This window comes from Jaculus jaculus, chromosome 8 (genome assembly GCF_020740685.1).
Source record: "Jaculus jaculus isolate mJacJac1 chromosome 8, mJacJac1.mat.Y.cur, whole genome shotgun sequence".
In the NCBI taxonomy this organism is placed as follows: Eukaryota; Metazoa; Chordata; class Mammalia; order Rodentia; family Dipodidae; genus Jaculus; species Jaculus jaculus.
In genome coordinates this window covers 44,290,297-44,434,475 of record NC_059109.1, presented here as the reverse complement: position 1 = coordinate 44,434,475, position 144,179 = coordinate 44,290,297, and the positions used below count along the sequence as shown (strand labels likewise).

Below are 144,179 nucleotides of genomic sequence, written 5' to 3'. Positions count from 1 at the left end.
TTGTTTATTTTTATTTATTTATTTGAGAATGACAGACAGAGAGAGAAAGAAGCAGATAAGAGAGAGAATGGGTGCACCAGGGCCTCCAGCCATTGCAAACAAACTCCAGATGCATGTACCACCTTGTGAATCTGGCTTACATGGGTCCTGGGGAATGGAGCCTTGAACCAGGGTCCTTAGTCTTCACAGGAAAGTGCTTAACCACTAAGCCATTTCTCCAGGACCCTGGCTTTCATTTTTAATACATGATAAAATCACATGCATACTAAAGAACTGTCTTATTTTACTTCTTTTTAAAAAAATATTTCTATTTATTTATTTACTTATTTGAGAGAGAGGTAAAGAGGCAATTAGAGAGAGTATGGGCATATCAGGGCTTCCTGTCATTACAAATGAACTCCAGATACACGTGCTGCTTTGTACATGTGGCTTTCTGTGAGTACTGGGGAATTGAACCCTGACCATCAGACTTTGTATGCAAGCACCTTTAACTGTTGAGCCACATCTTCAGGTCCAAGAACTGTTTTAAAGTGAACTTCATTATGATGTGTTATCAGCAAATTCTTGATTTGAATACCTATAACATATACCTATACAAACACCTGGGGCTCATGTAAAAAATTGTCTGGCAAAATGGAGTTATGAGTGGAAAGAAGTGTTAAGAAGCCCTACTTTATGATACTGGCTATAAATTTGCCTGGGGTACACCTCAGCCCTCTTCTTCCTTATTCTCTGTGAACATGGATACCATTTTCATTTTTCTGTTCTGAACATTTTTTTTTTAATTTATTTGAGAGCGACAGACACAGAGAGAAAGACAGATAGAGGGAGAGAGAGAGAATGGGCGCGCCAGGGCTTCCAGCCTCTGCAAACGAACTCCAGACGCGTGCGCCCCCTTGTGCATCTGGCTAACGTGGGACCTGGGGAACCGAGCCTCGAACTGGGGTCCTTAGGCTTCACAGGCAAGCGCTTAACCGCTAAGCCATCTCTCCAGCCCATGAACATTTGTTTTTATAAGAATCATCTGGGTTGCTAGTTAAAAGCACAACTTCCCAATTCTTGTTTCTAAGATACTTTTACAGATGGTAGTGGAAATCTGTGTTTCTCCTAGCATACTTTGGGTATAGACTGAATATTTGTGCTCCCACTTTGAAAATTCACATATTACAATCCTAACTCCCAACATGATGGTAACAGGAGATGGAGCCTTTGGAGATAACTAGATCATGAGGGTGGAACCCTCATGAATGTGATTAGTGCCCTTGCGTAAGAGTTCTCAGAGATCCTCCTCATCCCTTCCACCATGTGGAGACACAGTGACAAGATGGTAGCCATCTATGAATGAAGTGGGTTCTCTCTAGACACCAATTTTACTAACATCTTGATTTCCCTTCTCAGCTTCCAGACTGTAAGAAATAACTTTGTTGGCTGGAGAGATTGCTTAGTGGTTAAGGCGCTTGCCTGCAAAGTCAAACGACCCAGGTTTGATTCCCCAGGACCCACATAAGCCAGATGCATAAGGTGGCACATGTGTTTGGAGTTCATTTGCAGTGGCTGAAGACCCTGGCATGTCCATTCTCTCTCTTTTTCTATCTGCTTTTTCCTCTCTTAAATAAATGAATAAAAATAAAAAATTAAATGATAAAAAAGAAATAACTTTTTATTATGTGTAAGCCCCTGCCCATGCTGTTCCCTTTCAGCAGCCCGAAGGAAGAATGACACACAGACACCTTCTTCCCACCCTCAAATAATTCTGACTTACAGAAATAGTTCTCTAGGGTTTCCAGAATGCTCAGGAGCCTGGTTGACTCAAATGCAAAAATATTCTTATAGAGAACAAAATAGAAATAAATACTCCCTCAAGATCCTTTGGAGATGTAATTTGCATAGTTATAGCACCTTCTCATTAAGTGCAAATGAGACCCAAATGAGTTTTCACTGTGACATAGAAAGAGTGACTTCTGGTGGTAAGCTTTGCTGAGAGAGAGAGAGAGAGGGAGAGAGAGAGAGAGAGAGAGAGAGAGAGAGAGAGAGAGAGAGAGAAGAAGAAGAAGAAGAAAGAGGAGGAGGAGGAGGAGGAGGAGGAAGAAGAGGAAGAAGAGGAAGAGGAAGAGGGGAGAGGAGAGGACAAGAGCCTACATGCCACAAGGAAATTCACACCAGCCACAAGACACTTGATATCTGGCTTCTGTTCCCTAGCTGTGAAACTTTGAAATGCCACTTAACATCTGTAGATCTGTTCTTTTGGGGATACCATGGCTTAAGTGAAATAGAAAGACCATAAGCATGACAAACTGTCTGATGATAAGCATGGAAGACAACAATTTACAGTTACTGATCGCGTTGGAAAGTAGAAGCAAGCCACTTGTGTATACAGTTGGAGTCTAGCCAAGAAAGCAGAGAACAGTTCAAGTGTTTTCAGCAGAGGGAATTTAAGGCGTGGAATGGGTCACACCAGTATTGTGAAAGCTACAAAAGCTAAACCGATGGTGATGCATTATCTCCAAGGGCAGCAATGGTAGAAACACATCCGGATCTGAAGGGGGGGGGTGTGGTAGGAAAAAGGGACATAGTCATGTTACCAGAGTCCCTGATTGGCTTACCAATCTGGAGCCACGGAGGAAATGTGATGGCGGCTGGAGACATGCGCAGGGCCGAGAGGCAGCAGCAGGAAGCTTCTCTCTTTCTCCATCCATTCTCCTGTGGGCTCTAACTGGCTGAACTCTGGGGAGCCTCTCACTTTTATAGAACCCTAACTCCTCATGCGCAATGCAGAAGTCAAATAGGATGGCTCAGTGTTTCTTTCCATATCCTTTTGTATCTATATGTATTTGTGATGCACGTGCATGTTTTCATATATGTGGGTACATGTGCTTATGGTTGCAGTGGGGGGGGGGGTCAGATGTCAACATCTGGTGTCTTCCTCCATAGCTACCTACCTTATTCAAAGCAGCAGGGTTTTTCGCTGAACCCAGTGCTTACCAATTTGGCTGGTCGATGAGCCCCAGTGATTCCCTGTCTTTGCCTACCCAGTGCTGGGATTACAGGCATGAGCTATCATTCCCTGGCATTTACATGAGTGCTGGAGATCCGAGTTTACGACCTCATGTTTACATAACAAACGCTTAAAAACCCACAGAGTCATCTGCCCAACCCTCTTTCCATTTCTTGCTTCTGTGAGTCTTGTCGTAAAGGCCATGTTGTCCAGTAAATGAACACAGTGTTCAAACAAGCCAACAGCACTATCGCCCCATATAGCAGCCTCTCTGCCCATAGTACTCATTAGAACTCTGTTGATCAGCACATCCAGCTCCTTAAATTTCTATTTTGTTTTGTATACTAAGTTGTGTTGCGAGAAATCATTTTTTTTAAATTGATTAGACATGAGATTCTAAAGCTTTGAGCAAGTCAGTACATGCATGGTTGGAATCAGAGCTACAGAACACAGAATATACTAATTATTTGATTACTATTAAATCAGGTAAACTTTAAGGCAAAGGTTAGCTAAATTCCCTCCAGATTCTTTTTTGTAAATATTTTATTAGTTTACTTATTTATTTGAGGGAAAGAGAGGTGAGAGAGAAAGAGAGAGAGAGAGAGAGAGAGAGAAAGAGGCAGATAGAGAGAATGGGCATGCTGGGGCCTCCAGACAGTGCAAACTAACTCCAGATGCATGTGCCACCTTGTGCATCTGGTCTTATGTGGGAGCTGGGGAATCAAACCTGGGTCCTTTGGCTTTACAAGCAAGTGCCTTAACTCCTGAACCATCTCTCCACCCCCAAGATACTTTTTGTAAAAATATTTATTTATTTGTAAGCAAAGAGAATGAGAAAAGAGACACAGAGCATGGGTTCACCAGGGCCTCCAGTCACTGCAAAGAGACTCCAGATGCATCTGGCTTACATGGGACCTGGAGAGTTGAACATGGGTCCTTAGGCTTTGCAGGCAAGTGCCTTAACTGCTGAACTTCTCTCTGCCTAGAGCTCCTTTTAAAATTAACTTTTCTCTAAATCAGTGAACTTGCATTATAAGCATATATTTTTTCACAAGCCTCAATAAAGCAATTTTCATTTGAATGAAAAACAGAATAAGTCATACAAACATTTAGGCATTTCACATTTGTCTGAAACAAAAATTGCTTCTCAGCCTTTGCAGACACAGGAGTACTTTTTCAGCTGAAAGCATACATGAGGAGTCTTTAGAAAGACCATGGTTTGACCCTGTAAGATGGTAGATCATATCTGAAGATCAGGATCATCACCCCTGCTGTTTCTTCTTGTCAGGAATCTGAGGGTTCACCTCCCTGCTTCTTCTGGGGTCGTCTCATTTGGGATCTGAGGGTTCACCCCCCTGCTTCTTCTAGGGCCTTCTCATTTGGGATCTAAGGGTTCACCTCCCTGCTTCTTCTGGGGTCTTCTCACTTGGGATCTGAGGGTTCACCTCCCTGCTTCTTCTGGGGTCTTCTCATTTGGGATCCTAGGGTTCACCTCCCTGCTTCTTTTGGGTCTTCTCATTTGGGATCCTAGGGTTCACCTCCCTACTTCTTCTGGGTCTTCTCATTTGGGATCTGAGGGTTCACTTCCCTGCTTCTTCTGGGGTCTACTCATTTGGGATCTGAGGGTCATCCCCCTCTGCTTCTGGCTTTCCCCATCTGGAATTTGAGAGGTCATCTCTCCTTCTGGATTGCTGCCGTCAATTTTTCTTCCCCAGGCTTCTCTTGGGACCTGAAAGAAGCATGTGTGACCAGAGTTTTTGACTCATATCTAGTCTTGAACTCCCCTAGGAGTTACTGGTAGCTATCACTGGAAGTGATGGAAAGAGATGCAAAGCCACTTGGTGATGGTGTGTAATCAGAGACTAACAGTATAAGGGAATGAGTTACACACTGCACATTCTCTCCAGGTTGCCTTCACTACTAATGCACTGGCCATATTTCTGCATCAGTCTTCTTACCCTCACCTATCTTCTCTCTCGGTTCCCAGAGTTAGTGTTTATAAGCTTATCCTCTTTTTACAAGGCAACTTGTTCTTTGTTGTAAACCAGCCTCGAAAGTGAGAGTGGTTACCACTCCTCACAGGAAATACCAGACAAGATTGGGCTGGTTCTCATTCTCTCTCTCTCTCTCTCTCTCTCTCTCTCTCTCTCTCTCTCTCTCTTCCTTTCTCTCTCTCTCACCCAGGGATTCTTGTATCCTAGGTACTCTAGCACTGAGTTATACCACCAACCCAGGGTTGATTTCTTTCTTTCTTTTTTAGTTTTTTTTTGAGGTAGGGTTTCACTCTAATCCAAGCTGACGTGGAATTCACTATGTAGTCTCAGGGTGGCCTCAAACTCACAGTGATCCTCCTACTTCTGCCTCCCCAGTGCTTCATGGAGCTGACATCTGAATCTTGAACAAAGGGTGCCTCAGGAAGAGGAGAGCCAAACTATAGGCAGAGAGAGAGAGAGAGAGAGAGAGAGAGAGAGAGGGAGGGAGAGAGAGGGAGGGAGAGAGCGCACAGATAATAAGTCCAAAAGGCATAGGCAGTGTGACCCCCAGCTGGGCTAAAGGAAAGGGTGACAGAGGGTCTTTCACATCATGACACAGGGTCATCTTCTCCCACTGAAAGCAGAGCAAGCAGGAAGTCAGCAGGAGGATTCCTGCAAAAGTAACAAGGCCAGACTCATACCCTTTAGAGAGTATAACTTGCCCCCAGGACATACTATCAATTATTTTGCTTATTAGTAATTTTAGAGTTGATGGAAGTCTGGAGCACCCAGGGTTAAAGAAATTGAAAGGAAACAAAAAGGAAGTGGTCTCTGTCTCTCATTCTAGACAGCGCTTGCTTAGCCAAGTCAGTTAGGATGAGTCTTGCTAGAGGGGATGGATGGAAGGCAGCCGTTCCAACCTTCAGGGGCTGCCTGGTAAACAGAGCTCCAATCTGATGGAGACTAGCCAAGGTCAGCGATAGGGCAGGAAGCTCCCGAGGGTGGGGTGTCTCTTCCAGGTTCGGGTGATCATCCTTCATCTCCGCAACACGTCCGTACACACACACACACACACACATACACACACACACTAAGGAACCACTGCTTGCAGGCATATATCTTGCTTGCTGGTCTCACAACTTCAGCACAGGGCAGACTTCTGGGCCTCACCCACCCCTCAGGACCTGTGATGCCAGGGCTGCGCCTCACATCCTTGTCTTGCAGGGAGAACTGAGCTTGACTCCAGTCCTGCTGCTCTAACCCAGCGGCCACCTGTGCTCCTGGGGAGCTCCGGGGAGGCTGGGAAACTTTCAAAGAGCAGTTAATCACTAACTAGCTGGAGATAAGAGACAGAGAATGAAACAATTGAGAAAATGCCCAACCCAGAGCTTAGCGCTTCCCTGCCCACACAAGCCAGGACCTGGCCTGCCCCAGAAGTTTGGGATTATACCGAGGTGGTTCACCGAAGATAGAAATGTTTGTCTCTTGAGGCTGATGGCAGAGACAATGACCTTTCCCTTCTAGGACCTTTTTTCTCAACCTCAGTCCCCAAGACAAACAGGACCTGTTGCTTATACTTCTCTGTAGGGCTTGGAGATCCTGGATAGATCCTGCAGTGGCCTGCCCTCAGGAACTTCACTGTGGAAAGAAGGTCAGAGGGACTGTCTCCTGGTCGTCTGAGCTAACATAGCAAGGAGTAGACAGACCAGCTGAGATCAAAGGGAGTGGTCAGCCCCACCTGGGAGGTCAGGAAGGGCTCTGTAGTTTGTAATCAGTCATTAATGGAGGGGTTGACAGTGTCAGGCAAGCCTAGAAGCTTCCTAGACATTATCTGCAATCCCACACTAGCCGTGTGTGTGAGAGGTACTAAAGCCCACTTTACAAGTGGAGAACTTGGTGACTTGTCCCATGTTACCAAGCTCTTAAGTCCCCGAGCTAAGATCCAAGCTCAGGTCCTGCTGACCTTAGAACCACATACCGTCCCTTCCAACAGACCCTTTCCCATGGCTGATGTCCAAAATGCTTTCAATGGAGTGTTTTTGCATTCAGTCCAAGCCTTAGATCATGGGGAAAACAAAGTCGCAGACTTCCACTCACTGCTGCTGACAGCCACCCATGCTTTGTTAGGAATGATGGCTACTGTGGGAAGTTGCTGGAGCATAGAAATAGTAAAGGTGCGCTGAGGGTAGAGAGAAAAGATACCCGAGGGAGGGAGAAGGGATCACCATGAGGCAGGCACCTGGTTCCCAGTGTCCCCCCGCCCCACACTTCTTTTTCTTAAGACTGCACTAATCTGCTGACCACAAAGGGCTTTTACTGTACATCTGAGAACTCACCGATCACGTCCTTACCTTCTTGCTGATGCTATCGGTGGGACTCCACCGAGTCACCTCATCAGTTTTTATTACCTCCTGTCTCTTCAGGATCTTGGAGATAAAAATTACATAACTGCCTTCCCCTAAGCTCCAAGGAGGCTTTTAGGGAAAATATACCTGAATAACTGCCAGCTGGACGTTCACGTGGCGGGAGGCAGTCTGCTTGCTGCCTTGGCCTGCCCATTGGTTACTGTGACGGAGACTGCTGACCCTGGGCTGTGCTGACCAGCTTCTTGGCCAGGGCACACAGACAGATCCCCTTTGGTCTCAGGATCTGTTTAAGGGTGGCTTTTGGGTCAAGATCTAATGCTTGACAAGACTGTGTTGACTTTTCTAGCCAGGGTGGAAAGGTCACCTTCCTATACAAGGAAGGTGTTCCTTCTACCTCCCACCCTCTGGTAAGATCCAAACATTTCCAGTACCTGGCATGTTCAAAGAAGACAAGACGATGCATATAATATCTGTGCACACATTGAAGCCTGCTGACAAGCTTAATATGCTACAGCCATTCTGGTCTGGGATCAGCATCGTGGCATCACCTGGAAGCCAGCTAAGAATGTAGGGTTCCCAGCTGGCCTCAAAGTCCCTGACTCTGCATCTTCCCCCCCAATCACAAGATCCCTAGGTGACTGGTATGTACTTCATGGTTTGAGGAGCACCATCCTCCTTGCGTGACCCACTTGAGTCCTGGGAATAGATTTAGTTTCCAAATGATTGTACTCATTCAACTGGCCAACCAATGTGAAACTTTCAAAATTGAGCCAGACACGTGATTTAGGTAAAGAGACAGACGTCCCTATGGGAACTTTTGACTCTGCTCTTCACAAGGGTAGAAGTGTGGGGATTGGGGCGAGGTGGTGGTAGCCAGGGCACTGGCATTCAAATCCTGGCGCCGCCACTCTCTGGCTGAGTCACTGTCTCTCTACACTTCTTGCTGGGTACCAGGTTCTTGTCTGGGAAACCAGGCAGGCAAGCCAACAGATTCCCACCGAGCGGTGTGTTCCATGCCCACAGCATGGGCACCCAGTGGATTCTCAGCAGGGATCTGCTGAGCAAGGGCAGGAAAAATGAGTGAGGGATCCGATCATCTGTTACTAGGAGAAAAGACCCCTGCACCCTCCCACTTTCCAAATAAAGAAAAGTACTGTGCTGGGGTGGGAGACAGGAGGAGATGCCCTTCTGTGCCAGAGGAAGGTAGGGCTTTCCCATGCCCCCTATTATGACTGAGGGGCTAGACTGTCCCTCTCAAAGTTCTCACTCATAAGCTGATTTCTTCTAGCTTACTTCTCTTGGTGAAGATCTGCTACATACCTGTGGGTCGCTCAGCCGTTTGGCCATGTCTCCAGAGTGGCTAGAGATCAGAGAGTGGAAGAGTGGTGAGGAATGATCTAGAATCCCAACCTCTGACCTTAGGAACTTTCAGGGGGAAAGGAGATAAATAAGATATAGACATCAAAGCTGGTTTTGTCTGTCTTTTCCTCGTCTGCCCACAGCCTTGAGCTTGCTTTAGTTACCAGGACACTAGCCCTACCTTAATCACAGCCAGCACATCTTCCACCGAATCCTTCCAACAGCCTGATGTATGTGGGGACCATTGTTACGCCCATCTTATAGCTGTGGTAACTGAGGCTGAAAGCAGCTAACCAGCTTGCCTAAGGCAAGCTTGAAGTGGGTCTAGTATTTGTATCCCATGGACTAAGCCACCACACTCCCTGTCTTGATAAGGTAACTGTGGTTGTAACTTGGCTGCATATAAGACAACTGAAGCAGCATCTTCAACCAGGAGCCTCAGCTTCCCTAGGCGACTAAACATTGTATGTCCCCAAGGAAGGCAAAAGGCGGTTTTCCACACCCCTCCTTTGGGTGACCAGGACTCTGGCCGGGGGCGGGGGGAGGGCTGCTTCAGTGGGTAGGCTGTACTTTGGTGAAACTCCCAAGTGATAAGTGATTCTAAGCCTGTATGGGACCCTCTTGGGGGAAGCTGGATTTCATGGCACTGCTCTCTTCCTTCTTTTAGAACCAGTGCCTGATGGCTTCTGAGAAGGAGGAAGCTTTGAGGGAGAGTTCTGAGGGTGACCTTTGCCCTCTGGGAAAATGTGGCCTGGTAACTGAGATAAGGGAGAGGAAGCAGTCGCTGTCCAAGTTCAGGGGCAAAGCTTACCTCCGAGGTTCTCTCCTGCAGACAGCAGAGTGGAGATCTGTGATAGCCAGAGGATGGATAGAGGGATGAAGGTGACAAAAAGAAAGAGAGAAAAAAGAATGAAAGAAAGAACAAAAGAAAGAAAGAAAGAAAGAAAGAAAGAAAGAAAGAAAGAAAGAAAGAAAACAGTTCTCACACAAGAGAAAGGAGAAAGGAGGGACAAAACCATCTTTTATGTCCAGATCTCATTTATCTCTTTTTCCCCAGAGAGCTCCGAAGGTCAGAGTTTGGGATTCTAGATCATTCCTCACCGCTCTCTTACTCTCTGATTTCTATCCACCCTGGAGACATGACCAAATGGCTGAGTGAGCCACAGGGATTAAGTAAAACATTTGCCAGTTAGCTTTTGAGCCATCTCAATCTGGTTTCTTGAGAGTGTCTATGTCTTCAGATGTGGAGTTGCTCTTGGCTCCTCCAAGCCTGGTGTTTCCCCCATGCCCAAGTCTACTAACATCCACAGTTTCAGCACGGTTACCATTTGCCCTATATTAGCCTCCTTGGTCTTTCTTTGAAATGCCTCATTTATTAAGGAAAAAATTCTCATGTTCTATACTACAGTAGGGTGACTATACCTAACAACAACTTATTATATATTTAAGAAAGAACTAGAAGAGGAGGGTTCAAAATCTCCCCACAAAGAAGTGATAATTGTTTAAGGTGCTGCTAGTGACTCTGGTTTGATCATCACATCACATAATGAACACAGGTCTCAAACCATCCCATTGTTCCCCACAAGTATGGGCGATTATTGTTTGGCAAGTTAAAAAGCGAAGTGTGTGTGTGTGTGTGTGTGTGTGTGTGTGTGTGTGTGTTTACAAATCAGTCGTCCCACTATTTCTAACAGAAAGTAAGCAGCGCTGAGCTCATACAAAGGTTAACTATCAATAACAGGCCAGAACCCATCCAGGTTTGTCCCTGCACCTTGCAGTTCCAGCTCTTTCTGTGGAATTAATTAACTTTACATTGAGATTTTTTTTTCTTCCCCTGAAGGATGAAGGAGAATTGGGAGAGGCTATTTTACTTATTTATTTTTAAATTTTATTTTTATTTACTTATTTGAGAGCAACAGACAGTGAGAGAAAGAGGCAGAGAGAGAGAGAGAGAGAGAGAGAGAAAGAATGGGCACACCAGGGCCTCCATCCACTGCAAACATACTCCAGATGCGTGCACCCCCTTGTGCATCTGGCTAACGTGGGTACTGGGGAATCTAGCCTCGAACCAGGGTCCTTAGGCTTCACAGGCAAGCACTTAACCACTAAGCCATCTCTCTAGCCTGGCTATTTTATTTTTAAACTTTATTTTATTTATTTATTTGAGAGATAGATAGAGAGAGAGAATGGGCACACCAGGGCCTCCAGCTACTGCAAAAGAACTCCAGACACATGCACCATCTTCTGCATCTGGTTTATGTGAGTCCTGGGGAATTGAACCAAGGTCCTTTGGTTTTGCAGACAAATGCCTTAAGATGGCACTAAGCCATCTCTCCAGCCCCGACTACTTTATTTTTTATGATCTGTTCATTCATTGCTATTTTCATAGACCCTGGACTAAGTGTCTGGAATATAACATATGATCCCATATTTAATGAAGATAGAGCCTGTGGTTCATGCAGCCTGGTTGCTCCATTCCGCATGCTCTCACCACACTAAAAAGCTGAAGTTCCTCGGGTATGAGAACTCTGGGAAGCTGACTGTAGCCTCTCCCAGGCTTGGCTTTTCCCAGTGCTTGGAAGCATATGTGACTGTGTTGTTGTGTGGATCAGATGAGGCTGTGGATGGGCAAGAACTTAGGCATCATAGAGCACTCTGTGCAGGGAATAGGTCAAAGTCATGGTGAATGGCAGTGGGGATGTCTGACATGACCCTGATGTTGCAGTCAGGTTCACATTGCTGGTAGAAACCACCTGACCTAGAGCAGCTTGTGGGAAAAACGTTTATTTTGGCTTACAGGCTCGAGGGGAAGCTCCACGATGGCAGGGGGAAAAGATGGCATGAGCAGAGGGTGGACATCACCCCCTGGCCAACATCAGGTGGACCACAGCAACAGGAGAGTGTGCCAAACACTGGCAAGGGGAAACTGGCTTTAATACCCATAAGCCCGCTCTCAACAATACACTGCCTCCAGGAGGCGTTAATTTCCAATTGCCATCAGCTGGGGGAACCTAGCATCCAGAACACCTAAGTTTATGGGGGACACTTGAGTCAAACCACCACACCAGGTAACATGGTGCAGGCTCTCAGATGCTGTGGGGTGTGCTTCTCCAAAGCCCGGCTCTAAACACTGTCATGACCTTGTGTGTGTGTGTGTGTGTGTGTGTGTGTGTGTGTGTGTGTTCATATGCATATGGGACCACAAATGTTTGGGTACATGTATAGAATAGAAGTTGATGTTGGATGGCATCCTGGATTGCACTTCACCTTATTTGCTGAGGCAGGGTCTCTCGATTAACTAGCAAGTGCCTTATCCTCTGAGTCACCTCCCCCACCTTGTCTTTGCCTTCTAATAGAGAGCCTGCCCTCCCCAGTTCCTCACTGAGCAGTCACACTGACACAGTTGAGACCAGTTTCTGTGTTCTACTGTGCATCAGGACGGGTGACCCGCGAAGTTGGCAGCACCTTTCTGTGTCTACTTCTCGTAGAACCATTATTATACCACTACGAACATTAATAATAATATTACTCTTACTAATAATACAAGGAGACACCCACTTCTCTGTGACTGAGCCAGCCTTGCCCGGAGGCAGGGGAATGGATTCAATGACCTTCTCAGCTTCATCATAGCTCTTTGGTTCTATTACCTCCTTGTAAACCTGAGGGTGTTCTATTTTTACCCTTCAGAAATTGTGGTTAGAACCTGCCAAAAATATCTCACTGCACATGTCCTAAGTGGTTATTGCCCTTCGTAATATTCCTGTCACTCAAGGCTCAGGATTTGCCAGGGAATGACAGCGAGGAACTGGCTATGTGAATACAGGTAAGAGGATGTATGTGGAATCCAATAGGCTGGTGAGGCTAAAGTCTAGTTCTGAGATCTGACGCCTGTCATCTACTGCGGGCTGACACCTATGTTATGTCATTTCCAGTGGCATTATGAAATACATATTTATGGATTCCTAGATTGTACCAGCTGCCTGCTAGTAGTCTAGCCCAAGACAGAAACAAGTAAGGCATTGCAACCAACTGCGGTAAGAGCTCAAGAGTCAAAGGCAGGGACGGCATTAAGCCTGTGTGTATGTGTATGTGTGTGTGTGTGTGCGTGTGTGTGTGCGTGCGTGTGTGTGTGTGTGTGTGCGTGCACATGTGTGTGTGTGTATTCATTGGTGACCATCTTGTTCACCTTCTTGGAAGCTCCAGAATTCAATCCTTGTTGAAGTTTTATGGTGGCTTCATCAGGAAAGGATCCTGGGGAAGGTTATGTTTGGGTTGAGATCTGAAAGATGAGAACCTGTGAACCAGAGGAAGAAGAAGAAAACTTGCTCTGGGAATGTGCAAGAGCATGTGCTGTAGTTGAGTGGAGAGAATAGCCTGCTCACTTGGGGGACTGTGATATTGTGAAATATGTATTTGGCTTTTTTCTAGTTTGTTGGCATCCACTGTTAAATCCCTTAGAATGTCAAAAGTGATCCATGACCCTTATGCTAATGAGCCTATTGATGGACCTTCATGGTCAATTTGAGAAATTGCCCATGTGCTCAGAGAGTTGGAACTCAGCCCCAGTATCTACACTGGGGATGGAAGAGGGGCTGGAGGTTGATTTGGTTACTAGTGGCCAATGATTTAATGGGTCATGCTGTATTAATGAAGCAACTATGAAAACTCAAGGACAGAACTCTGGGGCTTCCAAGAAGGTAAGTGAAAACTCATCTACATAATGGATAATGGTGGAATCCAACTCCATGAGGATAGAAATCTATGAAACCTATGTGTTTGGGAACCCTTCCAAACCTTCCTCTATGAAGCTCTTCATCTGGTTACTCATTTGTATCCTTTCAAGTGTCTACTATAATACACTGGAAAATATAAGTGTTTCTCTAAGTTCTGTGAGCTGTTCAAGAAAATTAATCAGGAAGGTATCTGGGGAACCCCATTGTATAATTAGCCTGTCAGAGCCACAGGTTAAAAAATATCCTGGATGGATTGGGCTGGAGAGATGGCTTAGTGGTTAAAGTGCTTACCTGCAAAGCCAAAGGACCCAGGTTCAACTCCCCAGTACCCACATAAGCCAGCTGCACAAGGTGGTGCATGCATCTGGAGTTTGTTTGTTTGCAGTGGCTGGAGGCCCAGGTATGCCCATTCTCTCTCTGTCTATCTCCTGTCTCTCTCTCCTTGGAAATAATTAAAAAATAATAATAAATCCCTGGGGCTAATTTTTTTTGTGGAGCTATGTTATATTAGCAACTTTTTCATTGCTATGAGAAAACACCTATATGGAAGAACTTAGGGAAGGAAATGATTTATTTTGACTTGCAGACCATAATGGCAGGGAAAACATCATAGGATCATGAAGCCCTCTATCTGTCTTTCTGTGTCTGTCACTCTCAAAAAAAAAAAAAAAAAAAAAAAAAAAGAGGTGGCTGGACTCATGTCCTGGCCTTTGGTGTTACTAGATGCAAAGTACCTGGTAACCAAATAGCATTTCCATGGAAAGAGCCCAGGGCCTGGCGCTGTGTGCAGGTGAGCCAGAGCAAGCATGCAGAGTGGAGAAAAGTGGGCAAAGGGAGCTCTGCGGCTTCTATACGCACAAGAGGCTGTTGGAAAGTTCTGGAGCCCATTGCTGATAATACAGGTGCCGCCTTTTATCTGAGGGGACCAAGATTTAGAGTTGATTTTCAATCCCACTGGCTCCATTACAAAAATCCCCAAAGTGGCTGGCAAGCCTGAAGATCCAAGTTTGATTCCTCCACACACTGACACAGAGCTGGCTGCAAAGTAGTGTGTGCCTCTATGATCCCAGTGCGCTTTTTGCACTAACAGACAGAAACAGAAGAATCTGGGAGTTGAGGGGCCAGCTGGTCTGTTACACACAGCAGCACAAATGACAAAAGAGACCCTGTTGCAAAAGAGGGTTGAAGAAGCAGATTGACACTTCGACGTGGCCCTCTGACCTCCGCATATACATGGTGGCATAGGTTATGTCCATGCACACATGCATGCATACACACACAGATCAAAAGACACTTAAAAGTGCCTGGCATGGTGGCTTATGCCTTTAATCCCAGAACTCAGGAGGAAGAGGTAGGAGGATTACTGTGAGTTTGAGGCCAGCCCAAGACTACATAGTGAATTCCAGGTCAGCCTGAGCTAGAACAAGACCCTACCTTGATAAAACAAAAAAGGGAAAAAAATTAAGTCCCCTAAGCAAGTTCTGCAGGCCAAGTCCAAACTATTTTGAGGAAATGGTGATCTATTGAAATTGTTTAGGATTGATGGGCAAGTGCTTGAGAAATAGGAGGCTGAATTCAGAATTATAGGATGAATAAAATAACTGACAAAAGAAGCCTTTGTATATGTAATAGCACCAAGTTAGTGCTATTAAAATCTTCACTTCAAAAATAAAATCAACACCAAGGAAACAGGGGGCTGGAGAGATGGCTCAGCAGGTAAAGGCCCTTGCTTGCAAAGCTTGATGGTCTGGTTTCGAGTCCCCAGTACCCATATAAAGCCAGATGCACAAAGCGGTGCATGCGTCTGGAGTTGGTTTGCAGTGGCAGGAGGCCCTGGCATACCCATTCTCTCTCTTTGCCTGTCACTTTCTTTTATATAAACAAATACATAAATAAATATTTAACAACAAAAACAAGGAAGCAGAAGCTCAGTGTGGTCAAGCTACTTCATCAAGGTCACAGTGGCTGGCCCGGAACACACAGAGGCCTTTCTGACTCTAAACCAAATGTTGCTAGAGCCCTGTGGCATCACGGCACGGTTCCATCTGGAGACAGAGGCCGCTGTCATAGATGGCTGGATCTGGGAGTGAAAGGTTTCCGGTCTTGATGAGGAATGAGGTATCTTCACCACGTCACAGAACAATGGGGAGAGCCAGGACTTCCATTGCTTAGATGGCGTTGTAGATTTGTGATTATGTGACAAGTTTACCACAGCCCCAGCCTTACACTCCTACCCCATCCTTTGGAAGAAGATTGGATGAGGAGGGGTGAATGTTGGGGACTTGGGCATGTGGAAGCTGGAACCCCTGCAGGGTAGCAGAAGGACTGGGTGACTTTTTTTTTTTTGCTTTTTGTTGTTGAAATCCTACTTGGGTCCCAAGTACCAGGTGGAGCCTCTGGACCTCCTCGAAGTCTTTGAGGTTCAGATTTATGATCTTATAAACTAAACCACCCTTGGCCCTAGAGTCGCTGCTCCAGCCTGTAATTATCTTGGCCACAAGTGGCTGCCCAGCTTTGCTCTGCAGTTAGATGCTCCTTCCTTGGTCCCTCTGTGCTCCTGAGTCATTCTCGAGATCACATGTGGCATCCAGACTGGTGAGTCACTTGCCATCCATTTGGAGGGCAGCACAGGTCAGGGAGGAGGAGGAGGAGGAGGAGCGGCCTTGGGGAGGGTGCTCCTGAGGACAGCCTCTCTGATTCCCAGGCCCTTCAGAAGAGCGGTAGTTGAAGTCTGTTCAGCAGTGGGTGCCGCGGGCGGGGTTCATTCACTGAGAGCTCACCATGGGCTACCTCATTGAGAACTTTGCTGTGCAGGCTAGGAGAGAAAAGCAAAGCTCTTGAGGCAGACAATCTGGGGTTCAGACTTTGCTCTGCCATTTAACTAGAAGTACAACCTCAGCCCAGTTTCCTACTTTTCTGGGCCTGGGGTTCTTTAGGTGTAAAATAGGGATACAAACAGCTACCACTGGCTGCAGAAGCAGATCAGTTGGTAAAGCACGAAGCCTGGCTTTGATCCTCAGAATCTGTGTGAAAATGCTGGCGGCAGTGGTCATATACACCTAGAACCCTAGCACATTGGAGCCAGAGACCGGGCAATTCCTGGGGCTCGTTGGCCAACCAGTCAAGCCTAATGCATGAGCTCCAGGCCAATGGGAGTGCCTGTGTCAAAGGAGGGGGGCCTGTTCCTGAAGACGAAGTTGTCTCTGGCCTCCACATGTGTGTGTGCACACACACATATATGCACACATGCACGCACAAGCATACACACATGTGTGCACACACACTCGAATAAACTAGTGACTGCCTTCGAGGTGAACTGATGCAAAGGCATGAGGGCTGGACAGACTGGGCACTCAAGTGATGCTGGAGATGATGCGGATGCGAAGGACAACTCATACCCATTTTTGAAGGTGGTCCAGCGGTGGCAAAAGTGGTTCAAAGTAGTACAGATCATAAATCGTAGAGTCGGGATGAAAGCTCTAATCTGTTTCCGGGACGGGAAGAATCTTTTCCTCTGCAATGCAGGAGTTAGTGTGGTCCATCAAAAGGCTGACGGCTGATGAGTAAACTGTTCAGACTACAGTGGGAATGTTCACGCTGGTGGGTTCTGTGTTCTGCTCAGTATGAAGCTGGGGAGTAATTTAAGAAGATTATGTAAATATTAACTCAGGGTTCTGGGAAAGCCAGCAGGACTTTCGGGTAAGTCCTCACCCAGCAAGCAAAGGCTTGCCTGCTAATTCCCCTGCCTTCCAAAACTGTGATCAGATTGCTGGGCACACAGGAAAATACCAATTGCCTTCTGTTTGGAGGGGAGAGAAGCTGTGGGTGCCTGCTGAGGCTGGGGCACACACAACGGTCCTTGGGCATGGAGAGCTGCTGGTTAGAGGAGAGGCTGGTCGATTGATCGGGCGAGCTCCTTTCTATCTGTGCTTCCCTGCGGTGTGACTTTGGGAAAGTTACCTAATCGCTCTCAGCTTCAGTTTCCTCATCCTTAAAATCAGGGATTATGACACTACTTTGTGGGGCCTTTGGGGAAGATTAAATGAGAAATGACATGTCAAGAACATCCTCCGTATCTGGCACATAGTGCTTAATAAAAAGAGCATGGCCAAGTTGGGTAGATTGAGGGTTTGGTTGCCAGCAAATCTCTTAGCTTCCTGCTACCTAGGCCCCACTGAGACTACTGTGGCCACAAGGTCCTTGGAATGTTCTCCTCCAGAAGGGAGATGGCTGCTTTGGCCGTATTCACCAGCACATAGGTTCTTTGATTCAATGCAGCGTCCCTTTTCCACACCATCCAGAGATGGTTACCAATGCAGCCATTCACGGCGCACTCCACACCCCTCTTTATTCCTGAAAGCAGCCCTGGGAATGAGAAGCAGTGTTATCTCTGTTTCAGATGAGAAAACACAGGCTCAGAGACAGTAGGTAAATGGCCTGAGGACACACAGCTGTTAGAGAAGATCCTATGAGGACACGTCTATGTGACATAGACCTGGGCTGATTAACTTTTCTGATTTTTTGGTAACATGGGTGATTTGGGGACATGGGCTCACTTAGTGTTTAAAAGAAAAAAGTCTAGGCTACTCTTACATGGCTTTCCTTCTGGGGCTTAGCAATGATTTTGGACAGGAATGAAAGAGAGAGAGAGAATTAGAGAGTAGGGAGTTACGGAGAGAGAATACGGGAACAGCTCTGAACCTTTTCTGTGAAGCCATCTTGGATCTGCTCCCCTCCCCCTTGCACCCCTTCCCCACTCTGTGTCCCTTGTCATTTCTGCAGTCACTACAGGGCCTCTGTGTGTTCAGTACCTTCTGTGGGGTTGATTCTCAGTGGGAATTAGAGTTAACCATGCCTGGAGGAGCTATAGCATGAAGCTGGAGAGAGCTTTCACGGTGCCGAGAGCAGTTTTGGGGTGGGCTGTGAGCCCCTGCCTAGTGTATACTAGCTGCCTGATCTCTGGAAGTTCACAAAGTCCCAATGAAGTTGTCATTCTTGTCATTCCAACTGTAAGAGAGGTCTCAGGACACGGTGAAGCTCTAACTAGGTGCACAGAGGACCCCGTTTTTAATGCTCAGCCAGAGGCTGTGGCTGATGCTACTGTTGACAGACACCACAAGCCCCGGCTCTGGGGTCTAATCTGGGAGCACGGCCACCCACTTCCATCCAACAAGCAGGTTTGGATGCCCTGCTGCGTGCATGAAATGATGTCGGGCCTCTCTTGGATAGGACCATGTAGAAGACTGGCAGACTGGCAAAAGCAGAGCAGTGCCCCAAAGTACCATGGGCAGAATAGGAAGCAGGCAGCCACGTCACTTCCTTAGAGAGCTTATGTTCCACGTTGGCAGGACTGTCTCTTTTGTTCCTATTATGACTGAACCTCCGAAGCCAAACACATCTCAGGAGGAGAAGGTCTGTGTTGCAGTCACGTTCATATTGCTGGTAGAAATCACCCGACCAAGAGCAGCTTTTGAGAAAACAAAACAAAAAAAAAAGGTTTATTTTGGCTTACATGCTCGAGGGGGAAGCGTAGGGAAAATGATGGCATGAGCAGAGGGTGGTCATCACCCCCTGGCCCACATAAGGTGGACAATAGGAATGGGAGAGTGTGCCAACCACTGACATGGGGAAACTGGCTATAATACCCACAAGCCCACTCCCAACAATACGTTCTCTCCAGAGGGCATTAGTTTCCAAATCTCCATCAGCTGGGAACCCAGCATTCAGCCGACCTACGTTTATGGGGTACACCTGAATCAAACCACCACAGTCTTGTAAGCATGCATTGAATATTGAATGGCTTCAGTCCAAAGGGTCCTGGGAGACTAAATGAAATGAAGGCCCTGGGGGAATGTTGGGTGGCATCTTTGTCCAGTCCAGGAGGTGGGGTAGCAGGGACCAGGGGGCACAGAGTGCTTGTTTCTGCTTCACATGGATGCACCTTCTGAGGCAGAGTTACAGACCCAGACACTTAAGACTGGAGACATAGGTTGAGACCAAACAGTGGAAGCAGGGGAGGAGGTCACTCCCTTGGGTACGCTGGGCATTCACCCCACCCCCAAATTTCAATCACTCCTATTTCCTTGCTGCCATTTTTTTTAATTAAAAAAAACTTTTTTAAATTAAAAAAAAAAAAGGCTCACACCTTCCATTCCAGTACTTAGGCGGCAGAGGTAGGAGGATCGCTGTGGGTTCGAGGCTACCCTGAGAGATTACATGGTAAATTCCAGGTCTGCCTGAGCCAGAGTGAGACCCTACCTCGAAAAAACAACAACAACAAATTATTTATGAGAGAGAAAGAGAGGGAGGGAGAGAATGGACATGCCAGGGCCTCTGGCCACTGCAAACAGACTCCAGATGCGTGTAACATCATGTGCATTTGGCTTATATAGGTACTGGGGAATCGAACCTGGGTCTTTAGGCTTTGCAGGCAAGTGCCTTAACTACTAAGCCATCTCTCCAGCCCCTTTTCTACCATTTTTGCTGTGTCACTCTCCTCATTTGAATTATTTACTTAAAAATACCCCTTCACTTATCTCACTCTTTATTAAATTTATTTTCATAACAAAATCACATAACTGTTAAAATAAAATAAAATGCTTGATTTGCCCTTAAAATTATCATACATGCCACTTGAGGTGGGTGTACTTCTCTCTGAGGAACATGCTCTGGGGAATGGAGAGCTGCCAAATATTTTTCATTAAGGGAACAATCTAGTTGCTTTTTTTTTTTTTTTTTTTTTTTTGTTTTTCGAGGTAGGGTCTCGCTGTAGCCCAGGCTGACCTGGAATTCACTATGGAGTCTCAGGCTGGCCTCGAACTCACAGCGATCCTCCTACCTCTGCCTCCCGAGTGCTGGGATTAAAGGCGTGCGCCACCACGCCCGGCTCAATCTAGTTGCTTTTTGAGAAGACTACAGATGTGAGAAAATCTAGAGTGGTGACATGTGTGTGTAAAAGCCAGTTGATGGTGACTAAAATGGTAAGAAATTTAATCCAGATAAATTCGAGGCTACTGGGGCCAACCATAAGGCCCTGTCATCTCTTGTCTCTCTCTCCCCGCCCTCTCTCTCTCTGCTTAGGCCACTGTCTTTCCCAGCAACTATGTCCTCCGTGCCATGCTTGCTGACAACAGCTCTGAAAACGCCGAGTGAGAAGAACAAATGGGTCTGCTCTGGGTAAAGCAGTAGACCATGCAGGGGCCCACAGGGCTCTGGATGCCTGGCAATTACCTCCCTACTGGTAGGATGCTGTGGTTTTCCAAGCTTATCTTGCCCGATTCTTCAAAGACTCTCACCCCCAGGCAAGGTTCAAGTTCACAGAGCCTTGCCTCTCCCCTAACAAGCAGCATATTTCTTTTAGCTGGGCCTTCAGTCTCCAAGTTAACGTGACCTGCCAAGCTGGAAAGGAAATGCATGAGCAAGAAGGGGTATTTGCCAGGGACACCTCGGCCCCCTCCACCACGACCGCACACAATCGTGAAGTCTGAGACTGGACTCCCTGAGGTTTTCTGCTCTGGTGGTTCTGGAAACTCCGCAAGAACCACGGGCTGTTGAATCTGAGGGCCACAAACCTGGAGGAGACTTTGAAGTTTTTTTTTTTCCTTCTTTCTGGTGTTGATGGAAAAAGTCCATCGCCATTGCACTTGGATGCTGAAGAATGTTCCTCAGCAAGCAAGACCTGCCCTTCTCTCTCGCTCGTCTTGCCAGGGTGGCTCCTGCCCCTGCCCTTTCCCTGCCATCCTTTGCAGCATACCTGGGCTCAAGGGCCTTTTAAAAACATTTTAATTTATTTATCTTTTTAATTTGAGAGAGAGGGAATGGGCACGCCAGGGCTTTCAGCCACTGCAAATGAACTCCAGACACATGTGCCACCATGTGCATTTGGCTTAAGTGGGTCCTGGGGAATCAAACCTGGGTCCTTTGGCTTTGTAGGCAAACACCTTAAGTGCTAGCTAAGCCATCTCTCCAGCCCCCAAGGGCCTTTGTGTTTTTTCACTGTGAGGAAGTGAGGGGATGGTGGTTAGTCGTTTTTTACAGCAGAGCTCGCCTCTGAACAGAAACTTCCATAGTTACTGACACAGCTGTTAGCTCCCGTTTGCATGAGAGTTCCCTATTTCGGTTTTACTGTGCACCCACCTACACAGTAGTTTTTTTTTTTTTTTTTTTTCTGTTGTTATTGTTCTCAGAATTTCAGAACTAATTAACCTCTAACCTGAAATTAGGATTCTCATCAAACTTTCCTGGGGTATTGTCATAATAAATGAAAACCACCAAGTCTCAAAATAGAGCTATTTGACACATAGTTTTGTATAAATGAGAGAGAGAGAGATTGATTGACTAATTTCAAACCCCTATGAATAGGGGTGGGGAGAAAGGGGAGAAAAATCAGAGCCAAGTCACCACACAAGAGAGGAGGTTTCGTCTGGGTTTCCCCTACATCTGAAGTTCTTCAGAAATCATTCCAAGGGCTTCTTCCCTAACATCCCACCAGTGGGCAGGTGTATGTGTTTTGAATGGCCTTATTTATACAAATGAGCTTTTTGCATAGTTCCTGTAGATGTGCCTGGTGACTCTAGTGCTTTTAGAATGTTTCTTCATGAATTCTCTCCAGAGATATGGGGAGTCCTAGGTTTTATCTGGCAGGCATTGGCTTAGATACTCCTCCACTGGCTAGCATCCCTTTCTCCATTCCCATCTAGATTTCCCCATTGCCCTCACATTCATATTTGATGCCTTTGTTATCACATAGCTGTTCCTTAATTTTTTTAAATATGCTTTGATTACTTATTTCAGAGAGAGAGAGAGAGAGAAAGAGACAGCGAATTAATGGATAGGTGTGCCAGGGCCTCCAGCCACAGAAACTAACTCCAGATGCATGTGCTACTTTGCGCATCTGGCTTATGTGGGTCCTGGAGAATTGAACCTGGATCCTTTGGCTTTGCAGGCAAATGCCTTAACCACTAAGCAATCTATCCCACCCTGATCTTTGAGGGTTTTTGTTTTTTTTTTTTTGCATCCAGCTGTCAGAAGGTTTCTCACGTGTTTAGCTTTCCCAGTGACACTAAACCTGATGAGGGGCAGGGTAACTTTTGTGTCAAAAGACCCTTAAGACTTCCCAGGCAAGACCGAGTCATGATGACCTTTCCAGTGGATTTCCCCTCAATTTTCATTTTGCATAGTAGGTTTTTCAATATTTGATATTAAACTGTAGGAGGCAATGACTGGCCTGTAAGATCTAGACCTGTCTGCACATCTCACACTTTCGTTCATTTGAGCTCTACCATCTCACTCTTCTCTTTTGTTTCTCTATTATTCTTGTTTTGTTTTGTGACAGCCTATCACTATGTAGCCCGGGCTGGCCTTGAACTCATGAATTTCCTGCCTCAGCCTCCTGCATGCTGAGATTAGAAGTGTGAGCCACCATGGCTGACTCCCATCTCTCTGTTCTAGGAAACACTCACATTTCCAATTGTCTTCTAACACTGATCTTGACTTTCCACAGCTGTGTGTGGTATTATAATCCAAATCTCAAGGTGCTGATAAGCTTCTCCCCCCGCCCCCCGCCCACCCAAGAGACAGCCGTTGGAGCTCCTGCAATTGCTTGACTGTGTGATCTCAGAAAACTCACCTCAGGGCTGGAGAGATGGCTTAGCGGTTAAGCGCTTGCCTGTGAAGCCTAAGGACACCGGTTCGAGGCTCGATTTCCCCAGGACCCACGTTAGCCAGATGCACAAGGGGGCGCACGCGTCTGGAGTTCGTTTGCAGTGGCTGGAGGCCCTGGCGCATCCATTCTCTCTCTCTCTCTCTCTCCCTCTTTCTCTCTCTCTCTGTCACTCTCAAACAAATAAAAATGAACAAAAAAATTGTTTAAAAAAAAACTCACCTCAACATGCTGATGGGCTCAGTTTCTTCATCTGGACAGTGAGAATGGTAACAGCTCCTTTATGATGAGGTGTGGTGACGATGAATGTGTTTTAAGTAGTGACTAGAATATGGTTAGAACTCGATAAAAGTGAGCATTCATGTGGGTCATGCTGATGCATTAGCATTCTCTTCCTGCGCTTCTGCTTACAGTCATGGGGGGTTTGTTCTCTGGCCGTCCTTATGTGTCACCCTACCTTGCTAAGGGGAGTTGCTAGAGTTTAAGATGGATTAATTAAGTTTAAGCTGCATAAAGTCATCTTTTCCTGAGAGCTCTGTGAATGCCAGGCATCTCCCGAGACTTTCTTTTTTCTTTCCTTTTATTTATTTATTTGAAAGCGCGAGCAAGAGAGAGAGGGAGAGCGAGCACATGCCAGGGCCTTCAGCCACTGCAAATGAACTCCAGATGCCTGCGTTACTTTGTGCATCCGGCTTACGTGGGTCCTGGGGAATCGAACGTGGGTCCTTCAGCTTTGCAGGCAAGCATCTTAACCACTACACCATTGCTCCAGCTCTTTCCTGAGACTTTCTCATATAACTCTCCAGTTCATGGAGCACCTTAATATCCATGGGTCCAGATGAAAAAACTAGGAACTAAAGGTTAAGTAAGTATGGCAAAGCTGTCTAGTTTGTTTGGTGTCCAAAATTATATCCTTGTTTTTTTTTTTTTTTAACCAGCTGTGACTGCTTCTGAGAAAGCTGAGCCACTTGGCTCTTTGAAGGCTGTGATGGTTGTGAGAACCCTGAATCTTCTGGCACTATGGGCTTTCCCATTTTTCAACTTGGGTCTGAGAATTTGTTGTACCTCATGGTGCCTGGTTGAAAGAAGCCAGAAACTGGCCCAAGGTTTGTTCCATTAGCATGTCCTCCTGGATGGTAGGAAGCAGGTTTCTTAGCTTATTAGGAGCACACCAAATATAAATGAATGGCAATGGCTGCTTCCACTGCTGACTCCTCCTGGAAGGGCTTGCTGATTTGGTAGATGTGAGAAGGAGCTCAGGAGACCGCACCCATGAAGGTGACTATGGTGGTCCTTTGTCTCAGAGCAGGACACAGTAGAGAGGACTGTCCATTAGAGAAGGTTACCCCAATACCTTGTGAGCTCAAGGAGGGGAAACCCAACTCTGTCACTGGAATCTTTTCATCTGTTTTATCTTTGGGGGTTCCATGATAGTGGGAAAGACGTACTACTGAAAAACACAACATATAAAAACAAATACTAATTAAACTACACAGTGACTATAGTTAAAAACAATGTATTATGTGTTTGAAAATTGCTGAGAGTAGATTACAAGTGTTCTCAGTACAAAAAAATGATAAGTATGTGAGGCAATGTGTGTGTTAATTAGTTTGATTTGCCCATTCCACAGGTGTACATACATCAAAGCCCCATGTTACACACCTTGGATATATACCATTGTAATTTGTCAGTTAAAAAAGTAATAGCAAACAGCTGGAGAAATAACCAACTGCTATAATTAGAACAAACTCTTTCCCACACAGAAAAGAAAATACTGGTCATAGGAAATTTGTTTAAAAGTGTCCCGACTTTTGCCTGGATTTCTGCTCTCTAAAACTGAGAACTGAACCTCCTTGGCGATGGCCATGGAAATACCATGGAGAAGCTTTAAGCACTTTGACTCAAGAATCAAGGTGCTTATCCCAGGAGTGAAGTTGGCATTAAGTCAGGGCAGCATGTGGAGCTATTCATGAGGAGAGATCAAGCCAGTGATAGAATAAGGCAGAAGGCTCAAAGCAGGGACAAGTTACACCAGGCAAGAATGGAAGTACCCCAAAGAGCATGAAGATATGAAGGGGAAGTTCAGAAATTCTTCTTTGGTGGTAGGTAAGATTGGGGACATGTTCAAATGCTTAAAAAATGCCCTCTCTTCTCTCTCTCTGTCCCCTACCCCAGTGTGTGGGCCACTCATTTCAGGTTCCTCTGAACTCCCCACGGCAGTGGGTCTCACCTGGATGGACAGTTTAGGAGGTTTGCTCAGCACATGGGTTCACGGATTGGATAGGAAAAGCCACAGGGTGCTCCACATAAGCATTAGGACAACTGTTGACCCGTGACCTCCCAGAACCTCCAGCAGAGTCCATGAGCTTCTCCTGAACGAAGGAGGTGTGTGGGGATAAATACTCTGGAATCTAAACTCATTTACAATTTAAGTTTTGCAAATGTCTCCTTCAGAGAGGAGCAGGGCAAGAGGCAAGATGAGATTTGTGAACTCTAGTTCCTTATTTGACTGCAGTCACGATAATAAATGATGAGATTCTGTTCTATTTGACTTGCTGTCACCCATGAGGTTTATAGGACCCGAGAATTTCTGGTTCCTGTTTGTCGTACATGACTCTTTTTGTGTGGATCTCACTACACAATTGTTCTATTTTGTCCTGGGATATATTCACGTCATCAGGAGGGGATGATATGCATACACATCCAGTTGCTTACAAAGATGGATATGGGCCTCTAGTTAGTAGGGGGGTGTAGAGAAAGTGGACATCTTCTATCATGTAAAGGAAGCACACTGGTCCCATTGACCTTGGAGCTACCCCAGGGGTTGGCGCTAAGACTTGGATTCCGTAGGGCTTGATACTGGACGTGGAGAGCTGCTTTGTCTTGGCTGTGGTTTAGAATCAGATCCCTCAGGTTCTTTGGTTTTGAGACACGGATCTTCTAGTAGACAAATAGCAAACTCAGGGGCTCTGTAGCTTTGCCAACAACCCTGCTGAGTTTTCACTGTCCCCCTTTTCTTCGTGGGAGACCAGTATTTGGACTTGAGTCTGTGCACAGCTCTCTGGCCAGGAGGGTTTCTGTGCACAGTGCCTGGGCCTCTATGGTTCGTTCCAGCTCTTGGGATTATTTTGATCTTGACTTTGTCTCATCCACTTCTAACCAGTCTTGCAGAGAATCTTGGGAGCACAAAATGGATGATGGAGGTTCTTTGATGACAGTGACACTCTTGCCTAATTCCTCCTCCAGAACATACAATGTTTCTGTGTAAAGCGATTGCTCTGTTTGAGGTTTTGTAATTACTCTGGTAGACTTCTTAGTATGGGGTTCACTTAATATATCTGAAACTGTAGCAAAAATAAATCTCATCTTCAGATCTCATTTTCAGTATGTTCACCTAAAAATCAGGACATACATTCCATCCTATCTCTGTGTCTCTCTGCATCTGCTCCATATCTGTGCACTATGCAGCTGTCTATCTATCTACCTATCTGTCTGGATGCCAGTGCTATCATATTGGAGCTGACCATCAAGTAAAAGACACCTTCTGGAGGAATTTCTGTATGAAAGAAGAATGACTAAAATTCTAGCTCCATCCCCAAAGGAAGGGAGATAGTTTTTCCTTATGTCTTTTATGGGTGTCAACCAGGACCCAAGGAAAGAAAATAATCAGCACGTATTAAAGAACCACTGAAATACCAGACACAGTGTTAGTACCTCATATATGAAAACCTCTACAAGTCTCTTGTGAGGCTAGAGTGACCAAACATTTTTTTTCTGTCCCCTCCTACCTTCACCAATGCCCAGAAATGACTCTCCTCAGGAGTGCCCTTCGTGGAGCTTTCTCCCCACCTAGATGATCCAAATAAGAGGGGAGAAGGAAATGAAGATGGAACCAGAACTTTTCACATAGACATTAAAAGGCCTATAATTAAAGGTGGTTGCACTTGGGCCCGGGAGCCACATCCTTTTAGGCATTGCCTCTCAAGTTCATAGCTCAGAACTCCACACCCAATACCCTTAGCGCCCCCTGCTACCTCAGGTTAATCTCAGGCAAAAGTGTAAAGAAGGCCAAAACTGCCTCCCTAGAGTCCTCCGGGTACCCTCCCGTGCAAACACTCCGGGGTGGTGGGTGGAGCTGGAGCAAGTTGGGCTGCTCCTGATTCATCGCTCCAGATCACCTCCAGCAGGCTGTTCCCTCAGGCCCTGCTCTCTGATCTGGAGCTGATAAACTAATTGGGGCTAATGTGATAATGGGCAATGATGACATTTACTGTGTTTATCAGGCCCAAGGCATACATTTGCATGTTAACAGGGCTTTTGGCAGGTGAAGGGGAGGTGAGTATCTTTGCTGGAGATTCCATAGGCTGAGGGGCTTCACAGAAATGCCCTAAATGATACCATCGTATTGGAAACTTCAAGACCGGCCTGGGTCCAAAACTCAAACCCACCTGGGCCCTCCCACTGTGGATTCTGCATTTTCAGAGCCCTCTGCATTCACGTTGCACAAACCAAGAAAAAAAGAACAAAAGAACATTGCTGCTCACGTACCCATCCCCTGGCTATGTGCTCACAGGGGACCTTTCTTTTTCACACAAAGAACTTCTTGGTTATGATCACAAAAAAATCTTTACCCCTTTGTCAAAATTCAAATCCCCTTTCTTCTCATCCCAAGGGGAGGCTCTGTGGGCTTTAATCCCAGCACTTGGGAAGCTGAGGTAGGGGGAATCGCTGTGAGTTCAAGGCCAGCCTGGGCTAGAATGACACCCTACCTCCAAAAAAAAAAAACCACAAACAAACAAGGCTGGAAAGATGCCTCAGCAGTTAAGGTACTTGCCTGCAAAGCCTAATGACCTGGGTTTGATTCCCTAGTACCCATGTGAAGGCAGATGCACAAAGTGGTGCATGTGTTTGGAGTTCCTTTGCAGTGACTAGAAGTCTTGGTTCTCATTCTCATTCTCATTCTCCTTATTCCCTCTCCCTTCTCTTTCCTTTTGAAAAGCCACGAGAACAAAACTAAAAAAATAAAGAAACCTGGCTGGATGCATTGTTCATGGCAAGCCAGTGTCTAAGAGGACCCAAGGGAGAAAGTTAATGGTTAGAGGATAGTATTTTTCCTGGCCAGGGCAATCACTCACCTGTGCAGGTGGAGAAACATTTGGGACCCAGTGAAGCAGGGATAGGAAACTGTCTGTATACCCTTGGCCTAAGGAAGCAGGGTGGCCAAGCGCTGGGTATGTGAACTCCATAGATCTTCCCAACAGCCTACCTTCTTACTCAAATTATATTGTCAGCATTTTGGTCTCATCTCTTCTAAGAGTTCCTAGAGGGAGGGTTGATGAACAGTGAAAAGGAATATGTAAGTACTGAGAGGAAGCCAATGACCTCGATGATCCAGCCACCCAGCTCTTGCATTGTGGAAGTTCACTGCTGGGCTTGGATACGTCATAGTGGACCCTCCCTCCAAGCATTGTCCCTTTCAAACCGTCTTTTCCCTGGGGCTGGAAAGATAGCCTTTTCAAAGACCCCTGAAATTGTCAGGAGTCATTGTCAGAGAGGCAGGCGTGATGCTCAGAGAGAGCTGGCCTGCAGAGCCAGGGGAAGATCTTGACGCCAAAGCAGAGCGGACAAAACTCAGGCTAGAAAATGAGACAGGTATTCAAGAAGGGCCCTGTGTCTTTCTACCTTTGTCTCTGTCTGACACAGACTTTTGCTTTTACATTCTCCCTTCCTGATGGTGTCTTGGGGAGCCTAGTGCTTTTAACCTGAAAGCACCTCTAAGCTGAAAAGAACAGTCACCACCAATTCCTCATCCATTAACAGGTTGTCTCTGTTCTTAAGACACAGGCATAACTAACCTGGTTAGACCTGTTTTGTTTGAACACTAACGTGTGGTGTGAGTTGGCCAAATGCAAATGAGCCAATGTTTGTAATCCTTTATTTTATTTTTTTTAAAGGGCTGGGCAGCCAATCAGAAGAGGGGGAAGTGACTTAGGGAATTCCCGGTTGGTGGCTTATTGCTTAACATCCTACAAAATGATTTTAAATTATTGTCCTATGCATTTATCTTCGCTCCCATGAGAGCTCAGACGTGATAAGGCCGCGGCTCCCCATCTCCAGAGGAGCTGGCGTGAGAGCTGCCCGCCGCCTCCTCTCCACTGCTAGAGCCAGAGGATTTCCCACCCAGAATCTTTAGGTAAATGAGGTAAGTCCTCGCTTTTTGAATCGCCTTTTGAACCTGGGATTCAAACACCTGCGAAGCCTGTCTAGAATCAGGTGAAAATAAAAGATCCCCGGAGGGAGGCAGCTGGCAGGAAGTGGAGCTGGCTTGAATTGAGCTTACCTACTAGGTCTTGATAGAATTTGTTTTGAGGGGCAGCGGGGGGCTACTTTGGTTATTAACGGTGAATTTCCTGCTCTGTATGGACTTCAATCACCATGAATTCAAAAGTCCCCACTTCCTTCCCTTCCCCCCTCCCGCTTTCCTTCTATGTGGATAGGGGCAAACTATGCCCCTGGGTTTACATTCCTTTGAGACAAAAAGCAGACAGGGACAGGTGACTGATACTGCTTAGCGAAGAGCTAGCTGGGTTTGGAGCACATGGTCTCACTTTTTACAGGTGTTTTCAGCAGGTACTTTTCCTGACTGAGCAGTAGAGTAAGGCTAGTTCATCTCCCATAGGTTTCAGTGTTGGAACATGGCTGGACCTAGACAGGAGAATATACATCCACACGGGGAACAGGGGTCAAGTGGCCAAGGTGGGCAGAGACAGAGGGAAGAGCTGAGTGCTTAAGGAGGATTCAGTCAAGAAATGAAAGCTCAAAGGAAAAGTTTTACCATATCACAAGGGGACAAAGTAACCCTTTGTTTTTTCCATACTGGGATTCTACGACCAGGTAGGCAGACATGACTCACCAGCAAGAAATGCCTTCAACGTAGGGACTCTTGATTTTGTCTGGACACCAATGAAGAAATGTTGGTCCTAGGGTGGATGGAAATGAGAGCAACTGGGAACAAATTTTCTTGTTGGCCAATAAGAGCACCAAGGTGGGATAGTTGCATTTTCAACATCCGTCTTCGTATGAGATAGCTTGTTCTTAGAACGAAGTGTGAGACCGCTCCGAATCCAAGTCCTCAGGTAGTTCCGCTGGCTCTCTGCACTGGCCTCTGCAATGGGGGAAAGTGAGAGCTGGAGTTCTAGGATTTACGATGGAAGTGCTATCAAGTTCCTATGGTAAAAGGTGAGGATATGTGTCAGCTAGTGTTCTCCCCTGTATACAAGGGAAGTCGGGGGTTGTGGATGGCTGCGTTTCTTCCACGGAGGTCGTCAGAGCAGCAGAGATACACATGGGGAGACTTTCATGGTCAAGATAGCTATGCGCTCATATCAGAAAAAGCTCATAATGGCCTTCAGGGATGGCTGTAACAGCTGCCATTGAAGGTTATCGAAAGCTACACTGGTCTTCTTTGCGTGACCTAAAATCCTGGGACTATGAGATAACCCTCAGTTCCATCTTCTACAAATATGAAGCTATGTGAAATCATGTCATTTTTACCCCCAATGGATAATGGTGTTTAAAGCCCATGCTGGAAGATGAAATAATTTTTTTTTTAGAAGACCACATTTGCAAAATAGTCACTATCACAGGGACCATTCTCTGTTGTTCCAGACCACTTGCAGAAGCATTATAAATGACAATGCTCTGAAGGAACCTCTGTCCTCAAAGTTTCATTACTATCTAAGTGTCCTTCGTCAGGATATTATAAGGGTGGTTGTGGGTATGACAATCTGTTTGGTTCAAGCTTCATTTGTATAAAATATTTCAAAAATCAATGACATTGATTCTTAGGTGCTAAGTATTACCTCTTTTTAAAATTCATGTAAGCTTTTCAAGTGTTTTATTTCTTTTTTTAACTTTTATTTTTATTTACTATTTGAGAGAGATGCAATGAAAGAGAGAGAGAGAGAGAGAGGGAGAGAGAAAGAGAGGGAGGGAGGGAGAGAATGGATGCACCAGGACCTCTAGCCACTGTAAATGAACTCCAAATGTATGTGCCACTTTGAGCATCTGGCTTATGTGGGTTCCGGGGAGTCAAACTTGGGTTCTTTGGCTTTGCAAACAAGTGCCTTAACCACTAAGCTATTTCTCCAGGCCCCTTTTACGTCTCAATATATTTGTGCATTATCATTTTTCGTGGAAGTGCTTTGGGCTTTTCCACTCCCGTGAGCAGCCCCACAGCCACACCCATGATCCCACATCTGAAGGTACCTGAAAGTCTCCCAGCTTGTTACCAGCTTTGTCACGATCCTCTTTCAATACCTTTTTGACTTCTTGACAGTCTGAGACAAAATGGAAACCTAGAGGTTACAATGTTTCCTCAGAGGCACTAGGTTTGCTAGCTAGAAACAGGGAGGTTTCAGGTTGGAAAGTGAGTGCTTTGGACCCAAGTTCTATTCTAAGGAAGAGGAATTCAGCTTCCTGGACTCTTGCAAAGTTTTGTTTCCTTCTTATCTCCTCTTAACCCTCTGTGAATTTGGGGATTCGCACACTGGATCATGTTCACTGGATTATTATTATTATTAGGTTTTTTGAGGTAGGGTCTTGCTGTAGCCCAGGCTGACCTGGAATTTACCATGTTGTCTTAGAGTGGCCTCAAACTCACTGTGATCTTCCTACCTCTGCCTCCTGAGTACTGGGATTAAAGGCATGCGTCACCACGTCCAGCCTGGCTTCTTTTATTTCTGAAAGCCAGATTTAAGAACCCTGTTCCCGATTGCAGCATCAATCTTAGACGCTTGTACGGAGAGGACTCGGTCTCTCCTTCTTCCAGGTTGAGGCATCCTTGCATCCATTCAAACAGACAGGATTTCAAAGACCTGTGGTGTCTGGGGTGCTGTGGGTAAAAAAATACCATACCAGAACCTACTAATGGCCTGGACATTTCAAGAACCAAATACAGTTTCTGAAATTTTTATGACCACACTTTGCTGGTGTTTCAGCAATTTTCTCCTGTTAAGCTTGAGATCTTTGGCAGGGTTGAAGCAACAACAGTCTTTTCTTTTTCTTTTTAATGTTTTATTATTTATTTATTTGACAGAGAAAGAGGGGAAGAGAGAGAGAGAGAGAATGGGCGCACCAGGGCCTCCAGCCACTGCAAATGAACTCCAGACGCATGCGCCCCTTGTGCATCTGGCTAACGTGGGTCCTGAGGAATCGAACCTGGGTCCTTTGGAAATGCCTTACCTGCTAAGCCATCCCCCCAGCCCAACAACAGTCTTTTCTATGGTGGGTGGGGTCCCAACTGGGAGGCACCAGCTGGTATTTAGAGTCTGCATACCCTCACCCTGTCTTTGTTAGGTGACTTTTAGTTTGGGTAAGGCAAATTGAAGCAGAGTTACCCTTTGGACATAGAGGTGTGTGGCTGTCACCTTGCCCAGGTCCTCTTAAGTGTGGTCTCAATAGCTAAAGAGACAGGTGAATAATTTTACTTCATCTGACATTTTCATATCTGGTTTGTTAATAAAATGATTGAAAACGAACTGATTCTTTCTAAGAAGCAGACAATTGTGCTGTTATTAGAAATCGTTATGTTTCTTTACTCTGGACAGGGTTCTAAGGAGGTAGACTGTGCAAGAAATCAGCAGTGCTATTCAAGACAGCTTATCCTGGGATGGGACACATTTTCTAGTTCAATGATATTACGTGGTCAGGAAGCCAGGATGTGCTAGAATAAAAATGTTTATCAATTGTTTAGAGTTACTTGATACGATTTTATTGGATTTCACAGGGGGAACAAGGATATGTGTTTCAGAATCTTCCCTGATGGAGTATTGCTCTGTCTTTGGCCTAATCAGAGCACTGTGTAGTGAAGACAGTCTTCGGGACTGTGCTGGGCACAGCAGTCAGGAGACCAGCTTAAGTCGCGTGGTCTCACAGCCACTTTCTCTGCCTGCCTGGGCTTCAGTTTCCTCTTGCAAATACTCCCTCTTTGCAATCCATTTCAACGCACAAAGTCTGCAACTGTAGTGACCAAGGGCATGTGTGGTGGTGGGCGGAGGTGAGTCTGGGAGAGTGGAGAAAGGGTGACAGACACCCTCCAAGGATGAAACAGGGAGGAAGGTGTGCAGTAGCTTCTTAAATGGTTCTCTTGGGGGTCTTTGGAACTTTGACTAAGATTAGACCCAGGGAGGCACAAGGCACTGTGAAGCCCTCCTCCAGAATGGAAAGAGGGTCTTTTCCTTCTTGTGTACCGTAGTAGAGTTTGGTGAATATGACTGAGGCTTTGCTGGGGGCCTCGATTCCTTAATTATACACCAACTTTCACCCGTTTACTTTGAGGGCCCAAGGCTGGCGACAGTGGGTGATGTGGTGTGGGTTACTTGTAACCACAAGGAACAGTGTGTAAGCGGCACTCAAATGGCGCCTTCCAGAAACCCCAAAGCCACCTCTGGAAAGGTGAACCGTTGGGCTCCCATCCTCCCCTGAAACAACACTGCGTTGATTGTCTGGGAATGACTGGGTAGACTGGAAAGATGCGGCTTCTCTCTCGTAGAGGAAGACCCAATGGGCAGCTATGAAAGCACAGGGCTGCCCTGGCCAGCCTGAAGCCCGTCCGTCCCCTGAGGGCCTCTGCTCTGTATCTGGAGCAGGAAGGACTTACAGCAGGGTCAAGCAGGGTGTCCCATTTAAAGAGGCTCCTAGGGTATTAATTGACCTTGTTTTAAAAGAGACACGCTATAAAATGCTCCTTTGAAAATGATTTCACTAGCACCTAACCACATTCTGTCTTCGGTTTGTTTTACGGGGCCGGGCCCCTTATCATTTAGGTTGTTGGATTTACATTCTCTCTCACCCAGAGCCTCCTTTACTTGTTTCTCAAGGCATCTTAATCATTGTTAAGGATTTTTGACAATTTTATTTAAGGTCTGATAAAAATCGGTGCACCCAAAAAATTCTTTCTTTTAAAAATTTTTTATTTATGAGAGAGAGAGCGAGCGAGCATGGGTACACCAGGGCCTCTTGCCATTGCAGAAGAACTCAAGATGCATGCACCACTCTGTGCACCTGGCTTTATGAGGGTATTAAGGAATAGAACCCAGACTGACCATCTCCCCAGCTCCAAAATATGCTTTCTTATATAACAAATCCCAAAATAAAAAAAGGAACCATGAGGCCAGGCGTGGTGGTGCATGCCTTTAATCCCAGAGCTCTGGAGGCAGAGGTAGGAGGATCACTGTGAGTTCAAGGCCACCCTTAGACAACATAGTGAATTCCAGGTCAGTGTGGGCTAGAGTGAAACCCTACCTCAAAAAAAAAAAAAAAAAAAAAAAAGAACCAAAGGCAAATTTAATAATAGTTTCTCTATTAAACCATTGACTCAGTTATTTTAACACAGCCACTTATTTTCTGGATGCACTCATTCTTCAATGTTATTGTAAAGATGGCAAAGTTAGAATGTCCTATTTACCACATGTATCATGGACCCACAATAAGCAGTTTTTGGGGGTACTAGGCCCTTATTGACCCATGTGTATAGATCTGAGAAATTTTTGTCACTCCATTAGCTGATAATTAACCCCAAGACAAACTTCCTCCAAAGCACTGTAAAGTCCTCTCCAGAATGGGAAGAGGGTCATGGCTTCTTGTGCATGATAATCAAGTTTGGTGAATAAGACCACCTTGCAGAGATGATTCTGGAACCCCTCTCTGGAACTCTTAGACTTCTTCCCCTAGTAAGGCTGGTGCTGTGTTCTGGAGGATGAGGTGAATGGTGTGTGAGAGGGGACAGCTATGTCAGTTCCGTTTTTAGGGCAACTATTAATCAGAGTTGTTTTGTCTTTATGTAGGCTGTAGATTTTTGGCTCTCAATCCAGCCTATGTCTCAACTTTGTTCACTTAAAATATCAGAGAGCAGCTGGTTATGTTCTTAGGTCCCCCAGCCAGAGGTGGAGGATTATGGGTAAGGAGGAGACTTTGACTGCCTGTGTGTCCTAACAGGTGGGGAGCTATGAGATTTGGGGGGCTGGAAGCCACTGGAATGTGGTACTCAGAATACCTAGGTCTAAACTGGGCTCAGCACCTGATAAGTGAGTACTTTGGCACGTTATGTAAACTTTAGCGTTCAAGTCTGCTCATCTGGAAAACGGGGTTAATAGCAACGACTTCACAGGGCTATTATAAGGATTAAATTAGGCAAAGAATGCGAAAGCGCCAGGACAAATGGTTATGAGTAAATAACATAATTTGAAGATTTGAAGCCAAGGAGAAATATTCAATTTGGGTGTTTTCAGTGAGTCCCCACTGGGTTGGAATGAATGAATATTAAGTTCTGGGATTTTTTTTTTATTTTTACCCACAGTGATCAGCTCTGGTTTTACATTTGTGATCTTAAGAAAGGAACACGGTATTAGCTGATGGGCCGAAGGGAAATTGAATGGTCCACATTCTGGAGGACCTCCAAACTGAGCCTCACTCAGAGCTGGCAGCCAGTCACAGAGTAGAGGTGCAGAACCCAGAATGGCCCTGTCTTGTGCTCGGGCCTGATGGCGGAGCCTCTGGACGGAAGGTCACTGTCAGCTATTCAGTGCCTGCCACTAACTGAACGGCTGCCCACTCCTTCGGCGCCTTCAGCTGCCCCTTGACAGCTGCTGCTGATCGCATTAGCCATGAGGGTTCTAGAGGCATTGAGGGGAAGCCATCTCCTTATCTTGTTCAGGTACCGTGGGTCTGTGTCTTGATAAAGAGTTCAGGTGTTCTGGCCATGTGGAAGTGTTTCTAGAGGCTGGGCTGAACAAGGCGTCCTTGCTGTTAGTGAGACAGCCAGAGTTCCTAATCTAGTGTCCAAAGGTCATTTGGTATCCATGGAAAGATTTCAGGGTGTCTGTGAACTTGGATGTGAAAAGCTTACGTTATTAGTTTCAATAAACTCTAATCAAAATGTAAGCTCTTCTCTCACTTGTGACTATTCCCGTGACAGTTACTAACGTGTCTGCATCACATTATTCCTGAAGAGATTTCAAAGCATCGTTATCTTATGTCACTAAGGTTATTAAAATTGTAACATATTCTTATTTAATATGTTAATAAAGCAAATATTATATCACACTTTTTTAGAGAATATTAGTTTCAGTAATCAAACCTACATAGGTAAGACCTTACTTATTTAATACAGTGCATTACCCTTGCACAAATGGAAAAAAAAATTTCTAGACCCATATGGTTATTAATTTATATACAATGCCTACTCCATATGGTAAATAAGGATATTTTTTCAAAGTTGATAGCACACCTAAAATTTCCAAAAATTCAAATTATATGTGTATATATATTCACATAAAAGTATTAACATGGCAATATGTTATACATCAATGAAGCAGCAGCAGCTTTCCCAGGTTCTGTAGTCACCTAAACAAAAGTATAGACTCATCCAGCAAGCTCAATAAAACAAAGAAAAAGTAAAAATAAACTCCCAGAAGACAGCAAAGTTCTGTTACTGTTCAGGTACCTGGCACCAACGTTTGCTTAAAAAGTAGTTCTGTGATTGATATAATTAAGAAGAGGCCCAGAGGCCTCAACTAATTGAAAAAAAAAAGAGTCCACGGTACAAATAAAAGTTTAGAAACCCCATATTTACAACATTTGCTTACAGAGAGGGTTAAGGACATACCTTGTGAGCTGCACTCACTGATTGACAGTTTCGGCCAAATTGGGAATACATTCTTTCTACACACAACTGCCTCAGAGCACGGAGGGACCTGGGCCTAGAGAGGATGACAGTGATACAAGCGATGATGTTGATGGTGAGAAGGGCTAACATTTGAGTGCCCTCTGGGGGCTGAGTGGTCACAGACATGTTAAACGTCATATTTTATGTCATCCTCCCAACAACCTGAGAAGGTAGATCTTGGGGCCCTCAGAGACAGAAAAGGCCTCCCTATCCATAATGGTGACAGTCTTAGGGTTGGTAATGGCAGAGGCTGAGGCTAATTCCCTTTTGAGGGCCAGCATTAGGCATGTAATGTAACTTGTGTACTTACCTAGGGTCTGTGCTTTGAAACACTCCATATTCAGTTTAATGCCTCGCTGTTTCTTCTTGTTGTTGGTGTTTATTTGCTTGCTTTGAGGTAGAGTCTCACTATGTAGCCGAGACTGACCTGCGGCTCACTAGGTAGCCCAGGCTGACCTCAAACCCACAATCCTGCCGTGTCTCACTCCCCAGCGCTAGGAGAGCAGATATGTGCCATTGTGCCAAGAATTCTTAGCAAGTTCTGAATTTCCCTTTTGCACTGAATCCTGTATTGTCTAGCTTGTCCTGCATCTGGGTATAGGGAGACTGTGACAATTCCTGGGGCTGGGACTTGGGGAAGCTACTTTTGGAGGGGCCCCTGTCACATTTTTCTAACTGGGTAGAAAGCTGAGGCAGGTCAAAGGGGCAAGATAGAGTTTCGCTGGAGCTCAGAAGGTTTCCCCGATGCACCTGGGGACCTGGGCCAGTTATGGGGGAGGGGACTGGATTGCTTGGAAATCCGCATGCTCTCTGCTTCTGAAGTTGCAAAGCTGAGCACAGGTTACGGCTGATGAGGTTCTGGGGGCTTTCACGGTTAAACTTACAAACTGTTGCAAGGTCTGAAGCAGGTCATGGACACTGAGATGGTGGGAACACGGGGAGGACTTTACTGGATTTCTTTCGGGGGGCTTGATGCTCCCCAAATAGCACACTGTCTTTCTTGTTGCCGTGGTACCCTGGTAGTAGTAGTTTTGCCTTCAGGTTCCACACCTTCCCTGTGTGCTGCCTCAGCCTTCAAGGGCTCCTCTGAACAAACTATAGGTTCTTCTTAGTCGGGTTTTTTCCTGCTGTTATTAAGGCTTTTTTTTTTTTTTTTTAAATATCATGGCTAATAAGTGTGGCTTCAGGCAACCGCTTCAACCCCTGGGTCAATCAAGGGGCTTTCAACAGGAGCCAAACTGGAGGGCTTTTGTTTGATTTGGGTGTGAGGAATGGAGTGAGCTCTAAGCTCCATCCTCAGAGCCCACCCCGCTCCCAAACTGGGCTGCGTGGGTGTGTCTGGTGGGCTGTGAGTTGGCAGGTCTTCAGGATCTGATTGATAGGTGCTGAAGGACTGACTGACTGCCTTCCTGTCACCACACAGACTGATCAGTATTCCTCCTCCTCGCATTCAGGGGAAAAAGTTACGGGAGCCACCCCTACAGGCCTTCATCAGAAAAGTTTGGAGGTCCAAGAAATATCTGTCTCCTCTTTAGCCACGCAAAGTTCTGTTTTCAAAGCTACGAAAGGAATGCTGATGCTCCCCCGACCCTTCCCCACAGACATTTGTAATACTTTCGGTCTGGGTGCTAGACGCACGTCTTTAAGTTTTTTCACTTCTCTGTGCCTCCTCATCTGTAAAGCAGAGATATTAGTGGCAATATTTGGAGTGCTTGCGATGATTAAATGAGATAATTCCTGTAAAGCCTAACTCAGTTCATAGCTCACAGTGAATGCTCAAAAACAATCCATCCTCTCTGTCACAGTATTTGTTGTTGTTTTGTAATTATATAGTTTGTGAGATTCCAAATCAGTTGGCTGTTGGCTTGAGCATCTCGGGTGTTTTCCTGGGAGGAAACTTGACTCTTGAAATGGTCAAATCCATTGTCTTTGTCCATCCAGCCCCTCCCTGGCTCTAGTCCGCACCCTTACCTCCCTCCACCCTTCCCGCATTCCTATGCAGTTGGTCTTATTTATTTTTCAGTCAACTGAGGGTGTTGTTAAATCTTTTCATTTTCTGCTGCCTGATTTGATTCCACTCCACTCCCTGCCCTGCTCATGACAAGAAGGCCCCAGAGAGCTCAGTCAGCCATGTCCCTCCCCTGCTGGATCACCCTGTCCTTAACGCACAGCCCTTCCCCACTACTCAATGGCCCCCCTCAGGTCCCTGGTGTGCCCAGGGGCCCAGTGGAAGCCTGGGGAAGGTGGTTTCTGGGGATGACTCCCCACTGTCTGTGACTATGCATTCTCCTCCGGCTCGAAGAGAAATGCTAACACGATTCCTCTGATCTGTGTTGATGGTCGGGCGATGATGCCATGGCTAATTATCTCCATTTGAGTGACTTGTTTAGCACTCTGCAGTCCCTTTTGAGCTTAGCTCATCATGTTATGTTGACAAACTAATGAGAGGCAAGAGCACCATGATGCTTGGATTAGGGCAGAAATAACACCTTGAACCTCTCAGGCTACCTCCACCTGAGGCCCAAGACCTCATATCCCCTGACAGCGTGAGGGAGGTCTACTTGTCCAGGTTTTGAGGCAGGCATGGCTAATGTCATTTCTGAGATAGGAAACCTGTGGTCTGGGGATTGAGGTTTTTCAGTGCAGACTCTTGGCCCAGGCTGGATGTAGCTCACCTGTAGAAGAGGCTGAACTGAGTTTGGAAGGTTCTGGGTCTTCACTTTAGTGGATAACCCACACATCACACCTCTTGACCCGAATATCCCAACTCTTGAAAGTCAACCATTTGGGAGAACATAGTTGGGTTTTGATCACCACCCCGAAAGCCCCTGTTCTGCCCCTGTCCATCTATTACCTGATCTGAACCCAAACTGGCTGGAAGCTGGCCATAGCTGCAGACCCTGGACACTCCTCCGTGCCCTTGCCAGTCAGCCAATGGGGAAGGACAAGGGCTACTGGGCTCTTGGCTCTACTTGATACCTCCTTTTCTTCTGGGTGAGTGGAAGGGCTGCATCAAAACTGAAAGCACAGGGTTTTCTTTGGGTTTTTTTTATAGGAAAAACAAATTGGCATGAAGGCTCAGTAAAACCAGCTCAGGCTGTCTGGGCACATGCCTTTCTCTGCTTTTTTTCTGTTTATTTCCCAACAAATCAATGCTTAACTGTGTTGTTATCGGAGTAGAGCAACAGGTGCAAAAAAATAACCCTGTTGCCAACTCAAATGAAGAGGGAGGGCTTATCCCCTCTGGGAGGCATTCAGAACATACTAGAAGCCCCTGCCAACAACTGAATTAACAGCTCTGTTTACGGTGGGTTTAGTGTTCACAACCCACTCCTAACCCTCCAACACATCAACATGCCATTGTCTAGGGAAGAGACGTTCAGCCGTGCAGACAACCAACTGCTTTATTCTGCCCTGAGTGGAGATTGGTTTTGGCAGGGGTTGCTTTGTGAAACCCAGAAACATTATACTCTGTCTGCCAACTCCGTGTCTTTGTGAGGGTTTTCTGTGAGTGTAAGGGCACAGGGTTGCTGGAGAGGAGAGGATCAGTTCTGCTCTGCAAAGAAAACTGTTGAAATTCTTTCCATGGATGGTTCTCCCCAAATACCAGAATCATTGTCTGGCTCTCTCCTCTCTTGCTCTGTCTCATTCCCAAGGAGGTGGCCAATGAGCTCAGATGATTCCGGAAAGACCTACTGTTGTCTTGGAAGTGTGTCCTGGCTGATAGTCCACTAGGGCAGGGCGGGCATCTGTGTTTTGTTCATTACCTTGTCCCTAGCGCCTAGCACAATGTTGAGCACCTAGTAGGCATTGGATAAATATTTATATGTCAATTGGAGGAGACAACTCAATATGTGTAATAGCTGAACAAGTATTTCTCAGAGATAATTTCTCTCCTGTGAAGGCTGATGCATTCATTTTTTGGCAACTTAAGGCCTAACATCCAGGTTGTTAAGTAATCTCTTGAAGTTGGGGTTGGGTCAGGTCTGGAATTATCCACCTAGTCAGAAGATTCTCCTGATGAAAGAAACTTTCAGAGGGACCTTCTTAAAACGCTGAGTTTTGGGGTCAGAGTACATGTTTAGCCTTTCGATGTATATACTTACTGGTAGCTAGACATTGTGGAAGGTAGCAATTTAGGGGTACTGGGCATCAGGGATATTCTATTCCAAATGGTCAAATAATACAGTGATGGGTTCTCCACAGACAGAGGGGAGCTTGACGGGATCTTTTGTCTCTCACTATACAAGGGTTTCTCATGTTCATGGACATTTCTTTCAGGGTTGAAAACTCCAGGGCTTGTGGTGGAAAATGGAGGGGGGAGGTTCAAGTAAGTTGAGTCTACAGATCAGAAATTCTCAGTTGTGAGAATTCTTGAGGATCCGAAAAACAGTCTCTTGGAAAAGCAGGCTCTGATTCAAAGATCCAGGTGGGATCACACACAGCTCCAAGTTTAACCCTCCTTGGGTGATAAAAATACAGCAGTCTACTGACCACACTCCAGAAACAGCTCTGCAACCTCTGAGTTGGAAGCTAAGTATCGTAGGAGTAATCTGGAAAGTTCCAGTCCCCATATCTCTTAAAGGAGGCTCATGGCTGAGACAAGAGGCAAGGCCTCATTTTGCTAGGCTTTCTTTACCTTATGCTAACTGAATTTAGAATAAAGGAGGCAGGAGGTACAGATTTTGAGGTGTAAAATCTGAAGATAGGGAAAAATGAACTCTTAGGAATGCTTTGTAGGATGCAGCATTATTCCTACATCAGTGGCCACTGAAGAGAGACAGTGGCCTTTTGGTCTCAGCAGAGGGCAACAGGGCATCATAGGTAAGGAGAGCTGGAATGAAATGCCCCAGACTTACTCTCCGAGGCAAGAGGAAATTTAGTTTCTCCAACCTGTGTCTGTTGCATGTTCTTTAAATTCTCATCTAACATGAATGCCGAGGTTTCTTAATGACCCATAGTGTCCTTAGGTCCACAGCCCATAGAGCACATATGGAGCCAGAAGCGGGTACATATTTTTGGTAGAAGGAGAGAATCGTCACTTCTGTGGTTTTCAAAAGGCTCAGTGCTCTTTGAGCTTCAGATCTTGTCCCTGATTTCGTTTGTCATTTCTGAAGGGATTGATAAAGGTCCTGCGAGTGCAGCCAATCTTGTGTTTTGATCAACCTTGGTGCCATACTGTCAGTAGGTGCCATCTTGTCTGGGTCTGGCACCAAGGATGATAAAGATCAGCATGATATGGTCTATTTCCCAATGGCTTACAGTCAATAAGGTGTACCTATCACGGAGCCAGCCTTCCCCTCCCAGTGTTGCATTACTGGTCATGAAAACTCTGAAATCCCAAGAATAGTAAGTACTTTACATATTGCCCCTTCGAGCACCAAATGCCTGTCTGAAAACACATTATGAAGGTCTGAAATTACCTGTGATGCAATCCTAAGAGGATCAAATGCATTCCTTAGGCTTGATTCACATTTCGGCCCACTTGTAAAAGAATATATCATCTGGATTCTACTCAAGCTACATTTCACACGTACATGAATTTGTCTTTGCTCCTACTGGGGAGTGGTCCTTTGAAAGGACAGTCATATTGAAACAGGAAGTCAGTAACTTGTTGCAACATCCTGAGGGCTGTGTTGCACATTCACCTGCTAGCAGCTTTGATTCAGGATTGAGAAGGTGCTGCACGCTGCCCGTACCACGATGTGTAATTATTTTAAAAGCCTTACTGCTCTCCTGACTTGAGAAGTAAACGTGTCCCACGGCAGCCAGTTCTGTGGCGGTTGGGAGACAGTGTGGTTGAATGAGGAAGGGATCTGGGCAGAAGGCACATAGTGACCTTGGCTCCGTCCATGTCTGGGGAAGGGAACTCAGGCACTGGCCCTGCTGAAGATCTGCTCCATGACCCTGCTAGTTCTCAGTATACCTTCTGCCTTGCTGCAGGGACAACCCATACTGTGACCTAGAGTCTCATTCAGGTAAAGCACAAATAATTATGGCAACTTTATTGCTCAAATATGAAGTTTAAAGTATTTTGTGGAGCTGGGCATGGTGGCTCACACCTTTAATACCAGCACTTGGCAGAGGTAGGAGGATTGCTGTGAGTTTGAGGCCACCCTGAGACTCCATAGTGAATTCCAGGTCAGCCTGAGCTACAGTGAAACCCTACCTCAAAAAGACCACTTTGTGGGATATACTTTAAGGGAGAATATATACATATACATATATATACATATATATATATTTATTTATATATATGTATATACATATATATATAAAATGTGTGTGTATATATATATGTATATGTATATAATGTGTACTTGTTTTGATGCTTATTCATGAGTGTGTGCATGCCAGACAATAACCTTTGGCGCTGATTCTCTCAGGAACTGTCAGCCTTTGGAGGCAGGATCTCTCACTGGCCTGTAAGTAGCCAATTAAGCTCAACTGTCTAGTCAGTGAGCCCCAGGGATCTTCCAGTTTCCTTCTCCTCAGTATTGAGATTACAAGTGTATGTCTTGTGGGTTCTGGGGACAAAAGCCAGGTCCCCATTCTTGCATGGCAAATACTTTAGTGAGTGAACTAACTTTCCAGGACCTCTCCTCCCTCCCTCCCTCCCTCCCTCCCTCCCTCCCTCCCTCCCTCCCTCCCTCCCTCCCTCCCTCCCATATATGCTTAATGAAGGCCTGCAGCAGGTCAGTGGTGCTGGACACGCTGTGGCCACATATAGAATGGGAATGGGAAGAGAACAAGTTAAGGATAGCTTTCTCTGATGGTCACCCTCTTCTTAGCAGAGTCACTAAGCTAACAGATTATTAACAGCTTATTGCTAGACTGTCTGAGTTTGAATTCTCATCTAGCTGCAGTTCCTACTAAACTGCATGGCCCAGAACAAGTTGTCTAACTTTTCTGAGCCTCAGATGGTTCATCTGTTAAGTGACTTGATGCCTCACAGAGTTGTGATGGGCAGTGACTTGAGACAGTGTGTTTGACATCTATTAACATGGAGCTCGTGCATTTGAAATACTGCTAAGCTAAAGTTACTGTTGTGCAATTATCATTATTTTACGGCATTTGGTCCTTCATCTTAGTAGCCTTACTACTGAGCACAAGAAAGACCTTCCAGCTGAACAGGTCCAAGCTGTGCTGTGTTTGTTTCTTCTGGATTATTCTCTGGGTTAGACGAGTGGCTGATAGAGTAGTCATTTGGCCCTGGTAGGAGTTCTGAGACTGAGTGGAGCCTTTTGGGTTTTCGGGTGCAGGGCTCCAATACCCTGTTAGAGTGCCAGGGATGTCTCCTTCTCTTGCTGTTCTTTTCCTATCAGTTCAACTTTCAAAACCTCATCATGCAGCCACCATTGATCCCCAGTCGAGGGATCCTGGAGGGCAGAGGCTGTGCTTCAGGCGTGTGGCTCTCCCTGTCTGTCCTTTCAGCAGCATGCCAGCTGTGGGGGCGTGGGGAGGCAGAGCCTGTGGTCACCCAGAGCTTGAGCATGAATGCTTTCCCACTGCTCCCGGAAACTTCCATATAGAGTTGCTGTGAGAGGAAGCAGGAAGGATGGCTTTCAGTTCTCTGGGCAAGAACTGTGCCCATGGGGAACAACTTGGCTTCTGTGCATGGGGGCACGGTTTGGGTTGTTCACAGCTCAGCTGTGATAATGTAGTCACACAGCAGCCCCGAATGGGAAATGGGAAACAGGAGAGCTATCCTGAGGCTTGGTGATGCCGGACAACTAGGATTAGAAGACATTATGCATATGACAGAGGTCTGAGGCATTGTTTAAATTGAACTTGGCTCTCAAGTTCCTCCTTGAAGCTTCAAAAATAATGACAACTATTATTATTGTTGTTGTAAAAACTAGGTATAAGGCTGGAGAGATGGTTTAGTGGTTAAGGTGCTTGCCTTTGAAGCCTAAGGACCCAGATGTACAAGGTGATCCATGCATCTGGGGTTTGTTTGCAGTGGCTAGAGACCCTGGTATACCCATTCTCTATCTGTCCCTTCCTCCCTCCCTCTCTCTCACTCAAATACATAAATAAAAATTAAAAAAGGTATATATTGAAAACTTTCCTGAACATTATTATTTGGTTTTGAGGTAAGATTTCACTCTAGCCCAGGCTGGCCTGGAATTCACTATGTAGTCTCAGGCTGGCCTTGAACTCAAAATAATCCTTTTACCTCTGCCTCCCAGGTGCTGGGATTAAAGGCATGTGCCACCACACCTGGCTCAGTTATTATTTTATTTTGTCTCCCAACAAATCTTTTCATATAATACTCATTATAAATGAGGCAATTGAAATCTGAAGATGTTAAATAACTTGTCCGAATTCATTCTGTTAGTAAATTGGCAAAGCAAGCCTTTGAACCATGGCCACCTGATTCTTAGAGTTCAGGGTTCCAAGCCATGACACTCCTGCCTTAGAGGGGTCTGTCCTATTCTAAGAATGTGTCAAAGCCATCAATCAAATCCAGCCTAAAGAGAGGCTTCTTTACTGATCCCATGAGAAGAGTTAATGTGGACTGCACGCTGGCCATGTGTGAGGCAACATGCCGAGTCCTTCCCCGGCACTCTCCTTTCATCCTATCGACTCCATGCTCTTTGCCATATGGAGAAACTGAGGCTGGAGACACAATAGATCCTCCCCATAGTCAACATGGCCACTAAACTCTCAACCTACACCATCCGAATGATTCCTGGCATGCTTAAGAACTGCCTTCGAAGCACAGCCACTTGCAGCCGAATTGGACTCTCCTTGTTTCTGTGAACAAGTCCTTCAGGCTCAGCTCCAGCAGGACTCGGTCTCTGGCTAGGCCTTGCTCTCTTCCATGGAAAATTCTGCACTGACCAGCAGTCAGCATCTATACCTCTAAATTTCAGGGTGATGCCAACTGCTCCTTCCCTCTCTTCCCCTTTGCCACCAGGGGTCCAGCCTATGTGATGGCAAGACTGGGGCTCCTCTGAGAGAGAAGTGAGCCTTGACAAAGACCTGGCAGAAGAGCATGCCTGGGACATCACAGTTGTCCCAGAAACGTCTTTAGCAGCTTAGGGTGCCATGTTGCTTACCTGAAACAACCTATTACAGCAGTGAGTGGCACAGGGGCATGCCATTCGTGCCAAGACAAAGACTGTAGCTACTCAGTGCAGTGCAGAACTCTCTTGCTGCAAAAATAAGTTCCAGGTTGACTCAGTGGCCCTTAATTTTTTAGGGGAGCTGGCATCTCATCCCTTGCAAGGGAAGTTGAGCAGGTACTAGCTGGATGCCAAGCATGGTAAGTTAGTGTCCTGGGCTTATTTCTGCTGGGCAGCATGACTGGCCTTTTCAAACAAAGCATATACTTCTGTTCCCCAAACTTTCAGGCTTATGAACTTCTTCAAAAAGAGGTGGCATTTCGTGTAAATGGTTAGTGAGCAATGGTAGGGGGCCAAGACTTCTTTCTGACTATTCCTGCCTATGGAGAGGGGAGAATTTTTTTTAATTGTTTATTTATTTTCATTCATTTATTAGAGAGGAGGGAGAGAGAAAGAGAGAGAGAGTGAGAGCGAGAGCAAGAGAGAGAAAGAGAGAGAGAGAGAGAATGGGCACACCAGGGCCTCTAGCCACTGCAAACTCCAGACACATGTGTCACCTTGTGCATCTGGCTTACATGGGTCCCGGGGAATTGTACCTGGGTCTTTCAGCTTTGCAGGATAACACCTTCACCACTGAAACATCCCTCCAGCCCTTTATTTATTTATTTTTAATTCCCCACATAACCCACATTTTATTTCACTCCTTGGTTTGAAATAGAATTTACTTTATGGCAGTGTGGCTTCTAATAGTACAAGTAATGATTTCTACTACATTTCCAGAATATCTGCCACCCAGGGACAGGTGGCGGTAGCTCCAAAACCTGGTGCATTTCCTAAACCTCCGGTGATGAAGCAATGTCCCTGTGTGTGCCAGGCACTGTGCTGTGTGGGCGCCAGGCGCTTTGGTGCTTAATCCTCAGCAAGTCCGAGCAGTCAGGACTAATGCCACCTGTTTCCCAGGAGAACAGATCACAGTTCAGGAAGGCTGAGGGAGAGCCCAAGGTTGCCACACCACCTGTAGCAAAGTCTCCACAGGTTTCATTTTTAGTCGCCACTCTCAAGCAAGGGTGATTTTCCCTGAATACTTGGGAAGGTGCTTGGTGGCCTCCGGTGGACAGAGGCCACTGATGCTGCTCACCATGCTACACACTGAAGAATTTTCCAGCTCCACCTGTCCTCCCATGTTTATTGAAGCCAGCAGGATTTACAGTAGCCAAGATATGGCATGTATGTATGATGGAGAACTGCTAAGGCATAGCCTGAATGAAGTCATGTTATTCGTAGCAATGGGGATGGAACTGGAGGACGTTGCATTAAGTGATAAGCCAGGCACAGGAAGACAAATACTGCAACCTCCCACTCCTTTGTGGAAGGCAAAAATGTTGACCTCATGGGAGAAGAGAGACGAGCGGGCACGAGAGGTGGGGAGGGTAGAGAGAAGGAATGGTAGAGAAAAGTTGGTGAACAGGTAGCAGAATTAAGATAGGAAGAATTATTTCTAGTTGTTTTCAAATATTTTATTTATTCATTCATTTATTTGAGAGACAGAGGCAGATAGAGAGAAAGAGCGAATGGGCGAACCAGGGCCTCCAGCCACTGCAAACGAACTCCAGAAGCATGCGCCCCCTTGTGCATCTGGCTTATGTGGGTCCTGGGGAATTGAACTGGGTTCCTTAGGCTTTGCAGGCAAACACCTTAACTGCTAAGCATTTCACCAGCCCTATTGCTAGTTTTTAAAGTAGGACAGGGTAGCTGCAGTCCATAATTTATTCTTTCTCAACACAGCATGGGGAGAAGAATTCGTCTGTGATAAATGTTTACAAAGATGGAACTAATGATGCATTGTGTATATACGAGTTACCACATTGTGCCACTGAAATGTGTACAATTAATTTTTTTAAATTATTAGGCCTCAAACCTCAGTAATGGGGTCCTTGAGAGACTTCCAGTAGTCACTGTCTAATATGTTCAGAATTTCCCTCAGCTAAGGATGGAGAGAAGTAAGCCGTCGTCACAGCTTGCTTTGAACATACTATGTGTAATTCCCTTTTCCTTAGCCTCTGACTTGAGGACCCAGTACTGGAAGAGGTAAAATGTTTTACAACACCCTGAAAATTGCTATTTAAAGAAACACAAAAAGGGGCTAGAGAGATAGCTAAGTGGTTAAGGCCTGCAAAGCCTAAGGCCCTGGGTTTAAACCCCCAGCACCTCCATGAAGCCAGATGCACAAGGTGGCACATGTATCTGGAGTTCATTTGCAGTGGCTAGAATCCCTGGCATGCCCATTCTCTCCCTCTCTTAAATAAATAAATAATAATAATGTTTTTTAAAAAAGGAAGGAAATATAGGGTTATTTTTATCGCAGGTGTGTATGCCAGACACTGGACTAGACACTTCTTTCTTTAAAAAATATATTTTATTTATTTGAGAGAGAGAGAAAGAGGGGGAGGGAGAGAGGGAGAGAAAATGGGTGTGCCAGGGCCTTCAGCCATTGCAAATGTATTCCAGATGCACGCACCCCCTTGTGTATCTGGTTCACATGAGTCCTGGAGAGTGGAACTGGGATCCTTTGGCTCTGCAGGCAAATGCCTTAACCACCAAGCCATCTCTCCAACCCCAACACTTTTTCTTTTTTTAATTACTTATTTATTTGAGCGAGAAAGAGGGGAGAGAGAAAGAGAATGGGCACGCCATTGTGCATCTAGCTTACTTGGGTCCCGGGGAATCAGACCGCTGTCCTGTGGCTAACACAAGCACCTTAACCACTAAGCTGTCCCTCCAGCTCATGGACTAGACACTTCTAAACCCACTGGGTTATTTATCCTTCAGAACAGATCTTAGACTTACCAGGCTATCTTGCCCTCCCAACCTCCCCTGGTTAAACCAGTGAGGAAATTGAGACAGAAAAGGTAAACAGATGCACGGTCGTATGACTGAAAGATCCAGCCTAGATTCTAAGTGGGACCCTTCAGATTCCTGGCTCTTCACTTATTTGACAATATCTTCTTTTTAAGGAAAGCTATGCTGACAGGGAAGTAGGGAGCTGAAAATACAGCATAAATCATTCTTGTTCTTTTTAATTAAAAGGGTTGCTTTTTATATCCCATAAAGCAATCAGTGTATACCGTGGAAAGCTTATGTTAGTGTTTGGGGGTGTGGGTACGTTGATCATAACAGGGCTTGTTTTTACAGTTCCCAAGGCACATTTATTATCCATTATCTCATTTGATCTCCTCCAACCGTCCTGGGAGGCTGTTAGAGGACAAATGTCTGCACTCTATCCCTGAAAAACTGGGCCTAAGAGTGGGGGGGGGGGTCTTACCCAAAGGCCTTGGCTAGGCTGGCCCACTTAAGGCACCTCCTCACCACTCCTTGCAGCTCTCTATGGGGTCTCAAACCTTGTTTGCTCACAAGCCTGGGGGAGCTCCAGTGAACTCTGACTCACTAAGGGTTAAACTGTATAAACTTTTATGAGTACTAACCATTTAATAGGGCCTGTAAAAAGGGTCCCTCATCATGCTGGCTGCTATCCCCTGAAAGGGGATGCCAGTGGGGAGTAAGCCTTGAGGAGATGGAGGGGGAGGCCATGGGTCAGCTGTGGACCCTAACGTCCTGTCTTCTCTGTGAGTTGAGAGTTGTTATGGAGGCTTCCTTCATGAAGGTTATGTTGACAAATGATACCTACCTCAAGGAAAAGGGCTTGAGGTTGCTTGGCTACATATAAACTGAGAATTGACCTGAAACCACTATCAAACTTTTACTTTTTTAATTCTTATTATTTGCTAAGGTCTTGACTTATACGCCCTGTGTGAGGCCTATAATGGTGTTGTATGGCAAATTTCCTCCGCATTGAAGATGTGTAAATTGGGGGCTGGAGAGATGGCTTACCAGTTAAGCGCTTGCCTATGAAGCCTAAGGACCCCGTTTTGAGGCTCGATTCCCCAGGACCCACATTAGCCAGATGCACAAGGGGGTGTATGTGTCTGGAGTTCGTTTGCAGTGGCTGGAAGCCCTGGCGCACCCATTCTCTCTCTCTCTCTATCTGCCTCTTTCTCTCTCCGAGTGTCACTCTCAAATAAATAAATAAAAATGAACAAAAAGAAAGAAAAAGAAATTTATTTTAAAAAAGAAAATGTGTAAATTATTGCTGGTTTTATCAAGAGCAGCTGGGCCAACTCACCAGAGAAGGCGGGGAGGAGGGTATCAGATCCCCACCTGTGGTTTAGGGGTTCCGCTGCCCCAGCTGCATACAATAATGCACAGTGTCACCTGACCTCAAGGGGGAGATAGGGTCTATAGAGAGTAAAAGATCTTGGCACAGTGAGCTCCTTATAGTGGTTTCTTTGGAGTCTCCAGTGTTCTGTAAGTAAGCCCTCACCCCAAGACTGAGGGGGGAGCATCTACAGGAATAACCCCAACACAGTGAGCCCCGCTGAAAGGCTGCTCTGTGGTCTCACACTCCTGGACAAGGAGCTTCTAGAAGTGGCCGCAGGGTGGATGAGACTTCTCCGTGGTACAGCTGCTCTGGAAGGAGTAATTTTGACACAGGAATCTCCATCAAAGTGGCTGTTTTGGGGGCCCCACGTTCCTATAAGTAACCCCTTTTTATGCTCTGTAAGTGATCCCCCACCCCTGAGTAAACTCATTAGTTCACCGAGCTGGTATTGGTATAATTGTACTTTGGTCTGCCATCTGAGCCCTATTTGGGGTGAAGACGTGTGTCCATGTCTCACGCAGAGCTGGTAGAGGAAGTGGCTCGTACTTGGTGAGCAGGTCTTCCTCCCACTGACATGGCCAGTCTGAGACAGCCCTGCCTGCGGTGATTCCTTGGGAAGGAGTCACAGGGCGCCCTGCCTGCCTACCTGGCCTCCACACATGCCCGCTTCTGAGCTGCGGCCCTCTCAGGGTTAAACAGTAACCTTTCCACTACTTGTGGTTGAGCAAATGCTGGCAAGAAAGAAGCCCGGCCTTGAGCAAACAAGAGCTGGGGCTGGGCCCCCCGCTTTCCTCAGCTACCCCTTCTGGAACTTGCTACTTTTCTCCTGCCTTCAAGTCCCCTGTGTTCTAGTGATCACTCCGCAAAGCTGGATGGGGAAAAAACAATGCCTTGTTCCTGTCTGAAGGAAAGGAAGTTTGACCCAGCTTGATATTCTTCTCTGAAGGTGAAAATGAAAGAGAGTTCCAGAAAGGAACTTAAGAGTCACAGACTTAAGGGGGAGGAATAGAGAGGCCCAGTGCAACTTGGCTTCAGGTGAGCCAGAGAGGAGGTGACTTTCCACGTTAGCACACCTGCCTTACATCACCGTGCCAAGCGCTCAAAGTACAGAAACATGTTTGATCTCCAACCAGTGCCCAGGCTGGATGCGATTATCAGCATTATGTAGGAGAAACCTGGGGCTCGGAGAGCTTGGGTGGCTTTTGTGAGTTGGTACTCACGGGGAGTCAAGAGAGAGGTAAATGGCAGTACTGGCAGGAGCCCCGGCTCTGGCTTCAAAGCTCTCACGTGGCTACCAGGATGGACAGGGACTCCGGCTCTCCGTCTGTGTCCCCTCCCAGGGCTCCCTTCACTGGCTGTCACAGCGGCTGTCATTCCCACCCCTGGCTTTTCATCTGATTGTTTACCAAACAGCAGTGATGACGACGTTAAGAATCACCATGTTGGTGACTAGCCCAGATCAAGCCTAGTAGAGCTCTGTCCCTGGCATCTATCACAATGCCCAGCACGTCGTCGTGTTGTGGAATCAATGAACATACAAATGTACTGGGTGCCTTTTCCGTGCCCCCACGTCCTACATAGCCGCTCAGTTAGGGTGGGGATCAGAGGGAAAGGCAAGACTGCCATGATTGTGAGAGAGGGACCCCGATCTGTATATAGTCGTGACACCCGAGGATGCAAAACTTCCTCTGAATATGCAGAAAAATTCCATGATCTGTAACTAACCCTCCCTCAACATTTTATAAAGAGCGAGTAACTTTTACGGCCTTAGTAATGGTCATTAAGCTTCTAGAAAAACCCTGCCCTTCCTCTGAATGATTGCACACACCCTTGGGGCTCTGACCTGAAATGGGGAGGGTTCCAGCTTGGGGGTTGGCTTATCATAAATGCTGGATGATTTAAGGAAGATTTCTGAGGTGTAAAAATTTTACATTGTTTGAAAAGTTCTAGACAGGTCCATGGAAGACTGCCGAGGTAGTTTCAAAGTCTGTTGAATTCCTGGTCTCATAACTTTTATCAGCAAGGACAAATTGCCTTTTCTTTACCAGAAAGGGGCAGTGTCTCTTACAGAAACCAAATGATTCCTAATCTTATGAGAAGGCTAGAAGAGTTAAAAGAGTTCACCAAGATGTGACTGAGGGAGCTGGAAAGAAGGCACTTGTGGTTAGGTGGTTAAGGCACTTGCCTGCAAGGCCTAAGGACTCAGGTTCAATTCCCCAGTACCCATGTAAGGCAGATGTACAGGGTGGCACATGCTTCTGGAGCTCATTTGCAGTGGGTGGAGGCCCTGGTGTGCCCATTCTCTCTCTATCTGCCTCCCTGCCCTCTCAAATAAATAACAATTGAAAATATTATTTTAAAAAATATCTGACTGAGGCCCTCAGATGACCAAGGTATCTGAGGAGGTACCTTGCTACCTTGGAGGTATCCACACTCAAACCTTACTGTGTTTGCAGGGACACTTGTGAGGAGACTCTGAATGTCTGATATCAGCTGAGTTCTCGATATGGGTGCTGGATCTGAAATTTCGTTGACTGAAATTCCACTTTAAATAAAATCTCTCTGGCATTTTCACTTTTGTAAAGACCTTGGCTGCTGGCCAGCCTTGCCCTGGGAGCAGGTATTGTATTTTCCTGCCTGCCTTATTCCTGATCAGAGTGAATTCATTTATGAATGGGTGGCTGCAAAAGCGTGCCTCCTACAAATGAGAAATGAACTTGGAAAATTTGTAATTGCCGTTGAGTTCGGCTTTTTCCGAAAGGTTGGTGGCCATGGGCAGAAGGACATTTTCTCTTCCTTTTCTTCCCAAATTAACTCTGTGACCTGCGCTCTCGGGTGACACTTGTCCAGAGCACTGATTGTTTGATCTCTTGCAGATCATGATTCTGGAAGGAAGTGGTGTAATGAATCTCAACCCAGGCAACAATCTCCTCCACCAGCAGGCCGCCTGGAGCGACAGCTACTCCACGTGTAATGGTAAGGGCTCCAGCAACTATGGGCGTCACTAACTCCCATCCTGACTTGTCATTTGAACAATATAGATTGGTGGTGGTGTTTTGTTTTTTGACGTAGGCTCTCCCTCTAGCCCAGGCTGACCTGGAATTTACTATGTAGTCTCAGGGTGGCCTCGAACTCTCGGTGGTCCTCCTACCTCTGCTTCTCAAGTGCTGGGATTAAAGGCGTGCGCTGCCACACCTGGCCGAACAATATAGGTTTTATTTATATAGGGGGCCAAAAGGAACGGACAACTCTCTCTCTCTCTCGCTTTCTCTCTCTCTCACACACACACACACACACGAGGGTTGAACCTTAAGTACAGGTTCTACCACTGAGGTACACCTCCAGCTCTGAGGAAACTTCTAGTGCTGAAGGACTATCTGTCCTCAGGGCTCCAGACAAAAGCCCTTTTGAGATAGATCACCATCTCCTTCAAACTGCAAGGTTCCAGGCTGGCAGAGAAGGCAATAGAAATGTCCAAAGAAAAGAGGAGGCTCTGTTGAAGTTTACAGCAGCGTTTCATTGGAATATCAGGATAGGATTGAGTGGGTGAACGTACACACTTGCACTCACGTGTGTTTAACACACACACACACACACACACACACACACATGCAAGCATGGAGGTTAAGGTAGAGAGGGTTAAAGCAATTTAGTTCATTTTCCAATATCTCTCTGCATGAAGGGAGAGGAATTAGTTAGGGGGCCAGGTCCTGTGTTTTAGTGCTTCCGTCTAACAGGTGTGATCAACCCCACACAATTCTTTGCCCAGTGTGGTCCAGAGAAGCCAAATGGTTGGACACCCTGGTGTTGAACCTACTGACTCAAGGTTTTGTAGAAGGTTTGGTGATTAGTCCCATGGTTTATGGCAGATGCTGAATGGGACAGAGCTGTTGCTGGCTTGGGCACCACCCCTCACTGTGAAGGCACAGACAGGCTTCTGCATGTCCCGAAGCACTGGATTTCAGAAGCCCTGGGGACTTAGCTTAGCCTGCACTAGCTGCTCATCTCCTTGCCAGAGGCTCTGCTGCTCTTGCTTCTTTTTATTCTTTTCAAAATAGTAATTTTTATGTATTGACTTATTAGAGAGAGAGAGAGTATGGGCATGCCAGAGCCTCTAGCAGCTGCAAAGGAACTCCAGATGCATGTCCCACCTTGTGTGTCTGGCTTACATGGGACCTAAAGAATCGAACTTGGATCCTTAGGCTTCACGGGCAAGTGCTTTAACCGCTATGCTATCTCTCCAGCCCCTCTTGTTTGCCTTGAAACGTGAACATGTTCTGTTGGTGCACAGAGCCTAAGAAGCAAGAGGGGGATATGCTCCCATGAGCAGCGAGTCAATGTGGCGCACTACCCCTGGAATTTCAGCTCAACACGGTGGCAGGCAGTGACAACAGGTGGACTTCTCTTATCAGGTGACCTGTCTCACCAAACTGCTGCTCTGCCTGGGCAGTTACATACTTTGTGGCAGGCTTTAGATTCACTGTGGGGACCTTCCACATAGAACTGGAAGTCCTAGCATCTCCAGTCCTCTGAACCTTTGACTAAGGCATCATGCCTTCTATTTGCTTTGGAGAAGACAGGAGTCATATTCTAGCAGAGGGAATAAAATTTAGGTGTTACTTTTGTTTCTTAAGCCTAGAGGCCTCAGAGAAGATCCTGCTTTTTATTAAGACCGAAGGAGAGGTGGAGGTCAGCTGAATGGCAGAGAAGAACAAAGCTCACTGGATTTTCAGTGCTTCCCTGAAACAAGGGAATCTGATGGTTCTTTGCCTGAGGAGACATCTCTCCCTAGCCAACTTCAGGGAAGGTTGGATTCTCCCACAGTTGGCTAACACATCAGAAACTGCCTTTAACCGGACTTGTACAAAGTGTGTGGAAGAGAGAATTACAGGTCTATCACAGGGCTATTTAAAGATGTTGCCTCTTGTTAGAAAGTCTAGAGAAGCACAGTTATTTTGGGGGGTGGGGGGAGTGGAATCAAAGACTTGAGAAATACAAAAAAATAGTTCCTAGCTGGGCATGGTGGAGCACGCCTTTTTAATCCCAGCACTCAGGACACAGAGGTAGGAGGATCACTGTGAGTTCAAGGCCAGCCTGAGACTCCATAGCAAATTCCAGGTCAATCTGGGCTAGAGTGGGCCCCTACCTTGAAATACCCCTCCCAAAAAGTTCCTATTTTAAATAGCCATATTTGTGAGATTTAAAAAATAGACTTGAAAATCTCTAAATCTCTAGCATAAGCTTTATCCATTTGGGAATATTTCTATATGCCTAAAATTGGACTACATCTTTCTAATCCTTTCCTACTGGGATCCCTACTGCTAGCTTCCTCTTTAGGAAGAAGGTCTGGGGCTTTGTTCGTTTTGCTATGAGGTATAAGCAGTGAAAATTCAACCCTGTGAGTGGCAGTTATAAGTGACAGTCACCTTTGTGTCCTATATGATCTTGACCTCTTGCAGTTATTGCTTCGGAGGCCAGGAAGCCCGGGGTGGGTTCTCCTGCCCCTCCTCTGTATCACAGCCCAGGAGCACTACCCCCATGAGACCTCCTAGGGATGCAGAAACTCAGGTCTCATCTCAGACGACCTGAACAGAATCTGCATTCAAGCAGTTGTTAGCCTGACATTAGTGATTTGTAATCACAATGAAGTCTGAGAAGCACTGATCTAGCATGATTTTGAAGGAACCCTTAGGAACAGTCTCCTTGTAAATACATTCCCCTCTGCAGTTTTGTGGAACCCTGTCTGCTGAGCTTGGCTGCTGGTGTCTTGAAATCAGAGCAGCCGTGACCCACAGGAGGACCTCCGAAAATTGGACTCATTAGCATTCCTCTGTAGAGAGGGGGCTCCCTAGGTACATCAGGGCCTCAGGAGTGGCTCAGGGGGTGTATGTCCTTATGTGTCTGAGGGTATATAAGAAGTTAACAGTTGATAGGTAGTGAAATTACTCTTTGGTGGTGAAGCTGTTTGGGGACACTCGTGCTCCCAAGGGTGACCCCTCACACATGCTCTTGTAAGTAACCCCAGTTAAGCTTCTTGGTTCACCCAGCTAGACTGGGATAGAATTGTTTCTTTGGTCTCTCGTACTCTGTCTTCTTTGTGCCCTTGCTGGGGGAATAGACCATATTTATCCAGGAAGTCATATGACAGTGAACCGTATCTTGAGTTTGTGTCATGTTCAATTTTTGTTTCCCTGCCTTAGCTTGCCAGAATGGGGAGAATCTGCTCCATGGCCTTGCCCCCCCACCCCACCTTCCTTGGAGGAGAATGCCCCCCCTTGACTTCTGTTTTAAAGGACTGTAAAGTCCCTTAGGCCTGTAACATGGACCTAGAGACTGGCTCTTTTCCAGCCTCCATGCCTTTGGGTTCACTAGGTGATGTTCTTTTTGTTTGTTTGTGTGTTTGTTTTGTTTTTTCAAGGTAGGGTCTCACTCTAGCCCAGGCTGACCTGGAATTCACTCTGGAGTCTCAGGGTGGCCTCGAACTCATGGCGATCATCCTATCTCTGCCTCCCAAGTGCTGGGATTAAAGGGGTGTGCCACCACGCCTGGCTGTGATGTTCTTATAGATGAGCATGAAGAAGTCACATTCATAGACGACTATTGCAGAACAGGTTCAGTAATAACTTTACAACTCACTGGTGTCTGAATTAACCATCTTGGAAACATGCTCACAATGCTTCTATATTCCTGAGTTATTTGTTTTTAATAATAATTGAATTGTATTGAATATATAGTGAGCTTCTTCAATGGCGAGGTCTCTGAGGGATCATTTATAAGATATATGAGGATAAATAAGGCAGAGTTTGTGACCTTGAGCATCCAGTTCACAAAGGAGAATAAGCCAGCCCCTGGAGATCTGTAAAGATGAACAGAACCTGACAGCAGCCATGGGGAGAAATCCTAAGCATGTCTCTGGGAGGGTCACACCCCAAAGTAAGTTGGGGGTGCAGTGATGGCTTTATTTTTTTTTATGTTCAGAGTTTGAAAGAGAAGTAGGCATTCAACAGGCATAAGAGGTAGGATACAAATGGAGCTGAGAGAATTGCACAGGAAAAAAAAAATGAATGTTTTATAGGCCAAGAGAAAAATAGTGAAGTGTTTCAATGCCTGACTTAGCTAGCAGTCTTATTTCTAGTTTCACTGGGTAACAAGGAGCTATTGAGGTAACTGTGTAGAGAGGTGACATCAGAGCAGCTCTGATGACCATCAGGGGCAGTGGGACACCAGAGCATCAGTAGGTGAATAATCTCTACCACGTTAGGGAGAAGCCAAGGCACTAGAGAGAAAGAAGCATTAATTTCAGGCCTCATTTTTGTTTGAAAATGGTCTGACTTCAGAGAGCATATTTGTGTGCATATGTGTCTATATGTGTGTGCAAGAAAAAAATATGGGAGTGTGGGGATTTGGATCCAGATTTTAAAAAAAATACATATACCTTTAATCCCAGCACTTGGGAGGTAGAGGTAGGAGGATCACTGAGAGTTCAAGACCACCCTGAGACTACATAGTGAATTCCAGCTCAGCCTGGACCAGAGTGAGACTCTATCTCAAAAAACAAAACAAAACAAAACAAAACAAAACAAAACAAAACAAAACAAAACAAAACAAAACAAAACAAAAACCACATAGAGCCAGAGAAATGACTTAGTAGTCTTGCCTGTGAAGACCAAAGGACTGGATTCCATTCCCCAGGACCCATGTAAGCCAGATGCACAAGGTGGCGCAAACATCTGGAGTTTGGAATTTGTTTGCAGTGGCGGGAGGCTTTGGGGTGCCCATTCTCTCTATTGATCTCTCTCTCCCTTGCTCTCTCAAATAAATATTTTTTAAAATACATCTAGACTGAACACATGTAGATCATTTTCACGTCATCATTTCCTAAATAATACAGCGTTAACGATTTATGTGACATTTGCATGTGGGCGATCAAGTAGGATGCTTCGGTAAGACCTAGCCTTTATCAGAGCACTTAGGGCTTGTGCCTTATCTGTCTGTGTTCAGGGATGAGCGTCACGTGCGGAAGGCATGAAGATGCCAAGATAAACGAGCACTCCACCATGATTAGGCAAGAGCCCATGTTTTTTTTTTAAATACTTTTGTTGTTCATTTTTATTTATTTATTTGAGAGCAACAGAGAGAGAAAGAGGCAGATATACATAGAGAGAGAATGGGCGCACCAGGGCCTGTAGCTGCTGCAAACGAACCCCAGACGCGTGCGCCCCCTGGTGCATCTGGCTAACGTGGTTCCTGGGGAATCGAGCCTTGAACCGGGGTCCTTAGGCTTCACAGGCAAGCGCTTAACCGCTAAGCCATCTCTCCAGCCAAGAGCCCATGTTTTGAGCCTATTTTCTAGAACTCACACAATCTCCTACGCTGTAGTTGTATGCTTCCTTGCCCTTGAGCCAGCCAAGCCTCCCTGTGTCAGAAACTCTACCCGAGGAGCAAGTAGGGACCACTCACGGGGGCCCTGTCCTGTTTTGCAGTTTCCAGCGGGTTTTTCGGAAGCCAGTGGCACGAAATCCACCCTCAGTACTGGACCAAGTACCAGGTATGGGAGTGGCTGCAGCACCTCCTGGACACCAACCAGATGGACGCCAGCTGCATCCCTTTCCAGGAGTTCGATGTCAGCGGCGAGCACCTGTGCAGCATGAGCCTGCAGGAGTTCACGCGGGCGGCGGGCTCGGCGGGGCAGCTGCTCTACAGTAACCTGCAGCATCTCAAGTGGAACGGTGAGAGGCGCCGGGGCCTGCCGAGGCTAGGCAGCTGGCTCCGCTTGGTGTTAGAGATGCCACAGGATGCTCTCACCTCCGAAGTGCCATTTCCCAACACAGAGCAGTAGAGAGGAGGTGAGGAGACAGGAAGAAACTAGAGTAGACAGTGGGTGGAATCCCTTTTGAACGCTGACGCAACTCAGTTCTTTCTTATGACTATAAAATCATTTGCAGGGAGACAGGACCGGCTGGGTAGTCACAGAACACTTGCTACTGAGAGGCAAATGTTTCTTTTTACATTTGCTAATAGAGTCTCGGAATTTAATTCCCAATCGTTTCATTGTTAAAGATCAACAATAAATTTTTCAAAAGGAAACAAAAGGCCTTCTATAATTAGGTTATTTATTTATATTCATTCACTTACTTTTGAGAAATAGTCTCACTATGTGACTACGTAGTTCAAGCTGGCCTTGAACTTCCTAGGCACTTCAGGCTGGCATTGAACTTGAAACCCTCCTTCCTTAGCTTCCCAAGTGCTAGAATTACAGAACTATACCACCACTTTCAGCCTAAATCCAGGTTCTTAAAATGGGAGTATTCAAGAAGATGTATGAAATTAGATCTGTGTATTTAGGAGTGGTAAAAGTTCACAAATTTTTCATTTATTTTTTTAAAATTTTTTTGTTCATTTTTATTTATTTATTTGAGAGTGACAGAGAGAGAGAGAAAGAGGCCGATAGAGACAGAGAGAGAATGGGCATGCCAGGTCCTCCAGCCACTGCAAACGAACTCCAGATGAGTGCGCCCCTTGTGCATCTGGCTAACGTGGATCCTGGGGAACCGAGCCTCAAACCGGGGTCCTTAGGCTTCACAGGCAAGCTCTTAACCGCTAAGCCATTTCTCTAGCCCAAAAGTTCACAATTTTTACGGGTTCTTAAAAGGCCCATGCTTGAGATAATAATTATAAAATAAGCACGAATGGCCTGAACACATGTGGATTATTTCTGTAGTGATTTCTGGGATTGGTATGGCCCTAAAACCTCAAGTGTTTCAAGGCCTCACCTTGAAAACACTGCCACAGTAACAGTTTATTCAGACACGTGCATTCTATAAGTCCTGGTAGGTTAGACAATTCATTGTGCAGAATGCTGCAGACAGTGTTAAGATTGCTCCTTGAGTGGCTTTAAAGATCTTGTTTCCTGCACCTTGGAAAGTAGAAATGTTTACCATAATGAGCTGGCCTGTCTACCATGGAAAAGGCATTTATGTCTTAGCAGAGCCTGTATTTGGGCAGGTAACTAGGGCTTAAGAAATGTGAGCTCCAGAGAGCCATGAACCAGAGTCAGGTTCTGACAGCTACCATCAATACCTTAGGAGGGTCAGGGTGTCTGGTTATGGCCCTGGCAGTTGAGGTGGCCATTTTAAATGCCCTCACCAGCCTTATGGCACTCCCTTTGTCTCACTAACCTCACAATGGTGATTGCCAACAAGGCTCTATAAGTAAACCCCAGACATCTTCAGAAAGAGCAGACATACTTGAAGAATTAAAAATACTTACTTCCCGACCTCCAGTTAAATCTGCTCCTTCAGAACCTTACCCGGACAGACTGAAGCCAGAGGCAGCATGGAGGTCTGTGAAGAACAGTGTCCATCTTTGACCTTCCATAATGTGTTTCGTTATGCTACTGTTGCCTCTGAGTGCCTAATGACCGGATTTCTTACCCTGGTTTTACTGTTTGCTTATCTATTGGCACTCCATTAACTTCCATTATTGCGTGTTTGCTTATTTCAGTGTTCTAAGTGATTGGAGTCATTGAATAAACTTAGGATAAAATATGATACCCATTTTATAGATGGGAAGCTGAATGTCACAAATATGAATATTCATAATCTTTCTGGGGAGGAAGATCATTTTAGATTCACTCACATGGATATATGTGTTTTCCTTTGTCTTACTCAAGAGGAGTATTGCAAGCAAACAGGAGGCTGAGAGGTGTGTGTTACTTGTGTGAGCACTGAAGGCATTAATAGAGGAAAATTTACTGCATCGTATCCAGATGTGTTTCACAGACTGGATCTAATCAACGTGGGTTGGATTAAATTTAAGATCAGAAATCTGAAGACTTAGTTACATTCAAATTGTTTCCCCTGCATTTTTCACTCTCATGCCATCAGCATGGGAGACTGGCACAGAGGTCATGTAAGCAATTCTATCTAACGTAATCTCTTAACTTCATAGATGAGGAAACTGAGACCGGGAAAGCAAATGCCTTGTAGCTAGGAATGGAGAAAGCAGCCTTCTGACTTAGGACGTTCTGTGCCCATTATACTGCATGCCTTCCCTTTACCACCCAGAGAACTGCCTCCCATGTGGGTGCCCTGGACTACCACATCATCAACTTTCAAGTCCATCTGGGCTCTTTCTGACTTTCCCAACCTGTCCTCCACAGGCCAGTGCAGCAGTGACCTGTTCCAGTCCACACACAACGTCATTGTGAAGACTGAACAAACCGGTGAGTGGTGAGAGGTGAAAGAAGCCAATTTGGCTAGGTGAAGCCCTGGGGAGAACAACTGGGAGGGAGGACGAGAGAGCGTGGGAGCACGTTTGGCAGGGAGCCCAGAGAGGCCACTTCCCCGCCTGCCTTCGATGGCCACCCTACACCGAGCCTCTTGCCTTGCCCTTGGGACCAGTGACTCCCAACTATGCCTGATATGGAGACAGGTGCTAAGCTTCCCTGGGAATTCTAAAAGGATCCCCATTACTGTCTTAAGGATATTTCCCCATGGCAGCATTTATGGTAGGCTCCGAGTGGATTCTACATTCAAGTTCATTCCCTTTGCTCTGTCCTAAAATTGCTGTTGTGGAGGTTGCTTCCCCCACGAGAAATTGGTACAAGTGCCACAGGTCCTGGGTCACCCCCTATGTCCACACTGGGGAGATTTTTAAGCCACATGGGTTGATCAAGTTTGCCACAGGACTCCCCGAGGGTAGTTTGGCACTCACCATGAACAGAATTTGATCTGGGGGTGATTTTGAGTCACTTGGTGCCAACATAAGTCCATGCAGTTATTTACTCTTTTATAAGGGGGCTGGTCTACAGTTATTAACAGAAACAAAAACAAGAGGTGCTGAGCTTGTTCATTAGGCCTTCTGAGCCTTGTTCTTCTACTTAGGTGCTGGGGGGATGGGTGATCTGAATGCCTATGCTTTGTGGGCCTGCCTCTACCCTGGAGAAAGGCCAGGACTTGGCTAAGAAAGTGGCCTTGACCTTACAGTTAGCCCCACTGGAAGGGGCCTGAGTGAGCTTGGAGAGATCTCAAAGAACTTGATAACCCTCCTCGACCATCTGGACATTCTTATGTTACCACTTCAAAAAAGCTGAGCTCAAGGTTGCAGGAGAAGGTTCACCCTGGGAGCAGAGGAGATGAGCCTCACACAGGGACCCACACCCCTAAACCTCTTTGGTTCAGCTTGTTTTCAGAGACAACAACAGGTGTAAAAGGTGACCCAACAAGGACAGAGGGTGTAACCTCAAGAGATCGGGCTTGGGGTGCCCAAACACGTATCTATGAGTTAAAATACCAACTAAATCCCTATGTCGTAAACATGAGGACTTAGCCAGTGAGTCAGGTTTTATCCCATTTATGCTTTAAAAACAAAATGAAGTACATTGCTAGTGACTTGGCTCTCACGCTCGGAACCTTGGGCAGGAGGGGAGTGGAGGTAGCTGAGGTCGGGGGGTCCTGGTGAGGTGGGAAGTTTCTATAGGGGACAAGGTGAGAGCTTTGTGCTCTTGGCCAGCCAGGAATGACATGCTTGTGTTGGAGACCAGCCCAGATGTGGGGGTTGTGTGGGAGTTGGACTTCATTTGGGGTAGGTAGAGGGGGCGTTTCCTTCCAATCCGAAATCTGGAGTCAGGAGGAGTGAGACATGCTTATGAAGCACACTGGAGAAGCAAGCAATGGAGTCTTCCAGAGATGGAGACAATGAGCCTACTGCTTAAAGCTACTCTCCCCCCTTCTCCTGGGTTAGGAGAAGTTCATGTCACCCCTGAAGTTAATTGGACAAACCCTAGAAGGAGGAAGCTGTCACCCAACTTAGAAGGGAGACTGGGCTGGAGAGATGGCTCAGCGGTTAAGGCACTTGCCTGCAAAGCCAAAGAACCCAGGTTCGATTCCCCAGGACCCACTGAAGCCAGATGCACAAGGTGGTGCATGAGTCTGGAGTTTGTTTTCAGTGACTAGAGGCCCTGACATACCTGTTCTCTCTCTCTCTCAAATAAATTTTTAAAAATTCCCAAAAATCAAAAAAGGGAGAGTCTCTTTGAGAAGACTAATAAGACCTTTCTGAAAGAAACATTGTCAGCTCTCCCCAGAAAATATCGTCAGGAAAAGATGGTCATTAATCACTAATGACTTTTAATTAACCCATTTAGTGGTCCCTAACAAGGCTTTCCCTCCTCCTCCGGGCATTTTTGGTGATTATATGGTAGAATGTAAGACAAAGCCAAGATAGGCTGGGGCAATTCCTAGGAAACCAAGTATTGATGTAGGATAGAATTGCACTCATTTCCCTGAAAATACAAGAGCTATGGATCACAAGGTTAGGGTTGTAGCAAAGCCATTTCCATGGTACCGAGGGGAAAAATGGGCTGACATTATTCTCAGGTAACCCACGTCTGTGGCTGACTGTCACTTCTCTGAGCAGAGACTTGGTGAGTTCTTCACTTTGGAGACATTGGCTGCTAACTGTCCCCCCATTTCCTGTTCCTTCTAGATCCTTCCCTCATGAACCCCTGGAAAGAAGAAAACTATCTCTATGACAGCAGCTATGGTAGCACAGTAGGTAACTACTTCCCCCTTTCTGAAGGCCCCTAAATACTTTTGTTCTCACTGCTGCAGAGTTCTGTCATCAGGAGGGGACTCTCAATGCCTTGTACCTTTCATTGTTGCAGATTTGTTGGACAGCAAAACTTTCTGCAGAGCCCAAATCTCCATGACAACCTCTGGTCACCTTCCAATAGGTAAGTTGTCCTGACATCTGAGGCCTGAGGGCGTCATGCCTGTGTTTACTGCTTTCTTGGAGTCTTTTTCACTAAAAGGCTAGGGAAGAAAGATGGAGAGATATCTTAGTGGTTGGGGTACTTGCCTGCAAAGCCTAAGGACCCAGGTTCGATTCCCCAGTACCCAGATGCACAAGGTGTCCCATGCGTGTGGAATTCATTTGCAGTGGCTGGAGGCCCTGGCATACCTGTTCTCTTTCTCTCTCTCCCTCTTTCTCTCACTCAAATAAATATTTTCTTTTTCAAAAAAGTCTGGGGAAGAAACTGAGTTGTCATTTACATGTGTCTGAGTCAGTATTTGTACACAGCAAAGACAACCGACCTAGATTTGTCTAGAAGCATTTCTGTACTGTGAAACCAGTCACCCTCTGTGACAACAAAAGTTTTTTCTGCTTTCCTATCTTTGCAATAAAAAATGGCTTTGGAGATATATCTCATAAAATTATTTGTACTTATTAGAGATAAGGCTAGCTTTCATTTTAAACTATATTTAAAATTAATTACAATGTAAAATTTAGCACTAGAGAAAGCATGTGAAGAGTGGATTCAAGAGGCCATTGAACGTATGGGATGGTTTGTGGATGAAGCAGTCACTGGGAATGTCTGAAAATGTTTGTATTGTCTTTTTTTCCCCCTGTTTTAAAGCCTAACCCTGATGGCTCATTAGCCCCTCTAATCAGTTAGAGAACCTGGACTGATTGAAGTCTATGCATAGCAGGTACATTTGACTATGCTTGGCTGCAACCAGGCATTATCCATGACTCCCGGTTAGTGTTAGACCAAGTGATAAGGTTGGCACCTGGGAGGTCTGGGAGAGGGGCTCACATGCCTTTGTACTCACTCTGGAGGAACTTGTGGAATAAAGTATTTCGTGCCGTTTCTGGACCTGGGTGCAATGAAATGGCACCGAGACATCAGTTGCCAGAGAATCAGTCTTCTTTACGTCCAGGAGAACAGATTGTTAAAGTTCATTTTATGAAGGATTCTCTGAAAATGTAACAGGCAGACTCAGGAGATTGAGTTCCCTAGTTGAGCTGAACCTGGGACACGTTCAGAAACTGTAAATCAGCAGGGTCTTCATGAAAGACAGCATATAATTAAACAACAGCCTTTCCTCCGCTTTTGTTTTTGTCATGTGTATATCTTTTTGACTTGAAATACTGAAAGCTTTTGGGGTGTTTTGTTTGGGAGAAGCCCCTTGTATGAGGTGGGGCTGGGAGCCAGTGTAAATGCTTCTGGGCTTGTGGTTGAGACCCGAAGCTACTTCACTTCTCTCCTTTCTCCTCCCTACAACAGCACCAGCAGTGTGAATCCCTCCAAGAGATTTGTTGAAATTGGGAAGCAGGGCAAAGATTGGCAGGACTACATACTGTGTTTGGCTCCAAAGGAGCAGGCCATCTTGGTAAAATTTATGTGGCAATCGTCCCCTTCTCAAGATGGACTTTAAGGCTAAGAAAACCACCAGAGTTGCCCTGTCATTTTCTCTCCAACTTCCCATGTCCTTGCAGCTGAGTCTTTGATTTATGGAAAAAAATTCCAACTAAGAATAAAGTTGGGACTGGAGAGATTGCTTAGTGGTTATGGTGCTTGCCTGTGAAGTGTAAAAACCCAGGTTCAATTCCCCAGGACCCATGTAAGCCATATGCACAAGGTGGTACATGCGTCTGGAGTTTGTTTGCAGTGGCTGGAGGCCCTGGTGTGCCCATTCTTTCTATCTGCCCCATACTTCAATAAATACATAAATAAAATATTTTCTCCCAAAAGGAATAACGTTGAACCAACCAGTTCCTGAGCCTTAGGGTATTTTATTTTATTTTATTTTGGTTTTCGAAGGAAGGTCTCACTCTAGCCCAGGCTGACCTGGAATTCACTATGGAGTCTCAGGGTGGCCTCGAACTCACGGCAATCCTCCTACCTCTGCCTCCCCAGTGCTGGGATTAAAGGCGTGCGTCACCATGCCCAGCTATTTTATTTATTTATTTTTTTTTTTTTGAGGTCTCCAGGTAGCCACAGCTTTACTGTTTGGAAGCTAGGTCTTCCTTTCCTTTTCTATTTCATTATTAATTATTTTATTTTGATTTTTTTTTTTGGTTGGCATAGAGAGGTTTAGGTTTCATTCTGGCATTTTCAATACAATATCTCTTTTTCTGTTTTGACTTACACTTCTGGAATCTTAGAGCCCATAGAGGCCTTTAGGAATCAGTTTATTTCTTATTTTATTTATATTTATTTTATTTATTTGAGAGAGAGAGAGAAAGAGGGACCTAGAAAGAGGGAAAGAGAGAAAATGGGCATGCCAGGGCCTCCAACCACTGCAAACAAACTTCAAAAACATGTACCCCCTTGTGCAGCTGGTTATGTGGGTTCTAGGGAATCAAACCTGGGTCCTATGGCTGTGCAGGCAAATGTCTTAACTGCGAAGCCATCCCTCCAGCCCTGGGTCATCTTATTTCTACTTGGAGGATGAGGGACCCTGAAGGCCACTTATTTTTTTTTATTTTTATTTTTTAAATTTTTTTTTTTGGTCATTTTTTATTTATGAGCGACAGACACAGAGAGAAAGACAGATAGAGGGAGAGAGAGAGAATGGGCGCGCCAGGGCTTCCAGCCTCTGCAAACGAGCTCCAGATGCGTGCGCCCCCTTGTGCATCTGGCTAACGTGGGACCTGGGGAACCGAGCCTCGAACCGGGGTCCTTAGGCTTCACAGGCAGGTGCTTAACCGCTAAGCCATCTCTCCAGCCCCCGAAGGCCACTTACTGCACTGAATGAGCTTTCCCTGAACTCCCTGGGTCCTCACCCTACCGCCTCCCACTTCCGCATGTAACAGGTTAGGAAATGAGAGAAATAATTCCAGCGCTCCGTCAACTTCTCAGCAAGTCAACTCAGTGTCTGCAGTTGGTAGATTCTCCGGAGAGATGACCCTCTAGTAGGATGCTCATTGTAACCTTGTGTGAACTGGTTCCTTCCAGAACAGTTGAGTCTCCCCCACATGGGCCCAAAATACCCCCCAAAGACTTGCTATCTACCCCACAGTTTTTGCATTGCATGCTCTCATAAAATTGAATGCGGTTGAACATCCTTCTATATTTTCAAGCAAGTTCAAGCTGCGCCAAGGCGAGGCTCCCAATAAACTGATGGCCCTTGTGATAATGCAAGGTGGGAAGCAGGCTTTGTTTTGATTTCTCTGTCATCTGCCTGTTCCATAAAATGGCTGCCACCAGTGTTCTGATCTGCTCGATAGTACCACAGCCAGTCATGCCAACTCAGGCTTGATGTGTTTATCTACTGGCTTGTTGAGCCTCAAGCAAGGGTGGCATGGTCTATTAGAACACTGGAATTTGTATATCCCGTAAAGAAATGGCTCACAGCTGAATCATATGCAAATGCGTCTAATCTCTTGTTCTTGCATAGCAGCAGCTGGGCTCCAGGCATACCCTTCACTTGCATCATGAACTTGACGCATGTCACTGCCCCTTGCCTGGACCCCGTGGACCTTGGCTCCAAATGTCTGGGAGGGGGAGTAAGAGAAAGCCAGGCTAGGCAACCTCCCCAGAGCTAGCCATCATTTTTTTTATCAATTAACCACATGGATCATTTGAAAGGTCTGCCTTTTACTTTTGTGGCAGTAGGGAGGACAAAGTGGCAGAGGGGTTGTATTAAAGTAAGGTGGTAGATTAAAAAAAATATATATATATACAACTGGGGCTGGAGAGATGGCTTAGTGGTGAAGGTCCATGTCTGTAAAACCTAAGAACCCAGGTTCGATTCCAGTACCCACATAAGCCAGATGCATAAGGTGGTACATGCACTGGAGTTCGTTTGCAGTGGCTAGAAATCCTAGCATGCCCATTCTTTCTCTCTCTCTCTGCCTCTCTCTCGTAAATAAATAAATAAAATCTTTTTGAAAACATTGGAAAATTCTAGATCTGAAGACAGTCAAGATTTCAGCATTACTCCTGCATGTTGGAATGAGAGGAGCTGCTTGCACAAATGGGTGGGGGCATTTGGACACAGGGGTTCATCTTTCCCAAGGTGGAGGATATCTGGCTGTGGCCAATGGCTCATGTCTCAAAGAGGAATTTCACCATGGCATATCTAGTCTGTGCTCTTTTACTCTAGAGTCTATAAAATCCTAAGTGAGCCCTAGGTCCCTGAAATGACTAACAAAATTTCATGGGCATATGCCTCTATTCATTTTCTGGTACCTTAAGCCCAAAGTGATTGATTCTCTGTCAGTTTGGAACTCAAAAGCAATGGTTGAGGCCAAAATGCTTACAGACACTTTGGTTTTTTTGTTTGAATCCACCCCTGGCTCTGAAATCGTGGCCCTCTCCCCTCTTGGATACCATGTGAAAATGAGCTTTGCTTGTGGCCTGCTGGGTAAATGCCACTCTTTGTCTTCAGAACAACGTGGCCCTGTCAGGGTGATGCATCACTGGGAACCCGGGGTGGGTGCCAGACCTGTGGCAATGTCGTCATATCCTGGCGGAGTGTTGCAACCTTGTCCAGTGAACTGCTGTGAGGCTTCCTTGCCTCTCCTGTGAACTGGCCCCTCCAGAGTCAGAGAAAGCCTCAACAGGTATAAGCACTCCATGACAATGTTTGGAAATTCTGAACCAGAATGAGTATTTTTTGCCTCTTTACTCCCTCATCCCACCATGGCTTTTGGAGAAACTGCTGGGAATGTTGAGTTGGGACAAACTGGCATGTAAGATCGATGAATGAACCCATGCCAATGAACACTGGGTAGTACAGAACCAGGAGATTGGAACTGTTATTCCTGCTGATGCAGGCCCTATGGAAATGAACTGATTCTTGGCAGGAAAATATCTTTGGTGATTCAACATGTTCTTCTGTTTGGGAGAGGACACAGCACTGTGCTTATGGGCTTCTTGGATCCAACTGTCCTGGCTCTGCTTTGAGACTCCATGACTAGAGATAACTCATTTACTTGTTTTTCAGGTACCCTTGAGATCTAAACTGTGGCTCATGATAGTATCTACCTTGTAGGGCTGTTGTATGAATGCCAGGAGATAGTTCATGTAACGTGCATGGGACGGTGCCTGGAAGATAGTGAGGCCTCAAGAAGGAGGAACTTTTTCCTAATCATTTCATTTTCTGTTTTGTTTTATCTAGTGTTGGAGATTAAACCCAGGGCCTTCATTGTACATGCTAGGCAACCACTCTAGCCATGAGCTATATCTTCAGCCCTCTTCATCATTTTAATTAGGAGTGGATGGTCTGTGGTCCATAAACTCTTTGAACAATGGACCACTCCAGCAAATGCGTGCTCTGAGCCCCTCCCTTTGCATGCTGCATCATTGAATCTACAATGCCCTCTAAAGAAACCCGATGTAGGAAGTCCTGATGTAATATCCACAGAAAAGACAAGTTTTACTGGCCCAGTATTTTTTTTTAATTTTAAGAATTGACATGTGTTTAGGGGCTACTTTGTATTAAAAGTGGCTGGGTTTTGATTATAGGACTTCAAAAAGAAAAACTTTTTTACTGACAACTTCCATAAATATAAACAATATATCATGATTCAGTTACGAAATTTTGAGTAAGATCTACCTTGGTCCTCACAACCCCTGAAGTGCCCTCAGACAGACAGACAGACAGACAGACACACACACACACACACACACACACACAGAGCAAAATAATATCACTTACTTTTTCTTGCACATACTTACAGGGTACAAAATGGTGGTTTGATCCCTTTACACAGTGTGTGATGATCAAATCAGTTATTAGCATTACCATCTCCTTCCATGTTTGCCATCTTAGCGTTGGAAGCCTTTGAGACTCCTTGGTTCCAGTTCTCTCTGTGTGCGTAGTGAGTGATGTGTGGTGTGTGATGTGTGGCATATTCATATGCACATGGGTACATGTGTGCACCCATGCACATATGTATGTATTCAGGCGGAGGCCAGAGGTCAACATTGGGTGTCTTCATCCATTGCTCTCCACCTTATTTTTTTTAACTTTTTGAGAAGTTTTATATCTTTATTGAGAACTTTAACATATAAACAAACTATAATTTGTTCATGTTTTCATCCTTTTATCCCCTCCCCCCTGCCCTTCATCCTCTGAGAACTCTTCTCTTTCAAGGTAGCCCTTCCTCTGTTTTGCTGTCTCATTCCTTCTGTCATCCTCCATCCTCCACATCAGAATGTTGATGAGCTTAGAACTGGGCTGGGATTGTGAGAGCATCAGTAGCCACTGTGGGGTCATGAATGTTCCAGTCAGGTCATGTCAGGAGAACAGTATGCCTCTCATCTTGTGGCTTTTACATTCTTTCTGCCTCCTCTTCCACATCCACCTTATTCTTTGAGGCACGGCACTGACTGGACCTAGAGCTCACTGACTCAGCTAGATCAGCTAGCCAACAAGCCCCGAGGATCCTCCTGTCTCCTCCTTCCAGCCTTGAGGTCAGAGGCACATGTTTCTATGCTTGACTTTATGTGGGTGCTGGGGATCCAAACTCGGCAAGCTCTTTATCCACTGAGCCATCTCCTGAGCCCCTGCTGTAGTTCTTCATAAGCTATATAACAAATCCCTATAAACTACAGTCACCACTGTGATAGGCCACTAGACCTCACTCCTCCGGAGTAACTGCATTTTGTGCCTGTCATTGGTGTCCTACTGTTTTCATCACCTCCTCCTCTTGACCTCTTCTCTGCTTTATTATTATTTTTTTTTTATTTTTATTTGAGAGCGACAGACACAGAGAGAAAGACAGATAGAGGGAGAGAGAGAGAATGGGCACTCCAGGGCTTCCAGCCTCTGCAAACGAACTCCAGACGCGTGCGCCCCCTTGTGCATCTGGCTAACGTGGGACCTGGGGAACCGAGGTCCTTAGGCTTCACAGGCAAGCACTTAACTGCTAAGCCTTCTCTCCAGGCCTTCTCTGTTTTTTTGACATGAAACTTTTCAGCCTCCTACATACGTCTGAGAACATGTGCTCTCTGTTTTTGTTTTTTTTTTTAAAGGAGAATTTTCTTTTCATAGATCTGCCTCTGTCATCTCCTCTGTGGGGACAGTGACATGGCTGCCATAAAGAGTCATTTGTTAAACTAATCTGTGTTTCCACAGTCCACTGTGGGCCTTAGTGCTGAGCTCAGCCCACTCAATGGCCCCTTTGTCAGGGTGATTAAAATATAACTTTGCATGCCAAACATTGGCACTCCTCTGGCTTAAAAGCCATCCTTCTTTGTTATGAATGTTTACATTTTTGTATTATATTATAAAACACACCCTTTCAATGACCTACATCTTTCAGTGGCTTCCCATTGGAATGAAGCCTTTTACAAACTCCTATAAGGCATTAAAGATCAGAACCTCAGAGGCCACCATTGTGCCTTTTGCTCACAGCCATTCCGATTTTATTCTCCTTTGCATAGAATACCTAACATGCGTTGACCTCAGTGCCTTTGGACTAACTGTCCTTACCTGGGAACTCTTCCCCTCGCTGAATGGCCATCTTCCTCATAGCCTGTAGGTCTATTCATCAGAGCAGTGTTTGTGACCAGCTCATATTTAATTGCAAACTGTTCCCACTCTCATCCTTCTGTCCCCATATCTTAACCTGCATTATTTTCCTCCACAGCATTTATGGTGTTTTGTCACTACCACACAGCCAAATAGTGCCCAGCATGTAATAGGCACTCAATACATACCATTTATATGTGTGGCTACATACATGCAAATGAGACTTGCAGACTACATAACCTGAAGACATCTTGTCTTTCTCTTTAGCAGAGTCCCCAGATATGAAAAAGGAGCAAGACCACCCTGCAAAGCCCCACACCAAAAAGCATAGTAAGTGCTGGCTCTCTCAGGAGGCTCTCGGTCTTTCCATATGTGTTGGCTTTAACTAGAGGTCCAGGTTGTTAGGCAAACGTTTCCTCTTGGGAGCTTCTTTTCTGTCCAAGTAACTCCCTGGACAGCTATTTCTCAAAGTGAGGTCCCCTGGCTGTTAAAATTGGGACACTCAGTGAATCAGAACTTGTGAGCAGAGGATTGGTGGTTTTTCTTAATCCCAGAAAAAAGGTGGGGTTGGAAGGAGGATGAAGATGGGAAGAAATGCCTTGGATGCATCTCTCTTTGGGGGAACACTGATCTTTCATGTTTTTGGAGTTCTTATTCCAAGAAATGGCTATTTGTGCTCTTAATGATAAAATCTTGTGAAAATGTATAAACTAGAAGAGACATAGTATTCAAGGAGCATAGAAAGAAATCAAGATGGTGTCATGTAGAGGTATCAGAGAACCAGGGTGTCTTGACTCCCACTCCTCCGACTCACCCCATAAAACTGAAGATGTTAAGCTGGCTGTAGTGGTGCATGCCTTTAATCCCAGCACTTGGCAGGCAGAGTTAGTGGTTTGAGGCCACTCTGAGACTACATAGTAAATTCCAGGTCAGCCTGGTCTAGAGTGAGACCCAACCTCAGAAAACCAAAGGAAAAAAATAAAAAAGAATGCATCTAGTACCTTCTGGGAGTGAAATCAAATTTGTTGGCTAATCTTGTTTCAGGAGCTGCTTAATTTTTAAATTCAAAAAATATATATCTGCTTCCAATGGGAATTAATACAGTTGATAAAAAGTTATTTTCTCTATATGGGGAATAAATGTAGGCAGTATTCTGTGACACCCTTCCACCAACATATTCAAGGACTCCAAATTCTAGAGCTTTACTGATGTACATTTGGTGGAAGCCCAGATATTGGGTGGGAGAGAGTCACTGGAGAAATTGGCTGCAGGTGGCTCTCTGCTCTCTGAGGGAACAGCTTATGGAGAAGAATCCCAAGCAAAATGGGATGAAAGATTAGAAGAAACTCAACCAAGCCTACAAGATTCATACCTAAGCTTTGGTCTTGACTTTGGCAATTTTGATTATGTGACATTGGTCAAGTCATAGAAGTTCTCCATGCCTCAATTATGCTAGTTATTCCTTCATTCTCAAATGTCTAATATTTGTTGATTCTGTGACCTGTCTGTCCTGGTGAGTGGGGAGAAGCTGTAACTCAGTGTTCTTGCTTTTCATTGTGCTGTGACTCAGGCCTGATTGTTTGCTTTTTCATCAGACCCAAGAGGGACTCACTTATGGGAGTTCATCCGGGACATCCTCCTGAGCCCAGATAAGAATCCAGGTCTCATCAAGTGGGAAGACCGCTCGGAGGGCATCTTCAGGTTCTTGAAGTCCGAGGCTGTGGCTCAGCTGTGGGGCAAAAAGAAAAATAACAGTAGCATGACGTATGAGAAGCTCAGCCGAGCCATGAGGTGAGTCACTTCGTGTTTCCCCAAATGGCAAGACAGACCACACAACCAGCTCGTCACCCAGTTGTCTATCTGAATGGCCAGCTCATGAATTTACTTTCTTGCAGATATTACTACAAGCGAGAAATCCTGGAACGTGTGGATGGACGACGGCTGGTGTATAAATTTGGGAAGAATGCTCGTGGATGGAGAGAAAATGAGAACTGAGGCTCCTTGCCCTTGGAACATAACCCAAAATACACAGTACATGAAATAATCAATGAAGAACTCCTGGACGTAAATATTTCAAAGACTACTGATATTTCTCTGATATTTATGTACCATGAAGGGACAAGCACACATCTGCTTCTAATGGGAAGAAGGAACACTACGGTTGATAAAAAAAAAATATTTTGTTACTTTGAAGTATGTCCTATGTGGGGAAGAAACGTACACAGTTTTCTGTGAAATACGATGCTGTATGCGGTTATGATTTATTTTTGCCTCTATCGTGAAGTTCTTTTCTACAAGAAAACAGGGTTGGTAGCCTTGTGTTTCTTGCTAGGCAAAAGGAAAAAGAAAGCAGAGGGCATTAAATGTTTTCATATGTAAAATGGTTTAGAAACAAGGTGACGTGTCCTCCACATGAACTCCCCAGGAGAAGTGGACATGGTTGGTAGGATGAAGTCTCAGATTAATGGGGTGAAGTGGCAGAATGCTGAGAAGTTCACCTGATGTGGGAGGCAGCGAGTGAAGAACATGGACTTCCATGACCCAGTGTGGCCATACACACTGTGTGATCACATGACTTGGGATATTTAAATTGGCGGGAATAATGATGGGGGTTGGGCTGTATACTCATTCATGAGTGTGATTCCTCCCTATACCCTTGGGTGGTGAGTTCAAAAAGAAAAAAGAACTACAATTACCACATCTGGTCACTTCTAGCTATTTAGAGAGAGAGGTCAGCTTTGATTATGTTTTTCTAACTGTTGAACAATAAGTGGGGGGAGGAGGTGGTGGTGTGATATTGACTGATGATCTTACTCTTGTATCTCTGTCCTTTAAGGTTTTCTTGATGGGCACAGTTGACATTTTGGACTGGGCGATTCCCTTGTGGGAAGGGCTTTACTGTACATGGTGGAAGGGCTTTAAAACTGTGCATGGTGAGATGTACTGCAATGTCTGTGACCTGCGGAAACACTCTTTTCCCTAGACATCATCAGTTGTGCCCTGAAGGGCAAATGTACCCTTGACTGAGATCCACTTAGCCAGTCAAGGCAAAGGTTGTGATTTGGTATCAGAACAAAGGGGTTCGATAAGGTCTGTGAACCCCTAGAGCAAAGCAAAAACAAGCCCTAGAAGTCAACTGATTTTTTTTTTTTTTTTGTCTTTTTACACATTAGGGACAACCTGGAGGAGTTTCTTTTCAATATCTCACATGAGAGCCAAAATCAGATAAATTGAATAATGTAGCAAGAAAAGATATTTGAACTGGAATTGTAGAATGAAAATTATATTGCAGAAGAGAATGCTGAGAGAAGAATCTGTGTGTGTGTGTGTGTGTGTGTGTGTGTGTGTGTGTATGAGACACAGAGTGAGAGGGAAAAAAAGAGAGAGACATTTATAACTTTGCAGGTATAAATTCTTACATGGACTCATCTCAAAGTGAATGGTTTATTGATTTCTTTTGCACTTAGAAGAATATGTTTAAAAGAAAGAAAAAGGAAGTGACCAGAAGACAAAGCGGAGAGGGAGGGAGCTCCACAGTACATTTGGAGGTCTCTTCCTCTGCAGTGGGGTGCTGCGGGCACCCCAAACAGCCACCCCCACCCCCAGTAGCCAGAGGAATGCAACACTACAGATCTTTGGAAATGGATCAGAGCAGAAGGCTCCATTTTACAACTTTCTTCTTGGTCCTCTCGTGTCCTTGGCCTCTCCTCCATCCTGCCTCTGTATCAATAAGGAGGAACGTTTTCATCAAGCACAGAGCCCTAGCACCGTGTATTACCCTGGGGTGTAAACACACACTCATGCACGCTCTATGCAGCCAGGAGGTTGAAAAAAAGGAGAACTTTGGGTTCTGTGGCTGGTGACTGTGAGTGTCCAGGAATGGCCTTGTGAAGTACAACCATGTTCATTCCATTTCTGCCTGGCTTCGTCATCTTCACAAAGATTTGTCAGGCGACAGTTACTGAGGAAGCCAGGAATAGGTACCATGGACAGCAAAGGTCTTCTGTATGCAACTCAGATATATATTTTTTAATTATTTATTTATTTGAGAGAGACAGACAGACACAGAGAGAAAGACAGATAGAGGGAGAGAGAGAGAATGGGCGTGCCAGGGCTTCCAGCCTCTGTAAACGAACTCCAGACACATGCGCCCCCCTGTGCATCTGGCTAACGTGGGACCTGGGGAACCGAACCTCGAACCGGGGTCCTTAGACTTCACAGGCAAGCGCTTAACCGCTAAGCCATCTCTCCAGCTCACTCAGATATTTTTGAAAAGAAAAAAAAAAAAATAAGACATACCTTGCTTTCCAACAACTACTGGGCCTTCCCAGTGTTTGGTTATGCAATGTGCAGAGTTAACTAGACATTCAGCATCTGAAGTAGTATAGCTCATGAGTGTGTGTGTGAGTGACATGAGTGTGTGTGTGTGTGTTCACACTTCCTCAACCCTGTGAGTTTTTCTTCTCCAGCTGGCTCTGGCACTTTCTGTACCTCCCCATGGCAGAACTGTCCTGGCTGGAGAACAGGGGAAGTGGGGAGAGGACCAGTGAGCAGAGTTCTGCAGATGAGTACATTGTGCTGTTTATTGAAACTGACAGTTTCTTGGCATCCAGGGCCTATTTAAATAGGCTGGAGTATTAAGTCCTCTGCCTACCTATTGTCTTGGCGTGAACTTGCTGCATTTTCTATGTGCTGTTCGTGACTTGGAGAACTCAGGGCAATTGACCCATGCCAACTTGGGGTGGAATCTTCCCACCACAGTGTTGAAAGAGAAAAATAATAATAAATACAACCCCTACCAAGACACCTCCTTCTGGGGCCACAGCTTCTCACATGATAAGCGTATCTGTGATGGATGGCCGCATTTGGTCACTAAATACCATCTTCTGGAACATTCCTTGATATCTTCTTGCAGGTTTCCATAGGAACCTAAGTCAGGTCATATATCGGTAAGACTTCACAAGACTCAAATCATCGGAGGTTCCTATTTGACTTGACCAAGTTCATCAAGGCCCTGAGTCCCAGGCGTTTTCAGTGAACTTCCTGTGCAGACAGACACACTTTGCTACATCAATTTTTCTTTGAACACACTGGTCCTCCCTTTAAGCTCCTATCTGGCTAGACTGTAAGCTCTTTGAGGGCAAGGGCCATGTCTTACCACTATATTTTCCCTCATACCTGGCATGAGACAAATACAGAACAACAACTTACTGAATTGATGAGTGACTATCTTCTGGGAGACTTCTAACTGGTGGCGATCTTCATGAGTGGGATATGAATCACTCCTCTGGAATTAGAGCATTCTATCCAATCCTTCAAGGACATACATTGTCTCTGTTACGAACATTGTACTGTGACACTTTTTTCTGCCCTCCAACCTGTGCCGACAGGAAGCCAAAAACAGCCTGTTTGGTTCCACACGTCGATGTCTTCTGGATGGGAATTTTGTTGCCTTACTTGGAACTGTGAGACTTTACCTGGTACAAGATGCCAGTAATGAACCCTTGACCTATTTAATCAATGAAGATTACAAATGTGTTTATATGATGTCAATTGCTATTTAAGCATAAATGTGTTCTAAGTTTTAGTATTTGGGGGCTGGTTTTTATTTTATTGTTTTTTTTTTCTTTTTGAAAAATACCAAGGGATCTTTTGATAAGGTTAGTAGTACATGTTAGATTTTAGTTTTTGAAGTATGTTCTTTCAAAGATGTCACAATGTAAGAAAAGGTAAAACAGTAAGGGGGAAACCATTACATTATCCTATATTTTAAGAAAAGCACCTGCCAAGTACCTTCTGTGTGTAGAGCATGGCACCTTCCTCACAAGACACTTAAACATCATTCATCCTAGATCCACTGCAGGAACACTGATGGTGGGTGAGGATCACTGCAGCCACCATGATGCCAGATGTCAAATGCCCTCAGCATTGACTCTCAGGATTCTGAAATAAGAGCTAGACTATGAAGACAAAACCACTGCAACTGTATTGTACAAACATTTGAAACATGCAGGCCATCATAACTTGAGCTAAATTGGGATTAATCTTTCTGTAGCTATCTGCATAACGTTTGCTTTTCTTGCCATCTGGCTTCTGAGTTGGCAATTTGTGGGAAACAACCCTGCTGCCATTGCTGTTTGAAATATTAGAACTCTTTCCCCTTCAACTACGTTAAATTCAAACTGAGTATTTGAGCTTTATGAAAGAATTATATTTTCCAAGATAATGTGTTTTTTTTTTGTTGTTGTTGTTGTTATTGTCTGTTTGTTTAATGGGTCCCAGAAAGCACTAATAAAAATCACAGAGGCCAGCCTTGAGATGTGTGTCTCCTCCTTTGTAAGCCATTCCCAAACTGGAATTGTACTTGATCAGAACAGCCACAACTTCTGTGTTTGGCTCCCAGTGTTCTTTATTAAGCATGTCTGTGCCAGACATGGAGAAGGAAACAAAGACACTTGACTCTCATGAAGCTTACCTTCTACCAGGCAGAAACAGGGTAATAATAAACACACATATAAACAACACATCATACTATAGAGCAAGGCAAAGGACTCAAGCGGGCTAGACTGGAGAGGCAGGGATGCATTGCAGATTTAGAGAGGGTTTAATTGGTAAAGTAATGATGGTTGTGAAGGAAAGAGCCATGTAGATAGCTAGAAGAGTTCTGTTAGTAGATGACCAGCAAATGGAAAGGTTCTGGGGTAGCTGTGTTTCTGTCCTGTCCAAAAAGCAGCAAGGGAGTCTGTCTACTGGAACAGACCAGCAGCAGTTGGACTTGATGAGAGAGGAACGTGGGGTGGACCAGATCACATAGCGCTGAGAGGCTCTTGCCAAGGCTGTTTCTGTTCCTTTACCTGGGGAGGGGGGGTCTTAGAAGAATGGCATGCCCCAATCTCTGGTAAAAAGGATCCCCCTGGCTGTTGCATTGAGGATGGATTGCAGAAAGGCATTCAGTGCTGGGTGTACATTCTTACTAAGGTGAAGCAAAGGGAGGGAGAAAAAATTGCTCTTGGTTTCCAACATAGTACTTAAAATTATTTATGGCAAGCAAGCTCTGCTAGGTCATGACATGTTTCTCCTTGTGCCCGGAATGTCTCACTCAGCCATCTAATTTCATAATGATAAGGAAAACCATGACAGCTACTAATCATTTGAGGAAAATTCAGCTAACTCAAGACCTGGACCATGTCCTTACCCACATTATTGTATTTACTCCTTATGAAGATCTGCATTATGTATTTCATTAATTTTTATTGAGACAATTGAAGGTGAGAAAGATTGATTTTCTCAAAATAACACAGCTAGTAATGGATAGTATGCCTGGCACTGTTTACCCAAGTCCCTGTACCCTTGCCGCCAAAGTCAAAACTAACCCTCATGTTTTTCTAGCTTATCAATATGCATGTGCACATGCACACATACACACAACCACACACACACACACACGCATGTACATAGGATCCTGTGGTTAAGTACATTGGAAATTATAAATAACACAAATTTTCCAGAGCTACATAAGACTTCTCAGAATCTTAATTATGTTAATATCCATTGTGACTCTGTTGTAGAAAGAAAAAGCATAGCCAGTGTCCCAAGCCTATTTGAGATTGAATCTCTTCACCAAAGAAGCCCTCATGACTCACCTTTGAACACACTGCAATAGTGATCTTTAAGATGACATCTCAGATGTAGAAGATGTGATATTTTCATTCTCGGGCCAAATATGTACAATGATAATATTCCCATATGTCACATTGAATATATTTCACTCTTTTTTTCTACTTGAGAAGAAATTCCCTTACCATATTACCTTGCATTATTTCTACAAAAGCATTTCAGTAATTTCTCAGTAAAGAACTTGCAAAGTGACCACTTGCAAACCATAAACTGTCCTGAATTAGCACTTTGAGGAATTACCTATCCATAACTATAGCACTAATCACATGAGGCTATAGTTAAAATGACATAAATTAAATATTTAGCTTCTTGTATTATTTACCTTTCACATGCTCAATGGCTATAGATGGCTTGCATTTCTTACACTGGGGGAAAATTCTACGAACCATATTAGAATCTGCCCTGTGACTATCAGGTAAGGATGGATGGAGCAATGAGTGACACTAACCACAGAAAAACAAGATCCAGGGAGTCTTAGGAACCAAAGGGGACTCTGGATTATACAGAACAAAAAAGTTAAGCTCTGAACCAAATATCTTTGTGTTTTCAGGAAGGACAACACTGTCTTCAAGTACAAACAAGCTTGATGCCGCCAGTGGAGATCTGGAGTGGGAGGATTTGATTATTCTTTTCTCTAAACCCCACAAACTCCTCACAGATATAAAGATGGGTAGCCAAAACTATGGGTTTCTGGTTAGGAATGTTGGTGGTGAGGGGAGATCATTGTCATAGGAACAGGAAAGACAGACCCCTAAATAAGAATGGGTTCCATGCCCTCTGACTAAGGCAGATGGCACCACCACCACTGTCGTCTTTCTTTTCCAGATTGCCTTCTTGTAGGCGACCCATAGACTCTCCTTCCTTGTAAATCAAATTTCCTCCATCGCCTTCACAATCTGGCCTCTGTTTGCGTGGAGACGCTGACAATGCCCCATTGACGGTCTTAGTCAAACTCATTCCTGCCTCAGGGACTTCGCCGGAGTCTTCATTGTTCCCTCCACCTACAATGCACTTTCAGTCTTCGTGTGGCTGTCTCCTTTGAGGTCTCACATCATAGTCACCTTTCCTAATCACACTATCCACAACTAATAACCTATCCCCAAATCACGTCCTGCCCGATTATCCAGTTGTTTTATTCTCAGACATTCCATTTAAGATTTATAGCATTTACCATTGACAGCAGGACAAAAGTCTTTGGAGAGCAAAGTCTCGTGGCCTTCCATGCTCACGACACATTCATGGAGCTCAGAGGGGCACAATGCATACACATGGCTGCATCAATGCTTGTAGAATATATACAAGTATAAGACTTTCTCATGTTCAAAGGACCATCTTCTGGCTTCAACTCTCACTAACTGCAGATGATGAATACGTTATTTAGTTTCTCATCCTTCAGCTACTTTATTCAATGGAGACACATACCTACGAGTCCACGGCACTGGGGAAATCCAGTGAATAGATTCAAACATCATATCTTTCTATAATCTATCAAGAATTTATACATACAGATATTATAAGTGTTTTGCTTTTGTATTTTATGTCAAGCCTCCCTTTGCCTCCAGGATACAGCTTCTATTGTTATTTTCCCTCATTTAACAGATGAGGAAACTGGAGCTCAGAGAGGCAAAGACCTTGCCTGAGTGTTCACGCTGCTGTGTGGTGGACGTGAGATCTGGACCTCTGCTTGCTGATTCTGGGACTGGGGCCTTTGTCATGACGCCATATTGTCTCTGAAAGCACTGTGAGGACAAATATGTGCCACTGAAACAAAGTCAAAGACTCATTTTCTGAATGAAAAAGACCTAAAGAGAGGTATCTGACCATGCACCTTGGGAGTGCAATTGGATCTAGCCAACCAGTCATTTCCCCTGAGTGAAATTCATAACTTGCTAGGAAGTAAGAAAGAGACTTACATAGCCAGCTTTGTCTTAAAGTCATAGCTCCAGACACACTTCACACTGAACCACCATTTGGTACAGATTCTATTATAAAAGTCAGACTTGAGGCCACTCTCCTGTGTCACTGTTTACACATCAAGAAAGCCTTCCAGTCAAATGTGAATCTTCTTGGTCATGTCCCATTTCCTGAACCCTGCAATCCCAGGGGTATTCCATCCCCAGCAGGGGACATCAGTGGGAACAATCCTCTTTCATGCTAATGACATAAAACTTTCCTATGCTAATTCTCCATTTCAGTCAACATCTTCACTTTGGGGCACAGCAAATCAGGGAGGTTGCTTATGGTAGGTCTTGGTAAAAGAGCAGATAGGGAACAAGACAGGAAGAAGTTTAAGTAATATGAAACCTGTTGAAAGATTCCCTTAAAGAAAGATTTGCAAAAAATTACAGGCTGTTGCCAAGGCCATTGGTTTCTCACCAGAAACAGATGGTAAGACCCTATTGCTGAAGACTACACATACCTGGGAAGCAAGGTCACTGAGAAATCAAGCTGGGGCTGAGCTGAAAACCTCATCTCTGTAGACCAGCTGACTGAAAGTTGGAAAAAACTGCACTGCATGCAGCCCTGTGGGAGACAGAAGCCATCAGTGGTGAAAACAGTAGACACTGGAACCTTCAAGTTTGGACAGACAGGCCAAATGACCAAATGGTGCAATAGTGGCATGTCTGTTCTGGGGAAAACCAGCTGCTTTCTAATTGGACTGGAGACTCACTCTATAGAAGGGAATACATGCCTGGTACTGTAAACCTAATGAAAGCCTATGGCAGGGGAGGTCATGAGCCTTTGGGGTGTGAAGCCTGCTAAATGCATATATTATGCTCCCCAAACTTCTCTGTAGGCAGTACACGTAATGGTCATATTCATATATTAACACTATTCTCACTTTTCATTAAAGAAGCTTCTCTTTTCAGATGGTGTTTACCACTGGGATGACCCAAAAGGCAATGTAGCGGTGACAAGAAGTGATGGAGGAGTGTGCGGTACTGAGACATCTCTATCACACCCTCCAAGGCTCAGGGTCCTTTTGCAGAAGAGGTGGCAGCAAGAATGTAAGAGCCAAAGGAAAGGTAGGACTCCTTATAATGCAACTTTCCAGACAGAAATTGGCCTCGATATTCACAACCTTGCAGTGCCTAGCAACGCCTTCACAAGACCCTCATAACAGGAGGAAAAAACAATGACATCAAAATAAAAGAGAGACTAATGGAGACAGGGAGGGGATAGAATGGAGACTGGAGTTGTGAAGGAGAAGGTGGTTTTGGAAAGGGAAGGAACTATTATGATTTATTGTCTGTAAGTATAGAAGTTGTCAATAATAAAATTATACGTTAAAAAAGAAAAGATTTGTCCTGTCTTTTCTGTGTGTGTATGTGGGTAGACACCTCAATCCTTGTCCTTCTCTTTGTGTATCTTTCAGAATCCCCGTTTCTTTCCCATGTTCTTCCTTCCTCCTCTCACCAATCCCTTTCAGACTTCTTTTCTCTCCAAACCTGCCTTTCCAGGTTGTGATAGAGCCAATAAGAGGCAGTCTGGGGAACAGGGAATGGTGCCACCTCTCTGGAAGGCTCAGTGGTGACAATAACAAATGGTATTTACCTAAGTGTTATTAGAGCATCAACTGTTCTCTCCTTTACTGTTTGGTCTTGTCATTCAGCGCTAATGGACTTTTCCAATGGCAAACAGAAAGAAAAGAAGGAAGACAAATAGTGTATTCACACAAGACAAAGTCGGTGATCCCTGCCGGAGCTGTGGAAACAGAGGTGAGCTCTTGAGTTTGACCCGAGGACACAGGGGGTCGCAGGACTCTGGGCCCACAACTGGACTCTCCACTGAGGTTTCTTGTTCAGGGAAAGTAGAAAGAACTGAAGGATATGGCTTCACGGTGGTGCAAGAGAAACAAAACACTCCAGTTATCCAGCTGCTTCCAAGTAGGGATGAATGATAACTAGGGAAGACACTGAACTGAATGCGGCCACAGTGCACCAGACACACTGGGGACAAAGTCATGTGACTGTCCCACGTTCACACAGTAGGTCAGTGGAAGAGCCCACCTGGCATCCAGCATTACTCCACCTTCCGGTCTCTGTTGATGACTGTTCTTCGTGTTGTGGTTTCTTTGAGGTAGAGTCTCACTCACTCTAGCTCAGCCTTACCTGGAATTCACTATGTAGTCTCAGGCTGCCCTTGAATTCACAGCAATCCTCCTACCTCTGTCTCCAGAGTGGAGCACTGGGATTAAAGGCGCACATCATCATGCTCAGCAGATGACTAGACCAGTCTTTTCTTTAGGAAGGAGATAACTTTTAATTGCCAGGGCTAGAATGCAGACACACAGTGTAAAATGTGCAGGCCTTTGAATTAGAACAACCCCAGTTCCAATTCTCATGCCTTCACTGATAAATATGTGATCTTGGGTGAGTCAAAGCTCGGCTTCTTATAAAGAAAAGCAGGGAGCTCTAAGTCAGAGCTATATTTTGTGGGGTTCAGCTAAATGGTAGACACTACATTTCAAGGTCATTGGTCACAGGGAATTGGGAGGGAGGGATAAAACACAAGTCCTGGGTTTTCTTATCATGGTTCTACCATTGGCCTAAAACAAGTTTCTTAAATTCCCTTGATATAATTTCTCCATCTGTGAATCCACAGGTTGGGCCAGAGAATTTCTGTAATTGTTCCAAGTAGAAAGTACCAGAATTTGTGAAGATAAGTTTGAGTTTAGTCCATCATTCATTGAAATGTTGATGATTCAGCTAACCCAGTTAGAACTGGCTTCCTTTATCTCCCTGGGAGGATTGTGTAGCTGATGGGACCACTGAGTCATCTCCAGTGTTAGTACTGGAGTGAAGTGGAGGCAAAAATCAGAAGAGCCTAGATCCCTGGCCATATATAGCCATTTCCTGGCGAAGCTGCCCTTTGAGGCCTCAGAGTTGCTTGTCCCTGTGAAAAGCTACTCCCAAGAACATGGCTCACAGGTAACAGGGTTGGTTGCTATTTATTTAGTACACACTTTGTGATGGGCTTTTCCTGTATGATTTCATTTACCCCTATGCAATAGTCTCTTCTTAGGGTAAGGGTACTGAGGTTGGAAATGATTATAACTTTTCCCAAGTGGCAAAGTGAGGGTTTGGAACCCACTCCCAGGAACTGTTCCAGGCGAACTCCCAAGTTCTAAAGGAAGCTCCACAGGCGTTCGGAAGAGCCAGATTTAAGTCCCTTCTTTCTCTGAGATTGCTTTTCTAGAAACAGGAAGTAGAGTTTTATGGAAGGCAGGTCCCTTTGGCATCCAGTGTCATTTGAAATTCGAAACCCCTGAGGGATGCTGTCTTCTCTCCTGTGTGATGAGCCCCGGGAATGGCTAGAGTGTCTGAGGAACACCAGGAGTGGGGTGGACCTGGGCTTGAAGCCTTCTCAATGACTAGACTTTTCGGCTCTAGGGCAGCACATTCTTGCTCTTTTAGATGTTTTATACTGATTGCAAAATGGAAGAGCAGTAGTTAACGCTATGGTGAAAGTAGCTGATAACTGGGGCATATGGAAAGCTCAGCCCTGAGGAAATGGAATGAACCAAATTTCCGAGGCCAGAGAACTGAGGGCTTATGTTGTAATCTTGGGTTGTTTTGCTCTTTCCCCATGTGACAAGGGCCTTTGCTGTTGTAAAGGAGACCCAGGACATTGAGGTAGCAGCTGCTCTGTCATAGTCCAACTCATTTTCTTTCTTTCTCTCTTTCTTTTCTCTTTTCTCTCTCTTTCTTTCTTGTGGGGGGTTTCGAGGTAGGGTCTCACTCTAGCCCAGGCTGACCTGGAATTCACTAAATAGTCTCAGGTTAGCCTTGAACTCACAGCAATCCTCCTACCTCTGCCTCCTGAATGCTGGGGGAAAGGGCATGCAATACACACACGGCCTAATTCATTTTCTTGCAGGAAGATTTTACCTGTACCTGGGAGAAAGTAAAGGAGGGGAGCTGGGAAATGAGGAAAGGGCTTGGCTTGGCAAATAGGTGGAGCCAGTGGCGAGATGGGAATGTTTGACTCGGGGAATGTCTTCAACAGTCTCTGATTTTGAAAATGAGAACATTGCAGTTCCTAACACTTGGCTCTAGGGCCACATTGAATCTAGTCTGAGTCACAGCACTAAAGCCTCATTGAATCTGCGTAACTGTGGGGACCAGGGTTAGTATTTTCTTTTCCCAAATGAAATTGTTGAAAAGAAGTTCAAGATCAAGTCCAAGTTCATGCAACTAGTCATTGTACGAGGCAGGACTTACCTGACTTTGAATCCTCACTTTTAAAAACCCACTTTGGTCGATTCAGGTAGGAGTACAGTCTATAAGTAATAGTTGTACCATCAACACCCTTTTTCTGCCTTTATTCTTTTCCCAAGCAAGACACGTGGCCCTGAAAGTTTGGGTCATTTTTCAAGCAAGAAGGAGAAGTAGGGGAACAATTGCTGGCCTTCCTGTTTCTTTCCTTGGTCATATCCATTCCATGCCATGCATTTCTGTCAATATAAACTTCATCCCATATAGCTCTTGCCATGCCATCTCTGGGCTATGATGTCTTCCAGAATTTTCCATCTTCTGAAGGTCAAACACTTCAGCTACATCTCCCATTCTTACCATTTATAAAAACAAATAAGGTTGGGCTGGAGAGGTGGCTTAGCAGACAAGGTGCTTACCTGTAAAGCTAAAGGACCCAGGTTCGATTCCCCAGGACCCACATAAGCCAGATGCACAAGGTGGCGCATGCATCTGGAGTTCGTTTGTAGTGGCTAAAGGCTCTGGAGTGCCCATTTCTCTCTTTCCCTCTCTATCTGTCTCTTTCTCTTTCTCAAATAAATTAATAAATTTAATAAACAAGGTCAAGTGAAATTGTGGGTCACATGAGATTCAACTTTTCAACTACTACTTCTTCTTCTTCCTCTTCCTCCTCCTCCTCCTACTCCTCCTCTTCTTCTTCTTTTGTTTTTTTTTGAGGTAGGGTCTCACTCTAGCCCAGGCTGACCCAAAATTCACTATGTAGTCTCAGGATGGCCTCAAACTTGTGGTGATTCACCTACCTCTGCCTCCTGAGTGCTGGGATTAAAGGCGTGCGCCACCACACTCGGCTTCAACTCATTTTTTATTAAGCAGAAACACCATGTGCTGGTACCATCATTTTCCTCCTTCCTGCGCCGTTCCACTGAGAACCCCAACCCCCTTAGTTGGATTGCTGTTATTCTCCATGTAGTTATGGATTATGAGTTGTGAGAGCAACAGTCAGTCATTGTGGGGGTGCAATGCCTCTGGATATTTCCCCCCAACCTATGACCCTTATATTCTTTCCGCCCCCCCCCCTCCACAAAATTCCCTGAGCCCTGTGGATATGCTTTAAGTCTACTTTAGTGCTGAGCTCTCAGCAGCTTCTGGATTTCTGCTTTGGTGCATTTTGAGTCTCCTCAGTGTCTGTCTCCATCACCCTGGTGCCGGTTGTCAGGACAGCAGCGGAAGTAGCACTCTTGTTCATCTCACCAATTTCCCTGTGATTTCACTTGGGCCCTAACTACCTGCAGGGATTCAGCTATTCTTGTCTTGTTGATAGATTTTTGATGTCTGTGCAACTAGCCTGACAAGATGCATACACCAGTGCAAAAGTGGCACACAGCCTAGGTGGGTAACCAATAGCTCTCTTACTGACTAACAGATCAGCTCAGTGGAAAAGAACAAAGAGCTAGAACTGGGAACCAAGTCAGAATCCTATGGACACCAAGATTATGGACTCCATTGAGAAGCTCCCATGAGTCTTTGGCCCAAACTGAGGTTTCACCCATCAGAATCTCTCTAATAATGCTTGTAGCCTTTAAACCTTTCCTGGTCTCACTCTACATTGGATAATCTGTGTTTTATTTTTCATTTTCTACTTCTCAAATGCTAAACAGTACTATAGAATTTCACTTCCAGCACCTCCAACCAATATAACTAGAAAAGTTCTTGAGCATTGAGAGTTGCTTAGTAACCCATACCTGAGAGGGCAAAACCTGAAAAGAAAGAGAATCATGTGGAAGGTAGCTGAACATTTTAAGTCACTTTTTGTCTTGGGGTCTTCTTCAATTTTGGATTGTTCTGTTTTTATGAAGAATGCCATTGTTATTTTGTGGGACTCACTGAGTCTACATATCACTTTGGGTTTTTCAATCATGAACATTTTTTCCCTTTTTTGCCCCCTTAACTTTTATTTATTTTATTTTTTGGGTTTTTGAGGTAGGGTCTCACTCTAGCCCAGGCTGACCTGAAATTCACTATGTAGCCTCAGGGCGGCCTCGAACTCCAGACGCATGCAAACAAGGTGGAAAGCCATCAAGGAAAACACCTGATATTGACCTTGGGTCTCCACATGCACTTACATGCACATGCACATGCATTCACAACATACATACATACACATGGAAAACATTTTTAAAATCCAACTTTTTTTTTAAGTTTAGAGAGATTTTATTAGGTTAAGAGAAGGAAAGAGGACAGAATACAGAGAGTTCCTGCCCATGAGAAGACAGGAGTGGGGTAAAGCCCGCCTAAAAACCCAGATTGAGGTCTTTTGTAGGTTCTGAATGGGAGTTGAGCTAAGCAGCTGTGATGTCAAGTTTCTACATCTGGATGGGGCTGAGCTAACCAGCTACAATGTCAGGTTCAGAAAACCCAACTTCTAAAATGAGCACATGATTTGAAACAGGTATTTCTCAAATACAAATTGCCACCTGTGTATAAAAGTTTTAACTTGACTGTTGCTTTTAGAATCAAATGTCTTGGGAAAATTATCTTTTGATCTATTTTCTTCATTTTCCATTTTCATATTTTATTTTGTTGTCTTGTTATTCTTGACTATTTAAAAATCCTTATCTGATATCCCATGAAAAATTCTCTATTTCTAGGTTTTCTCTTCGGTTTAGTCATTTGAATCTTGTAAATTTTGATCAAAATGTGTATGAAAATATGTCAAGAATCTGAACTATATAATTTTATTTTGTTTTTGACTGGGGAGTTTAATCCATTTGCATTTATGATTATTCTTGATAATTAAGAACTTACTTCTTTCATTTTGTCAAATGACTACTGGTTGTTTTACATAGCCTTTTAAAATTATTTATTTATTTATTTACTTATTTGAGAGACAGAGAATAAGAGGGAGGGGAGAGAGAGAAGAAGAAGGAGGAGGAGAAGGAAGAGCGGGAGGAGGAGGAGGAGGGGAAGAAGAAGGAGAAGAAAGAGGAGGAGGAGAAGAGAACGGGCATGCTAGGGCCTCTAGCTGCTGAAAAAATAACTCCAAATACATGCACACCTTGTGTATATGGTTTTATGTGGGCACTGGGAATCAAACCTGGGACCTTAGGCTTTGCAGGCAAATACCTCAACTGCTGAGCCATCTCTCCAGACCTGTTTTATATATTCTTTATTTCTTTCCGCCTCTCGTTGTTTTTATCATTTGGTGCTTTCCTATAGTGATACATTTTCATTCCTTTGTTCATTTCTGTGTCTGTCTTACTAGTCATAAGTTTCATTTATTTGCATGTTGTCACAATGGTAGCTGTCATCTTTTTAACTGAATCTGTGGGGCTTCCTAAGTATTTATGGAAAAGCCTGTCTAGTGGTGATGAATTCTCCCAATTTTTCTTGTCTTGGGAAGGTATTATTCCTCCTTTACTTGTAAAGGTTTGTTTTGGTTGGTAGAGTTTTATTTTTCTTTGAAAATTTTGAATATATCACTCTATTATTTCTGGCTTTTCAGATATTTGGATACAAATCTCCTGTTAATATGGTATAGAACCCCTTCTATGTGATTTTTTAAAATTTTTATTTATTTTGTTATTTATTTATTTATTTTAGAGGGATAGAGAGAGAAGAGAGAGAGAGGGAGGGAGAGAATGAGTGCGCCAAGGCCTCTAGCCACTGCAAATGAACTCCAGATACATGTGCTACCTTGTGCATCTGGCTTATGTGGGTTCTGAGGAATCGAACCTGGGTCCTTTGGCTTTGCGGGCAAGCACCTTAACCACTAAGCCATCTCTCCAGCCCTCTGTGTGATTTTTTGATGCTTTCTTTTGCAGTTTTGGGGACTTTTGTTTTGTCTTTGACTTTTGCAAGTTTCTTAGTAGCATGCCCTGGATAGGTTTGCTTTTGCTGAGTCTATGTGGGGTCCTTCGAGCTCTGTAGATGAAATGTGGATCCCTATATCACTTTCAAGACTTGGGACTTTTTCACTTTTGTTGTGTAGGTTTTCAGTGATTGCCCTTCTCTTTTAAAACTACTATAATGCAAATATTTCCTCACTTTATAGTGTCCTGTCAGATTGGAAGGTTTTATGCACTCCCTTTCTTCTTTCTCCTCTTTTTTCTTTTGATCTGGTTGGGTTATTTGTAAAACCATCTCCCAACTTCAGAAATTCTTTCTTCGGTTTGATCTAGTCTAGTTCTGGGATTAAAGGCATGCAACACCATGCCCCACCTAAATTCTATTTTTAAAAATATACCATTTATAGCTGGGCATGGAGGCGCACACCTTTAATCCCAGCGCTTGGGAGGCAGAGGTAGGAGGATCGCCGCGAGTTTGAGGCCACCCTGAGACTCCATAGTGAATTCCAGGTCAGCCTGGGCTACAGGGAGATCCTACTTCAAAAAAAATCATGAATTATTTTTCTGACTTCATTGAATTTTATGTCTGAATTCTTTTGTGTTTCTGTTTCCTTAGGATCATTATCTTATTTTTTTTCAGGCATTTAAAAAATTTCTCTTTACATTGGTGTTTGTTTCAGGAGAATTACTATGTTCTTTTGAAAGTGTCTTGTTTCCTAGCTTTTGTGTGCTCCCTCTCCCTGCTCCTCCTCTTCTTCTTTTCTTCCTCCTCCTCTTCCTTTTATTTATTTTTTGGTCCCCATCTTTTTCTTCCAGAGAATATAGCCCTTACTAGGTCTGAACTTGCTCTGTGGTCCCAGCTAGCCTCAAACTTTCAGTTCTCCTACCTCAGTCTTTCACAAGCTGGGATTACAAGTGTGTGTCACACTGTGGATTTGTGTGCTGGTTCAGAGTGGGTACAGATGTGGAGCCCCTTTGTGATTTCTCCAACTATAATTAACATCATTGGTATCTGCAAGTGCCATAGCTGTAGGTGCATGTGGAGGTGGTTGAGGGATGTGGGCTTCCCCTGATGAATACCACAGACCTTCTGGAAGATGTTCGAATGGTGATGATAGCAGTTATGATGCCTAACATATGGTCAATGGGGCCTGTCCTTACGCCCTGAAAATCTAGCACTTAAGATGCCAGGGCCTTTGCAGAGCAGCTGGGAGGGTAGCAGTCAGGCCTGCAGAGGAGCACTGATCTGCTGAGTCAACTGAGGCATCAGGAAGGAGAGGAGGGAGCAGAGGGGGTGAGTTATGGGGAATGAGCGTGTCTTACCTTTGGTCTTTGGGGCGATCTCTTCTGTGCTGCTGCACCTATTCCTGCAGTGGGGGACGCTTCATGGGCTTGAGTGTAAATGTGGAATGGCTGGGTGTAGTTGGGCTCATGAAGTTGTAGGTGAGTGTGTGTGTGTGTGTGTGTGTGTGTGTGTGTGTGTGTGTGTGTGCAGGAATGCTTGTGGGACTCTAGAAGTGGGCAGATGCAGTGGTTCCTGGCCTCTTTAGTAAACCAATTCTCACAGTGGCTTCATTCTCATGACGCCACCATACTATAGAAGTTGGGCTTTGCAAGTTGGATAAGTCCACATGAGTTCCTCCTCTAAGCTGAACAATCTCATGGATCCCAGGGAGCTCCTCGAACTGGGCCAAAAGCCCACAGTTCAGTAGAAGTCCTCTGCATTAAGACAGCCGGTCCAGCAGTGCTGGGAGCCAGGGCGCTTTGCTGCTTGCTGACCACATTGCTCAGCTTTACTCCTATGTCCAGAATGCCATCTGTCCTCCTGTCCTGACTTGCAGCTGTCTTGGCTACTCTCTTTGAATGCCATCGCCCATACGTTGCTCTGGTTCTCTTCCGTGGAGACACAAGCACAGGGCACCTCTAGTCAGCCTTCTTGGATACTCCCCATTCTCAGGTTATTTACTTATATTTTTAAAAATTTTTCTGAGGTAGGGTCTTGCTGTAGCCCAGGCTGACCTGGAATTCACTATGTACCCCCAGGCTGGCCTCGAACTTATGGCAAGCCTCCTACCTCTGCCTCTCAAGTGCTGGGATTAAAGGCATGCACCACCATGCCCGGCCATTAGGTTATTTTTTTTTTAAATAAATACTTCTGAAAGTGGAATAAGGATAAAGGTTGTAGATTGCTTTTCTAAACGTTTTGGAAATAGCTACTAGATTTCCCCCTGTGTTTTCTTCTAACCCCTCTCTCCCTCTCTTCCAGCCTCTGCCACGCCCTCTCTGTTTCTGTGAACTTGACTTCTTCAGATTTTACAGCTGGATGAGATCATGTGATAATGTCTTGCTGTGCCTGACTTATTTCACTTTGTAACACGTCCTCCAAGTCCATCTGTATTGCTACAAAGGATATGGTTTCTTCTTTTTAAAGGCTTCGGAATAGTATTCTGTTGTGCTCCATATAGCACATCTTATTTCTTCACTAACTCACCTATGAACACATAGGTCAATTCCATATCCTGACTATTGTAAACAAGGCTGCAGTCGACACAGAGTGTAGCTATCTCTTTGGCATACTGATTGCACAGTTTTTTGAATATATAGCTAGTAGTTGAATTTCTTGATCACATGGGGGTATGTGTGATCTGCACGAATATGTATGTGTGTTTGTGTGTGAATGCTGGTGTGAGTGAGCTACAGCATGTGGGTGGAGGGCACAGGAGAACGTCCAGGTGGTGACCCTTGCCTTCTCCCGTGTCCTTGCTGTTTAGCGTTCACTGGTATGTGAGATTCTGGGAAATTCTCCTATCTCTGCTTTCCATCTCTGCGTCAGTGTGCTGGAATTATAAAAGTCCACCACAGCTTCTGGCTTTTTACATGGGTTCTGGGGATCAAACTTGGATAGTGCACTTTGATCACTGAGTCATCTCCCCAGCCCCATTTTTTTATAACTATTTATTTATTTATTTATTTGCACTTGTGGAGGCAGGTAGGGGGCACACCAGGGTCTCTTGTTGCTGTAAGCTCACAATACACCACTTTTTGTGTCTGGATTTATGTGGGTGCTGGGGAATTGAACCTGGCCTGCAGGCTTTTCAAGCAAGCTCCTTTAGCCATCCCAGCCCTCTGCTTGCTTCTCTGCTCCTAGGACTGTGGTGGGTGGACAGTCCTCCCCTGCCTGCGTGCAGCCTGCACAATTAGAGCTGGGGAGGGGCAATTCTGATTGTCTTGCATTTGAACTCTACTCTTACATACTTTTCAGTTAAATGAATCAATAAATTCCATTTATGCTTTTTTTTTTTCTAGGAGAGGGCAGTCCCCTTCTTTTTAATTTTCTTCGTAAATTTTTTTTATAATTTTTATTTATTTATTTATTTGAGAGCGACAGACACAGAGAGAAAGACAGATAGAGGGAGAGAGAGAGAATGGGCGCGCCAGGGCTTCCAGCCTCTGCAAACAAACTCCAGACGCGTGCGCCCCCTTGTGCATCTGGCTAACGTGGGACCTGGGGAACCGAGCCTCGAACCGGGGTCCTTAGGCTTCACAGGCAAGCGCTTAACCGCTAAGCCATCTCTCCAGCCCTGTAAATTTTTTAATAAATTTATTTATTTACTTACTAGAGGTGGTGGGGGGGAGAGAGAGAGCAAGAATGGGCACACCAGGGCCTCTAGCCACTGCAAATGAACTCCAGATATATGTGCCCACTATTTGCATCTGGCTTACGTGGGACCTGGAGAAATGAACCTGAGTCCTTAGGCTTCACAGGCAAACGTTTTAAGTGCTAAGCCATCTCTCCAGTCCCCTTTTTAATTTTCTAAGAAAACTTTGTACTGTTTTCCACAACAGCCTTACTGATTTATAGTCCCATCAACAGTGTATAGAAGTTCCTTTTTTCTTTACAACCTTGTCAATTCTTTTTTTTTTAAGTTAAAAAAATTTTTTTTGTTCATTTTTATTTATTTACTTGAGAGCAACAGACAGAGAAAGAGGCAGATAGATAGATAGATAGAGAGATAATGGGTGCGCCAGGGCCTCCAGCCACCGCAAACAAACTCCAGATGCATGCGCCCCCTTGTGCATCTGGCTAACGTGGGTCCTGGGGAATCAAGCCTCGAACTGGAGTCCTTAGGTAGGCTTCACAGGCAAGCGCTTAACTGCTAAGCCATCTCTCCAGCCTACCTTGTCAATTCTTGTTACTATTCATCCTTTTGATAATAACCCTTTTAAAAGAAATATTTCTATTTATTTATTTGATAGAGGGTGAGAAACAAACAGACAGAGAATGAGTCTGGGCACCTCAGGGCTTCTCGCCACTGCAAATGAACTCCAGATACACGCACTACTACCTTAGTACTTTTAGCTTTATTTGGGTCCTGGGGAATTGAAACTGGGCTTTGCAAGCAAGCACCTTTAACAATGGAGCCATCTATCCAGCTCAATACTATTCCTTTTAACAGGGGTGAAGTAATGTGTCACTTTTGTTTTAATTTGCATTTCCCGGCCAGGCATGGTAGCACACGCCTTTAATCCCAGCATTTGGGAGTCAGAGGTAGGAGGATCACCTTGAGACTACATAGTGAATTCCAGGATAGCCTGAGCTAGAGTGAAACTCTACCTCAAAAAACCAAAACAAGCAACAACCAAAAAAAAAAAAAAAAAGAAAAAAGAAAAACACCTCAAATTGCATTTCCCTGGTGATCTCTGAGCTTGAACAGTTTATCATACTGCTGTTGGCTATTTTTTCATGTCTTTTTTTATTTAGAAAAAATTCTACTTGATTCTTTGCTTACATTAAAAATAGGATTGCAGGGTTGGGATTATGGGAAATGGGCTTATGGACTCTTTTGTGGTCCCATCTAAATTTTATGATTTCTTTGCCTATTTCTATGACAAAATGTTGAAAATTTCATAGGAGTTGCATTGAATACGCAGAAATCACCTGACTAAGATCAGCTTTTGGGTAAAAATGGTTTAGCTTGGAGAAACTCCACGATGGCAGGGGAAAACGATGGCATGGGCAGAGGGTGGACATCACCCCTTGGCCAATAGAAGGTGGACAATAGCCACAGGAGAGTTTGCCAAACACTGGCATGGGGAAACTGGCTATAACACCCATAAGCCCACTCCCAACAATACGCTGCCTCCAGGAAGCATTAATTCCAAATCTCCATCAGCTGGGAACCTAGCATTCAGAACACCTAAGTTTATGGGGGACACCCGACTCAAACCAGCACAGATGGTTTCCCATGGTCATCTTTAACTTTTTTCCATAAGGTCTGGGATTAGCATAAGACTCAAGTAATATCTAAGTTGCTACATTAGTCTAAGTGTATTTTTCCCATTATCCTGGGACCATAGTAATTGGAATCTACTAAAATTCTCTAGAACAGAGACTCTGTTAGCAGGGTGTTCTTGCCTTACTTTTGTTCTCATTCTTCTTAATTTCAAAAATCTCTCTTGATGTAGTGTTCTTGTTTCTTCTATGAAATTCTCCCTATGGAGAAGCTTTTATGTGTAATTCTCCAGACCATGTTCCATGTACCCCAATCTCACTGTTTTGTTGATCAGAGAGGACTGTCTGGAAAACAAAAGGTAGCGTGAAAAGAACTCAGGTTTTTAAACTTACATTTTTCCATCTCTCCTCTGCCTACAACTGCCAGGCCCTGGTGAAGATTGGCCATAGCCAAGTCAGATAACATTTCTGGCCAAGTCAATACAAACCATCCAATCCCAGGCTGACCTGGCATTCACATCTAGTCTCAGGCTGGCCTCAAGCTCACAGTGATGCTCCTTCCTCTGCTTCCTACCACCACTCCTGGTAAAAAAGAAAAAAAAAATTATATGCAGAAATATTTTACATTTTTGAGGGACAGAGTCTTTTATGTAGCTCTGACTGGCCTGGCATTCACTATGTAGCTCTGGCTACAAACTCAGCAATTTTTGTGTCCCAGTATCTCCAATGTTAGGATTTACAGGAATGTGTCACCACACCTGGCAAATTTTTACATGTTATACTAAGTACCTCAAGGCTTTCCAGAGAGTACATGTTACATCTTTTGGTTTTGTCAGTCAGATAATTCATTCCTGCATAATTCTTTTTTATTTTTTTATTTTTATTTATTTATTACAGTGAGAGAGAGATAGAGAGAGAGAATGGGCACACCAGGGCTTCAAGCCACTGCAAATGAACTCCAGATGCATGTGCCACTATGAGCATCTGGCTTATGTGGGACCTGGAGAATCGAATCTGGGTTCTTAGGCTTCATAGGCATGCGCCTTGACTGCAAAGCCATCTCTCCAGCCCATAATTCTTTTGTAACATCTTTATTTATTTGAGAGGGAATGGAGAACGGGCATTCCAGGGCCTTCCCACTACTACAAACAAACTCCACACAGATAGGTTACATTTTGCATTACATTACATTGTGCATTTGACTTTACGTGGATTCTGGGGAACCGAACCCTGGCTGACAATCTTTGCAAGCACCTTTAACCCCTGAGCAATCTCTCCAGCCCCATTTCTGTAGAGATTTTATAAAAGTACTCCCTTTCCCGTGGCTCTCTTAGGTAGCTCCATATGACTGATTTGTACTACCTAGTCTAAGCTTCTGTCTGTAAATGGTTTATACCAATAAGGAGATAATAGGTCAGCTGAGACCATGGAAGATGAAACTCTCTGGCATTGCTGGTAAGAGTGGCAACTTGTACCACCACTCAGGAAAGTAATCTAGGCCTTCCAGTGCCCTCCTGATTCGATGAGACCAAAAAGAGTTTAGTTATCATCGAAGTGTTTAAGCCTTAGATTGCCATGGTTTAAGTTGGAAAGTAAATCACATCAGACTTCACCAGGGATCCCAATGCAGGAAAATTAAACAGTGTGTGTCCATCACTGGTGCCATGTGGCTTTCAGGAAAACTGAAGCTAAGGGTGCAGAGATGGCTGAGTGGTTAAGGCGCTTGCCTGCAAAGCCTAATAAATTGGGTTCAATTTCTCAGTACCCACAAAAAGCCAGATACATAAGGTGGCACATGTGTCTGGAGTTTGTAGTGGCTAGAGGCCCTGGCATGCCCATTCTCTCCCTCTCTCTGTAAAATAAATAAAATATTTTTTAAAAGAAAAAAAAAAACTTACATTTTTGTCACGTGCAAAAGGTAAAAGTTCACAGCACCTCTTTAAACTTTTTTTTTTTAATTTTTTATTTATTTGAGAGCGACAGACACAGAGAGAAAGACAGATAGAGGGAGAGAGAGAGAATGGGCTCGCCAGGGCTTCCAGCCTCTGCAAACGAACTCCAGACGCGTGCGCCCCCTTGTGCATCTGGCTAACGTGGGACCTGGGGAACCGAGCCTCGAACTGGGGTCCTTAGGCTTCACAGGCAAGCGCTTAACCGCTACACCATCTCTCCAGCCCTCTTTAAACTTTTTATCTTCCCCTAGCCACTTCCGTCCCCACAATGGCTCCTTTCCTTCCGCTCTGACAACCCTCCTTTCTTTCTTACGGTCTCTTCCACCAAGCCTAGCTTGTCCTTCCTACTCTCTCCTCCAACGCGCTGGCTGTGCCTGATCCCAGTGGTCTGACTCTCCTGGCAATGGAAGATGTCTTTTCCAAATAAGGGGACTGGGAGGCTGTTGAGCAATCCAAATCAAAGTAATCATTTGCAGGCCAAGGGCTGGGAAAGACTTGAAACTGTTGAATATTAACAAAAACAAATTGATCTGTTCATATGAATCTTTCATGCAGAGTAAGCGTTCTGAAAATGCGTGTGTGTGTGTGTGTATGTGTGTGTGTGTGTGTGTGTGTGTTTGGACGTGTTCAGGGTAGACCACCAACTATATGCATCTGGGCAAACCGCTAAAATCTAGTGATCCTTGTCTAGAAAACAGGGGTAACACTTGGGTTGCATAGTTACTTGGAAGATGAAAGTACAGAGCCTCTATTATTACAGGTCAAGGTCTTACTGTTCTCTTACTGTTCTGAGCAATGGGACTATGGTCATGAACCAGCCAAAACAATTCACTGCTCTCAAGCAGTGGAGAACCCGGGGATACACTGTGCAATGCTAATATGTTGCTTGACACAAAACAAGCCCTCAGTAATGAAGTAACCATACTTTCACTAATTTTCTTAAAAAATATTTATTTGCCTTTCTGATTTTTGTTGGGTGAAAAAAACGAAGCACAGTGCTTTTGTTGGTGTAACTAGTCCAAGAATTCTAACATGTCTGTACTGGAAGGACTGCTTACTGTTTCAAGACAAGAGGGTAAAGGATCATATATCACTGTGGTCTTCATCCTCCAAGATAGTTTCCCAGTGATTCTGCCTTCCTCTACCATGGGCTAGATTTGGTCTGTGGGACCAACTAAATTGGACTAAATAGTAGTGCTTAACTTCCAACATTACGTGGTAGATTGGTGAAGCTTCCATGGTGAGTGTTCTCCGCTGGCCCCTCTCAGATGGCTTGCTATGAGGGACCACTGTCAAGTCTCCTGAACCCTGATGGCAACATCCGCATGAAGAGGAACTGTGGCTTCCCATCCGTGGCCATGTCAGTGAACTTGGAAGTGGATCCCTCCATCTTCAGCCAGTTGTTTAGATGATTACAACTTGGCCTAATGGTGGCTATGACTTCACAGGAGGCCCTGAGCAAAGCCTACCTAACTAAACAGCCCCTAAGGTCTTGATTCCCAGAAACCATGTGAGAAAAGAAGTGTGTGTGATTTTGAGCATTTATTGGGTTGAACACACTGCTGGAACATTCTTGATCTTGATGCCTCCCATGTCTGTCCTCCTCAGCCAGGTGGGGCAAGAGGGTTGGCCTCTAGCTTCTTGGACTTGGGTTGATCCTTCTGTATCATCCACGACTGGGGCTCTTTTCTTTAAGAGATAATGATCCTGGCCTTGTGCATCCAGAGGCGTGGGAACACTTGTTTCCCCTCTGGGTCTGTTTTATCTACACATTTCAACACAGCAGCTAAGGAAACTTCACCTGATCCCCTGAGGAAAGTGTCACATTAAAACTGCTCCATTGTGATCTTCACTTTTCTTTCTGGAAAGTAGGTTTGGGGTGCGGGGGACACTTGGTCAAGAAAGAAAGCTCCCCAGTCATCCTGTTATGACTTGTGTGGAGGTTTGATGTAAAACATCCCCCATAGCCTTGTGTGCTTGTGACCAAGCCTCACCCATAGTCCCCATCTGGTGGAGCCTTTGGGAGATAGAACCTCACTGGAGGAAGTGTGTGGCTGGGGGAGAGACTTGTGGTGTGATGGGCCAGGCTTACTTGCTGCCAACATGACTGGGGATATCAAGGCAGAGTTTGATAAGGAATCTCAGAGTCAAATCAGATCCTGGAGAAATTCAGAGTCTAAGGCTGGCCTTTCTGAGAAACCTCTAGGATTCATCTTGCTGTGATAAAACCTGGGAAGAGTTTGGGGCACGCACGCATGTGTGTGTGTGTGTGTGTGTGTGTGTGTGTGTGTGTGTGTGTAAGGTGGTCATGTACACTGGACTCCAAAGGATATGCAGTCACATCTATTCTTCCCTCTCAGAACCACACATGCATATAGGAAATGAGGCAGGAAAGCAAGGCTTTGCATTTTCCACTCTGCGATTACATGCTTAATTTATTTTTCTTGTTTACATGAGCCTTGGAAAGGTCTCTCCTTCATTCAACAGAACAGCTCATATAACAAAAAATACAAAAGAACACCTTCAAGATTGATTATAGAATAACAAAAGGTTGTTTTATTTTTTTAGAGTGTATGTGTACGTGTGTGCACTTGTGTGTGCGCACATGCCGTGTGGCTTTGGGTGCATGTATGTGGAGACCAGAAGACATCTTTGGGTGTCATCATTAAGAATGCTGAATGTAGATCCTAAGGAAAGAGCCACCCCATCATACCTCAAAAGGGCCCCAGCTGAAACTAAGAAAAATTGGCAAAACAAGCAAGGGTGCTGTTTTCCTGATGAATTGGATACCAGCACAAGGGTGAAGGAGACCAACACAGAGAAAAAATCAACTCCTACCAAACCAGAGAGCCAGAGCCTCAGAGGCCTCCAACACCTCAGCACTGAAGCAGACCAAAAATGAACCCATCATGGCTCAGGGAAATTTTGCGGAAGAGGGGCTGGAAAGAATGTCAGAGCCACATGTTGGGTCATGATATGCAGAGACATTTATCTTTCCCCATAACTGTGGGCTAACTCCACAATGCATGACCCATATACCTCAACAAGGAGGGGCCAAGGGGAGGGGGTAGATCATGGATGAGCCTAATAATGGTACCAAACTGACTATATTTGCTGAATACAAAACTAATTAATAAAAAAAAAGAATGCTGTCCACCATTTTATTTTATTTTATTTTATTTTATTTTATTTTATTTTATTTTATTTTATTTTATTTTATTTTATTTTATTTTATTTTATTTTATTTGAGACTAGGTCTCATTGTCTTGGAGCTCACCAGTTAGGCCAGACTGGCTGGCCAGTGAACCCCAGGAATGCTCCTTCTTCTGCCTTCCCAGCACCAGGATTGCAGGTGTGTACCAACACATTTGACATTTTTACATGGGTGTTAGGGATCGAACTCAGGTCCTCATTCTTGGAAGGCAAGCACTTTACCAACTGAGCTATGTCCAAGCCTCAGGTTGTTTTTTTTGTTTATAAATCTTCAGTGTGCCATCTACTATCAGAAGACACTTTCATCTACTGCATCTGTTTCTGTGTCAGATCGGAAGCCTATTGTTAAGAAAGGTTATTTTCTTTCCTCAAATCTCATAGGTCATAAACAGTGGAGATGAGATTTGACTCTACAGTGGGTCCACTTCAAGCCCACGCGCTTTCAGCCATGCTCCACCTCCATGGGCACGCTGATGCCAAGGCCCTTCTGCTGCAGCTTCTTGGCCACCTTCTAGAAGGAAGGGCTGCTGCAGGTGCCAGGACTCCTCAGAGGCTTCCATTCACTATCAACAGAGTGGTTCTCCTTTTATTGGCTTTACATTTGAGCCTTCCCTATAAAATTACATTTGAAAGCCGGGCGTGGTGGTGCACGCCTTTAATCCCAGCACTGGGGAGGCAGAGGTAAGAGAATCGCCATGAGTTCGAGGCCACCCTGAGGCTCCATAGTGAATTCCAGGTCAGCGTGGGCTAGAGTGAGACCCTACCTCGAAAAACCAAAAACAACAACAACAAAATTACATTTGAGGGCTGGAGAGATGGCTTAGCGGTTAAGCGCTTGCCTGTGAAGCCTAAGGACCCCGGTTCGAGGCTCGGTTCCCCAGGTCCCACGTTAGCCAGATGCACAAGGGGGCGCACGCGTCTGGAGTTCGTTTGCAGAGGCTGGAAGCCCTGGCGCGCCCATTCTCTCTCTCTCCCTCTATCTGTCTTTCTCTCTGTGTCTGTTGCTCTCAAATAAATAAATAAATAAAATTTAAAAAAATTCTTTAAAAAAAATTACATTTGAACAAAGCGCCAAAGTAAAACCAAACCAGATCAGGCTGGAACAAATAGATAGTGCCCTGACCTTGATAACTGGTGACAGCCAAGGCCCTTATGGAAACATCCTACCTGCCTGCTTCCTTCCAAATCTTTGTGCAGTCCTAGACTCTTGGCAGAGTGAGGAAGGCCAGAGGAGCCTGACTTAGTATAAGATGGCATCTACTGATTTCCAGTCAGGCTCAGCTACAGGGTTTGGGTCCTGCAACATGGCGAAGACCAGCAGGATTTTTTTTTTAATTTTTATTAACATTTTCCATGATTATAAAATATATCCCATGGTAATTCCCTCCCTCCCCACCCCCACACTTTCCCCTTTGAAATTCCATTCTCCATCATATTACCTCCCCATTACAATCATTGTAATTACATATATACAATATCAACCTATTAAGTATCCTCCCCAGCAGGATTTTAAACAGAGTATCAAGCATGTCGCCACGTTTATCACCAGATCCAGGACTCAGCACATCCTAATGGCTAGGTTCCAGCTTTGGACTCACACACATCTAAATTGTCTTCATTTTGACTGATGTCTAGATTCTTGACCCCAGGCAAGTCCCTCCATGACCCTAAGCCTCAGGCATCCTCCCTGGTACAGTGGAGGTGACGGTGATGAGCATGTCACACGGTTGGCAGAGATGAAAAGTGGACACACGGAGAGAGAGGTCTGACAGCTCCTGGTCACTGAGCAGTCGCTATTCGCAGGTGGTCTGCAGGCGCTCACCTCCACATCAGCTGAAGGAGGAGGCAGGCTTGACCCGAGACTAGTTACCTAAGAGGCAGCCAGCAGGCAGGGGTTGCCATTTTCATTGCTGTCATGATGCCATCTTATTGGGTCATCAGGCAGGGCACAGGACTGTGGTGAATGCCCACATGCAATGGTGCTGGGCTGCGCCCTCCCCCCGATGCCCTCCCTCAGCTTCCCTGGCAGAGGACCAAGATGGTACCGCCCCCCGCCAAGAACTCTTCCTGTTTTCTTCTCTGTTGAGCTTGAGAACTTCTGCCCCCTCCAGCTTCCCGCAACCCTAGTTGGCACTGGTAGGTGACACAAGGAACTTTAATCCATTAGATTTAAAATCTGAAAACCAGACTTGAGTTCCAGTTCTCCCACTTTTAGACAGAGAAGGGACGCATGTCACCTGCCATGAGTGAGCGAGACTGTAGGATCACAGTACTTCACTAAACCTGAATTTCCCTATGGGAAAGAAGCGGAAAGGAGTGCAGCTGGTGAGGGGACTCAGTTGGTGAAACCCTTGTTGTCCAAGCATGAGGACCTGAGTTTGGATCCCTGGTACCCACAGAAATGCCAGAGATGGGTATGGTAACCCTCATGTGGGAGGTGGAGACAAGCATCCCCACGGAAAACTGGCTAGCTATACTTGCATCACTGGTGAGCTCTGGATTTATTGAGGGACCCTGTGTCTATCCATGATGGGGAGGACACCCCATAGCAGCCTCTGGCACACACACACACACACACACACACACACACACACACACGACTAAAATAGTAGAAAGAGGGGCTGGAGAGAAAGCTTAGTGGTTAAGGCACTTTCTTGTAAAGTCTAAGGACCCAGGTTCGATTTCCCAATACCCACATAAAGCCTGATGTACATGGTGGCGCATGTGTCCGGAGTCGGTTTGCAGTGGCTAGAGGCCCTGGTGTGCCCTTTCTCTCTCTCTCTCTCTCTCTCAAATAAATAAATAAATAAATTTAAAAATCAAATGAAAATTTAAAAAGTAGAAAGAGAATGTGTAAGAGATGGTGTGTGTTGGGGTACTGACTATACGATAAGACATTTGAATAAATATTCACACATGTTCCCCTCATCTCCTTGTAACTGTCACCATCTTACAGATGATAAAAGCGGTGGCTTAGGGATGCTGAGACTCACTCTGCCATGATGTGACAGACGCGGAACGTGGATGCGCGTTTACTGAAACCAAGTCCGATATTCCTCCTGTGGGCATACCAACACTTCTTCTTCTTCTTTTACTTTTTGTTTGTTTGTTTTTGGCTTTTCGAGGTAGGGTTTCACTCTGGTCCACGCTGACCTGGTGTTAACTATGTAGTCTCAGGGTGGCCTCGAACTCATACCAACACTTCGCAAGGCTACCCCCGAGCAGCCTCCCAGCTCTCCCTCAGGCCAGCCTCCTCTGTCTTTGGCCTTTTCACTGGTAAATGTCTTATTCCATACTACTCACACTGGGGACAGGTGCCTGCTGCCATCACTGTCATTTCAAGGCTACAATGCCTCACCTGCAGGCCACCTAACACTCCACCCTGTGAAGTGACTTTGAGTAATATGAGGCCCTGGTTAGTTTCTGACATGGCTTCTCTGCATCTTTAGGCTCTAACACAAGCATAGTTTTGATCTCTGTGAGCAAGCACAATGACACGGCCTCATGAATCAGCCACCACTCATTTCCAGTAGCTTTCCAATGCATGGGCATGACACATTACTGATCACTGATTTTGTTTCTGTAATCTGGTTCTTAGCCCACGCCCAGAAATGCACCTCACATGTCAGTAGCTCATGCTGTGCCCTGCTGTGAGCGTAGACTACAGACGAGAATGAGTCTGGGGATAAGGAAGACATCGCCTTCCTGCGAGGAGACTGACTGTCCCTGCCCATCCTGTGAAGTAGAGGCTGTTGAGTGTGAGGCTAGTATAAATAGTATAGTATGGGCTGGAGAGATGGCTTAGCGGTTAAGCGCTTGCCTGTGAAGCCTAAGGACCCCGGTTCGAGGCTCGGTTCCCCACGTTAGCCAGATGCACAAGGGGGCACATGCATCTGGAGTTCGTTTGCAGAGGCTGGAAGCCCTGGCGTGCCCATTCTCTCTCTCTCCCTCTATCTGTCTTTCTCTCTGTGTCTGTCACTCTCAAATAAATAAATAAAATGTTTTAAAAAATTTAAAAAAAATAGTATTGTATAAATAGCTAGTATATTTAGGTAATATTAATTAGGATGTGCTAAACATTATGCAAAACACTTATAGTCACACACATAAAAAAAAAAAAAAACAAGAGTTGGGATGGAAAAAAAGGACAAGCCAGCCATTTTGAAGGCAAGAGGAAGTTTGAAACATGCTCGACTAAAATAAATAGCACAATTTTCAACATTATGACCAAGTAAGAAGAGCTGGAATATTGACAAGGAGTTCTGTCATAAAATTTACATTATCTTGTTAAAGGAAATTCAGGTAGCTACGATTGAAAGTCCTCTTTTTCCAAATCTCCTCTCTCAAGTCTTGGCCACCTTGGATTTTTGTCTTTAGATCAAAACTTTGGACATCATGAGTCCAAGAATCTTCTGGTGAGGAATACATGAGTTCAGGGACATGGTGCTGCCTCATTGGCAAGATGGCAAGAGCTGTATCGAGGATGGTGCTAACAACTTCAAGTCTGCTAGGCCTCAGTGGAGATGGCTCTCCTTGGATGGAAAAAGAAGAGTGGATATGCACGGCATATTTTCTGACCCTGTAGTGGGAACATTTGCTTACTTATTTAATTTATGGTGGCACTTGGTTGTGAAAGAAGCACGCAGATGCATAACCAAGTACTTTTACCTATTCAAATTAACACATAGAGGTTAGAAATCCAGCAAAAAAAGAATATTCAAAAAGCTATTAGGGCTGGGGAGATAGCTCAGTAAGTAAAGTGCTTTCCTCATAAGCATGAGGAGTCAAGTTTAATCCCCCACACTCATGTAAAAATTTTGGACATAGTAGTACACTCCTGTCATTCCAAGGCTATGGAAGTGGACACAGGAGGATTCCCCAAGGCTTGCTGACTAGCTAATCTAGCCTAATTTGTGATCTCTAGGCCTATAAGAGGCCTTCTTCCATAGGAAGTGGATGGCATTGCTGACCATGGCTCCCAAAGTTGTTCTTTGACCTCCGTATAATAGTGTCCATTTACCTACACACAAGCATATACATAAACTTACACACACACACACACACACACACACACACACACACACGTATACAATCATCCACTAGCATCCAGGGACAACTGGTTTTGTTTCAATAACCTCTTTGGATATCAAAATGAAAATCAATCCCCTTTGGAAAAAAGGCATGATATTTGAATATGACTTACTCATGTTCTCCTGTGCACTTTACCTTAACTCTAGGTTAGGTACACTACCTAATACAGAGAAAATAGTGTGCATACAATTAAGATCAAATTATAGTATAATTTTATGTCTTGCTTTTCCATTATCACGATAGCATAAGTACTATGAATATGATTGAAAAATTATAAAATATTTTATGCATTTGCAAGCAGAAAAATGAGACAGACAGAAAGGGGGGAGGGAGAGGAAAAGGGAGAGAGAGAGAGAGAGAGAGAGAGAGAGAGAGAGAGAGAGAGAGAGAGTATGGGCACTCCAAAACCTCTAGCCATTGCAAATGAACTTTAGATGCATGTGCCTCTTTGTGCACCTGGCATACATGGGTACTGGGAATCAAACCTGGGTTGTTAAGGACTGGAGACAAACACCTTAAGTACTAAGCCATATCTCTAGCCACTGACAAACAATATCAATATTAAAGTAGCTAGTATATTTAGGTAATATTAATTGGGATGTGCTAAACGTTATGCAAAACACTTATAGTCACACACACATAAAAACAAACAAACAAGAGTTGGTATGGAAACTCAGGCTTTTCAGGCTGCTTAACATGTCTATTTTTTTTAAAGATGGTATCATGCCATACCTTAATGACTTTTTGTTCACTAAGTGATACATAAAACACAGAGCATCACACAATTAATCAATAGTACCTAGCACACATGAGATGTAGTGGCTTATTACTCACTGAGCCTCTCTAAATCTCTATTTATTCAGTCTTAACTGCAAGTATCAGCAACAGAATCCCCAGAGGATTGGCAGAAGTGTGGGATCTGTAGAATTAACCCTTTCATTAATGTGGTTGAGGAAAAACCTCAAAGTTGCCAGCCCAGCAGTTCAGTACAGACATGAAACCCTGCTTGTAATCCTGTGTTCCTAACTCACATTCCCCTCCTCTCCCATGCTTCCAGTCTTCTTTCTCTCTTGTTTAATGTTTTTTTATATTTATTTATTTATCAGAGAAGAGGGAGAGAGAATGGGCATGTCAGAGCCTCTAGCCACTGCAAATGAACTCCAGATGTGTGTGCCCCTGTGCATCTGCCTAACATGGGTCCTGGGGAATTGAACATGGGCCCTTTGGCCTTGCAGGCAAATACCTTAACCCCTAAGCAATCCCTCCAGCCCACTCTTTATCTCTTTTAACATTTTGTGTGACTATATAATATTCTATCAAGTGGGAAAGTAGATGACTTGATGGTCCTTTAGTTTATGGGGACTTGCTGTTAGTTCAATATTTTTATAGCATAAGTTAGTATGATGGTTTGATTCAGGTGTCCCCCATAATCTCTTGTGTTCTGAAAGCTAGGTTCCCAGCTGATGGAGATTTTGGAATTAACACCTCCTGGAGGCAGTGTATTGTTGGGCTTGACTTTTGGGTGTCATAGCCAGCTTCCCCTTGCCACTGTTTGGCACACTGTATTGCTGCTGCTGTCCACCTGATGTTGGCCAGAAGGTCATGTCGAGACTTTGCTCGTGCCACAGTTTCTCTGTCATCATGGAGTTTCCTCTAGAGTTTGAAACCCAAAATAAACCCTTCACTCCCATAGGCTGCTTTTGGTTGGGTGCTTCTCCAGTAATGTGAAATCGACTACAACAGTAAATCAGTACCATTGAAGTGGGGCTGTTACTCTTAGAAACCCGACTGTGTGGGTTTTGGCCTATAGGAACAGTTTTGCAGGAGGAATGTGGGAAGATTTCAACATTAACCTAAGAAATGCCTTGCAGTGTTAAAGGCAGAGTTCTATGGACCATTATGGTCAGGTTTGAAAGAACAATGGACTGAGAGGTTTGACTTATGGGGGAAGAACTGTGTAGGGACTGGGCTAGAAGCTTATGTCTATGGGCAACTAATCTATTTAGTTTAATGTGCTTGTGACTTTGGTTCACGTTTAGGTCTTTTGAAAAAAAATTTAAAAGTTTATATTAGCATATACTAATTACATATAATGAAGGGTTTCATTATGTCATTTTCATACATGTGTGCCACATGTTTTGCTCCTGGTCACCTTCCATTACCTTCTCCATCCACTCCCAATCTTGCTGAACCACTTCTCTTCTTAACTCATCCCCCTTCTGGATGGGGTTTCTCTTCCTCCTCTTCCTCCTCCTACTTGACCCAGCCAGTTTCATGAGGGTTGCTTACATGAGCACGGGTGGGGGTTATTCACAGCAGAGTACAGGCAACTTACCAGTGATGATACCACTGAAGAAAATGTCCCTCCCTCACACAGCAACCACTCACCACCTATTGATCCTTAGGGAGGACACAGGGTCTCATAGCCTCGCCCTGCTCTGTGACAGAATATTAACAACCTTGTGTGGGTAATCACAGCTGCTGAGGACTTCAGAAAGGCATTGACTGTGTCACACCAGAAGACAGTGTTCAAAAATACCTCTCTCCAGTGACCTTGGGATGACTCAGAAGGTATCATAGTGCTGGAAAGAAGTGACTGGAGTACTGAGTAACATCTCGATCACACCTTCCAAGGCTCAGGGTCTAATGCAGAAGAGGTGGCAGAAAGAATGTAAGAGCCAAAGGAAGGGTAGGACTCCTTACAACATGCTCCTCCAGACATCCATGACCTCACAGTGCCTGACACTACCTACATAAGACCATCGTAAGAGGAGGAAAAGATCATGACATCAGAATAAAAGAGAGACTGATTGAGATGAGGAGGGGAGATGATGGAGAATGGAATTTCAAAGCAGAAAGTTGAGGGAGGGAGAGTATTACCTTGGGATATTTTTTATAATCATGGAAAATGTCTTTAAAAATTGAGAAAAAAAATACCTCTCTCTATCCTCTGTGTCTTTCATTATTTCCACTCTCTCTTTTGCAATGCCCGCTGATCCTTGGCCAGAAGGGGATTGTTTAGATGACCCATTTAGTGCTGAATGGTCAATAAAAAGCTTCTCTGATCAAAGCTGACAGCAACACTTATCATAATGGAATAAACAGAAATATTTAGAAGGCAACTGGGAAAACTGTTCATTTAGCAAAACAACAGCAATAGCTTCCCTGCCAGGGCCCAGAATCTTCCCAGACACAGTCTTTTGAACAGGTATACAGCAGTCAATATATGAACTTTCTTCTGTGGAGTGGGCGGCAGATCCAACCAGAAAACAGTTGGTTACATCCTTAACAGTCATGCCACTATTGCACCAGCAGACACATATTGTGTGACAGGTCATAGTGTAGCAAGCATGGTCATTTAAAATACTAAGCTGGGGTTGGAGAGATAGCTCAGAGGGCACAGCGTTTGCCTACAAAGCCTAATGATCCAACTTTTATTCCCCAGTACCCACATAAAGCCAGATGCACAAGGTGGCACATGTACTTGGAGTTTGTTTGCAGTGGCTAGAGGTCCTGGCATGCCCATTCTCTCTCTCTCTTTCTTTCTCTCTCTTTATAAATAAAAACATGCTTAAAAAAAAGATTAAGTTAAAATTATAGGCTAGAAATTATGCTCAGTGGTAGAGCACAGTGATAGTGTCTCTCATGTATAGTGCTCTGGGTTTGATTCCTAGCACTGTGAAAATAAGTAAATACAATGCAACTTTTCCCTCATTAGTATTAGTTTTGAATATCTTTCATACACTAAATAATCTTTTATATTTCCTTTTCTATAAATCAGCTTTTCGTATACTCTTTTACCATTGAGGCTATTGACTGTCCTCTACTGAACTTTCTTGAATATTTTACATGCTACTTTTTTCTATTTATTTATTTTTATTTTTAGGGAGTGAGAGCAGAGAGAGAGAGAGAGAGAGAGAGAGAGAGAGAGGGAGGGAGGGAGGGAGGGAGGGAGAGAATTGGTATGCTAGGGTCTCAGCCAATGCAATCAAACTCCAGACTCCATGCCACCTAGTCAGTATGTGCGACCTTGCACTTGCCTCACCTTTGTGTGACTGACTTGCCTGGGACCTAGAGAGTCAAACATGGGTCCTTAGGCTTTTCAGCTAAGCCCTTTAACTGCTAAGCCATCTCTCCATCCCTTAGATGCTCCTTTTAAAGACTAAAATATCTTTACCTTTGGCTGAAGAGATGGCTTACTGGTTAAGGCACTTGCCTGCAAAGCCGAAGGACCCAGGTTCAATTCCCCACAACCCACATAAGCCAGATGTACAAGGTGGCACGTGTATCTGGAGTTTATTTTCAGTGCTGAAGGTCCCAGTGTGACCATTCTCTCTCTCTCTCTCTCAAATAAATAAATAAATAAAAATAAAAACATGTAAAAATATATCTTTACCTAAAGTGCTCACTCACCTTCATTATTTTCCTTTTTTAAAAATTAAGTATATACTTTGTTTGGACACAGCAGGTGTTGGTACCATTATCTCCCTCCTCCCTGCCCCCATTTTGCATGCTCCCCCCTCAATGGGGTTAGTGGTATTCCTCATGGGGATGTGGGTTATGAGTTGTGAGAGCAGTAGTTAATCATTGTGGTGGGGACAATGCCCTCTGGATATGCCCTTCCAACCTGTGGCTCTTATAATCTTTCCATCCCCTCTTCTGCAAAATTTCCTGAGCCATGGTGGGTGTGTTTTAAGTGTACTTCAATGATGAGCTCTCAGGAGCATCTGGATTTCTGCTTTGATACGTGTTGCATGTCCTCAGTGTTTGTCTCCTTTTCCGTGGCCCAGGTTGTCAGGCTCACCATGGAAGCAGCACGCTTGCCCTGTGGTTTCACCTGGGCCCTGGCTGTTGTGTGGTGGGTGGTTTGTTTCCTTGGTTCTCGACACTTCTGAAAAACTAAAACAGATTTCCCAATGAAGAATGATGTCAGAATAGGTTAAATGGGATAAGCATTGTTAATTTAGGGAGATTTTGATGAATACCACCCCTCTTTTAACCGAACACTAGAAGATGCTTGCTGGAGACCATAATATTGGGCTCCATAGGGTTCTGACCTGGTTCTCAGTTTCAGCTATGGGTTCCTTCCCACTAAGTCGATCTCTTAACCAATCATAAAACCATTTGTTACCCACCAAGGCTGGGTGCCCCCACTGCAAGGTTGCATACATCTTGTCAGTCTGGTTGCTTTTGAATAGCAATGTCCACTGCTTGCTCACAACATTGCTGGCCATTTCCCCAGTAGATCATGCAGGATTTTCCAGCACTCTATGGGCTAACCATCTTGGAACGGGCTTCGTTCCAGATTCCAGCTGGATCTCTCGGTGTGCTGTGTTAGCAGCATGTGCTGTCTTCAGAAATAGGGTCTCACCTTTACCTCAGGTGGGTAATCAAGTGCTTTGACATAAGCCTGTCTTGTTTTGTGGACCTAATAGTTCTCTCTGATCAATAGCTCAATGTTAGTAGCAACCAATTTCTAGTCCTGGGAGTTAAAGGCCAGTGCCACATGTTTCTTCATCTCATCTTCTCCAGGGTCCTTCTTCCCAGAAGACCCCCCCCCCCATATTCCTGTTGAGGGTTATATCTTTTAGTCTACTGTCCAGGAGAAATGTTTCTCTGGTACCAGTCCATTTTGTGTTTAGTTTTGAGTGTATCTCCCCCCTGCCCAGCCTCCCATTCCCCTACCCCTAAACCCCTCCCTCCCTGTTGTCTGGCCCTTGAGTTGCCCATGAGGTTTGCCTCATTCAAGCTGTTCCAGGTTAGGAACCAAAGATGAGGGAAAACATGCAGCATTTGTCTTTCTGTGTTTGTGTGAGTTTGCTGAGTCTGATCTGCTCCAAGTCTGTTCATTTTCCTACAAATTTCATTGTATCATGTTTTTTTTCTTACTGCTTGGTAGAATTCCACTGTGTAAATGTACCACATCTTCATTATGTCTTCATCCAATGATGGGCACCTGGGTTGATTCCACTTCTTAGCTATTATGAATTGAGACGGGCGTGGTGGCGCACACCTTTAATCCCAGCACTTGGGAGACAGAGGTAGGAGGATCGCCATGAGTTTGAGGCCACCCTGAGAACACAGAGTGAATTCCAGGTTAGCCTGGACTAGAGTGAGACCCTACCTCAAAAAACTAAATAAATAAATAAACAAAATGAATTGAGCAGCTATAAAAATAGTTGAGCAAATATTTCTGCAGTGAAGCATCTTACATTCATCTTATAGGCTAGCATTCACTTATCATTTTTTCTGAATGTTCCAAATGATCAAAAATTCCTGGGCTGGAGAGATGGCTTAGTGGTTAAGATGCTTGCCTGCGAAGCCTACAGACCCATGTTCGGCTTGCCAGATCCCACAAAAGCCAGATGCACAGAGGTGAGGCAAGCGCAAGCCGCACATGCCCACTAGGTGGCGCTAGCATCGGGAGTTTGATTGCAATGGCTGAGGCCCTGGCACACCATTTCTCTCTTCCTTGCTGTCTCTAAAAAAAAAAAAAATTAATAATTTCATGGCTAGAGAAATGGCTCAGTGGTTAAAAGTACTTGCTTGCAAAGCCTGATGGCCCAGGTTTGATTCCTCAGTACTCACGTAAAGCCAGATGGATCAAGTGGCACATGCATCTAGAGTTCATTTGCAATGGTAGGAGGCCCTGGTGCACCCAAATACAGTCTCTCTGTGTTTATCTCTTTCCCTCTGTCTCTCTCAAATAAATAAAATAAAATAATATATTTTTAATTTCTTAATATTATAGGTACATCCTGCACAGTGGACGTGAAGGTCTCACAGTTGACCTGGAGCTTGTTATGTAGCCCAGATCTGCCTTGAACTTGTGACTTCTTGCCTCAGACTGAGCTTTCATGGTTTTTTGTTTTATGTTTTCTTCCTTGCTTTTCTTTTTACTTCGTTCCTTATATTTTCCTTTTATTGTGCCACAGGGTACAATAGGCCACAATAATATTTCATCATTTATTCTACTCATTTTCTAGTTTTACAGCTAATGCTTAGGTCTTCAATCTTTCTAGAAGCTACATTGTTAATGAAGTTATAGAATTTTCTTCATGCTAGTTTCCTAGTTTCACAGTGACATTTACTAAATAAGTGCTACTCCTGAATCCATGGTCAGACAGACTATTGATTTGTCATCTACTAATCTATGTCTGTCTGACACTTCTTCTCTTCCATTGATTTTTTTTTCTGAAACAATCTTCTACTATTATATGTACTAAAATTAATGTTGTCTTTGCCATTTGTGAGCCAGCATTAATTTTTGACCATAAAGTTCCTCAGAAAGCATCCAACTGGAATTCTAATTGATGGACTGATCCATCAATTAAATAATAGAACACATTAATTGTATACCTGAAGCCTAAGAGGTGTTTGGCTGTCAGTGACCTCATGACCTCTGGCCCTGGGCCAGTCATGGCACCAAAACTAAACCCAAAATGAGTTGGCCTGTCGTGAGAGGCAGGGTTGGTGATGCCAGCATGTCTGGTGAAGCCTGCACTTCAAGACACTCCTTGGGCTCCTGGAAATCCTCACCAGAAGGATGACTCATGGTTTCGTGAAAAGCTGCTGATCTCACGAGTTTCAGAAACCATTGCATGGCTGGGCATAAACTTTCGGGTGGATGTCTTGCTGAAGGTGGCCCAGGAGCAACACCTCTCACTCTCCTGAGGTGGTGACATAGCCAGAAACTGGTTCTTATCCAAACCCTGGAAAGTACCATGGGTGCGGTCACATACACACACGCCAAACCTTTTCTCAGACTGTGATCAGCAAAGTGCTAAAAATCACTTTTCCACCAAATGTTCTAAGTGATTGGTGGAGAAAAATTTCCAGTGGCATTAGCTTTCATTGCTTGTTATTAACCAAAGGAATGTGTGTTGCCCTCACGACCCAGACCTCAGATGAAGAGAAAGCCTAGTTGTTTCATATTCAGAAATAAAACAAAAAATTGGCCTTTCTGAAAAAAGGAAGAGAGGGGAGGAGCTGGAGAGATGGCTTAGCGGTTGAGGCATATGCCTGCAATGCCAAAGGACTCAGGTTCAATTTCCCAGGACCCACGTAAGCCAGATGCACAATGCGGCACATGCGTCTGGAGTTCGTTTGCAGTGGCTACAGGCCCTGGCGTGCCCATTCCCTCTCTCTCTCCTCTCTCTCTCTGCTTGCAAATAAATGAATAAATAAAATGTTTTAAAAAGAGGGTAGGGGGAAGAAATCCCTAAAGAAATAAATTTAAAATAAATCCACTTACCCAGTGTTTTTCTTTTTGAGAAGCCTAGTCACAATGACAGATCAAGCTGGAGACCACAGGGGTCCCTAGATGAGTTCTATCCCCTGGTTTTCCTTTCTGAAAGGTAAGTAGTATTTTGAACTCTGTGTGTGTGTGTGTGTGACCTGTGGGAGACATCCATGCTCTGTGTGTTTCACTGTAGGTGTGTGCATGCCATGGTGCGTATGTGGAGGTCAGAGAACACTGTAGATCAGTCCTTGCCTTTGCACCTCATTTGAAGCTGAGTTTCTCTCTGGATCTCGCTCTGCTGCGGTTCTTGACTGCTGTGGGTGTCTGGGAAATTCTCCTGTCTCCACCTCCCATCTGGCCATCAGCACGCTGGGATGACAGGCGCCCCCCATGGCTTCTAACTTGTGTTTATGTGAGCTCTGGAGACAAACCTGGGTATTCAGGCTTGAGTAGTGATGACTTTATCCACAAGACTTCTCTCCTGCCCCATCCTTGCTTATTTATATACTTTTGCTATATTTATATGCACACCTAAACTCAAAACAGCATAACTTTTCATACTTAAAGACAGTAGGGGTGGCCATATGTTGCCTGTCTCATTCTGAAGTCTGTATTTTATTAATACTGATATACGGCTGCTCTCTTACTATCCTTTTAGGTGCTGAATTGTCTTCCATTATGGGGACACATGACAGTTTACCCACTCTATTGATACTGAAAACATTTCCAAATTTTCAAGTCCACCAAAAAACTGTTAAGAATACTTACTCATACATAGGTGCTAGAGTTTTTCCAGAACACTACTTTGGATAACCTGGGCATCTTTGGAGTTCCTGCAGAACGTTCAATTGTGTTCCAAACTAGAGGAATCAACTTACTATCACACAGCATGCCATAAGTATTATCATCCTTCCATGTCTTTGCCAACACTTGACATTGCCATAGTTTTGAATTTCTATGAATCAGATGGACATGAAATGGTACCTTATAACTTCAAATTTGCATTGTACAAATACTGGTGAGACTAAGCCGTTTTAATACACTTCATGTCTTTTCAGCTTTTCTTTCATGTTCATAACACTGGTTCATTTTTCCATTGTCATTTTTTTTTCTGTTGACTTGTGGAAAGATTTTTATTGTGTGTGCATAGCATGTGTGGTGTGGTGTGTGTGTGGCATGTATGAGGTACTTTTTTTTTTTTTTGGTTTTTCGAGGTAGGGTCTCACTGTAGCTCAGGCTGACCTGGAATTCACTATGTAGTCTCAGGGTGGCCTCGAACTCACGGTGATCCTCCTACCTCTGCCTCCCGAGTGCTGGGATTAAAGGCGTGTGCCACCACGCCCAGCAGGGGGGTACTCTTGTGTATGTGCTGATGCAGTGCTCCATTTGCTTGCCTGAAACATCTGACAGGCTAGCCTGAAGTGGTCTGAGGAGAACAATATTCCCCTCCATCACTCACCTGTCTGTATTTTCCTCCTGATGGAGGCTCTTAATTGTTCTGGTGGCCTCAGGCCCCCTCAGTCCCTCATGCTTGCGCAGGAAGCACACTTAACTGCCGATCCATCTCTCTAGCCCAGAACTTTCTATAGAAACTTTGGGTGTATAATTTGCAAGTATCTGTACCCGGTATCTGGCTCGCATTTTGTTTAGTTTATGCCATCTTCTATTATGCAGAAATTATTAGTTGTAATATATTTAAATTTACCAGTATTTTCCTTTGTGGTTTATTCTCTTATGTGTAAGAAATGAATATTGTTGGGCTGGAGAGATAGATGGCTTAGTGGTTAAGGGCACTTGCTTGCAAAGTCTGACAGCCAGAGTTTGTTTCCCCAGTACCCACATAAAGCCAAGCCCACAAAGTGGTAAATGCATCTGGAGTTCATTTTCAGTGGCACTAGGACCTGGAGTACCCATGTCCATTTTCTCTCTCCTTGAAAATAAATAAATTTTTTTTAAAAAAGAAATAAATATTGTTATGCCAAGATCCTAAGTATGTTCTCCTCCATTCTAAAATTTGGTAGTTTTTGCTTTTCACATTTTGGTTTCAAATTCATACAGGACTTTTTTGTGCACGGTGTGAGGTAAGGAACTACTGTGAGAGTCTTGGATCCTTCCTCTCCGTTGGATTCTGGCCACCATGAGACGCAGCTTTGGTGTGCCGCATGCTCCTTGCCATAATGCTGCGCCTTGCCACAGCCCCCAAAGCGAAGGAACAAACTACTCCTAGACTGAAACCTGAAACAGAGCCAAAAATAACATTTCCTCCTTAAAAGTTGTTTTTATCAGGTATTTTGTCACAGTGATAGAAAGCTGACTAAGACTAGAAGCATAATTATTCCAGAGAAAAGGCAATTTCACAAGAGGCATGAAATGTTCAATAGAATTATAACTTACCGCATATACTTGATGACATTTTTTCCAATGAAGTCTAAAATTACTCAATACATATGCATACCTATTCATATAAAAGACTTGGAACTTAGCGTGTTAAATTTTTTTTTTTTTCATTTGTGCCACTTGAACTCTTTTGTAAAAAAAATATTTATTACTTATTTATTTATTTCTGAGAGAGAGACAGAGAGAGAAAATGGGTGTGCCAGGACCTCTAACCACTGCAAACGAACTCCAGATGCATGTGCAACCATGTGCATCTGGCTTACATGGGTCCCAAGGAACTGAATCTGGGTCCTTAGGCTTTACAGGCAAGCACCTTAACTGCTAAGCCCCCATTTGGACTTTTAATTTTATCCTTTAAAACATTCAACTTGAAAACACTATTAGTTAATTAAATTGATTAGCATGTTTTATACCTTTCTGAATTTATCCATGCTCTCACAGCTTTTTTTTTTTTTTTTTTGAGCCAAAGTTTCGTGTATCCCGAGCTGGTCTTAAGCTTGCTGAATAGCTGAAGTCATACCTCCTTCTGCATTCACTTTTCTCTTACTGAGACACATCCTTCAGTCATCCTTAGAATCTGTGAGGTAATTTCACTTAGTACAATTGTATTTTCATTTAATTCTATTTTATTTTATTTTTATAGAGAGCGGGACAGGAGCGATAATTGGTACACCAGAGCCTCAGCCACTGCAATTGAACTCCAGATGCTTGTGACACCTAGTGGGCGTGTGCAACATTGCACTTGCCTCACCTTTGTGTGTCTGGCTTACATGGGCTCTGCAGAGTCAAACATGAGTCCTTAGGCTCTCTAGCCCCCTACAGTTGTATTTTAAAGTGGCATAATTTAATCTTGATCTTAAATAATTGCCCAACTGGATATACATTTTAAATTGATAGCTGTTTTTCTTCATTGGTTTGAAGAGATTTCTCTGTTGCTTCTGGAAACTAACGTTACTAATGAGATTATTGCAGTAAATCTTAGTCATTTCTTTGCAGGTGCTCCATGTCTTTTCAGACTTTTACTTATCCATAGGTAATGAAATTTTACTACATTTTGCCTAGCTATGGATCTGTCTTTGTGCTTGTTGCTATGCAGACTTCCTTCTAAATTTGTAGAGTCAGCTTCTTAAATTCCAGAACATTCTCAATGACTATTGCATCATTATCTGATTCAATGGAGGCAGTTGTAATTCTCAGTGAGCATCCAAGGTGCTCATGAGATATTTTGGTTCTAATTTTATTCTTTGTGTGTTTCATTCTTGAAGGTAATTGCTTACAAATCTAGGTGCTGTCAAAAAGCCATGACATGGGCTAGAGAGATGGCTCAGCAGTGAAGGCACTTGCCTGAAAAACCTAACAAGCAGGATTCAATTCCCCAATACTCATGTAAAATCAGATGCTCAAAAAGGAGCATGCATCCCAAGTTCACTTGCAGTGGTTAGAGGCCTTGGTGTACTCATTCTCTCTTCTCCTTTCCTCTCCTTGCAAATAAAATGATTGATTAATTTTGAAAAAGCCATGACATGAATATGATGTGATATCTCTCTACTTGTCTCTGGGAATAACTAGAAGTATAGTAAAAAGAATCAAATTTTTCTTAAATTGAATGTCAGATTGTAATTGTATGCATTCAATTAAAAATTAGCAGGCTATAGCTACAGCACTTGGGAAGTAGAGGTAGGAGGATCACTGTGAGTTCAAGGCCACCCTGAGACTACATTGTGAATTCCAGGTCAGCCTGGACTACAGCAAGACCCTACCTCAAAAAAAAAAAAAAATGCAGGTACCATGTTAATGCCAACTGAAAAATGGAGTCCCAATTATGTCAAAATTTCCCCGAAATATTGAAATCTGTTTTCAGATTCACATATGAAATTGAAAAGAAAGGTTATGTATGTTTCACTGTGTTTGGCCAGTGTGCAAAAATGCATAAGATTATTTGCCTCAATTGAAACTTGCATCATTTCAGTTTTCTTGGGAATGCTATTATGATTTGAAACACTGTATTGATAAGATGGTTTTTTTCCATGAAAAATGCTAGATCTATAAGCCAGGTTCCATTGTTAAGTTCTGGCATGAATTTTGTTTTGGTACCATAAATGACTTGCTAACATGTCACAAATCACAGAGTTTTCTCAACATTTCACTGTGACTTAGCTGCCTTACTTCTGAAAAGTAAATAATGTCATCATAGGTAGCATTAATACTTTTCAGAAATTCCTGGAATATGATTCACTCTCTTGCCTTTATGGAATTTAGTCCTGATGACAATTTACATGATACTGTCCATTTTAATGCATTTGTGTATGCATAAATCTTTTAAAATATTTTATTTTTATCCATTTATTTGAGAGAGAAAGAAAGAAAGAGGCTGATAGAAACATAGAGAGAGAATGGGCATGCCAGGACTTTTAGCCACTGCAAATGAACTCCAGACATATGTGTCATCTTATGCATCTTGCTTTACATGTGTGCTGAGGAATTGAACCTGGGTCCTTTGTCTTTGTAGGTAAATGCCTTAACTGCTAAGCCATCTCTCTAGTCCCATGTATTATTTCTTTATATATCACACAATGATGCTTCATTACATGTGAGTTATGGACAGCATTTGCATTGTCTTCTATTAATTTTACAAGTCTCATTATTATTATTATTATTATTATTTTTTTTTTTTTTGGTTTTTCGAGGTAGGGTCTCACTCTGGTCCAGGTTGACCTGGAATTAACTCTATCATCTCAGGGTGGCCTTGAACTCATAGCAATCCTTCTACCTCTGCCTCCGGAGTGCTGGGATTAAAGGTGTGCACCACCACGCCCGGCTACAAGTCCCATTCTTACCCACCATCAACATCAGTAACTATATCAGATGTGTTGAAAATTGACAAAGACAATCACCTTAACATATTTTCTGGTTTTTTTTTTTTTCAAGGTATGGTCTCATTCTATCCCAGGCTAACCTGGACCTCACTTTGTAGTCCAAGATTGGCCTTGAACTCTCAGCTATCCTCCTACCTCTGCCTCCAGAATGTTGGGATTAAAGGTGTGCACACCACATTGGGCCTCAACATATTTTTATTGCTTTACATAAATCTCTTGATTAAGGTTTGTCTTTTGTTTTTTTTTATATTGTTTTGTTCATTTTTTATTTATTTATCTGAGAGCAACAGACACAGAGAGAAAGACAGATAGAGGGAGAGAGAGAGAATGGGCACGCCAGGGCTTCCAGCCACTGCAAACGAACTCCAGACGCGTGCACCCCCTTGTGCATCTGGCTAACGTGGGACCTGGGGAACCGAGCCTCGAACTGGGGTTCTTAGGCTTCACAGGCAAGTGCTTAACTGCTAAGCCATCTCTCCAGCCCAGGTTTGTCTTTTTAAAAATATTTTTATTATTTATTTATTTGAGAAAGAGTGAGAAAGAGGCAGATAGTTAAAGGCACTTGTTAGCAAAACCTGATGGCCCAAGTTTGATTCCCCAGTACCCACATAAGGCCAGATGTACAAAGGGGTACATGTATCTGGAATTTGTTTGCAGTGGAAAGAGGCCTTGACACATCTACCCGCCCCCCTGCAAATAAATAAATAAAATGTTTAAAAATTTTTGTTGAGAAGACACGCTTTCTGAATAGGAAAGTTAATTAAAAGGATTAGTAATGGTAGCAGAGGCTGGCTTCGTCTGAAGAATAAACAGAACTCTGATGAAGTTCATGGGAAAGAATACATTTGAGGAATGGGCCTATTCTACACCACCCCACTTCTTTCAGGTGGGATTTTGCCTCCAGTGAAAAGGGTGCAGCTGCAGTCCACTGGGTGTCAGATAAGTTCTCTATGTTGGTGGAGCAGAAGCAGGCAGGCGGAAGTTGCCTGAAACTGCCTGAGTAGGTGTCCAAACTCATGGACGTTAGCTCGAATGCTCTTGGGAACTTGAGAAGCTGTCCCGAGGGATGCTGCTGAAATTCATTCAAGTGGCACCGCTTATGGGCAACATGCCAGCCAAGCACTGCAGAAGCAAGGAGACAAAGACGCAGCTGGAGCGGCCTCTTCCTCTTGTGGTGTCTCTAATGCCATCTTCCGATCAGACTTAACACTGTACCACCCAGCAGTGGATAAAAGACGCACACCGGCCCCGCATCTGCGGATCTCTAGCAGGACAAGGAAACGCACACTGGGAGCCGAGAAACAGTAACGTTGATAGCGGACATTCAACTTGTATTTTCCTTGACCTCCCAGAAAGCCCCCATCTTTTTTTCTTTGTCTCTCTCTCTCTTTTTCTTTTTTTTTTTAATTTTTTAATTTATTTATTTGAGAGCGACAGGCACAGAGAGAAAGACAGATAGAGGGAGAGAGAGAGAGAATGGGCGCGCCAGGGCTTCCAGCCTCTGCAAACGAACTCCAGACGCGTGCGCCCCCTTGTGCATCTGGCTAACGTGGGACCTGGGGAACCGAGCCTCGAACCGGGGTCCTTAGGCTTCACAGGCAAGCGCTTAACCGCTAAGCCATCTCTCCAGCCCTCTCTGTTTCTTTTTTATTAGTTATGTATATAGTGTGTATACAGCCATGATGGTACCATCATTAGCCTTCTCCCTGTTGTCCACCCCCCCAAGAGGATTGTGGGTTTTGCATTGCGGGGGTGGCCATCAGTTATGGGGGAAAGGCAATGTCTCTGTGCATAATGACCCGACTTACGGCTCTAACAATCTTTCCGCCTCCTCTTAAGACCACAAATTTCCCTGAGCCATGTTGGGTTCATTTCAGGTCTATTTCAGTGATGAGGTCTTGGGTGTCTCAGTGTCTCTAGATATCTGATTTAGTAGGAGCTGAGAATCCTGTGTGTCTGTCTCCTTCACCCTTTTGCTGATACCAGCTTCATCGAGAAAGCATCTCTTGGTCATTATTGCCCCACAAACTCTATGGCTTCAGCTGGTGCCCTGGTGGGGTGCGATGGGCTGATTCTCTCCTCAAGTTCTGCATCCATCTGAAAAAGAGAAGCAAATTCTCCAACAGAGAGTGAGGTCAGTGCAAGATACTTGGATACCCATTATCATTTTAGAGAGAATTTAATAGGTGTAGACCCTTTTACAGCCCACTATTGGTAGGAGCTTGATATTGGAGAGTGGGCTCATTTTTGGATATGGTTCTGACTTGTTTCCCTGTTCCAGGTGTGAGTTCTGTTCCACTGAGTGGATCCATTAGCCAAATCAAGAGCAGTTGGTTACCCACCATGGCTGTGTGCCACTATTGCACTTGTGTGAGCATCACATTAGGTTGATTGCTGCTGAGTAGCTTGGGCCATGAGTTGCTTAGACAGATCCCCCCATTTTTAAAAAAAAGTTTATTTGTTTGTTTTTAAAGAGAGAGAGAATATGAATGAGTGTTCTAGGGCCTCTTGCCACTGCACATGAATTCCAGATGCATGTATCTGGATTTATATGGGTACTAGGGAATCAAAACCAGGCCATCAAACTTTGCAAGCAAACACCATTAACCTCTGAACTATTTCCCCAGCCTGCTGTCCCATTTTTTAGCAGAGTAGTATTTAGAAATCAAGTTTTAGGAGCTAGCTATATCTACTGCTTCTAGGATTTTTTTTTTTTCCCAGCAGACGAGGACCCATTTATGTCTATGTTTTTCTCTAATTACCTATAAATTGACAAATGTGGTGAGTTTATACTGATAACTCCATCCAGGTATGTATTGCTGCATCATAGTTTTACTTCAAGACTTGGTGGCTTAAAGCAGTCGTTTTTATTTTGCTCATGACTTTGTAGATGAAAAATTCTGGAAGAATCTATCTGGGGAGCTCTCACTTGAGGGCTCTTGTAGTTACAATCAGATGGTAACTGGTGCTGCTGTCGTCCGAAGGCTGAGCCTGGCCCTGTGTCCAAAATGGCTCACAGTTGATAACTGGCTTCTTGCTTTTCATTTGGGTCTGGCTGTGCATCCAAGGTGGCTCACACTTGATAACTGGCTTTTTGCCTTTTATCTGGGTCCCTCCTGAGCATGGGGCAAGATGTTGAGAGAAAATGTCAAGAGAATGAGCATTTCAAGAGATCAATCCAAAAACGCAAGACGTCTGAACGGACTCAGAAGTTAAGTAGGACTGTTGGTTCCATATATTCTGCTGGGTTATTAGGCATTAAGATTCGGATTGCAAGGAAGGGGGTTAGACTCTCACCTCTGCTTGGGAGGGATGTCAAAGAATTTGCAGGCATCTTTGATGCCTTTCCTCTGGACAAAAATTATTTGCCTTTCTTCCACAATACAAAAATATTACCAAAGGAAGTTTTCCATTATGACATCAGACATAGACTTGACATGCATTATTTTTCTTTTCTAAGTCTATGTGGGTGATGTCCCTTTAATACAGTTTCACAAACTCCCCTGAGTGTTAAAACCCAATGAGTCAGAGACACTGAAAGCAGCTGAAATCAGGAGACAGGACAACTGCCGTGTGTTCCTGCTCAGAAGGAGAGGAGAAGTGGTATGCTGCGTAAGTTCTGAAGTCCAGCCAGGTCTGGGTGCACGCAGCTCCTTTGTGGGGGAATGATTCTTCCTTGCTATAGGCTTTCTTACTGGACTCACTATTCAGTTCCCATAAGGAATCGTCCAGGCTTGCAGCTCCGCAGTTTTCTCCGCTGTTTTCCCTCGATGGAAGTTCAGGAGCTCTGGCTTTGGGCTGTACCTCCACCATGGTAGAGAGCTGCGTACCTTGCATGAGATCTTGGGATTTGACCTCCAGCATGAAATGAAGCCCAAGCAGTTTAAAGACTTTATATTTTCTACTATTTCTGTCTTCCCTCTTTTTTTTTCTAATGTAGTATAACTTTTGGTTAAAACTTCGTAACATCTGATTTACCTGTGTAATTTCCATAGAGCTTACGTTTCCTCCAGCTGGCACGTCAAATAAACTTGGAGTGACCCACGTTCAAGAAGTCAAAGAAGAAACTTTCAAGCTTCCTTTGCCCAGGATTGAACCCAGGGTCTTGCACATGATAGAAAAGCACTTTACCACTGAGCAACCTCCCCAGCCTCATGTTATTTGTTTTTAAGCCAGCACAGATTCAAGAAGCAGCAGATTAGATCCCATTTCAGGATGGAAGTGTCAGCAGTAATTCCCCACGTTGATTCCATATGATAGGACTCATGATTATCTTCCCTTGTCTCAGTTCCTTTCTACACACTGAGAAGCCTGGCTCCTAATTTTCCCTAATATGTTTATCTGTAATGTTCAACAAAATACACTGCAAATAATTTCAGGCTTTCTAAATTGTACCACAGCAAAAACAAACAAAATCCCTACTAACTAGAATTCAGCATTTGTTTATAATTCGTTTTACATTTAGTCTAGGGATATGTAATTTAAATAATATATCACAATGCTACCTTTTAAACAATCTGCTTGAGTGTGACTTACTTTAAATACAGATTTGTTTTACATTCCATTTAAGTTAAGCATATTTTAAAATGTATATAAAACACTAAGTTATTATTTTATTTTAGAGTCTCACTATGTGACGTAGGCTGGTCTCTAACTTGTAATCCTCCTGCCTCAGCCTCCTAAGTGCTGAGATTACAAGCATGTGTCAACATGACCAGCCAGACATGAGCCTGTTTCCCTTATCTTTAAATTCAAATAATTTCACTAAGACTTACCTTTATTTTGTTTTACTTAGGGAGGTTTGGTGGGGGAGGGTGTAGATTTTTGTTTTATTTCTAGACAGGATCCAGGCTCTCTCTGAACTTGTGGTCTTCCTGCCTTACCTCTTGAGTGCTGTAACACACCAAGTGGGGTGCAGTGCTTCATGTCACTTCTGATCCATTGGATTTTCTTCTTCAGCAATTCCAGTTTTATGTGCTCGATATTCTCTGACTATCTTCCATCTCCATCTCTAATATGGGTAACATCTTCCCTACGCTCAGTTTTACTCTCATGATGGTTTTCCAGAAACATTTCTTAGTTGCTTTGATGCATGCTGAATTTTACAGTGTGTTTTGCATATCATATACCTTTTCAGACTGTAGTCTTGGAAAGCTTGCACAAATTCCTTAGTGCCTTCCTATTTGCTTTTAGTGAAGAGTAGCCATCTGTCAGAGAACAACCTTCCTTCATCAGTAATTTTTCATTTGGAGGATTTTGTTTTCTTTCAAGATATTGTAAAAGTCGTGCTTGGATTTTTAAAAACATATATTTTATTTATTTATTTAAGATAGAGAGGGGGAGAGAGTGAGAGAGACAGAGAGAGAGAAAATGGGCACATCAAGGCCTCTAGCTACTGCAAATGAACTCTAGACACATGTGCCACCTTGAGCATCTGGTTTATATGGGTACTGGGGAAAACATTCCATGCAAATGCTGCTGAATACACATTCTTTTCAGTAGCACATGGAACATTCTCTAAAATAGATCATATATTAAGACACAAAGCAAATCTTCACAAATACAGAAAAGTTGAAATAATTCCTTGTACTCTGTCTGATCACAATGGGAATATATCATTCCAAGCCCTTCTGGTTTTTAAAGTTTGTGTTGAGTAATCTGGTGTTATCTTGATGGGTTTTCCTTTTCATGTGACTTGATATTTCTCTCTAACTGCTTTCAATATGTTTTCTTTGGTTCATATGTTTAGTAGTTTAATTATAATATGGTAAGAAGAGGTTCTTTCCTGGTTTTGCTGTTTGGTGTTCTAAAGGCTTCCCGTGTCTGTACTGGCATCTCTTTCCCTATTTGGACAAAATTTTATTTTATGATTTTGTTGAAAATACCAAATATGCCTTTGGATTAAAATCCTTCTCCTTCTAGGATACCCTAAATTCTTTTTTTTATTCTGTGAATCTAGATAGATAGATAGATGATAGATAGATAGATAGATAGATAGATAGATAGATAGATAGATAGATGACAATTTATATAAATATATGTTTTATTTTTTATTAGATATGGACATATTTAGTATGTAAACAACACATTTTGGTACCATCCTCTCCCTCCTCCCTGCCACTTTTCTGAAGAGGCCTTCCTCATTGGGGATGCAGGTCAACCCCATGGAGATTGTGGGTCATGAATTATGGGCAGGGGGAGAGGCAATATCTCTGTACAAAATGTACCAACTTGTTGCAGTAACATTCTTTCTGCCCCCTCTTTTGCACAATTCCCTGAGCCATGCTGGGAGCAGTTTAAGTCTACTTCTGCAATGGGCACCTAGGAGCCTCTGGATCTCTGGTTTGGTAGGTGTTGAGCATCCTCAGTGTCTATCTCCTTCACCCTTGTGCTGATATCAGGTTCACTAAGAAAGCAGAACTCTTGCTCATTTCCTCAATTCCTCTGTAGTTTCAGCTTGGGCTTGGGTGGAGTGGACTGGGTTGTTTATCTCCTCAGGTCCAGTTTCATCTGGAAAAGAGAATCAGATTCTCCAACAGAGAATGAAGTCAGAGCCAGTTAAATGGGATAACCATTAATAATTTAGAGAGAATTTAAAGGGTTTAGATACCCTTATAGTCTAAGGTGAGTGGGGGCTTGACAATTGGAAAGCAGAATCATTATCTAGATATGATTCTGACTTATTTCCCAGTTCCAGATATGGTTTCCTTTCCATTGGGTGGATCTGTTAGCCAATCCAAGAGCACTTGGTTACCCACCATGGCTGTGTGCCACTATTGCACCTGTGTGAGCATCATGTCAGGTTGTTTGCTTCTGAGTCACTTAGATTTTGAGTTGCTTGGACAGACGTTGGCCACTTTCCCCCAATAGCTCATGTAGTGCCTTCCAGCACTAGGTGGGCTAACTATCTGGGGAATGGGGACTGGCTTTTTTCCAGATTTTCCAGGTCTCTCCATAGTCCATGCCAACAGCTATGGTGTCTTCAGCAGTAGGGTTTTACCATTAACCTCTGGTGGGTAATCAAGCGCTCTGACAGAAGTCTGTCTTCTTTGTTTTGGGAGATAACAGCTCACTGTGGATATAGACTACATCCTTGTACAGGGAATTATAGGCCAGCACCAAAGGAAAAGAAAAAGGAAAAAGCCAGAGAAGAAAGAGAAACAGGAGAAATTTGAGGTTAGGTTTTGTCTCACTCTCTCCAGGGCCCTTTGATTCAATTGCTCCCTCTAAGGTCCTTCTGAGAGTTCTACCTTTTCATCTGACTTCCAGGATATAGGATTCTATGAGACCAGTTCAATATGGGTTCAGTTTTGAGTCAACTCCCACCCTTACCCTTTCCCCTAAGCCCTACCTTCACTATTGTCTAAGCCTTGAGATGCTCCTCAGGTATGTCAGCAATTCGGGCTGATCCAAGGTTTGGAACCACAGATGAAGGAGACCATGTGAGAATTGTCTTTCTGTGATTGTGTGAGTTCACTTAGAATGATCTGTTCTAAGTTTGACCATTTTTCTATAAATTTCAATGTGCCATTTTTATCTTATTGCTGAGTAGAATTCCATCATGTAGATGTACCACATCTTGGTAATCCATTCATCCAATTATGGACACCTGGGTTGATTCCAGTTTTTAGCTATTATGAATTGAGCAGCTATAAACATGGTTAAGAAAATATCTCTAAACTGAGATGTGGAGCTTTTAGGGTAAATGTCCAGTAAGGGAATAAGGGCCTGTTGCCAACTCTATATTCATCCTTCTCAGGAATCTCCATATTGACTTCCATAGTGATTGTACCAGCTTACATTTCCACCAACAGTGAGTGAGAATTTAGTATATAGGAAAATAATAGAGCTGTACCTTCAATTCTTATGTTTGATCTCTTTATAGAGATCTCAAATGCCTTGAAATTTCCATTCACACATTCCTATTAGTTTGTCTTTTTCTTAATTGTAGTGTATTAGATCTGCCATCATGTCTTCTAGTTTAGATATTCTGTCCTCTCCTTCATCCATTCTATTGGTGAGACTTTCTGCAGAGTTTTCTATTTGACTTACTCTGTTTTGCATTTTCAGTATTGGTATTTATTTCTTCATTATTTCTATTGCCTTACTCTTATACTGACCTCCTTATTTCACTAAGTTGGTTTCCTGTGTTCTCTTTGAATTCCTTCAGGAATTTGTTTTTTTGTTTGATTTCTTTGAACACAGGTATAATCATTCTTTTGAATGTTTTGTCAGGCATTTCATCTAACTCAGTCTCATGGGATGTTGTTTCTGATGGATTTATATTTTTGGTGGAAATATATTGTCTTGATTTTTTTTGTGTTTATGGTATGACAATGTACAGACTTTTACATCTTGGGTTAATTTTATACTTGCATTTTCTAATTATCTGCAGTATTCTTAGACATATAAATCCAGGTTATATATCTTCAGGGTGGGAGCTTAAGGTGACAGGTGTGGCTGTTATAAAAACAGAAGTGACCCTTGGTGTTAAGTTTGACTGCTATACAAGTATTCTAGTGGGCTGGGTGGAGCAAAATACAGGCAAATTCTAAAATTCAACTGAGCGATATACACACTCAAACAAAACCATCATGGAGCATTTATGCAAAAGTAGAAATTATAACACACAGATACTTGAACAAAGTCAAAGTTCCTGAGGGTGTGGGTTGCCTCACACCCTTAATCTCATCAAATGGGAAGCTGTTGATTTCTGCTTTGAAATGAGTTTCAGGTCAGCCTATGGCTGAGTGAGATCTTGCCTGACACCCCCACACCCCCTCAAGAATAACAGAAGAAAAAGACAAAGGCACTATAAATCAGGAAACATCAAAAGCAACAAAAGTCACCCCAAATACAGCTTATTTAAGAATGGTAAAGTCAACCAAGAATATACCAATCAAATCTAACACATAACCTGCCCTGACATGGAAGGTGCAGTTAGCACTTCAAGTGAAGTTCTATATACCGGCCTTTGAGGCAGGTATTGACCCATTGTAGGCCCCGTTATGTTTTGGGATGGCTTCCAGTCTCACCTATGCTGCATCCCCACCTGGGTCCCTCTTTGTTGCATTGTGGGCTTGGCTAGGCTGGATGGGTTGGTGGATCCGCTGTTCTGATCAGTTGTGCTGGATCCTTTGTGGCTGCAGGTGAGGCAAGGGGTGCAGTGGGGGGGGGGGGCGGGTAGATGAGTTCTCCAGTGGTTCAAACACTGGCGGGAGGTAGTGGAGCGTGCCTGAAGTTGTACTAGAGCCGCTCAGCTGGTCCCTGTTGGCTTCTCTTCTCCTCCAGCGGTTTTTTTTTTTTTTTTTTTTTTTTGACTTTGTGAGGAGCCTGGTGTGAGTGGAGAGTCCTTTCACCTGGGTTCTGCTCCTGCAGCTCAGGCAGGGCCAGACGAGTAGCTGTTCCTAGCAGATCTGCCACTGGCCCTGCGGTGCTGCAGCTGGAGCCAATTCTAGCTGGTTCTGTGGTTGCTGGAAGCTCCAGGTCACTACTGCTTCTCTGCTGTGTTGATAATTCATTATATACCTTCACTTTTCAGTCCAAGAGTAGACTGTGGTGTTTTTCTCCTTATCTCCACCCCCTAGGCTGCTTTGGCATGGTGACTACATTGCCAGCTTAACTAGGAGTCCCCCTGGGAATTTTTTTTTAATAACAATAGATGTGGGACTCTATTTTTTTTTTAAATTTATTTATCTAGTAGGGCATGGGAGGCAGAGGTAGGAGGATCACTGTGAGTGTGAGGCCACTCTGAAACTACATAGTGAATTCCAGGTTAGCCTGGGCTAGAGTGAGACCCTACCTCCAAAACAAAACAAAACATTTATTTATCTGTGTGTGCATGCTATGTGCACTTGTGTGTGAGAGTATGAGTATGCATGTGCCAGAGGACAACTCGTGGGTCAATTTTCTCCTGTCCAACTTATCTGAGGCAGGGCTTCTGGCTTTGGGTTCTTGCCCTGCGGTTCTTTGCTGTGCTCGGCGGGAGCTTCCAGGAAATTCCCCCCTCTCCACCTCCCGTCTCTCCATTCTAGTTAGAATGCAGGGATTGCTGAAGAATGAATGCCAAGATTTCTGGCTTTTGATGCAGAGTGTGGGGCTCAAACTCAGGTACTCCACCTTGAGCAGTGCATGCCTTACCCACTGAGCCAACGCTGTCTTCAGTTTTATTGTGAAAATCAGTTCATTAACAGGAAAATAGAAGAGAAGGTTTAGGCTTTTCCACATCTCAGCTGCTAAGCAGCATAAAGGGGAGGGCAGATTGTAAAGTAGCAGGGAGAAGCATGAGGTGTAGTGTGGAAATACCTTTCATAATCAATTAGGAACACCTGTCTTCCAAGTAACATGGAGTGCCCATGATTCGTAGTGAAGGATAAAGCTATGGGTAATTCTTGCTGAGTCACCAAAGTGCATGCAGTCACCTGTCCCAGACAGCAACACACTGGCCACTGCCATGGAGTGTGTCTGGACTACCTACTGCAAGTTCAATAGTCAATGTGTTGATTTAAGTTTAGTTTTGGTTTGATTTTTTTCATCTTTTCTTGTCCTGCTTTCTTTTGAATTGGTTACATATATTTATAATTAAATTTTTCTTTCTAGTATTGTCCCATTTATTTTTTATGGCTGTTATAAACTCCACAACCCATTGCAACAACTGTTTCTTTAAATATGTAACTGCCTCTTAGCAGAATGAAAATCAATGGGGAAAGGTTTTTCTTTATCTGTTTATCCTTTCTACTTTTCTTTAAAAAAAATAAATTTATTTATTTTCCAGCAGAGAGACAGAAAAACAGAGAAAGAAAGAGGGGGGGAGGAGGGAGAAAGGGCCTGTTAGGGCCTCTAACCACTGTACACAAACTCCAGATGCATGTGCCACTTTGTGCATATGGCTTTACATGGTTACTAGGGAAACAAACCTGGTTGGTATCAACTCTTGTAGGGGCAGATGTGATGAAAATAATTTAGTCAGCCTGATTTGGATGAATAATACTTGTTTCACTTCCAACATGAAAGAGGTTTATGTTGAGTAGATTTTAGGTTGACAAAAAGTTTTCAGAGGGGCTGGAGAGATGGCTTAGCAGTAAGTGCTTGCCTGTGAAGCCTAAGGACCCCGGTTCGAGGCTCGGTTCCCCAGGTCCCACGTTAGCCAGATGCACAAGGGGGCGCACGCGTCTGGAGTTCGTTTGCAGAGGCTGGAGGCCCTGGCGCGCTCATTCTCTCTCTCTCCCTCTATCTGTCTCTCTCTCTGTGTCTGTCGCTCTCAAATAAATAAATAAATAATTTAAAAAAAAAGTTTTCAGAGATTAAACTAACTAAAATCTACTACCTTGTTGGGAGTCTGATGAGATTATTATCATTCTTATCTTTGTTCCTTTGTCGTCTGTAAAATATATATTCCTTTGGGTAATTTTAGAATTTCCAAATAATTTTTAGTATGCACAAATATGATTATCACATGTCTTTATATTGTTTTATTTGTGCTCATCTTTCTGGTTTTATTTGAAGTTTTTGGATTTTGGAGTTTATCACATTTGTGAAGGTTTTGGCTTTATTACTTGAAAAAATTACCTTTTTCTCCATTCTTTTTGTAAGAACCCAGTTGCTTAAATATTGGGTCATTAAATATTGCCCTTTATATACTAGTGAGAATTTATTTATATCTTCTTTGTTACTAGGATTTAATCCTTCCCCAAATAATTGAATTTGTAGATTCAATGTAATGCTAGTTATAACCTCAATGCACACTTTGGTGGAAATTGACAATAATTTCAAAATATACATAAGAAAATGCAAATAAGCGTTTTCCCAGAACAGCCATGGAAAAGATGAAATTTGCAGGACATATGTGATCTTTGAAGACACTTGTAAATCTACAATAACTAATGCTCTGCTAGATGGGTGAGCATTGCATTTGTCTCCCAGACCTATTCTAGAGTATTAATAAAAGTATTAATTGATTTTAAAATATATTGTGTTAATTGCTAAAATGAAGCAAAAGTACTTTTTTTAAAAAAAATTTTATTTATTTATTTATTTGAGAGCGACAGACACAGAGAGAAAGACAGATAGAGGGAGAGAGAGAATGGGCGCGCCAGGGCTTCCAGCCTCTGTAAACGAACTCCAGATGCGTGCGCCCCCTTGTGCATCTGGCTAACGTGGGACCTGGGGAACCGAGCCTTGAACCGGGGTCCTTAGGCTTCACAGGCAAGCGCTTAACCGCTAAGCCATCTCTCCAGCCCGAAGCAAAAATACTTTTGGAAAAAAAATTTATTTATTTATTTGCAAGCAGAGGGAGATAGAGAGAAGGACACAGAGAGAATGGGCATACTAGGGCCTCCTCCTGCTGCAAACAAACTTTAGATGCATGTGCCACTTGTGCATCTGGCTTTAATTGGGCACTGGGGAATTGAACATGGGTCATTAGGCTTTGCAGGCAAGTACCTTCATTGCTGAGCCATCTCTCCAGCCTGCAAGTGTGCTTTTAAGGTTTGGACATTCTGTTGTATAAAACTTTATTTTCAAGGACAAATCCTGTACCTAAACACAGAATTCCAGTTAGTGAGCTGATCAGAGGGGGGAACAAAATCTAACATCCCACAAGGCTGACTTTGGTAGGTGTGTTCAGAAAAAGAATGGGTGGTAATGGGTGTGAGACAATGGTCCAAGGGCAGACATATAAGATATATTGGGGTCTACTGCAGTGATCCTAGTAAGAGATAACAGTGATTCTGAGTACAAGGGAGGTGATTATAATCAGATCTGTAATCAGATTCTAGGTATCTTTTGAAGCTAAGATGTCATCGAGTCAAAGTTATAGAGGATTTTTGTTTGAGCCAATGAAAGGTCAAAAACTGAAGTGAGGAAGATGTGAGGTACAATCAGATACTGATTCGATATTCCAAAGGTGACACCCGGTATGTGGTCAGTTATGCAGCTCTGGGATCAGAGGAGTGTGAGGTATGGATACATATTTGGAGCTGTCAAACTACAGCTCATATGGAAAATTCTGAAACTAGGGGGGGTTATTTGAGAAGTGCCTGTAAGCAAAAAGGTCTGTTAATGAAGCCCTGACTACTTGATCTTTGCAAGAACATGAAGCTGATCATGAAGAACTAGAGGGGGAGGTAGGGAAAGACTGTCAAGAGAGGTCAGAAGAAACCCAGGCAAATGTGATAGTCACACAGCCGTGATCAATCATTTATGTCAAATACTACTCAAGAGGGAAGAGAACACCTGACCATGGGAGAATAGCATGGTGGTCGCTGGTGACCATGATGTGGCCTGAAAGTCTTCCAAGAGATCAGGAAGACAGGATTAGAAACAGCTGTTTTAGATTCTGTCATAAAGGAGGGCAGGGGTGAGTGTGATCCCAGATGATAAATGATGTGTTAAAAATTCATGGTGGGGCTTGAGAGATGGCTCAGCAGGTAAAAAAAAAAAAAACACTTGCTGAGCAAGCAGGAGGGCCTAGGAGGATCCAAGGCCACCTGAATTTGGTTCTCCTGCTGTGTACTCCCAGAGACCAGAGAATCATTAGGGCTTCTGAAAATGGCAGCTCCAAGTTCAGAGAAGAGATTTTGTCTAAAGAAACATGGATGAGTGATGAAAAGGGACGCTAATGTTGTCCTCTGGCCTTTGGTGTATGCATCTGTGAGTGTGTGCATGTGCTGTGCGCGCACACACACATACACACACACATATACACATGCATGCATGCACGTGCACACACTGATGGTACTGTCCAGTAAAGAGGACGGATTTGGCAGCATGGGAGAGAGAGAATTGTTGAATGCACTCCTGGAGTCAGGCTGCTGAAACTCTAAGGGACAAATAGAGATCTTGCTGTGAATTCAGAACAAGATGAAAGACAGTCTGTCAGTTCGGGTGTGGTGGCTGAGGTGGGTGGCAGGGACATATGGAAGCCCTCTTCCAAATACTTTGCTCTTCTTTTTTTTTTTAATTAATTATTTATTTATTTGAGAGCGACAGACACAGAGAGAAAGACAGATAGAGGGAGAGGGAGAGAATGGGCGCGCCAGGGCTTCCAGCCACTGCAAACGAACTCCAGACGCGTGCGCCCCCTTGTGCATCTGGCTAACGTGGGACCTGGGGAACCGAGCCTTGAACCGGGGTCCTTAGGCTTCACAGGCAAGCGCTTAACCACTAAGCCATCTCTCCAGCCCAACTTTGCTCTTCTTGAGGCTTAGGAAAGACAACTGCCACTGGAGAATAAAGGTGACATAAGCGTGCACCAAGAGAGACCTCATTGTGTGGTGTAGTGGTGACAGCTGTCGTCCCAGCGATTCCTAAGACCAGGGAGGAAGGATTGATTGCTTGAGGCCAGAAGTTCAAGGCCCACCTGAGCAACATAGCAAAACCCAGTCTCAAAAATGAAAACAGAATCAACAGCCTCCAGGCACAAAACAAAACACCAACTAGAAAGAAAGAAGAGGCCTCCATCTAGAAAAATCGCCCAAGCTTCTGGGGAAGGTGGACAAACCACAAGTGGTCATTTCCATAATGAATAAGAAAATGGAGATTTAAACAAAGCTCTATGGGGAATAATGAAGTAGAAGTGATCTGCTTAGTCATGTGATCACATCTTCATGCAGGGATAACATTTTCCAACCAGGGATATATATATATATATATATATATATATATATATATATATATATATATATATATATATTGTCTCTTTTGAGTAAAGAAATGGAACAAGTAAATGCTGTCTGGCATTAATAGGTATTTTTGAACCGTATGGTAACGAGCTCACTGTTAACAAAGGATGCCTTACTCACATCCTTAACAATTTCCTTAGGCAGAATTTCTAAGAATGAAATTTCTGGGTGTAAGACTAACTTTCTATCGCTTTTGATGTATTCAATAAGGCCACTGCACTGGCTTTCATAATTTGAAATTTCATGGAAAATTTATGTTAAAGTTTTGCTAATCAGTTTGACCAATGAGGGATAGGAAACTATTGTGATAAGACATAGAGAATAGTTTGAGCAAGATTGGTAAGAATTTTAGAGTATTTCATGTGATTTTGTATTTCATACCATTGGCAATAAAAAGGCGCCAACAGTCTTTAAGTTGTGTGATGAGAACTCTCTGTGCTCTTAGGGACGATTCGGAAGATGAGGCAACTTCTAATGGACTGCTGCTTGGGTCTCCTCCCCACTGGCCGTACCCTGTCATCTGAAATTGGGACCATGCAAGTAGATGATCTTCTCCACCAGCAAGTATAAAGGTACCTTGATGCAGTATCTTTTTTAAAAAAAAAAATATATATATATATATATATATATATATATATATATATTTATTTACTCATTTGAGAGAGAGAGAGAGAATTGGCTCACCAGGGCCTCAGACACTACAGCCGAACTCCAGACGCTTGTGCCATCTAGTGGGCATGTGCGACCTTATGCTTGTCTCTCACCTTAACAGAGGGATCTGGAGAGTTGAACCTGGGTCCTTAGGCTTCACAGGCAAGCGCCTTAATGGCCAAGACATCTCTCCAGCCCTGCTTCAGTATCATTAGACATTTTAATGTATGTTGGCCTGGGCTTTAAGACTTTGAGGTATTCAGACTACATTCCATCTTGTCATTTCTATATAGGATGGAAAGATGGCAGCCCTCTCCCTTGGTACTGCCTTAGGTTTGGATGAGAACAGCTCCTGATTGGCACATGATAATGGTTCAGGGACTTCCATCTTAAACTTTGGCTCTGAGCTCAGCTGGGTGTCTTACCCCAACGATCTTGTCCTGCAACCTACCACAGTTTGGGAAAGCATGTTCTTGGAATCTGTTTCTTGCACAAGGGGAAGGGAAGGAGTTGACCATGCCACGCCAGGACTCTGCCCACAGATCTGAACAGCCTTGTCCAACATGGCCAAATGAAACTGTAGTGCAGGCCATTTTATTTCATGCCAAATGAATGGCTGACAGCGCAAAGGGAGGCTAATGAGGGCTGGGGCCTTGCCTACCTATCCAGATCTCAGTGAGCTTGTGGTTTGGCATGGCTAATTTTTCAAAAACTCTTCTCTTGGTAAACCAGTTTGAAGTTTTTCTCTGATGTCATTGTGGTTTCTGCTCTGGCACAACCTGGTTATAACTTTGCCATACAAGTAAACTGTGGCCAAACTGCAGTTATGTATGCATAATCTTATAAAATTGAACACAGTACATTACAGGACCTCACAGAATACACAAACACACACACACACACACACACGAATTGTGAGATAGATCCTATCATGAAGACACAATGCGGAGTAAAACAACTTGCAAATCAAGAACAGTTTCATAGACAAAACCTTTGAGAAAGAAGTAGGAAGCTGAGAAGATAGCTCAGTGGTTAAAGGTACTTCCTTGCAGACCCTGTTGTCCTGGGTTCAATTCCCCAGCCACCCAAGTAAATGAGGACAGGCATTCATTTGCAAAGGCAAGAGATCCTGGTGTACGCAAACACGTGCTAATATATAAATAAGTACAATCTAAACAAAGAAGCAGTTCCTGATATTGTGACAGCTAAAGGTGGCAGAGATAAAAGAGTCATGGGGCCAAGAAGGGAGAAGGAACAGGGAGCCCGGGCTGGGCATCACAGTGGACATTGGCATCTCCAGTGCTACTGTGGTACAGAGGAACAAATGGGCGAATTCCCAGCTCAGGACCTTTCCATGGCTGTCCTATTTGCTAGAACTGCCTCCAGGCCTTCCTACGACTGTTCCATCTGCTGGGATGCTTTTCCCACCCACCCACACACAGAAGTTTCTAGCTCTCATTTATAACACATATCTCTCCTTCACCAGTGGTACAATCCCTTGTGGACATTTGTTCTGCCATGAAGATGAAGATCACAATTAGCTTGTTTGTGGAGATCTTGTTACTTAGCATGGAGTTTTTCATGTAACAGGCACTCAAAAAAAAAAAAAAAAACATTTGGACAAAGAGTAAACACACAAATGAGTAAGTTAATAAATAACCAATATCTGAACTAAGAATCTGTTCATTGATTAAGTCTGCAAGAGTGGGCCAGAGTTAGAATGTGGAGGGTACCTGAATGACACTGGATTTTGGATTTATGTGGCAAATACTGATGTTCATTCATTTCTTTACTCAGACTCAAGTAAATATCCACTTGGGTGTTGACTTTGTGTCAGGCGTAGTGTGAGATGCATAACATAGAATGGTAATTAGAACACCTGCCAGAATCTTGTACTGTAGTGGGAGGAGACAGACAAATAACTACAATAGCCAGGCATGGTGGCACACGGCTCTAATCCCAGTACTGGGGAGCAGAGGTTGCAAGATCACCCGGAGTTCAAGGTCACCCTGAGGGTATATAGTGAATTCCAGGTCAGCCTGGGCTAGAGTGGAACACTGCCTCAAAAAACAAAAATAAATAAATCACTACAATAAACAGTGGAAAATAGCTTGGCATGGTGACACATATCTTTAATCTCAGCACTCAGGTGGCTGAGGTAGGAGATTGCCATGGGTTTGAGGCCATCTTGAGACTATAGAGTGAACTATCAGCCTGGGTTTGAGTGAGACCCTACCTCAAAACAAACAAAAAAGGCTGGAGAGATGGCTTAGTGATTAAGGCACATGTCTGTGATGCCTAAGGACCCAGGTTCAATTCTCCAGGTCCTACGTAAGCCAGATGCACAAGGTGGTACACGCTTCTGGAGTTCGTTTGCAGTAGCTAGAGGTCCTGGTGTGCCCATTTTCTCTCTCTCTTTCTCTCTCTGTCTCTAATAAATAACTAAAAATAAATCTTTTTAAAAAAGAGAGATGAGATATCTTTGTGAGCTGTATGTTCCAAGTATAGCAGCATGCAGACCACGGACTGACTTTATCATCTTTGGGCAATGAATGTCTCTAGTCCCGACAACAGCTCACTGGGGAAATGGAATGATGAGGAGGGTCTTGCAGGCAGCCAGGAAGAGCAAAGACAATATGGCGATTTCAACTTTCAACAATATAGAAGATTTGATTGTGTAAAAGAAAAAAAAAAGTCCTTTTGAAAAAAAAAAAAGCAAGAGAAAAATGGATAAAACTAACAGTTAAAATATAAACATCTTTTAAGCAATATATCTGATATTGCAAGGAAAGAAGGAAACTCCTCAGATACCCTCCCAAAATTAGAACACAAGTCCACAGAGAAAAGAAAGCCTATATCTGGAAGCTTCTGCAGTGACCTATGACCTAGATTGTTTTGAGTGCTTTGCTAGCTCTTGAACAATTGGGGTAACAAATGAGGAGAATGGGCAAGGGCTTGAGAAGGTCCAGAGTGGAGTCAAAGCAGACCTCCTGCGTACAATTACAACTGCGGAGCCCCAGCCCTTCCGATAGTGCCACGGCAACTGGGAAAGGAAGATAACTCAGTGAGGGCTGAGAAGAGGAAGGGTATGCCTCGTCTTTTGCCCTGGCTAGAAGGAAATGTTGTTTTCCCAAAAAGGTCATATTTAAAAGCAGTAATTCTTCATACGAACTTGGTTATTCAAATTTGCTTTACCTGTGTAGTACAAAATATCTCAAACTACGTATCAGAAGTAGCCCCTGAGCTAGTTCGCGTGAGTACCGGGCAGGATCAAACACTAAACTTGCAAACACAAGGAAAACGCGTATGTCTTATTGTCTCATTCATTCATTTGTTCACTCGAGACAGGGTTTCACTGTGTAGCCCAGGAGCTCACCATCCTCCTACTTCAGCCTTCTGAATGATGGAATCACAGGCATGTGCCACCACACCTACAGTACGCTCAGCCTAGCTAATGTTTTAATGGTCACATAAATACAATCATAGCACACATGAGAAAGCAAGCTACTTACTATAAGCAAGAAATAGAATCACAAGACTCCAGATACTTGATTCATGGGTATAACATTAAAATTAACTATTAAACATATGACAGAAGGATATGCCAAGCAGACTTAAATATTAATCAAGTAGAACTTCTAGAAATGAGATATGGCTATGGAAACCAAAATCTTCAGAGATTAAGATTTTCTTGTTAAGTAGTTAGTACTTTTATTTGAAGATCTATTGAAGAAGTTATCCAAAATGCAGCATACAGCAATCAAGACATGGAAACTGTGTTGGAACTATGGCTCAGCAGTTAAGGTGCTTGCCTGCAAAGCCTAACAACCTGGGTTTGATTCCCCAGTACCCACGTAAGTCAGATGCACAAAGTGGCACATGTATTTGGAGTTTGTTTGCAGTGGCTAGAGGCTCTGGTATACTCATTCTCTCTCGTTCTGTCTGTCCTTTTGTGTCTATATCTCTCTGCTTACAAGTAAATAAAACTATTTTTTTTAAATAAAGATTTGGGAGCTGAAGACGTGGCTTAGTGGTTGAGGCACTTGCCAGCAAATCCAAAGGATCTGGGTTCAATTTCCTAGTATCCACATGACGCTAGAGGCACAAGGTGGCATGTGCATCTGGAGTTTGTTTGTAGTGGCTGGAAGCCTTGGCATACCCATTCTTTCTCTCTCAAATAAATAAAATAAAATAAATATTTTTAAAAAGATATGGAAACTATGAAAGAAATATTGAGATGTGGAAGATGAAAAAGGGGAAATCATGTTGTTAATACCCTGAGAACAGCGAGTGAGTGACTCATGGGTGTTAAGGAAGAAGACAAAACAATGAACAGAAAACATCATTGGGAAGATACCTGCTAAGAGTTTGAGATTTTAAGAAATGCACCAATTAGAGTCAAAGGTACCAACAAATGATGAGTAGCTAAATCACTATAGTAGAAATCACAGCATCCAGGAGGAATTTTTAAAAAAGGAGCAAAGTAGCTGAGAAAACACAAGTAACATTATTCGGTGGGGTGGGGAGGCATCTGCTTCATAATGCGTGTGAACTTTGACAGGGAGCTTAGGGACAGACAGGCTTGTTGTCTTGCCCTCCTTTTGGAATGAGATTTCAGGAACTTGTCTTGAGTAAAACTGGAGAAAGTGATTTGAAAGAGCAACCAGTACATGTCAACCACATGCCCACTACGTGTCTCGGGAAAGTTTCTGAAGGCCACACAAATATGAGACCGTTTTTGTTTTCAACAGTCTCTACTAAACCTCAGTAAAAACTGAAGGCCCACGGCAAGTTTATGGCTTGCTCCCTCCCCATTTGAAATTAGAATGATGTGAATCCCACTCTGGGCAAAGGGATGGGGACAAGAAAACAGGCCTGCCTCTTCTCCAAGCTCTTAGTCTATGTTCCCGTGTCGTATAGCAAATATACCTCCCTCCACTCGGCAAAAAACCAAACCAAACCAAACAAACACTTTCTAGTCCCCAGAGCTCATGAACATGCCATTTTCCTGGAAAAAGGGACTTCATGGATGTGATAAGGTCAAGGAGCTCTTGAGATGTGGAGATTATCCTGAATTATCTGAGCAAATCTACTGTAAGTGGGATGCTTTCAAAATGATTAGTTCTGTATATTAAAAAAAATATATGTTTGCCCAAGGGCAAGCCACTCATGAGGAAAAAGTATGTGTATGCCTTCATGGCACAGGTGACTAGGACCCAGACGACATCTAACAGACAAGGAGCTTCTTCTAGTCAGGCAGACAAATAACCCAGTGGAGAGGCTGCCAGAGCTCCAGGTAGGTATTTCACCAAGAGCCAACACAATGCCCAATAACCTATAGGAAGCTCTCGGCCTTGTTAGCTATCAGGAATGACAGTGACAACCACCCCAGCATGCTGTTCCACACACTAGACTGCAGCGAAGTGAGGGCTTCCCGATGTCAAGGGTGGGCTGGGTGGCAGAACCATACCAAACGACCTACTCGCCCCTGGCACTATAAACTGTGCCACTTCACCAGCTGAAATAGGAATTTCACCTTAGGAAATCGACATTCTATGCATTGGCTTCTAATCTAAAGCAACTCTTACTCATAGTCTCCAAGGAAACATGAACAAAATTATCTATGGGCAAAGATGGCTTCTAAGTATTTTAAGAGTCGTATAAATGGAGATTTGAGAATAGGATATCTCACTTATTTGTGTGTGTGCATATGTGTGGTGTGCATATGTGTTTGCGTGTTCTTACGTGTGTGGGAGCGCATGTGTGTGCAGGTGCTCATGCAGGAGACAGGTTGACATCATGTGTTTTCCTCAATTGGTGTCACCTTACTTTGTTTTAAATATTTTTTGTTTATTTTTACTTATTTGAGAGCGACAGAGAGAGAAAGAGGCAGATAGAGAGAGAGAATGGGCGCGCCAGGGCCTCCAGCCACTGCAAACCGAACTCCAGACGCATGTGCCCCTTTGTACATCTGGCTAACGTGGGTCCTGGAGAATCGAGCCTCAAACCGGGGTCCTCAGGCTTCACAGGCAAGCGCTTAACCGCTAAGCCATCTCTCCAGCCCTCACCTTACTTTTTGAGATGCGGTCTCTCACTGAACCTGGCACTTACCAGCAAGCCCCGAGGATCTGCCTATCTCTGCCTTCCCAGCTCGGGACTTACAGGCACGTGCCACTATGCCCAACATTTTACTCAGGTGCTGGGGATCTGAACTCCAGTCCCCACACTTGTGAGGCTGGCCTTTTTCATCCTCTAAGCCATCTCCCCAGCATAATAAAAAAAAAAAAAGTTTTTTAGAAAGAAAATTACCCTTATTAGCCTTTGTGTATTCATGACAACGACTCTTACATGGACTTTAAAAACAAGCAGGCCTTGGCTGAATCACGGCTGGCCCATTTACCAGCTATACACCCTCGGGATATTGGCATTCTCTAAGCCCTGACCTTTGACTCCATAGACTGAGGCTATGTATGAGTCCTAGTGTATAGATTGTTGTGAGAATTTTTGCATAATTCTATGCAAAATTAACAATTGCTAATAATTGCATGCAAAACACCTAATAGATGACAGTGTTGCCTGGGCGCCCAGCTTGGACAGTGACCCACTAAGGAGAGGAGGAGAAAGAAGTGAGCCAGCCACCTACAGGGAATCTCAGCATCTCCGTTGCTAGTCAAGAAGAGGAAAGATAAAATCTGTAGGGCTAGGTAAATTCAAATGAGAGAAACTCTTCCCTCTAGGTAAAAGGTGGTGGGAAGAAGGTGAGACTCTGGATCAGCATGTGAGCTTTGCCTCCACTGACTAGAACTGTAACATCAGGTAAGTCTTTACGCTCTCTAGGTCTCAACTGATTCTATATAAAAAGGAATTTTTTTTTTTTTTCAAGATAGGTTCTCTCTCTCTAGCCCAGGCTATAGTCTCAGGGTGGCCTTGAACTCACAGCGGTCCTCCTACCTCAACCTCCCGAGTGCTGGAATTAAAGGCGTGTGCCACCATGTCTGGCTTAAAAAGGAAATATTAATATGCCAGGCCACCGCAAAGATGAGAGAAAATAGGCACAGAGTCCAAATTTACAAAAGGTTATTCAAAAGTTTGAACATCAGTGTTCTTTCTTTTGTTCATCCTCATCTTCCTTGTGATGGAATTCCCCCACCTGCACCTTTTTGACACCTGGCATTCTATGGCTGGTTCTAGGGGTCCTGCTACTTTGGGTTCTCCCCACTAACCACCCAGTTATGCATCCCAAACCTAGGTTCTCAGGATGTTATTGCAGGGAACTGACTGATCTGGTACGTGCACATATGCCCCAGTGTAGAGCCATGGATTTTCCATCTCCCGCCTTTCCTATAGTTGGGCTGGCTATTGCCATGGCATTCTTTTTGCATGTGTGTGGCTGTGCTTGGTGCATGTGTATATGCATGTTTGTTCGCATTCGTGTGCACACATGCATGTTTGTGGGTATGCACACAGGTGTGCCCGTGTGGTGGCCAAAGGCTGGTGTCAGGCATTTTTCTCAATCACTTTACACTTTAGTCTTTGAGATAGGCTCTCCTGCTAAACCTGGAACTGACTGCTTGGGCCACACTAGCCAGCCAGTGAACCCCAAGGATTCCCTGTCTCCATCTCCCCAGCTCGGAGATTATAGGTGAGCACCACCATGCTCAGTGTTTTACATGGGTTCTGGGGATCTGAACTCAGGTCCTCATGGTTGCACACTGGGCCTTTTACCCACTGAGCCATCTGCCAGCCCTGCATTGGCATTTTCAAGAGGAAGCTACAAAGATAAAACCTTCTGGTAAAAGAAAACTGACCATGCTTACAATCATAGGTGCAGATGAAGAATCAGGGCTTGAGAGGTTGAGGCTGCAGCAAGAACCAGGCCCCACGGCTACCTGGTTGTCAACTTCCCTGTGCTCCTCCTCCTTCTTAGTCCCCAGGACACCAGCGCACCCCTGACACCTAGACCACCCAAGGAATTATGATAGGAGTTACTACACATCAGCTCCTTCAAGTTTGGGGCTTCTGGTTTCCAAGGCAAATTGAACGGTCATTCCAGCCGGTAGCCCCCCAAATCCCATCACACACTCTGGCTGTCTGTACATCCTAAGGCATACCTCCACTGCCTTCCTTTTACTCCTTCCTTTGTGTGCCTCTCTTGACATTTTTCCCATCCAGAGCAGCAGAATCGCCCCCTGTCTACCAGCAACCTTAGAAATGATAATTAGCCAGTCCTTCCATAATGACTTAATAATTATGCCATGCATCTCAACGGACCTGATGCGTTCAGGCTCCTTCACAGTCATTAATTAATCCTGAAGCCTGCTGCCTGAAGTGGTAGGTCACCTTGGTCTCCTTCTAGGTGTGGCTGAACCACCGAGACAGGCCAAAGATCTAAGGTCACCCAGCAAGTGTTTGAAAGCCACCTGGTAGTTACAAGGTTATAAGGTTATAAGGTCAGGCCTAACTCCAGGACCTTCCTGCCCTGCACCTAATGCCTGTGGTCTAATGCAACATTTATAATAATGTATGACATTAATACGCCTTACTTTATTTCCCAAATGTGTGCATGTTTACCAAGGGTCTTGCGCAGTTCCAAACCATTAATGCATAGGGATTGTGTCCAGTGGTGGCATCTCAGGCACTTGTCACCATCCGTATGAGCTACGTCAGCAAAGGGGCTCTTGTGGAGGATTTCCTCACACCACCCTGATGGCCACGTGCACCTTCCTGGCTAGGCCACAGGCCTCTTGTTTCGCTCAAGCTTGGCCATTTCTTGCCTCTAGGAACTGAAGAGAAGCAGAGAAGTTGGAACTAAGGGCAACAAATTAATTAAGAGCTGGAAGTCAGCTCTCCCTTAATTAATCTCACCCGAATCCACCTTCCCTCAGACAACCCAACTATGTGCCAAGCCAGCCTTTGCTCTGGTGTAATCTGGCCTGACCAGCACATGATGCCAGGTTTGGGGCTACTCTAGCATGTGACTCACAGAGGTCCAATGTGTGCACACACATGTGCATGCATGTGTGCTTTGTACCAGTGTGTGGAAAAGAGAAGAAAAGTGTTCCCCTGAGGAGGGGTCCTACCCAAATCACTCTATCTAGCAGACCCATGGGAACCTGAGAGATGAAGGCAATGAAGGGCTGGCTGGCAGCTAAAGTTTAAGTTCTCATCTATACGTTCTAAGAAGGGCTTGGACGGCATAGGGAGGTGGTGGTTAAGACCAAAGCCCTAATAAGGGGTTTAGGGATAAATTGGATGGCTTAGACTAGTTACTATCATTTGAAAAAGAATCGATTTGGTTTGGAAACCGAGAGAGCCAGGCTAGGACTGCCTGGAAGTTGGGGAAGCTGTCTTGAATAGCTTTAACTTTCTCATAGCTTCTATTCAAAGGATAGTTTTTGAGCAATTAATATGGGTGTAAACAATTGGTGACAAATCAACTTAACTGACCCCTTGAGAAAATTCTGGAGCAAACTTCCTTATCCTAGAGTTTTTCGGTAATGAATTTAAGAACTTGGCAAAAATTTTCAAGGACAAAAATCTCCATGGACAATTTTCTTTTTGTCTTTCATTTTCATCCTTTCAAATTCCATATCCACACCTTACAAGCTAGGGTTGTAGGTGGGGTGAAGGAGAATTTTCTGAGCCTCAATTTTTTCATCTCTAAAATCTTGGCAGAGTATCGGTAGTGATTAAGCAAGATAATAATTATGATCGTTAATTATGATAATGAGAATTGTTAACATGTACTCCATTCTTAGTGTATGCCAGTTGACACTTAACTTACTGGTTTACAAATAACTTATGAGATATGAAGCAGGAAACTGGAGTTAAGGGAGGTGACATGTGGCCCATAATAAATATTTATTTGCTCAAGACAAAATGTGCAAAGCAATTCTATTTTGGCTAAATTGGAAAGTGTGTGGAAATATGATGGAAAAGGCATCACAAAGTATTAATTATGGTTTTATCTCAGAGGTGGGTCTGTACATGAACCTAATTTTTTCCCTACATAGTAATCTGTTTTTTTGAAATGACTACTTATTACTTTGGTGGTATGAAAAAAATGCCAGTGGGGTGGAGATTGTGTGGGTGGTAAGGATAAAAGTGCTGCCCCCACCTACCTCCTCTCCCACCTTGGGCAATTGGGGTTTAGAGCTCTGTTTGGTTCATGTAGCAAGGCACTAATTCCATAGCCTTGCAGAGAAAATACAGAACTGGGTGCTTACTGGTTAAATCTGATGGGTGTTTTCACTGTCTCCTGTGCTTTTTAACTTAGAATTAGAAGTGTATCCAAATCAGTAACTGAGTAAATCAGATTTGTTTTGTTATTTACATAGTCCATACAGATTTGTGCCGTTTCATTGCTTTTCTGAAGACGAATTCTGAACAGCTGCCCCTTATCAGTTCCATGTGAGGTGAATATCTGTAGAGAGGGGCCCAGTATTTGTAGACTTAGCAGGGAAGGACCCAGACATTGCAAGGTCAATGCTTTGGGTCATCAAAAGAAATGCTTTTACTAAAGCATCTTGAAATTGAAGAAAGGCCCCCAACTCTCTCATGAGACATGGGAACATGATTTTGTTTGATGACTTATCCCAGGGCTATCCCCTTCCCCCCAATTTCAGTACAGATCCAGGGCCAGTTCAGGATGGGCAGACCAAAGACTTTTGTAGCCTGAACGGGAACACTAAGAACATCTGGTGAATCGCGTCCTCAGCAGTGGAGGCCCAAGAGCAG

At 44.2% G+C, this 144,179-nt stretch overlaps 1 protein-coding gene across 3 annotated transcripts; it reads left to right on the top strand.

Moving 5' to 3' along the window:
- Positions 1-29,157: 29,157 nt before the first annotated feature.
- On the top strand, positions 29,158-75,495 carry Ehf (ETS homologous factor). 3 transcript variants are annotated; one of them, XM_045156882.1, is made up of 9 exons: positions 29,158-29,289; positions 52,977-53,076; positions 58,584-58,829; positions 61,262-61,324; positions 63,589-63,657; positions 63,767-63,835; positions 71,640-71,699; positions 72,965-73,160; positions 73,265-75,495. In XM_045156882.1, the coding sequence occupies exons 2-9, from the start codon at positions 52,980-52,982 to the stop codon at positions 73,362-73,364; spliced, it is 900 nt and encodes a 299-aa protein (XP_045012817.1). In that variant the 5' UTR covers positions 29,158-29,289; positions 52,977-52,979; the 3' UTR covers positions 73,365-75,495. The 3 variants fall into 3 exon arrangements, with proteins under 3 accessions (XP_045012817.1, XP_004660874.1, XP_045012816.1); XM_004660817.3 differs by having other exon boundaries at positions 71,637-71,699; XM_045156881.1 differs by having other exon boundaries at positions 29,165-29,280; positions 71,637-71,699.
- Positions 75,496-144,179: the final 68,684 nt, after the last annotated feature.

Excerpts from the sequence above, each read along its gene's own strand:
- Ehf (XM_004660817.3), top strand. The coding sequence starts at position 52,980 with ATGATTCTGGAAGGAAGTGGTGTAATGAATCTCAACCCAGGCAACAAT. Across the intron at positions 63,658-63,766 it reads CAGCTATGGTAGCACAGTAG|ATTTGTTGGACAGCAAAACT; the intron begins GTAACTACTTCC and ends TCATTGTTGCAG. Across the intron at positions 63,836-71,636 it reads CTCTGGTCACCTTCCAATAG|CAGAGTCCCCAGATATGAAA; the intron begins GTAAGTTGTCCT and ends CTTTCTCTTTAG.